This window comes from Scyliorhinus canicula, chromosome 2 (genome assembly GCF_902713615.1).
Source record: "Scyliorhinus canicula chromosome 2, sScyCan1.1, whole genome shotgun sequence".
In the NCBI taxonomy this organism is placed as follows: Eukaryota; Metazoa; Chordata; class Chondrichthyes; order Carcharhiniformes; family Scyliorhinidae; genus Scyliorhinus; species Scyliorhinus canicula.
In genome coordinates, this window is record NC_052147.1 from 146512879 (window position 1) to 146657057 (window position 144179).

At 49.2% G+C, this 144179-nt stretch overlaps 1 protein-coding gene across 1 annotated transcript; it reads right to left on the reverse strand.

Moving 5' to 3' along the window:
* Positions 1–24002: 24002 nt before the first annotated feature.
* Positions 24003–62813, reverse strand: LOC119959044 (carboxypeptidase O-like). Its single transcript, XM_038787576.1, has 11 exons — positions 62634–62813; positions 60542–60617; positions 52806–52930; positions 50723–50834; positions 50538–50639; positions 49074–49178; positions 48033–48143; positions 45061–45151; positions 32737–32939; positions 31603–31687; positions 24003–24349 (listed from the first exon to the last, which is right to left on the reverse strand). Exons 1-11 carry the CDS (start codon positions 62720–62722, stop codon positions 24078–24080), a joined length of 1371 nt encoding a protein of 456 aa, XP_038643504.1. The 5' UTR covers positions 62723–62813; the 3' UTR covers positions 24003–24077.
* Between the last annotated feature and the right edge of the window lie 81366 nt (positions 62814–144179).

The following is a 144179-nucleotide window of genomic DNA, read 5'->3' on the forward strand; positions in this document are numbered from 1 at the left end:
CGGTATACACTCAAATTCCGCTTCTGTATATGCTTTCTGATACCTCCATTTTATTTCTATATCTTTCTGTTGTTACTCTGCCAACTTTCCAGAACTACAAATATGAAAAATGAAATGAAATGAAAATCGCTTATTATCACGAGTAGGCTTCAAATGAAGTTACTGTGAAAAGTCCCTAGTCGCCACATTCCGGCGCCTATTCGGGGAGGCTGTTACGGGAATCGAACCATGCTGCCAGCTTGCCTTGGTCTGCTTTAAAAGCCAGCAATTAGCCCAGTGAGCTAAACAGCCCCATCCGCCTCGTCCTCCACCTGTTCTTGTTCTTTTCCAACCATCTGATCTAAATAATTTCTGGTAATTTTACCAGCTTTATCTTCACTCTTTGATTTCTCCTCTTGTCTTAACCTGTGACTTTGCAACCTTGTTACTGCATAATCAGGAAAAATCCCAGAATATTCATCGTCAATGATTCAGTTGTTTGATTCTCCACTGGCTTATCAACTACAGTACGCATCACTACCACCTGCAATCCAGCTATATCATTACCCAAACTAAACTGTATTCCTGGACAAGGTATATTATTCTATTATTCCTACTACCACTTCACCACTCTTGACTGGAATGTTCAACCTCACCTTATATAATGGAAAACTACTCTTCTCACCCTGAATTCCACATATTACCACCTTTTCTGGCAATATTCCTCCAAAACTACATAACTTTTCATCTATTACCATCAAAGATTGACTAGCTCACGTATCTCTTAAAATTCTGACTTCATTACCTACTCCTCCAGGTACACATGAGTAAATTTTACCCACACAAGTAAATTATTTCAAGAGATCTGGCACCTTCTTATCAATCACCTCTTGATCAGGCTGTACATTCTTTTGCACCTCCTTCGCTTCAATTGGGCTTTCCTTTACCACTTTAACAAACAAACCACATCAGCTATCCCAGTGCTTTTCATCAACCCCCAAAGCTATGACTTTACATGGCCTCATTTAGTACAGTAAAAACATCTGAAATTTATCATTACTGTTCCACCCTCCTGAATTTCTTTTTTAATCTGAGGTACACTATCCTTATTATCTCCTATCAGATCCCCTTTACCTTTACCACCTGAGTATTTCTCCTTTCCACAGTTTCTGTCCCTTACAGGCTGAAACTTATGTTGGAAACAGAACTTTGATTTATGAACTAATTCATAATCATCTGCCATTTCTGCTGCAAACCTCACAGTTTTAACCCTCTGCTCTTCCACATGAGTTCTCACTACATAAGGAATTGAATTTTTAAACTACTCCAACATTATAATTTCTCTAAGAGCTTCATACTTTATACTTCATACTTGGTCTATTTTCAAAGCCCTCATCCACCTATCAAAATTACTCTGTTTGATCCTTTCAAACTCCATGTATGTTTGACCATGTTATTTCCTTGAATTTCTAAATCGTTGCCTGTAAGCTTCAGGCACTAGTTCATATGCAACTAAAATGGGTTTTTGCACCGCCTCATGAATCCCAGATACATCCTCTAATAGTGATGCAACACTTCACTAGCTCTACCTACCAACTTAGTTTGAATCAGCTATACCCACATGTCCTGTGGCCATTTCATTTGTTTAGCTACCTTCTAAAATGAAATGAAAAAGGCTTCTACACCCTTCTCATCAAACCTTGGCAATGCTTGGACATATGTAAATAGATCCCCACCAAGTCTATGACTCTTACGCTCTTGCTCACTACCCTCATCACTATCCTAAGACTGTACGTTTCTCTTTACCTCCGCCAATTTTAATGGACTTTCACGTTTCATGGCCAGTTTCTGAAGTTTAAAATCTCTGTCTTTTTCTATTTCACTGATCTGTACCTCCCTTTCTCCCACTATTTGTTCTACGAGAGCTGTTGTTCTTTTTCCCATTCTTCTCTCTCCTTTTCTTTCTCCCTGATCTGTGCCTTCCTTTCTCTCTCTTTTTGTTCAGCTGGGGCTATTCGGTTTTTTTCCCTATCTTCTCTCTCCTTTTCTTTTTCCCTGATTTATACCTCCCTTTCTCTTTCCTTTTCCCTCATTTTGTGTTCAAATTGCTTTAATTCTTTTTCATGTTCAAGCTGCTTGATCTGGAATTCAATTCTTGCCACTTCTGATGATTCTGACTGTGTCTCAGGCAATTTTAAATGCTCAGCTACCGCCGCAATAACCTCTTCTTTACGTATTTTATCAAGCAATGTTAACTGCAATCTTTTTGCCAAATCTAAAAGCTTTTTTTGTCTCTGCTTGTAAGTTACTGCGTTACCTTCTCCACCCTAAAAAACGCCTGAGCTTCTGAAAGAGCCATTGTCCACAACACACTGCCTATTTAACCTTGAATACATCACCTGAAAAGCAAACACAAATGTGCTCACCCCTTAATGTCTTTAAGTTCACTAAGCCAACCCAATCACAAAAGATAGGCACTGCGATACTCTCCAACCCGGCAGGGTGGGGGGTCCGGGTGTAGCGGAGTGGCGGCAACCACTCCGGCGTCGGGCCTCTCCAAAGGTGCAGAATTCTCCGCACCTTTAGAGGCTAGGCCCGCACCGGAGTGGTTTCCGCTCCGCCGGCCAGCGGCAACGGCGTCGGGGCTGGCCGAAAGGCCTTCGCCGGTTCGCGCATGGCCGGTGCGTCAGCGGCCGCTGACGTCACCACCGGCGCATGCGCAATAGGGGGGTCTCTTCTGCTTCCGCCATGGTGGAGGCCGTGGCGGCAGCGGACGAAAAAGAGTGCCCCCACGGCACTGGCCCGCCCGCCAATTGGTGGGCCCCGATCGCGGGCCAGGCCACCGTGGGGGCACCCCCCGTGGTCCGATCATCCTGCTCCCCCCCCCAGGACCCCGGGGGCCCGCTCGCGCCGCCAATCCCACTGGCAACAGACGTGGTTTAAACCACGTTGGCGGGATTGGCCTGTCAGCGGCGGGACTTCGTGCCATCGTGGGTCGGAGAATGTCGGAGCATTTTTTAAAGGGACACTCACATGACATATGCAGCTAATTCCATATCGATTGGCATCCTGTGACTTCACACAGTAATTCTGTGAAACACCGCCAGGCAGACATTCAGGAGCAAACCACAATCCTCACAGAATAATAATGCTGGGAGGCATGAAAGATTTTGGTGCTCGACGATGAATAATACTGTTCACAAAACCTCACAGTCATTAAATAAACCCCATTGCAAAGTGTAATTGGCTGAAAAGTCCAACATTGGTTGCGACAAGTACACCGAAAAACACCAGACTTCAGTGTGACAGCATCAGGATAATCACTAAACTTGATGAACAATTCTCATTGGATTTGCATGTTGTCGTGTGTGTCGAGGTACCGTGAAAAGTATTTTTCTGCGTGCGGCTCAAACAGATCATTTAGTACATGAAAATCAAAAAAAATACGTAATAGGGCAACACAAGATACACAGACACCGGCATCGGGTGAAGTATGCAGGAGTGTAGTATTAATCAGGTCTGTCTGTTTGTGCTTGTTCTCAGATTTCTGTATCTCCTGCCCGATGAAAAGGTTGGAAGAGTAAGTAAGCTGGGTCCTTGGCGCCATGAGGCAGCAGTGCTAACTACTGCGCCACCATGCTCTTGGGAAGGGAATGGTTAAGCCTGGGTGTGGACTCAGGGAAAGTACACAAATTGTAGAAAGAGCTGCAAGCCAGAGCTGAAGCATCAAGCAGATTTTACCTGCTACATACGAGATGTGGGGAGTAAATGTCGTGTATAAATATATGTCATAATACTGACTGAGATGCTTTGCTTCATTGGAGCATTTCCCTCCATGCTTGTAATAAAATCTCCTACTTTCAGCTTACTCACGACTTGAGTGTAGTTTTGTCTCATGGCACAAAGAAACTAGTGTCATCTCAGCTCCGAGGTATAAAATATGGAACAAATGGTGCCACCGAGGGTGGTGATGGTGTGGGATTCGGTTGTTGTAATGCTGTTGAATATTAAGGGGAGATGATTAGATTCTCCTTTGTTGATGGTCATTGGCTGCCATTTGTCTGGTGTGAATGTCCCTTGTCACTTACAGCCGAGGCCTGAATGCTGTCCAGGTCTTGCTTTGTATGGACGCGGATTGCTTCTGGATCTGAAGAGTTGTGAATGGTACTGCTCATTGAAAACATCCCAATTCAAACTGGCAGGTCAAATCTGATTGGTCATTGGGAAATGAACCAGAGAATGATTGCCCACCAAGCTTTTGTTCAGTTGGAAAAAGTGTAAAACGTGAACATGCTCTTTCTGCCTGCAAATGATTCAATCGCCTTGGCAATACCTTGACCAATCAGAGTTGACCTGCCCAGTTTGAATTTTAAGAAAGCTGGACAGTTAACTGTTCCATGCTGCATTCTCCATGGCAATGATGCACACAAAAACCTGGACTGGAATTGTCTTGTAGATTTCTCTTTCTTTCTTTTTTTTTATAAATTTAGATTACCCAATTATTTTTTCCAATTAAGGGGCAATTTAGCGTGGCCAATCCACCTACTCTGCACATTTTTGGGTTGTGGGGGCAAAACACACGCAGACACGGGGAGAATGTGCAAACTCCACACGGACAGTGACCCAGAGCCGGGATCGAACCTGGGACCTCAGCACCGTGAAGCGGTTGTGCTAACCACTAGGCCACCATGTTGCCCAGATTTCTCTTTCTAAAACGCTCATAGCCTCTTAACACCTCAGTACCGAGTTGGGTTTTCTTGTATCTCTTGGATTTTGGGTCAAGCTATTCCCATTAATGGATCTATTTTTTTTCTACTGCAAAGAAAATGTTTGACTTCCTTACTTATACCCAAAACACTTAATTAGTCGGTTTGCTCTTTTACAAACTATTGGATCCAATTGGCCAGTTAATAATAAAAAAAATAATAATAATACCAGGGCACGTAATTGATTTTTAATTGGCTATGAGCACCTGATGTTAGCTCCTAATCTATTACAATGATAAGTGAACAGATTCTCGCTCATCCAGATACCTTATCAATTTAGAGCAGTTACAACCAGACTGGTACAGCTTAATGCAGTTCAAGGTATGTATGCAAACCAAGGTTGCAATGGTTCACTTAGGTTCTGAATTGTAGTGTATGAACGTAAGCAGGCATATATTAAAGCTAGAGAATTTGAATACGTGGTTAAATTCTTTTACAAGTCCCAATACTAAGACATGGGGCTGGATTCATTTCAAACGGAGGACTCGTGGGCGTTCTGCAACACCAAAATCAGTGCCGAACCCTCACCGATTACGGGACTGGTGAAGGGCTAGCAGCCACGTCACATAAAGCCTGCCGATACGGGCACCACGCCAGGTTTCCGAAAAGTAAGAGGACACGTGTCCCACGCCGTCAGGAAGTCGGTCCATCAGGGTAGGAGCATCGGAGGAGGGTCTCAGGTGACGCCCTGAGGCCATCCCGACGATGTGCGGCATACTCGCCGAATACGCCACTTTTGAGGGGTGGAGCATCGGAAAAACGGCGCCGCCCTCGATTTTGCCGTAAAAATGGATTCTCCGACCAATCACTGAACGCCATCGGCAATCAGAGAATCCTGCCCATGATGTCTCACGGAGGTTCCTGGTACATTTTTGTGTTCACAGTTGTAATCAACCGGCCAAAGGATGGGTTGCTTATCAGATGCAAAGCGAATGGATATTTCCGAGTAACCGGAAAGAAATTCAGAAAATGAGGAGGAAGATCCAAAGGTCGTGGTCGGTTAGGTTCCCAACCCACTAGGTTTGGCTTGGAGTCTCCATGAATTGAATGATTCTGGAGAAAATGGAGAATCTGTATGATCCTGGCGAAAAATCATCGGAACGGTAAAGTTAAAATTTTTAATAAAAAATGTTTTAAAGTCTTCTCTTTATCAGATGCAAAAATATTGAAAATGGAGGATTAAACAAAAAGGCTGAAATAAGCAAAATACTACAGATGCTGGAAATCTAAATACAAACAGAAAATACTGGATTAACTCACCAGGTCTAGCTGCATCTATGGAGAGAAGCAGAGTTAACGTTTTGGGTCTAAATGATCCTTCTACATAACTGAAGAAAGGTAGAAATGGACAGAATTATATAGTCGGAAAGAGGGTGGAGGAGGTAGGACAGAAAAACAGGTATAGGTCTAGGCAAAGGCGATCTGGACAAATGTTGTCATTGGTCTTATATCTATGATATGTCCTCTGTATAATTCTGTAAATTAGATCTGAAATGTTAAACTCTGTCGCTCCACAGATGCTGCCAGACCTGCTGTGTTTATCCGGCATTTTCTGTTTTTATTTATGATAAAATAAAGCTTGGTTGGCTGGCAGTTAAGCATCATGCAATTGGTAATGAGTCTTTTTGCTTTCTGACTGGTGTAGCAAGGCCGTGCATCACGAGGATGGATGTGTTAGCCGATTAATTGCTGGAGCGGGGGGGGGGGGGGGGGGGGGGGGGGGGTGTTAGTTGGGGGGACAAGTCATCTGATGAAACCTCCAGGAATACCTTTTAAATTACAGCTACCACCCCACATGGTCCATCTTGGGTCCAGTAAAGTACAGAACAAATGGAAGGGGCAGCTAATCAGAAGTTTGCACATAATTTTTTCTTTTAAAAAGGACCTCATGGACAGATTGAGCAAATGCAACTATGAAACAGAAATACAAAAGGACTGCTAATTATGAAGTGAAAAGAACATCTCTTTAAACGCTTCGGCACTCGGAAGATCGGGTGGCCACATAATTCTTGGAAAGTAGTGTTTGAATGGAGCCCAGGAAGTGGGTGATCCAAGAGTACAGATACACAGACCATTAAAGATGGATTTCCAAAATAGCCTTTGATAAGGTACCACATAGTGGACTCACAGCGAGGGACACAACATGTCAGAAGAATGAGGGGGGATCTCGTAGAGACTTATAAAATTTCAACAGGACTAGACAGGGTAGATGCAGGGAAGATGTTACCAATGATGGATGTGTCCAGAACCAGGGGTCACAGTCTGAGGATTCAGGGTATTCCATTTCAGACAGAGATGAGACATTTCTTCACCCAAGGAGTGGTGAGCCTGTGGAATTCATTACCACAGGAAGTAGTTGATGCTAAAACATTGAATGAATAAATTCAAGAGGCGGCTAGATATAGCACTTGTAGAGAATGCGATCAAAGGCTATGGGGAGAAAGCGGGATTAAGCTATTGAGTTAGATGATCAGCCATGATCGTGATAACTGGCGGAGCAGGCTCGAAGGGCCAAAAGACCTCCTCCTGCTCTTATCTTCTATGTTTGTATCTATGTGTGTTGAGTTAGGTAACAAGTAGGCTTGGCTACAAAACAGATGGAAAAGAGAATATGCGAAAATTAATCATTTTTTGACTTAACTGTCACCTCAGGTGCGGAAAAGCGGTGTGTATCCAGCAGGCTCCATTGTTGGCTTTCCTCTCCATGTCTTTTGACACTAAGGGTGAGATTTACCAGCCTCCCAGTCGAGTGGGCTTCAAATTTTCACAGTTGAGACAGATCATTGTCTTTTGATTAACATCATCAAAAATAAATCTCAACCAGATGTCCACATTCAGAGGCTTTTTTTTAAAAATATTTTTATTCTCCTTTTTAACATTTTCTCCCAAATTTACACCCACCAACAGCAAACAATAATCAGTGACGAATACAATGTCAATCCCCATATCAACAACAACAATCCAATCCTCCCACCAAACTCCTAAACAGCAGCTCGCATGTTAACATAAACTAATAACAAAAAGGAATCAGGAATTACCCATAGTCACCATTAGCACATACAGTTCCCCCCCCCAACCCCACCCCCCACAATGTTAGATGCGATCCAATTCTTGAAAGTGCATAATGAATAACTCCCATGAATTGCACAACCCCTCCATCCTTCCCCTCAGTTCAAACTTAACCTTCTCAAGAATTAAGAATTCCAACAGCACCCCCCCCCCCCCCCCCCCCCCCCCCCCCCCCCCCCCCCCCCAGCAGGATCCGCCATCCGCCTTCGGGCGATCAACATGGCAAAGGCTACAACATCTGCCTCCGCACCAGTTTCCAACGCTGGCTGGTCCGACACCCCAAATATAGCCTCCTGAGGGCCCAGGTCCAGTTTCACGTACACCACTTTAGAGATTACCCTAAAAACCTTCTTCTAGTAATCCTCCAGCTTTGGACAGGACCAAAACATATGAACGTGATTCGCTGCCCCCCCCCCCCCCCACCCCCTCGCCACCTCCACAATGTTCACACACCTCTTCTACCCCCTCAAAGAGCCAGCTCATCCTCGCCCTGGTGAGGTGTGCTCAATATACCAGTTGAGCTGTATCAGCCCCAACCTCGCGCACGAGGTGGAGGCGTTCACTCTCCGGAGTATCTCACACGAGAATCTCTTCTCTATACCATCACCCAACTCTTCCTCCTACTTTGCTTTGATCCCTTCCAGTGGTGCCTTCTCCTCTTCCAAAATAGCCACATAAACTGCCGACACTACCCCCTTTTCCAGTCCCCCAGTCGTCAGCACCTCCTCCAGCCATGTGGAGGCCGGCTCCACCAGGAAGCTCCGTGTCTCCTTTCTGGCAAAATCTCAAACCTACATGTATCTAAAAATTTCCCCCTGCTCCAGCCCATACTTCGCTCCCAGCTCCTTCAGCCGTGCAAACCAAACCCCAAGAAACAAATCTGTTAGTGTCTTAATCCCCTTCGCCTCCCATCTCCGAAAATTTCCATCCAACTTCCCTGGCTCAAATGTGTGGTCCCCCAAAATCGGCATTTCCTTTGACCCTGCCCGCAACCCGAAGTGTTGGCGAAACTACCTCCAAATTCACAATGAAGCTATTATTAAAGGACTCCCTGAGTATTTCCCTGGGGCCAGCAGGAGCGGCTCTGTTGCTAGCGCCTTCAATCCCGATGCCCTGCGCAAACTCTCCTCCATTCTGACCTACTGGGAATCAACCTCTCTGACCCAGCTCCACACCTTCTCCACATTCACCGCCCAGTAGTAATACATTAGGTTCGGAAGACCCAAACCCCCTGCCTGCCTTCCATCCTGCAGCAGCATCTGTCTAACTCTGGCCACCTTCCCTCCCCATATGAACAAAGAGGACGGAATGTGGCCATCTGGGATGGCCACTTACAATGTAAGATTCAGGTTGGCTCAGAGCCTGAATGTATATTTGTGAGCGAAGAATCCAGACAGCATCGAAACCCCCAACTGATTAGCATTTCAATGGCCCATCTTGGTAAGACAAAGGACTGATACTTGAGCAACCGATACAATCTCAGAGATTTGGGAGCCACTCCCTGTACTCAGGAAGCGTAAACAACAGGGTCAATGAACGCTTAGGACATGCCCAGCCATCAAGGCACCTGCCCCTCTATTGGTTCAAATCGAGCACAGTGATCAAGAATTACCCAATTAATGGGGTCCAAACTGAAGGACCACCCAAAAGAGCTCAAAAACCCCCAAGGATAAAGAGAGAGACCACCATGTGTTCGCCCTCTCTTGGAGCTGGCGCTTCGGCAACATCCACCTCCAATTGCAGCACCACCAGAAGCAAGTTCAAGTTCAACGCCCGCTACCAGACGGATGATCCGAGCTGAGCAGCAGTTACTTCTACAGACCCGATAGATCCAGAATGGGACAGCGGTCACTGTTCCTCTGACCTAAGCCAGATGCCTGAAGTTAAGTACAGGTTGTCATAGTTGTTAGGTGTAGTTTAACTAGTAGTGTCTATATTGCATAATTAATTTTGTGTGTAAATAAAGTACACTTGAACTAACTAACTGGTGTTTGGCTCTTTGATCGATAGCCGGTTGAACCTTGTGGTGGTATCATTTGATACCTGGCGACTCTGAGCATTAGAATATCGAGATCTAAAGAAAGAAGAGCAACCTTATTGATTACCATATTTATAGCAGGTAAAAAAGGCAACGATCTGCACCTGAATCCTTTCTGCGAAGATTAGAGGGAGGGCATCCCACCTTTTCAAATTAGCCTTCATCCTATCCACCAGAAGTTATGTTTATGGTGCATGACCCAGTCATGGGCCACCCAGATGTCCAGATGCCGAACGCTAGCCCTGGTCGGGCAAAATGGCCGCGTCCCTTTCCCAGGGGATTCACCAGGAAATATTCACTCTTGCCCAGATTTATCTTGTACCCCAAAAAAGAGACAAATTTGCGAAGCAACTCCATTTTCCCTTCCCCCCCCCCAACCGCAGTGGAGGGTGGGTCCGTGATGTATAGCAGCAAATAATCCACATATAAGGACACGCTATGCTCCCTCCATGCTCTAGCCGCTCCACTTGGTATACAACCCCAAAACAATGGCTAGTGGCTCCAATGCTAAGGAAAACAAAATCAGAGACAATTGACACCCCTGTCTTGCACCCCTTTTCAGTTGGAAACAACACAAGCTCAGGGCATTAGTATGCACACTCTCAGTGGGGGCCCTGTACAAAAGCTGAACCATGATATAAATTTTGGCCCAAAGCCAAACCGCCCAAGGATCTGAAAGAGGTACTCCCACTCAGCCTATCAAATGCTTCTCAGCATCCATCAAAATGATCGTCTCTGACCCGGCCCCTAAGGAGAGCAACAACACATTTAACAACCTCCTAATATTGACCGACAACTGCTGGCCCTTAACAAATCCAGTCTGCTCCTCTGAAATCACCCACCCCAGGTAGGCAGGGTGCCAATCACATTGCCAACACCTTAGCCAACAACTTTGCATCAGTGTTTAACAGAGAAATAGGCCAATGTGACCCACATTCCATGGTATCCTTATCCTTTTTCGGGATCAAAGAGATTGATGCCTGCACCAGCGTGGCCGGCAATACCCCCCAGGACATGGAATCATTCAACATACCCAGAAGCAGTGGAGCCAACTGACCCGCAAACTGTTTGTAGAATGCAATGGGGAACCCATCTGGACCCAGTGCTTTACCAATCTGCATTGACCTAATACAGCTCACAATCGCCTCCAGCCCTATTGGCAACTCCAACCTCTGTCTTCTCTCCTACTCCACCTCCAGAAAGGTCAACCCATCCAAGAACTGCTTCATTGATGAACCCTCCTCCAGGGGCTCTGACTCATACAACCCACGGTAGAAGAGCTCAAACACCTCATTAACCTTTTCTGGGGCAGAAACCAACCCGCCACCCGAGTCACCAACCTGTACTAACTCCCAGGAGACAGCCTGCCATCTCAGCTGGTGAACCAACAGACAACTGGCCTTCTCCCCATTCTCATAATAAGTCCCCCTCAAGTGCCGGAGCTGGTTCATCACCTTGCCCATCGATAACAACTCAAATTCCGTTTGCAATTTTTTTCTGCCCGCCAATAACTCCGGTGGCGGGGCGTTCGAGTACTGGCGGTCCACCACAAAGATGGCATCCACCAGCCTCTCCACCTTCCCAAATTTATCCCTATGCACCGTGTAAGAGATTACCTTCCCCCAAAGAAACACCTTCAAGACTTTGCACATAATCCCCACTGGCAGAGGATACACGCTCACAAAATCCCTTCTCGCAAGCAATGCCGTGCCCAATCTCTATGGAGTCGCTGAGAACCGCCTGACCTCAACATCAAATCCGCAAAATGTAGAGCATGATCCGAGATAACGATGCCGAATATCCTGCACCCTTACCCCAGAAGAAGAGACCTACGCACCATAAAAAAGTAAATCCAGGAGTAAACCCAAAACACATGGGAAAGGAAAGAAACCTCCTTATCCCTAGGAAACGTAATTCTGCATGGTCTGCAGCTGCCCCCCCCCCCCTCCCCCCCCCCTCACCACCACCACCCCATCTGTTCCATGAACACCAATAATTCCTTCGCTACCCCAGATGGACTCAGAGACTTGGGACTCGACCTGTCCAATCTGGGACCTAAAACACAATTAAATTCCTCCCGCTTCCTATAATTAGCCAATGTGAATTGTCATGGGACTGTGCCTTTAAGAAAGGTTTTTGTCTTATCACATGGTTTCTGTGATGTCATTTGTGTGGTGGAGCTGAGTTGTGGCTGTGAGTTTTACTTTCGCTTTCAGTTTTTGACTGCTGTGGACTCAGACAGGGAAAGAAGTGTTTTGGCCTGTCTCTCTATATTTTCATTTTGAATATCTGTTCCAGTAAAAAAAAACATTCATTACAGCTACCTGCTTTACTAACTTAAAAGATATAGTTTGCTTTCTGTAAGAGTTTAAACCCGCTGGTGAGACAGGGTCAGAATTTCTGGAAAAGCCAGTCTTATTCAAGTGAGAATGAGTGTTGGGCCACGCCCTTGAAAAGGGCTTTTTGTTTAATGGGATTTTGTTTTTTAATTGGAACTGTTAAGGGGGAATTAATTAAAAGTTATACACAGATTACTGTAGCTGTGGGGTATCTTTATGTTTGTAATTGATAAAAATTCTTGCTGTGTGTTCATATAAATGTCAACTAAGTTCTTAGAATAAAGCTTATTTTGCTTCAAGTATGAGGGAAGACTGTTGAATTATACCTGAAGTGAAGGCTCTTGTGCTCATCCTATACAAATTCAACAACAAGTTAGAGGTCAGATGAATGCCAGAATACACTTTGGAGTTTTTAAACCCTGGCCCATAACAGAATCAAGATTTGGATTGAAGCCAGCACCTTATCAATGAATGTCAGATCATCCCAATTCAGCACAACACATTAACCAACACTGTCAGTGGACCCACTAATGACCCACTGATGATTACGTACCTCCCTTCTGAGTATGCTGATATATTTTTATTTTATTTTTTTAAATTTTAGAGTGCCCAATTCATTTTTTCCAATTAAAGGGCAATTTAGTATGGCCAATCCACCTAGCCTGCACATCTTTGGGTTGTGGGGGCGAAACCCACGCAGACTCGGGGAGAATGTGCAAACTCCACACGAACAGTGACGCAGAGCCTGGATCGAACCTGGGACCTCGGCGCCGTGAGGCAACAGGGCTAACCCACTGCGCCACCGTGCTGTCCTGGGTCTGCTGATATACGAACCGCAGAAAAAGTCACTCTAAGCTCTCCGGCAGCCCAATGGCTCTTACGTTTTTCCGCCTGGAACCATTCTCCAGATCGTCAACCTTGGCCTTTAGGGCTCTTCGCTCCGCCGCCAGCAACGCCATCTCTGCCTCCAGGGAGACAATCTGATCACTATGGTCAGAGACCGCCACCTCCACCTTCTGTATCGTCACCTCCTGTACCTCTGACGGTCCATCTTGTCCATGGCAACCCGAATTGGGGCCAAAGCCCCTTCCATTTTCTTCTCCGGAACCTCAGCCACGGCCTGCCGCTGCTTCTTAAATCTGTCGGTCAAGAAGCTAGCCAACGACTCAATCGATCACTGAGAGCACAGCGTGAACCTCGGCCATTCCCCCCCACCCCACCCCCGCTGAGACTTGAGGAACATCTGAGTCGGATGACAATCCCTTGCCTGACTTTTTTCTATTACATTTACCGGACATTATTCTTATTCCCTCACACTACACCAATTTCCCCCAAAACATCGTCCATAAACCGGGCAAAAAGGGCCAAAATCCAAGTACCCTTGCGGGGGTCACCGCATATGCGATGCTCACTACATAGCCGCCACCGGAAGCTCCAAACTTCAATATAGATATTGGCAGGGAGGACAGATATTCCTTGGAAAATGAGCATCCAAATGGATAGAGAAGCTGAAGGATCTGGGGTATAGATACACATATCACTCAAAGGTGAATGAGATCATAAAATAACCTGGGAAGGATAGGTATGAAGAGCAGAGATTCTTTTAAATACAAGCAATTTCAGATCATGTCCCTCTCCACCCACAACTCCCGAGAATTAATCAGAAACGGAATCCAGGGTTATGGGGAAAGGTAGAGTTGAGGGTTATCATTTCAGATCAGGCGTGATCTCATTGAATAGCAGCGCAGACTTGATGTGGCTAATGGCATATTTCCTTTGCCTTATGGACTTATGTGATGTACAGGGATGGAGGGATCTGGATATTCATGCCCATCATTGAGGGTGGCAGGACATATGAAACGAGAATTTACCAAAGCCTTTGGGATCTTTCACTTCATAAATATCATCGAGGTATTGGTCAGGATTTTTCAGGACTTCTGCAGGAGATTTGACGGCCCACCTTGTTTAGAACACACTTGGAGCACAGTCAGCTGGCAGGGGTACTGCCAGGGTGCCAGGCTGGCACAGTCAAACAGGCATTTATTGCACAACAGGGATTCGGCTCAGGTGCCCTGTGTGAGTGGGTACCGGGGAGGGGGGGGGGGGGGGGGGGGCGAGGACCCCCTTATTGTTGTATTGAGGCTTAGGGAGGGGAGGGTTCAGGGTCGCGTCTGGGGGGGGGGGGGGGGGGGGGGGGGGGGGAGACATCAGGACGCCATTTCCCGATCTCTCTCTGCACTGAGGAGTATCAGAGAGAAGAGCTCCGCAGTAAAGAAAACAGGACTAAGTGTGGCCTTGGCCATGTGTTCCCCACTGAGGCCCCTGATCTACCCGAATGGCCATTCGATAGCGTGGTGTTTTTTACCGCTCCAAGCACCGGGAAACACCCGTCTAATTGCATGCACGATGCAACTCTGTTCCCATTCAGGTAGATCATGCCCTTAATCTTATTCATGGGGTCATGGTCAGTGAACAAGCCTGATTTCAATCCTGCGACTCACTCAGATGAAGAAGGATCATTCGTGCAGCCCACTCACTAGCCTATAGATACTCAGTGAGCGCTCATGGCTGATTGATTTAACAGGGACACTGCCATGTCACTGAACTCTGTGTAGCTGCCGAGTGAACCCTCGCACATTATCATGAAACAAAATTCCATGTATTTACACAATGACTAATCCCCACTGAAGTTCAAGTTTGGGTGGAGTCCAACTTTACCAAATCCGCAACAATGCAAGTCAGCAACGAGAATGTGAATTCCATTTGCTCCTCTGTAAACATTAAGACAATACGGCAGCAAAAATACTTGGGTTGAAATTCTCCCTTTTCTCTCCATCCATCTCCATGGCTAATTTCCATTTCATCTTATCTGCTTCTCATCGATGTTGATGTTAAGGGAGACCAGCTGAGTGTAAAATGGTAAAATGCAATGTTTAGTTCCGTTTTTGACTCCCTGGCCTCTGCCTGTGGCAAAACCAGACTCCTGTATTTTGACCCTGAGTTAAGCTTCCGACCCCAGGTTCTCAGAAATCTATTGAACCTTTATTCAACTGGGATAGTCTATTGAGAAGCGATTCACATTTATAATAAGGGCCTGGCCAAGGGGCTAACGTCACAGCAGCATAAATTGCACAATAAATTCATTTAAACACCAAAAATAATCAAAGCTGGATTTGTTTAAAACCAGACAAATAACAAGGTAACCGAGGCAGAACAAACCAAAGCTGTTCTCATTCACCATCTTGAATCCTCACAGTCAAGGGAGTGTCTTCAACCCTCCACTGGTACTGCTGTTCCTCAGAGCCACTGCTGCTTCCAGTCCCACTCCTGGTGTCAGTACTCTGACTGTTACCACAAAGGACCGTCACTTCTGTAACATCTCCCATCGCCACCCCTGCCCCAGCTTATCTGCTGCTGGAACCTGGGGAGGTGGTGGCGTAGTGGTATTGTCGCTGGTCTAATAATCCAGAGACCCAGGATAATGATCTGGGGACCCAGGATCAAATCTCATCATGACAGGTGGTAGAATTTAAACTCAATAAAATGTCTGGAATTATACATCAAATAATGATCATGAAACCATTGTCGATTGTCGTAAAAGCCCATCTGGTTCACCAATGTCCTTCAAGGATGGAAATTTGCCATCCTTACCTGGTCTGGCCAACATGTGACTCCAGACCCACAGCAATGTGATTGACATAAATGCCCCCGAAATGGCCCAGCAAGCCTCTCAGTTGTATCAACCACTACAAAAACACAAAACAGAATGAAACCGGATGGACCACCCGACATCAAACCAGGCACCGGAAATGACAACGGCAAACACAGCCCTGCTCGCCCTGCAAGTCCTCCTTACTGACATCTGGGGCTTGTGCCAAAATTGGGAGAGCTATTTCACAGACTAGTTAAACAACAGCCTGACAGAGTCATTCTCACAGTATCATACCGTACAATGTTCCAGACACCACTATCACCATTCCTGGGTATGTGCTGTCTCATCAGAAGGACAGACCCAGCAGAGGAGGTGGCACAGTGGTATACAGTCAGGAGGGAGTTGCCCTGAGAGTCCTCAACATCGACTCTGGACCCCATGAATCTCATGGCTTCAGGTTAAACATGGGCAAGGAAACCTCCTGCTGATTACCACATACCGGCCACCATCAGCTGATGAATCAATACTCCTCCATGTTGAACACCACTTGGAGGAAGCACAGAGGGTGGCAAGGGCACAGAATTTGCTCTGGATGGGGGACTTCAATGTCCATCACCAAGAGTGTCTCGGTAATACCACCACAGACCCAGCTGGCGGGATCCTAAAGGATATAGCTGCTGAAATGGGTCTGCAGCAGGTGGTGAGGGAACCAAGAAGAGGGAAACACATACTTGACCTCATTCTCACCAATCTGCCTGCTGCAGATGCAACTGTCCATGTCAGTATTGGCAGAAGTGACCAGCGCACAGTTCTTATGGAGACAAATTCTTGTCTTCACATTGAGGATACCTTCCATCGTATTTTGTGGCACTACCTGTTAAATGGGATAGACTTCGAACAGGTCTAGCGACTCAAGACTGGGCATCCATGAGGTGCTGTGGGCCATCAGCAGCAGCAGAATTGCGTTCAACCACAATCTGAACCTCATGGCCTGGTATATCCCCCACTCTACCATTACCACCAAGCAGGGGATCAATCCTGGTTCAATGAAGAATGCAGGAGAACACACCAGGAGCAACACCAGGCATACCGAAAAATGAGATGCTACACTACAGGACTACTTGTGTGCCAAACAGTATGAGCAACAAATGTGGTTAGCACTGTTGCATCGCAGCGCAAGGCATCTGGATTTGATTCCCAGCTTGGATCACTGCCTGTGCGGAGTCTGTACGTTCTCACCGTGTCTGCCTGTGTTTCCTCCGGGTGCTCCGGTTTCCTCCCACAAGTCCCGAAAGATGTGCTTTTTAGGTGAATTGGGCAGTCTGAATTCTCCCTCAGTGTACCCAAACAGGTGCTGGAGTGTGGCGACGAGGGGATTTTCACAGTAACTTCATTGCAATGTTAATGTAAGCCTACTTGTGACACTGATAAAAATTATTATTAATATGATAGACAGAACTAATAGATTCCATAACAAACACATCAGATCTAAGCACTGCAGTCATGCTGCATCCAGCCGTGAATGGTGGTGGACAATTAAACAATTCACTGGAGGAAGAGGCTCCACAATTGTCCCCATCCTCAATGATGGAGGAGCCCAGCACATCTGTGCAAAAGACAAGGCTGAAAAACAGGGAAGTTCACGGAAAGCAAAGGGCAAAAATGGAGGGTCAGGGGTATGGATGGGAGATAGAGCTGAGGGGGTGGAACGAGAAGGGGGAACGAGAGGGGGGAAACAGAAGGCAAGGGGGAGAAGTGGAGCGCCGGGGTGGGGGGAGGAGTAGAGTGCCATTTGCAATGGGCTGCATGTGGAGACAGCGAGAAAGGGGAAGCAGTTGGCGGCTATCGTAAATGGATCGAGAACGGGGGCAGACCGATCAGACAGGGCGGGGCCCACAAGGTGAATATGGCTAACCCCACAGGAGGTGCGGGGGGGGGCATCCATCTGCATAGTTTTTTTTTAATAAACATTTTATTGAGGTATTTTTGGTATTGTAGCAACAACAAAATAAACAATGTGCATGAAACTATAAACTTAGTGCAAAAGCCGTCTCCCTTCCGTACAGGTCCCACCTTTATTAACCCCCTCCTAAGCTCAATTAACACCCCCCTCTTCCCCCCCCCCCCCTCTTCTGTTCTTATGTATAAAACCCACTCACTTCAGATATACTGAGAATTTCCTCAAAGATTCAAGCAAATATTTTTTTAAAATCTAGAATGCCCTATTTTTTTTTTCAAATTAGGGGGCAATTTAGCATTGCCAACCCACCTAACAGTCACATTTTTGGGTTGTGGGGGTGAGACCCACGCAGTCACGGACAGATTCAATCGACTTGGTGGAATGGATAATTTTAATATGCTCACAGAACATGAAGCAAATCAGAACTGAGATTGAGAAAAAGTCTACATTTGTAAAATGCAACAGAAAAAGCAACCGTCATGGTGGGAACTATGAATGCTGGGTGTTCACTGGTGTTGCTGAAAAAAAGAAACATGCTGTTGAAGCTTTTATGCTTGCATTCATCAGGACAGATTCACAACATAACTTTATACTGCAGGAGAAGAGAGTGCTGATTGGTTGGCAAGCCAACTCTGGTAGAGGCGTTGCCATGCAAATGCACCAAGGAGCAGTTGACTGCCAAGCTTTTATTTAAATTCAAACCGACAGGTTGACTCTGATTGCCATGGGGAATGAACAAGGAAATATCTGCACACCGAGCTTCTGTTCAGCTGGAAAAAGGCGCAATCCATGGACATGCTCCTTCTGTTTGCAAAGGATAGAGCCCTGCCTGTGATATCACGCTGCGGGCAGCATGGTAGCATAGTGGTTAGCATAGCTGCTTCGCAGCTCCAGGGTCCCAGGTTCAATTCCCGGCTTGGGTCACTGTCTGTGTGGAGTCTGCACGTCCTCCTATTGGTGTAGGTGGGTTTCCTCTGGGTGCTCCGGTTTCCTCCCACAGTCCAAAGACGTGCAGGTTGGTGGATTGGCCATTCTAAATTGCCCTTAGTGCCCAAAAAGGTCAGGTTGGGTTACGGGGATAAAGAGGATACGGTGGAGATGTGGGGCTTAAGTAGGGTGCTCTTTCCAAGGACCGGTGCAGGCTCGATGGGCTGAATGGCCTCCTTCTGCACTATAAATGCTATGAAATATAGGCAGCTGACTTGAATGTAAACAAAAGCTTGGAAGTTAATTGTTCCCACAAACAGAAATACTGAGTGGGGGGGGGGGGGGGGGTGGGGGGGGGGGGGGGGGGGGGGGGGGGGGGGGGGGGGGGGGGCTGCGCAGGTACAACATTTCTAGTTTGGTGGGGAGAGTGAAAGCTGATCTGGCAAGGTGGGATGGTCTCCCTCTGTCACTGGCGGGTCGGGTACAGGCGGTTAAAATGAACATATTGCCGCGATTTCTGTTTATTTTTCAATGCCTACCTATTTTCCTGCCAAAGGCTGTTTTCAGAGAGATTGAGGGTAGGATTATTTCTTTCACATGGGGAGGGAAGGAGGCCAGAGTTAGAAAGGTGCTGCTACAGAGGGGAAGGCAGGCAGGGAGTTTGGGTCTTCCGAACCTGATGTACTACTACTGGGCGCGAATGTGGAGAAGGTGCGGAGCTGGGTCAGAGGGGTTGTTTCCAGTGGGTCAGAATGGAGGAGAGTTTGTGCAGGGGGTCGGGACTGAAAACACTAGCAACAGCGCCCCTCCCGATAGCCCCGGAGAAGTACTCAGGGAGTCCGGTAATAATAGCCTCATTGAGAATTTGGAGGAAGTTTCGCCAACACTTCGGATTGGGGGCAGGGTCAAGGGAAATGCTGAATTGGGGGAATCACAAATTTGAGCCAGGGAGGTGGGATGGAAATTTTTTGAAATGGGAGGAGAAGGGGATTAAGACACGAACTGATTTGTTCCTTTAGGATCGGTTTGCAGGGCTGAAGGAGCTGGAAGCGGCGTATGGGCTAGAGCAGGGAGAAATGTTTAGATACATGCAGGTTCGAGATTTTGCCAGGAAGGAGATACAGAGCTTCCCAGAGGAACCGGCCTCCACATTGCTGGAGGAGGTGCTGACGACAGGGGGACTGGAGAAGGGGGTAGTGTCAGCGGTTTACGGAGCTATTTTGGAAAAGGAGAAGGCACTGGTGGAAGGGATCAAAGCAAAGTGGGAGGAAGAGTTGGAAGAGGATATGGAGGAGGGGTTCTGGTGTGAGGTGCTCCGGAGAGTAAATGCCTCCACCTTGTGCACGAGGTTGGGGCTGATACAGCTGAAGGTGGTATACAGGGCACACCTCACGAAGGCGAGGATCAGCCGATTCTTTGAAGGAACAGAAGATGTGTGTGAACGTTGCAGGGAGGGCCCCGCTAATCACGTTCATATGTTTTGGTCCTGTCCAAAGCTAGAGGATTACTGGAAAGAAGGTTTTTAGGGTAATTTTCGAAAGTGGTGTATGTGAAACTGGACCCGGGCTCCCGGGAGGCCATATTCGGGGTGTCTGACCAGCCAGGGTTGGAAACGGGTGCGGAGGCAGATGTTGTAGCCTTCGCCTCATTGATTGCCCAAAGGCGGATCCTGATGGGATGGAGAACAACCTCTCCACCCTGTGCCCTGGCGTAGCGGGGAGACTTGTTGGAATACTTGACTCTTGAGAAGGTTAGGTTTGAACTGAGGGGAAGGATGGAGGGGTTCTACAAGTCATGGGCATTATTCATTATGCACTTTCAAGAATTGGATAACATTGAACATTAGTTGGGGGGTGGGGGGGTGGGAGGGCGGGGGGGGGGGGTGGTTAGTGTGTGTTCATGGTAACTATGAGTGATCCCTGATTCCTTTTACATTTGTTTGGGTGAACATGTGGGCTAATGTTTTGGGTTTGGTGGGAGATGAGATTGTTGTTATTGATATGGGAATTGACATATTTGTTACTGATTATTGTTTATTGTTGGTGGGTGTAAATTTGGGAGAAAATGTGAAAAAGGAGAATAAAAAATGTTTTTTAAAAAACCAACGATACTGAAGTTCTTTACTACCTAACAACTGCCTCATTAGTATTTTATTTGCATCCATTATTTACATAAAAATGCCACCTTCCCTCCATTTCCTTGGTGGAATAATGATTGAGAAAATGGAGACGTTTCATAGAATTTACAGTGCAGAAGTAGGCCATTCGGCCCATCGAGTCTGCACCAGCTCTTGGAAAGAGCACCCTACCCAAGGTCAACACCTCCACCCTATCCCCATAACCCAGTAACCCCACCCAACACCAAGGGCAATTTTGGACACTAAGGGCAATTTATCATGGCCAATCCACCTAACCTGCACACTTTTGGACTGCAGGAGGAAACCGGAGCACCCGGAGGAAACCCACGTACACACGGGGAGGATGTACAGACTGCACACAGACAGTGACCCATACCGGAATCGAACCTGGGACCCTGGAGCTGTGAAGCAATTGTGCTATCCACAATGCTACTGTGCTGCCCATGTGGAGACAAATGGAGACATTCGGGGCAGTACGGTAGCATTGTGGCTAGCACTGTGGCTTCACAGCGCCAGGGTCCCAGGTTTGATTCCCCGCTGGGTCACTGCCTGGGTGGAGTCTGCACGTTCTCTCCGTGGGTTTCCTCCGGGTGCTCCAGTTTCCTCTCACAGTCCAAAGACGTGCAGGTTAGGTGGATTGGCCATGATAAATTGCACTTAGTGACCAAAAAGGTTAGGAGCGGTTATTGTGTTACGGGGATAGGGTGGAAGTGAGGGCTTAAGTGGGTTGGTGCAGACTTGATAGACCGCATCACCTCCTTCTGCACTGTACGTTCTATGTCCTAGAATTTGGGAACTGTTCCATCTCCTCCTTTGTCTATGATTTGGGGACCAGTTTTCAGTGCGTGATCTACATGTCATCATCAGCCTCATGCATCTCTTCCCCAAATCCCTCCCACCCACAACAGCCCCTAGATAATAAACACAGAAATGCTGGAAAAGCTCAGCAAGTCTGGCATCATTGGCGGAGAGAGAAACATCGGGGTGAATTTTCCACCTCCCCATCCCGTGTTTCTCAGCGGCGCGCCATCGCTGGCAGCGGGGTTCTCCATTCCCGCTGCTGCCCAATGGGATTTCCCATTGTAGCCACGACACCGGGAAACTGGCGGGTGAGTGTACAAGCTGGTGGAATGGAGAATCCCGCCAGCGGAGAATTCACCCCAGCGTTAACGCTTTGAGACCAATGTGACTAAAGGGGAAGAAGCATTGAACTCATATTGGTCATGTTGGACTCGAAATGTTAACTTTGTTTCTCTCTCCACAGATGCTGCCTGAGCTGAATTTTTCCAGCATTCTCTGTTTTTATTTCAGGTTTCAAGCATCTGCAAGATTTTGCTTTTAATGCCACAAGATGTCTGCTGATACATTTTGTCTGTGATACCTGTCCTTCATGGCTGTAGCCCACCTCCACCACCATCACCCAGATATTTCTGACTATTTAATCAAAATACTGAGTATCCTCAGTATCCTTGGGGCCAATTGAGCTTCAGTAATCGGATATTCTCAGTTTTCGGATGTGATATGCCTACCGTACTACATTTCCCGTGGTGAAGGTCAGGTCAAGTCGGCGAGATTCAAATCGACTGGGGTCACTATTTCCCATGCTAAAGATTGGGTCCAATCAGCTCTGTCACTGATTTCCCGTGCTAAAGATTGGGTCCAGTCAGCTCGGTCACTGATTTCCCATGCTAAAGATCGGGTCCAGTCATTATCCCCCTGTCTGTATGGGTCTCCCCACAACCCAGAAAGATGTGCATGCTGAACTGCCCCTTAATTGGGAAAAAAAACAATTGGGTACTCTAAATTCATTTAAAAAAAGATTGGGTTCAGTCAGCTCAGGTCACTGATTTCTCACGCTAAAGGTTGATTCTGATCAGTTTGGTCACTGATTTCCCCGAACAGGCGCCGGAATGTGGCGACTAGGGGCTTTTCACAGTAACCTCATTTGAAGCCTACTTGTGACAATGAGCGATTTTCATTTCATTTCCCATGCTAAAGATTGGGTTCAGTCAGCTGGGTCACAGATTTCCCATGCTGAAGATTGGGTTCAGTCAGTTCAGGTCACTGATTTCCCGCGTTAAAGATTGGGTCCGGTGAGCTCTGGTCACTGATTTCCCACGGGAAAGATTGGTGCGGTCAGTTCAGGTCATTGATTTCCCACGATAAAGATTGGGCCCAATCAGCTCGGACACTGATTTCCCATACTACAGATTCAGTCTGGTCAGTTCAGGTCATTGATTTCTCACGCTAAAAACGTTTGGTTTTGGATATGTTCGGATTTGAAATGTATGGATAAAGGGTTTCTGCTCTATAGAAACCTCCTGCCACCTGACATCATCCAATTGGTGGGATGTAACGTAGGTTTACAAAAATGGTACCTGATTACCAGTGTTCAGTTACGAGGAGAGATTACTCAAATTACACCTGTTTTCTCTAGGATTCAGAAGTATTCATGATATTAGCAGGGAAAGAACGGGTAGATAAAGATAAACAATTTCCACTGGTTGGAGATTCTAAAACTAAGGGGTATAGTTTAAAAATTTGGGCTAGACCATTCAGGAGAGATGTTGGGAAGAATGTCTTCATTCAAAGATGGTAGAGGTTTGGAACTCTCTCCTACAAACAGCAGTTGAAGCTCGATCAGTTGTTCATTTTAAATCTGAGATAGATAGGAATTTGTTGAGCAAAGATATTAAGGGATATGGGCCAAAGGCAGGTATATGGAGTTAGGCCACAGAGCAACCATGATCTCATTGAATGGCAAGAGAGGCTACAGGGGCTGAGCGGCCTACTCCTGTTCCTATGTTCCCAATTGGATCACTATATCCTTTCTCTTTCTAATACTTTCTTCCTCATGTTTACCTCATTTACTCAATGGTCAAGATTTTAAGGCCCGCGTGTCTCCCCGTGGTGTATGTGCTGTGCCATTGAAATTACCGTTTACTTCGAGGAGACCGTATTATCCCTCTGGGCGGCAGGGCAGTAAATTCCTGGCCCGTGCTGAACATTCTGTGTGTGAAGAATTTTCTCCTGAGCACATCGTTGGATTTAATAGTGATTGTCTTACATTTTAATGGCCATTAATTTTGGTCTCACCACCCCCCCCCCCCCCCCCCCCTCCCCCCCAGGGGTAGGATCATCTTTTCTGCATCATTACATTGCTTCCTCATTTCAAGACCTCTGTCAGGTTATGTATCAGCCACCTCTTCCCTACAGTAAATTCACAAAGTACATGCTCAAGAAGCAGGACGTCAGCACACCCCACCACAGAGCTACAACAGCCGGAGCGGCGTTCGGGAAATGTTTATCATAGATGTGCTCGATAATGGTGGTCACAGCAGCCATGGTCTCCTCACAAGTAGGCTGAATCTGATTCTCCGGGAGGATGAAATGATAGGTCCCGTTGTCTCGGAGCTCAAACGTGTAGGAAAATTCAATCTGTAGATCACCTGCCCAGTCCCGGGAGGAGCCAGACGAATAATCTGAAAGGGGGAACATTTCCATGGTTAGCTGACTCGATGCACTATTCTCTTGCTGTTAAACACCAACTTATGTTGATATAGCTCCTCTGAGGTAAAACAACTTTACAACAGTACATCCTCCTTTGAGCAACTCCTGCCTTCATTGGCAGCTGTGCCTTAAGCTCGAGAATTCCTCCCTCCAACACTCTACATCTCCCAACAACTCTCTTTCCTCCTTTACGGTAGTATTTTAAAAAATATATATATTTATTGGTTTTGCATTTATTGATAACAACATTGCAAGGGATATCACACAACAATGAAGGGAAATCTACAAAAGGTTAGGCAAAAGAAAAAAGAAACAGGTAGGCCTACAAAAGTAACATACATTCAGTTGTGGGGCCCTAACTTTGGACCCCCAGTGATCAGTTGGCGCAACTGTATTGTATTAGTTATATACATGCTGCCTCCTGGTATTAAAACATACCAGGGGTGTGTTTGGTGCCAATCGGGTGAACCTTGCTGTTGTAGTTGTGGTCACACCCATGGGTTTCCTTGCCCCATATCTCCGCTGGTTCCTCTGCCCTGCTTACCCCGTGTTCTGATTAGTGTCTGCCCCCCTCCTCTCCTCCTATCTCCCTCCTATCCTCCACTCCTCCTTTCTCCCCACTTCCTTTCTTTCTTTCTTCTGTTATCCATTTCGATCCCCCCCCCACCTCCCTCCCCGCTGGTCACAAGCACGTTTTGGAACAGGCTGGTGAATAGCTTCTACATGTTGTGGAATCCTTCCTCCCATCCTCGAATGATGTATTTTATCTTTTCTAATTCTGTGGCCTTGGGTGGCGCTGCTGATTTCCAGCCGAGCAGGAGTCTCCGCCGGGTGATAGGGAGGCAAAGGCATCTGCCCCTTTCCCTGTAAAGAGTTCTGGCTGTTCTGATACCCCGAAGACCGCCATTACTGGGCATGGCACCACCCTAACCCCCAAAACCTTGGACATGGCATCGTAAAAGCTGATCCAGTACCCAACAAGTCGGGACAGGAACAGAACATGGCCTCCCGAGCACCGTTCAGTCCCTGCACACCGGGGTTTCTCTTTGTTTGAACGCCATCCAAAATGGCCGTCATTGCCTTCTTTGTTCCAGCAATCCCCAAGTGTGACCTGTTGCAACCAGCGTTCTACCCTCTCCTCCCCTCCCCCCACCCAAACCCCAACCCCCTCCCGAGCCCTTGCCTTTCCCCGTGCTACTGTTTCCTCCCCCCTTTAGCTCCGCCCCCCCCACCTCCGCCTTACCCTTTGCCCTCCCCATTCATTGTTTCTTCCAGGCGCTCCATCCCATTCGAGAGCTGTGCCACATTGTCCCCTGGTGGCTCCCTCCCCCCCTAGGAGCAGCTCCCTCTCCCTCTGTCCATCTTGTTCTCCCCCCCCCCCCCCCCCCCCCCGCCTCCCCCCCCCCACCGCCACCAGGTCGTGCAAGTCCAGAGAGCGGGAAATGACAGATATTGGTTCCTATGTGTCCTCTGTTGCTGCCTACTCAGCCCGTTCATCTAGATGAACTTGTTTTCCTCCTTGTTCGTTATTCAACGTTAAATGGTCCACTTAATGAGCCACCACCAGTTTCTTGTCACAAATGAAGGCTCGCCAGCTGATTGCCGGCACTGCGCTCGCCAAACTCCTGCTAACAAGGTCTCACAGCACTTGCTCAGCCAACCAATCCAGCTCACAACAATGACACCCAGGAGACCGACCCCAATATTCAGGGATTCAGATCTGGGGAGGCTCCTAGATGCATTGGAGGCCAGGAAAGATGTCCTGTTGCCCTGAGGGTCCCAGAGGGTCAGCCACAGGGCAGCCAAAGCTATCTGGGATGAGGTAGAGGCGACTGTGAGTGCCAGGAGTATGACCAGAAGGACTGTCTTCCACTGCTGGAAAAAGGTCAATGGCCCACACTGGACAGCAGAAGTGAGTAGACACCAAAGCATCCCCCCCCCCCCCCCACCCTGAGACCTTTCCGCCCCCTCATGAGCATCCACCTCTCCTCCAACTCTCCATGCGATCCACAACCCTCCTTCCACTCCCCCCCTCTCCCTTCACTCCCTCCCACCACTGTGAACCACGCGTGTGGCTAACAATGCCCTCTCTGTGTCGCCTCAGGAAAAGTTCTCCTATAATCACCGGGAGAGGGCTCAGACTGGCAGTGGGGTGCTGGACTTAAGAATCCTCACCTCCTTCAAGGAATGGGGCCCTGGAGGTGACTGGGGTAGCCAAGGACAGAGCGGTCACCAATGCAGAGCCTTGAGGAGCCACCGAGCTCCATCCAGAGGACTGGTCAATGTGAGTTGTTATTGCGTTACTGACTGACCCATCCCTCCCACTGACCACATGTCCATTCTCCTGGAGGTCCTCCAGCCGCTGAACCAGTTCATCCTGGGTGACCCTCTCTCCAGTCTCCCATGGCACCACCTCGGAAGGGAGCCCCGCAGATGCCATGATCGACATGTCACAAATGTCATCCCCACCCTCCACCAGTACAGATACACGCACCTCGGTGGGAGATGTTAGTGGTCAGGCTTCTGGGGCACAATCTGGTGAGCACCACACTGCTGCTGATGTACATCTGGTGGAGGCAGGAACCCGTAGGCGAGACAACAGTCAGAGGGCTGATGGATCCCAGGACCCAGCTGGGTTCCAGTCTGATGCTGGGCCTATGGAAGAGATACTCCCAGTACTGATGGTGACAATAGAAAGCAGTCAGCACATTCAGACAAAGATGTCAGCGACCCTCCAGCAGATCCATAGCCAATTGGTGGAGTCCCAGAGGCTATGGGTGCAGGGGATGTTGCTGGAAATGCGTGGCACCGAAGCCAACACTGCTAGGGTGGCAACCGCAGTGGAGAGCCTGGTGCACGACGTCGGCATCATTAGCGAAGGTGTCCAAAGCGGCGCACAGTCGGAGATGGCCATGGCTGAGGGTCTCAACAGACTGTCCAACTGTACCCAGTACCCTGCTAACCTTGATGAGGTTCTGCGGGGCATGTCTAGCTTTCATATAGGAATGGCCGAGACGCTGTGGGGCTTGTCCAGTCGCAGGCGGGCATTGCCAAGGCGCTGCAGACCTTGTGCCAGTCACTGAGGAGCATCGGCGAGGGCATCAACACCATGGTGCAGACATTGGGGAGCCGCCAGGGCTGGCAGAGCCAGACGATACAGGAGCAACTGGGGCTCAAACCAGCAGCCCCTCTGTCTCAAGGTGAACCCCAGGGCCCTATGGGCACCGACCATGTGGAGGGGGCGCTGAGTGCTGACCCGGACCTATCCCATGGCGACGGTGGCCACCAGCTCTCCTGAGTTCCACTCCTCTGATGAGGCCGCGTCTCAGTCAGCACAAGGGACAGGGCAGTACGACTGTGCATGCGCCATGGCCTTCTGACCCCAGAGCTCCCAATGAATGCATCGAAGGCCACGTGCAGTATTTTGAGGGAATGGAACCCCTTTCAGTTAACCTCGGGCACTCCCAGATAGCCCGGTAAGCACAGGGCAACAAGCATGTCATCTATTGCCCCTCTGGACCTGGGGCATCCCGGCGATGGCAGAGAAACCTGCTGCCTGGGCATCGTGTTGGGCTTGATCCATGTCAAATTTGAGGTAGTTTCCCTCCCCCTCCCCCACCCCCCAGGCAACAGTGGTTAGCATTGTTGCTTCACAGTGCCAGGCTCCCGGGTTAGATTCCTGCTTGGGTCACTGTCTGAGCGGAGTATGCACGTTCTCCCCCTGTCTGCGTGGGCTTCTTCTGGGTGCTCCGGTTTCCTCCCACAAATCCCGAAAGACGTGCTTTTTAGGTGAGGCGGACATTCTCAATTCTCCCCCTGCATACCCGAACAGGTGCTGGAATGTGGCAACTAGGGGCTTTTCACAGTAACTTCATTACAGTGTTAATGTAAGCCTACTTGTGACAATAAAGATTATTATTATTACCTGTCGGATGTACCTGTGGGCTGTGGCCTGCGAGCTGCCACATAGGTTCCCGCTAAAGCCCTGGACTGGTCCCGAGGCGTATAAGTTCAGAGCTGCATGATCTTGATGGCCACCAGGAGTGGGTGTCCTCCTCCTCCATGTGGTGCCACGTTCATGAGCAAATGGCACAGATGCTGCACCACCTCCTTGTTTAGGCGAGGCTCCTGCGGCACACGCTGTCCTATGTTCAAACGACCAGCGACACCTGTACACCGTGGGCCGTCATGGGCCTTCCCCACTGGCCTGATGGACAGCCGGGTCCTCAGGGTGTGCGGCGGGGTCCGGCACTTGGGCCGCCACCTCAAGCATCTGCAGACGCTGCTGCCGCCGCCGTCTCCAGCATCTGGCCGCCCGGGCTATCAGCAGCACAACGAGGGCAGATTCTGGGTCCAAAATCCCTGCCATAGCATTCAATTTCTTGAAGCATTGGGAGAAACTGTTAGACTGACAAACAGTGCTGGCTCCTACCCCACAGCTCTTCCCCCAACCCGGTTAGCCTCCCCACGCACTGCCGGCTGCAGCGGGCTCCCCTCCACGGACCCCAGACCCAGTACCCTGGACACCCGCTCATAATGTTACCTGGACCAGGGGCTGGTCCCCTCCCAGTTGCACTCACCCACCCTCAAGCCGTGGACATGCCCCCGGAGCTGTGTCCCATTCCATGGATATTTGGATATTGGCTGCTCCATGTGTGGTATTGCCCCCTGTAGTGTTCAGGCACAGTGTCCAGGCATCTCCATTTGATTAGGATGCTGGGAAATGACTCCCACTTGCGACATGACCCGCCCACCCATGGGAATCCACCTTGGTTCTGGGAAGTGCTCACTTAACCATGACTGCCAATTTCCTATTAGCAATAGCCTTCAGCCACACGGCCAGAGGCCTCGGCAGTCGATTGGGGTTACTGGTCAGTGGGGCAGACTGGCAGAGACAAGGGCTGCTCCCAGAATGGATACACACAATCCAGGAATTGGCATGCTGGTGCCGTGTGTATCCATTGCCCCCCCCCCCCCAGTGCCTCCCCCGACTCTCCCATGGTGGCCCACCTCTGCGCAGGGTCCTTACCCCCCTCCCCCTCAGCCAAGGGTCCCCCATCCCCCACCAAGCACTGGGGCGGCAAGCCCAGCGTCCCCGGGTCCTTTGCCTCTGAGCAAAGATGGCTACTCACCTCCTCGGCTCCCCACAGAAACCCTGCCGCCAGGTTCACATTTTTAAAGAGGAGTACTAATCGGCACCAGCATGACCACATGCTGGAGGGACCGGTGAATGATGAGAGGCCGTTGGATATGGGGTGGCTCCCATTAATTGTATGGAAATAGGGATAAAGTGGTGATAATTGGTTTCTCGCCACGCTATGGCGAGATCCTGATTTTGCCTACAGAACTGGCTGCTTGCATCACAAACTGTTTCGCATCTGTTGCGGTTCTCTTCCGCTATTCACCATCTCGTTTTGTTTGAGCGAGAGTGCAGCAAGGCTGGAGAATTGCACCCAAAGTCCCGTCGGGTACAGCATTCTGAACTGCACCTTGTTTTTCAATAAAGCCTCGTTTGGCCTCATTAAACATCGCCCGGTGCTTGGCCAAGTCGGCCCCAATGTCCCTCACATCTACAGGAACGCGTGCTTCTCACCCAGTTCAGGATCCGCTCTTTATTCGGGAATTTATGGAGCTTTGCTATGATCTCCCGTGGCGGTTCTGCTTGTCTGGGCCTTTGCCAGAGTGACCTGTGGACCTTGTCTACCTCAAGGGGCTTGGGGAAGCTTTCCCCACCCGACCAGAATTCCAAGCACCCGTGTGACGTGCTCCGTCGGGTTTCTGTCCTCTGTGTGCTCAGGTAACCTGACAATCCTTAAATACTGACAACGGGACTTGTTCTCCTGATCCTCCACCTTCTCCTTGAGAACATCTGCATTGTTACCAACCATGCCACTTCTGCCTCGAATGAGGTGATTCATTCGTTCTGGTTGGTGGACACACTCTCCAGGTCCCACATCATCGCCTACTGGGTCCCCAGTCTCCATTCCGTCCTTTCCAGCGCCTCTTTCAAGCGGGCCAAGGTGATGATCAACCTCATGGCCACCATAACGTCCTCTTTAATGGAGTCTATGTGCTTTTGAAGCTCTATTGATAGAAGCTCCATCCACTTTTCGGTGTGTGGATCGGCATTTGCATTGGTGAATCCGAACGGTCCTCCATGCTCTACTCTGCCTCGTTCCGCCTGTCTGAGGTCTGGGTCTTCCTTTCCCATTTCTTACTATTGCTGCTTTCCCGGGTCCGTGGCTGGTTTGCAGGCATTTGCTCAGATGGCTGGTCGGTTAGGATGAGCTGGGAGTTTTTTCTGTTATTTTGGTGTCCAACATATGGGCTAAAAGGGCCTAAGTTGAAGATCCCAAAGGAGAACCAGCTTCAGTGCGATCACTCAGCACATCGCCACCACCAGAAGTACTTCTTTGAGATACCTGACCAGGTGCTTTGTCACCTGTCCTGATATTCCCCTTTGTGGCTCAGTGTAAAATGATAATTTTGGAATGTTTTACCATGTTAAAGGAACTGGATAATCGCGAGTTGTCGCTCAGAAATTTCAAAAGAAAAAAAAGCGACCAAATCAGAGGAAGGTGAGTCCCAGAGATGGGTTTGAAGGAGATCCTCAGAGCAGAAGGGATAGGGTTGAGAACGATAGAAAACTGAGACAAAAAGATACCTTCCTTTGGAGAATAGAAGCCTGCTTTGGGCCTGCTTCGTCATCAAATAAGATCACGGGTGATCTGGTTGTGATCTCAACTCCAATTTACCATCCCAAATTCCTGATGGCATTTTCCAGGAAAACTTGCAGAACCCCATGAACCTCCTCGTAGATCAGGCCGGAGATGTGCTTGACGTCCTCACGTCAACCCATCAGTGAATGGCTGGTTTAGTGATACCCTGATGTTATTGCATTTTGAACCCGCACTTTAATATTTGGTCTGCATTGGCCTCCTAAACTTTGTTGGTGTATTCAAGTTCCTCATTATGGAATTTGATGGTTTGGAATCATTTCAATCTGTGGCTTTCCTTCAAGAAGGGAACCACTATTATTCTCCTCAGTGGCATTGACCATTGTAATGTAACACATCACCTTCCTTTGTAATATTAAAAAGAAGCACTGCTTTGTAGTCAGACTTCAGAGAAGTTTACATTGGGAGGGTCTCTAGATCTGAGCTGATCAAATTGAGACTGCACAGGAATGAAGAGACAGGTCAATAGCACAAACAGTGAAACCTACAGAGGATCCAGGAAGAAGGCCCCACTTTGAACTTGGTCCCATGCTTCTGCTCCAAGGCATCGGCTGCTTTCTTTCCGACTCTCATCTGCAAAATAACCAGACAGCAGTGCTCAAACAAGCAGCAAAGAACTCTGGAATTCAAGAACAAGCTGGGTGTAACACTGAGCTGACTGTGCATACATTTATTCTTTCATGGCATGTGTCAAGGCCTGCATTTGTTGTTCATCCCTAATTGCCCTTAAACTGAGTGTTTCACTCGGCCATTTCAGAGGGCGGTTCAAAGTCAACCATTTTGCTGTGGGTCTGGAGTCACATGTAGGCCAGGCAGGGTAAGGGCGGCAGATTTCCTTCCCGAAAGGGACATTAATTAACCAGATGGGTTTGTATGACAATCAATGACAGTTATCACGGTTACCGTTACTGAGACTAGCTTTGATTCCAGATTTTTTAAAATTAATTGAATTTAAATAAATGGTGGGGTTTGAACCCATGTCCACAATATCTGTCTGAGTGGCCAGATTGCTAGTCCAGTGACATCACCACTATGCCACCATCTTCTCCCCGAGGGGAGAGTTATTTATAACAATAATTAAATAATGAAACCAGTGTTCCCTCCTTTTAACCACACTGGCCGTTTTTAGCTGCACAGGTCCGTGGCTCACAAAGAACCCTATTGAAACTGTCAGTGAAAACCCACTTGTCTGGGTCCTCTTTACCCCATGACCCAATGGTTGGGCCCTTAAGCTGTGACAGGAGCCTGGTTTGTATATTTAAAGGGATGTCCCCACCAGCTCAGGTCAGTGGCCTTACTGTACCTGCATTTTGAAATCACAGATTGAGGCTGAAATTATGAGATGGATGTGTTGCCCCTCATTTCATTTTGACTGGCAGCCCACCTCCACCCACTACCCAACCGCCTGTCTATCGCCTGATCCATAATTGTCCTTAAACTGAGTGGCTTGTCCAGCCATTTCAGAGCCACATGTAGGCCAGACTGGGTAAGGGTGGCAGATTTCCTTCCCGAAAGGGACATTAGTGAACCCAGATGGGTTTTTGCAACAATCGATGATAGTTTCATGGTCACTGTGAATGAGACCTGTTTTCAATTCCAGAAAGCTGACGATGGCATCTCACCATTTCCTCGTGGTTGCTGGCTGTTGTGTTTGTATACCCGTAAGGAGTGAGAATCAGCTGCCCATAGGAGTGAATGGTCAGGTAGCATAAAATATCAGGCAGACTCTTACGGATAAAACCAGCAACGGCAATGGTCTCCGGCTCAGACTCTGGTGCTGAACCGCAGTGGGTGTTTGAACAGCAGTTTCTCGAAGCCCCAATACCTGTAACAACAAATAAAACACACGGTTTCAAAACAAAGCAACAACAAATAGCTGCATCAATCCGTCCATCCCTCCAATTGTGGCCACTTGTGTATACATCATCTTCATCGCGATCCATTTTCCTTCAGCTGCCTGGGTCCTCAATGTAATTATTTGTATATTGACTGGGATGTAAAGAGTTAACAAGTTAATGATAATGCTTCAAGTGGGAACCACAGAACAGTCATATTAATATCATGTGACTTGGGGATTCTGGGATTAGATTAGATGATTAGGAGTTAAGAGTTAGGAGAGAGCTGGAAGAGTGTCAGGCATAGAGAGCAGTTGTATACTTGAGAGTTCTGTAAGTTAGAGATATCAGAGTATGGGAGTACGCGAGAGTTTGTATTGGGCTCCTCCCTTGGCTCCGCCCAGGACTCCCAGGATGTATAAAGATCAGTGCCTTAGAGCCAGCCTGCCAGTCATCTGGAGTTCAACAATGAATAGGCTGGCTCTGTTGTAAGTGTATTAAAGCCTCTGTTCAGATCCAACTACACGCGTTCGCTGAATTGATGGTTCCATCAGCCTGGTATGGAGGGAAGATCTTATGAGGGAAGGCTGAGGGACTTGAGGCTTTCATACAGTATTTTTCATGTGATCGAAGGCTCTGGTTCTCTTCACTAGCCGTTAAGTCCCCTTACCTTCCAGGTGATAATCCTGGTGGGGTATCTGTCCCCTCCTTCCTGGTGGATACAGCCCTGCACTCCGCGGTTTCCTTTGTTAGGGGGCATCCAAAATGGCCACAGTCACTGTTCTCACCATGAGGTCGGGCCCCTGTGCTCTGGTTATTCCCTTTGTCCAGGGACCACTCAGCATGACCACCAGCTGTGTGTGCGCCATTTGGGTGAGACTATGCACCCTGTCATTTCCCTTTGTTTAGGGACCCTCCAAAGTGGCTGCTTGTGGTGCCATCTTGTTCCATCATCCTGAACCTGGGCTGCTGAAGACAGTCCAGAGCCTTTCCCTTCCTTACTATTATGTTGCCCCAGTGGCTCTGATTCTATCCCCCTTTATGCCCTCCTCTGTCTCCCCTGTGCCCCCCATTATATTTTCCATCCTACTTCTCCCCCCTATCCCTGTATTCCTCCCCCCACCTGCCAGACACTCTCTCTCCCTGCTGGGGGATGCGCTCCGTCCCCCCTCACTCCCATGCTTCCTAGCGTTAGCTTTCCTCGCTAGTGCGGTGGCCCCTCCAGAGCTAGTTCTAACTCCCTCCCATGGCCATTCTGTTGGTGTCCTCTCTGTCTCCCCCTCACCCTCTCCTGCACTCTTCTGCCCTCGCTCCTTCCTTCCTATGAGCTAAATCTCCTGCGAGGCAGTGCAGTCCCGTGTAAAATTGTCCTTTTCCATCACTTTTCCTCCCTGTGTCTTCTTCACCGTTCCCTTGGTTGCCTTTTGTCCAGGCCATTCACAAGCACAAACTTGTCCAAGTTGCCCAGCATCTGGGCCACGTAGTCAGTTGGTTCTCTGCCCTCAATCCCCCTGGTAGGCCCACTATTTGTATATTCTGTTGCCTGGATCGCTTCTCTTGGTCCTTGACCTTCACCTTCAGGCTTCCTTAGGTCACCAACAGCCTTTTTATCTTGGCCTCCAGGGTGACGAGCCTTTTTGAGCTCCTGATCATTCTTGCCTGTGCCTTCAGCTTCTTTCACATCCCATTGAGCGCTGTCTGCATGGTGGCCAGAAACCTCCGCCACCATCACCTTGACCGACACCGAGATCTCCACCTTCATCTCATCTTTCATCGCAGTCAGTTCCTTCGTTAGAAACATGTTCCATCCATCTCCAGGTAGGCAGAGGAGAGGGGGCGGGGGGGGGGGGGGGGGGGGGGGGGGAAAGCCCGCTGTCCGTGTCACCTCAATAAGTTACTTCCATTCAACTCTGTCGAAGGCCTTTTCTACGTCCAGCGGGAGGAACAGTGGAGAACCTTCCAAGCGATTTTTCACAGTGCTCAGCAAAGGTTTATACCAACAAAAAGGAAGGACGGTAGAAAGAGGGAAAATCGACCGTGGATATCTAAGGAAATAAGGGAGAGTATCAAATTGAAGGAAAAAGCATATAAAGTGGCAAAGATTGCTGGGAGATTAGAGGACTGGGAAATCTTTAGGGGGCAACAGAAAGCTACTAAAAAAGCTATAAAGAAGAGTAAGATAGAGTATGAGAGTAAACTTGCTCAGAATATAAAAACAGACAGTAAAAGTTTTTACAAATATATAAAACAAAAAAGAGTGGCTAAGGTAAATATTGAAATGAAAATCGCTTATTGTCACGAGTAGGCTTCAATGAAGTTACTGTGAAAAGCCCCTAGTCGCCACATTCCGGCGCCTGTCTGGGGAGGCTGGTACGGGAATCGAACCGTGCTGCTGGCCTGCTTGGTCTGCTTTAAAAGCCAGCGATTTAGCCGAGTGAGCTAAACCAGCCCCTGCGGTCCTTTAGAGGATGAGAAGGGAGTTTTAATAATGGGAAATGAAGAAATGGCTGAGGAACTGAACAGGTTTTTTGGGTCGGTCTTCACAGTGGAAGACACAAATAACATGCCAGCAACTGATAGAAATGAGGCTATGACAGGTGAGGACCTTGAGAGGATTGTTATCACTAAGGAGTTAGTGATGGGCAAGCTAATGGGGCTAAAGGTAGACAAGTCTCCTGGCCCTGATGGAATGCATCCCAGAGTGCTAAAAGAGATGGCTAGGGAAATTGCAGATGCACTAGTGATAATTTACCGAAATTCACTAGACTCTGGGGTGGTCCCGGTGGATTGGAAATTAGCAAACGTGACGCCACTGTTTAAAAAAGGAGGTAGGCAGAAAGCAGGAAATTATAGGCCAGTGAGCTTAACTTCGGTAGTAGGGAAGATGCTGGAATCTATCATCAAGGAAGAAATTGCGAGGCATCTGGATAGAAATTGTCCCATTGGGCAGACGCAGCATGGGTTCGTAAAGGGCAGGTCATGCCTAACTAATTTAGTAGAATTTTGTGAGGACATTACCAGTGCAGTAGATAACGGGGAGCCGATGGATGTGGTATATCTGGATTTCCAGAAAGCCTTTGACAAGGTGCCACACAAAAGGTTGCTGCATAAGATAAAGATGCATGGCATTAAGGGTAAAGTAGTAGCATGGATAGAGGATTGGTTAATTAATAGAAAGCAAAGAGTTGGGATTAATGGGTGTTTCTCTGGTTGGCAATCAGTAGCTAGTGGTGTCCCTCAGGGATCCATGTTGGGCCCACAATTGTTCACAATTTACATAGATGATTTGGAGTTGGGGACCAAGGGCAATGTGTCCAAGTTTGCAGATGACACTAAGATGAGTGGTAAAGCGAAAAGTGCAGAGGATACTGGAAGTCTGCAGAGGGATTTGGATAGGTTAAGTGAATGGGCTAGGGTCTGGCAGATGGAATACAATGTTGACAAATGTGAGGTTATCCATTTTGGTAGGAATAACAGCAAACCGGATTATTATTTAAACGATAAAATATTAAAGCATGCCGCTGTTCAGAGAGACTTGGGTGTGCTAGTGCATGAGTCACAGAAGGTTGGTTTACAAGTGCAACAGGTGATTAAGAAGGCAAATGGAATTTTGTCCTTCATTGCTAGAGGGATGGAGTTTAAGACTAGGGAGGTTATGTTGCAATTGTATAGGGTGTTAGTGAGGCCACACCTGGAGTATTGTGTTCAGTTTTGGTCTCCTTACTTGAGAAAGGACGTACTGGCACTGGAGGGTGTGCAGAGGAGATTCACTAGGTTAATCCCAGAGCGGAAGGGGTTGGATTATGAGGAGAGGTTGAGTAGACTGGGACTGTACTCATTGGAATTTAGAAGGATGAGGGGGGATCTTATAGGAACATTTAAAATTATGAAGGGAATAGATAGGATAGATGCAGGCAGGTTGTTTCCACTGGCGGGTGACAGCAGAACTAGGGGACATAGCCTCAAAATAAGGGGAAGTAGATTTAGGACTGAGTTTAGGAGGAACTTCTTCACCCAAAGGGTAGTGAATCTATGGAATTCCTTGCCCAGTGAAACAGTTGAGGCTCCTTCATTACATGTTTTTAAGGTAAAGATAGATAGTTTTTTGAAGAATAAAGGGATTAAGGGTTATGGTGTTCGGGCCGGAAAGTGGAGCTGAGTCCACAAAAGATCAGCCATGATCTAATTGAATGGCGGAGCAGGCTCGAGGGGCCAGATGGCCTACTCCTGCCCCTAGTTCTTATGTTCTTATGTTCTTATAGTGTTCCTCCTGACTCAGCTGCGGGAGAAGGGCTGCGGGTAAGGAACGGCTGGATGGGACAGACCTACCATTCCTGCATGTCTAGGAAACTGGAAACATTTATGGAGCAGATGGGGACAGCGGATCCATGGCGGTTCCTGCACCCAGGTGAGAAGGAATTTTCATTCTTCTCACCTGTACACAAGGTATATACTCGCATTGACTTCTTTGTGGTGGCAAAATTGGTGCTTCCAGAAATAGTTAGAGCGGAAAACTCTGCAATCGTAATCTCCGGCCGCGCTCCATATTAAATGGATGAGAGGTTGGAGACACGGGCCATGCCCAACACTCCACAAGGAGACCCACTTGGTCGACAAAGTCTTCTGCAGAAAACATCACAGGCCATAGGCGAGTACATTACTAACAACAGAATGGTAACTCTCAACTTCCACGTTCTGGGAGGCACTGAAGGCTGTGATTAGGTGAAAAATTATAGCTACTAGGCTCATAGAGACAGGGAAGAGTGGTGGGCTGAGCAAGAACTGATCGACTCCATCCTGGAGGTCGACAAGATACTCGGAGGCCCCTGACCATGGAGCTTCTGGCGGAGAAGAAAAAGCTACAAATGGACTTTCACCTGCTATCCACCATAAAGGCAGTGCACCAGCTCCGCCAGACACGGGAGTCCTTTAATGAGCATGGAGAGAAGGCTAGCCGCCTGCTGGCTCACCAGCTGAGAAAGCAGGTAGCCACGAGGGAAATAGTACTGGTGGAGGATAGCAGAGGCAGACTGGTAGGCAAACCAAAAACGTCCGCGACTGTACACTCCGAGCCCCCAACAGGGACGTGGGGATGAAATAGGTCCTCAACGAATGTGACATGCCAGTCGTGGGGGGCAATAGACGGGGGAGCTGGAAGTACCAATACGACTGGGAGAGGTCATGGACGACATCAACTCTATGCAGGCGGAGATGGCACCGGGGCCTAATGGGTTCCCGGCAGACTTCAGCAAAAGATTTACACTCGTTCTCGCCCCGCACTTGCGGGATATGTTCGCAGATTCTTTTTTTTTAATTTAGAAAACCCAATTCTTCTTTTCCCATTAAGGGTAAATTTAGCGTGGCCAATTCACCTACCCTGCACATCTTTGGGTTGTGGGGATGAGATCCACACAGATACAGGGAGAATGTGCAAACTCCACACGGACAATGACCTGGGGCCGGGATCGAACCCGGGTCCTCAGCGCCATGAGGCAGCAGTGCTAACCACTGCACCACTGTGCGGCCCTGATGTTCGCAGATCCACTCACGAGAGGCACCCTGCCTCCAATGATAACACACGCCACAATATCACTTATACCCCAAAAAAACAAAGACCCAACGGAATGCAGATCATACAGACCCATTTCACTGCTGAATGTAGAAGTGAAAATACTGCAAATGTTCCTGGCCAAGAGAGTTGGAGAACTGCGTTTCAAGGTGGTCGCAGAGGACCAGACGGGCTTTGTCAGGGGTAGACAGCTAACTGCGAACATCAGGTGGCTGCTCAATGTGATACTGACCCCATCCAGGGAGAGAACACCAGAGCTGATCATCCCCCTGGACGCAGAAAAGGCCTTCGACAGAGTTGAATGGAAGTAACTTATTGAGGTACTGGAGCAGTTTGGGCTAGGGACAGGGTTCACCTTATGGGCGAAGCTCCTGTACAATACCCCTAAGGTAGGTTTTCGGACCAACACCAGCAGCTTTGAATACTTCCAGTTGCGCAGAGGCACAAGCAGGGATGCCCGTTGTCCCCACTGCAGTTAACCCTGGCAATTGAGCCACTGGCAATCGCCCTGCGAGTTAAAAAGGACCTCCAGAGATGGGATACACTCCCGCTCTCCCTGACTGTGAGGGTGCAGACAATCAAGATGAAAGGTTCCTCTTCCTCTTCAGATCTACACCGATCAACATCCCCAGGCCTTTTTCCAAGCAATAGACAAAAAGATTATGGCGTATATGTAGGGGGGAAGCGGGGGGAAGGAAGTGCTATAGTCCAAGAATCCCGAAAACAACATTGCAGAGAAGAAGAAACATGGGAGGACTGGCCCTCTCGAACCTGCAATACTGCCTTTGGGCGGCCGCAGCCCAGAGATTGGGGGGATGGGTGAAGGAACCAAACATGGAATGAGTGAGAATGGAGGAGTCCTCCAATACAGGAACACTCCTCCGGACCCTCGCCATGACAGCACTCACACCCCACCAGCAAAACACTTAACCAGCCCAGTGGTAGTAACAACATTGATAACCTGGAACCAGATGAGGCAGCACTTCAGTCTAACCAAGGTGTCCACCATGGCCCCCATCTGTGGCAACCACAGGTTTCCACCAGCCATGCTGGACGCTACCTTTAAATGGTGGAGACTGGACGGGAAGACCAGAAGACATAGCAGCAGAATTAGGCCACTCGGCCCATCAAGTCTGCTCCTCCATTCAATCGTGGCTGATATTTTCTCATCCCCATTCTTCTGCCTTCTCTCCATAACCCCTGATCCCCTTATTAATCAAGAACCTATCTCTCTGTCTTAAAGACACTCAGTGATTTGGCCTTCACAGCCTTCTATGGCAAAAAAGTTTCACAGATTCACCACCCTCTGGCTGAAGAAATTCCTCCTCATCTCTGTTTTAAAGGATTGTCCCTTTAGTCTGAGATTGTGTCCTCAGCTTCTAGTTTTTCCTACAAGTAGAAACAGCCTCTATCCAGGCCTATAAGTTTCAATAAGATCCCCCCTCATCCATCTAAACTTTAACGAGTACAGACCCCAAGTCCTCAAACACTCCTCATATGACAAGTTCTTCATTCCAGAGATCATTCTTGTGAACCTGCTCTGGACCCTTTCCAAGGCCAGCACATCCTTCCTTAGATACGTGGCCCAAAACTGCTCACAATACTCCAAATGGGGTGTAACCAGAGCCTTATACAGACTCAGAAGTACATCCCTGGTCTTGTGTTCTAGCCCTCTCGACATGAATGCTAACATTGCATTTGCCTTCTTAACTTCGACTGAACCTGCACGTTAACCTTAAGAGAATCGTGAACAAGGACTCCCAAGTCCCTTTGTAGTTCTGATTTCCTAAGCATCTCCCATTTAGAACATAGTTTGTGCCTCCATTCCTTCTTCCATAGATCATAACCTCACACTTTTCCACATTGTATTCCATCTGCCATTTCTTTGCCCACTCTCCCAGCCTGTCCAAATCCTTCTGCAGCCCCCCTGCTTCCTCAATACTACCTGTCCCTCTACAGATCTTTGTATCATCTGCAAGCAGTGCCTTCAGTTCCTTCTTCAAGATCATCAATGTATATTGTGAAAAGTTATGGTCCCAGGACAGACCCCTGAGCCACTAGTCACTGGCTGCCATTCTGAAAAAGACCCCTTTATTCCCACTCTCTGCCTTCTGCCAGTCAGCCAATCCTCTATCCATGCCAGGATCTTACCCTTAACACCATGGGCTCTTAACTTATTTAACAGTCTCCTATGCGGCACCTTGTCAAAGGCCTTCTGGAAATCTAAATAGATCACATCCACTAGTTCTCCTTTGTCTAACTTGTCTGACAGTTAGGGACTTTTACACAGGGACAGACTGGCGAGTTTAGAAGAGTTGACGAAGAGACTGGAACTACCGAACGGACAGGAACTCTGACATCTGCAAATCAAAAACTTTCTCCAACAAGGTACTCAAGGGCCCAGAGAGACGCAATGTTGCAGGAGTTACTGGACACAGACAGTCTGGGAAAGGGGATCTGTGGGCACATATACAGATGACTTTTTGAAAGGACATGCTTCCCACTTGACGAAGACCAATTACCAGCGACTCACCATTAGACAGCAGTAAAAACACGAGCGCCATCCTAGGGTGCTCCTCGAAGAGGCCGGGGATGACCAACTGCCCCAGGATGTAGCTGTCGTGCACAGTCCCCAGGAGGCGTGCACACATGTGTATTATCGTCATCTGGTGGTCGCAGACGGGTCTAGGACAACTCATCGCGGCCGACTCATCGCCGCTGACTCATCGCCAGCCCAACTCATCGCCAGCCCAACTCATCACCAGCCAACTCATCGCCAGCCCAACTCATCGCCAGCCCAACTAAAAATTGAAATTCATGGTAATTCATGGTAAAAGCTGTCGGCGGCGGGTAACTTTTGAACGGCCCGCACCAAGCATTTGATAGATAGACCGGCCGGCGAACCAAGTTATATCACAGTTCAGACCGGTGGTATTTCAAATTTAATTCATGGTAAAAGCTGTCGGCGGCGGGTAACTTTTGAACGGCCCGCACCAAGCATTTGATAGATAGACCGGCCGGTGAACCAAGAAAGAACTCTCAAAGCTGTCAAGGAATTGTCGTAACTATAAAGGAATTGTCAAAGCTTAAAGTGGCATGGGTTTGGATAGGTTAACCAGGATTGGGCATAGGGTTGAAGGGCGGTGTTTTATTTTTTATTGTAATTATCTCAACGCAGCGCCTTCTGCTCAGCCTGCCTCCAAATTAATTTTGAAGTCGTCCACCCTGACTCCTACCTCAACCCAACCCAGCATTGACCGAAAATCCAACCTGCAGCCAGACAGTTTTTAAGGGTGGGCCCGTCGTGCTAGGAAATCTCCCGACTCTGAGCGCCAACCTGGGGATAAAGATCCAGGCCTTGGAAACCCGACTAAAGAAATAACAACCACCTGAAAGACTCACGAATTATCTTGAGAGGGAGAGGTCAACAAAAAGTCTTGTTTCTAATCCAGTTTGCATCAGTACAATGCTGCTTTTCATTTTTTTAAATGACTGTGGGAAAACTTACAAGGCGTCTCTCAACTTATTTTTAAAGCACTTGACGTTTCTAGGTGTGGTTAGCATTAATGTTTAATACCTTGTGCACAAGGATAAATAGATACTTAAGGAGATTCTTGACGGTTCGAATATTGCACTGGACTCAAATATTGCACAACGGTTTTCTTCTCCAGTTAGTGGAGTGAGCTAAAACAGGACAAACAAAAAAGAATGATTTTGAACGTAAAAGCAGTGTTGGTGAGGGCAAAATAAGAAATATAATTGGACAAGGGAAGATTAGAAAGTATAGCCCCCAAGATAGCCAATCGCTATCGAATGGTTCTTGTGGGAAAACTGCTGCCATTCACAGAAGGGAGTGAATAATATGCTCCCAAACCAGAAGCGATTGTCGCATCACAGAGCATATTATGGACGTGTTGCTGTCAAGTGCCGTTCATGACGTCGTCACACCGGTTTTTTAATTCATGGTAAAAGCTGTCGGCGGCGGGTAACTTTTGAACGGCCCGCACCAAGCATTTGATAGATAGACCGGCCGGCGAACCAAGTATTTTAACCTCCATTAATTTTTATTGAATTTGAAATACCACCGGTCTGAACTGTGATATAACTTGGTTCGCCGGCCGGTCTATCTATCAAATGCTTGGTGCGGGCCGTTCAAAAGTTACCCGCCGCCGACAACTTTTACCATGAATTAAATTTGAAATACCACCGGTCTGAACTGTGATATAACTTGGTTCGCCGGCCGGTCTATCTATCAAATGCTTGGTGCGGGCCGTTCAAAAGTTACCTGCCGCCGACAGCTTTTACCATGAATTACCATGAATTACAATTTTTAGTTGGGCTGGCGATGAGTTGGGCTGGCGATGAGTTGGCTGGCGATGAGTTGGCTGGTGATGAGTTGGGCTGGCGATGAGTTGGCTGGCGATGAGTTGGCTGGCGATGAGTTGGCTGGCGATGAGTTGGCTGGCGATGAGTTGGGCTGGCGATGAGTTGGGCTGGCGATGAGTCGGCGGCGATGAGTCGGCGGCGATGAGTTGTCCCATTCCCTCGCAGACGAGTTATATGTTGAGGGAATTAGGTTAACATAGGGCAGCCCCAGATGGCCCGGTGAGTGACATGCGTGGCATTTATGACTCCCTGGACCTGGGGCATCCCGCTGATGGTGGAGAAACCTGCTGCCTAGGCCTCCTGTTGGGCCTGGTCCTTGTCAAAGTGGATGTAGTCTTCCGCCCGGGCCTCTTCCGCCCGGGCCTACAAGGCATTCGTGAACTGCCGGATCCACCTGTGGGCTTTGGCCTGTGAGATGTCACACAGGTCCCCACTCGAGCCCTGGAATGATCCCGTGGCATAAATGTTAATGGCTGCAGTGATCTTGACGGCCACCGGGAATGGGTGCCCTTCTTCTCCATAAGGTGTCAAGTCTGTGAGGATATAGCACAGGTGCTGCAATGTCTCCTTGTTGAAGCGGAGCCTCTGCGGCACAGGCTGTCCATCATTTGTTCAAGGGACCAGCGATGCCTGGGCCATCGCGGGACTTCCTCTCTGGATCCTACTTGGCCTGATGGGTGAGCAGGTCCTTTGGGTGTAGGGAGGGGTCCGGCACATGGGCCGCTACCTCGAGCATCCGCAAACGCTGCTGCTGCTGCCTTTTCCGCCATCTGGCTGCATCGCGTAGCACCAGCACCACTAGGGCAACCTCGGCGTCCAACATCCCTGCCATAGCATTCAATATCTCTAAAGAATTGGGAGAGGTTACACTGACACGCAGCTGTGGCTCCCACACTGGACCCTCCATCCCTCCACTGATCCCCTCGCCGTGGCACTCACCCATCCTCCGGCTGCGGGCATGTTTCCCGGAGCTGTGTCCCATCCCCTGGGTGTTTGGATGTTGGCTGCTGCTTGCGGTGTGATTGGGATGCTAGGCAATGATTCCCACATGCGACATGGCCCGTCCATCCACAGGAATCCACTTGGGTTGTGTAAACTGCTCACTTAACCACGATTGACAATTCCCGAGAGGCTCCAGCCTTCATCCACACAGCCAGAGGCCTCGGCAGTCGGTGGGGGTTATGGGTGGTCGGTAGGTAAGACGGGAGGAACAAGGGTTGCCCCCAGAGCGCGTACACGTGATCCCAGGGTTGGCATGGTCATGCAGCAAGTGGTTGCCCCCACCCGATTACCCCCCCAGCATGCCCACCACCCTCCCATAGCAGCCCCTCCCCCTGCGGAGCAGCCCCCCACCCCCAGCCGAGTGTCCCCAAACGCCCAGCGAGTACAGGGGCAGCAAGCCCAGCGCCCCCGGATTCTTTGCCTGTGAGCAAAGATGGCTACTCACCTCCTCGGCTAAAAGCCCCTCCACTATGATCACGTTTTTAAAAAGGGATACTAATCGGCACCAGCGTAACCACTTACTGGGGAGGCCGCTGAATCACGAGAGGCCGTTGGATAAGTGGTGGCTCCCATTAATTAATTGTTTTTTCACCACGCGACAGCGAAATCCCGAATTCACCTACGGGGAGCAAGCCGGTTACATCACAAACTGTTTGGCGCCTGGCACGGTTCCCGTTTCTGGCCTCTCCCGCTATTCCGCGGCCTCGTTACACTTAAGCGCGAATGTAACGAGGCCAGAAGATCACGGCCTTAGTCTCCGAAGTGAAGAATTCCTCCCAATTAATTTGGCAGTTTTTAAAATGCTTTGTTTTGTGGTTAAAGTTATCCCCGGACATTTAATGTATTAATAAAACTTGTCATTGATTTAGTTTGAATTCTCGTTTTTCCACATCCCTGAATGATGACCACCCAAACCAACACCCCACATTTTATACATGGCATATTAGTCAACTCCCGTTTTGGGAAGGACGTGTCAAGGCCTCAAAGGTCAACTTAAATGCTACGATCGACAGTGGGTACAGCAGATACACAGACAGAGTTGGAGTAATTGCAGGGACCAGAGAGACAAAAGGTTGATTCAGAAATCGAGACAGATGTAAGATATGTGGATCGAGCTGTGGAAGAGATAGGGAAGCTGTGAGAATTCCACTTACTGCACCATTTTGCATCATAATTCCTGTTGAGGTCAGTTCCGAAACAGGTGCTGTTGGCACATGGAGACATGGATTTCCTCCATAGTCGGTCCTAGAGATAGAGAAAGGCGTTCAATCCCAAAATGGATACAGACATGGTCAGGTACACGGAGACAAATTTCACAGATTAGCTGTTGGAGCATTTTGGCTCAGCGACACTATATCATACGTTGTCTGACCCAACGGGTTCCTGCCGGACTAAAAATTCACACCAGTCCTGGCCCCACACTTAAGGGAAATGTTCGCGGACTCACTGGCAGAGGGCACTCTGCCCCCCACGCAAGCGCAGGCCACAATTTCACTGATACTCAAAAGGGATCTGACTGAATGTGGATCATACAGACCCATTTCACTGCTGAATGTGGATGCGAAGATACTCGCAAAGGTCCTGGCCAAAAGACTGGATGGCTGCGTACCAGAGGTGGTCGCAGAGGACCAAACGGGCTTTGTCAAGTGTAGTGATGTACCATCAATTCACTACAAGACGATGAAAGCCAGGGAACATAGGCTTTATTATCCAAGAACTTGCCTGCCTGTGACTGCTGTAACAAATGAGCGCCGCCCCCAGACGGCAGGTCTATATACTGTCCGGGGGGGCGGAGCCAGAGGTGGAGCCCATCAGGGTTCCAGTACAATACATGGAAGGAGATCATATTACCATTCCCTGGCCATAGGCCACAGTACCATACAGACAACTTATATTATGATGAACACATTCACCACATTCACCCCCTGTTAAAAAAATGAAGTCCGGCGGGGGTGAAATGGGATCATCATACGTTCAGTCTGTCTGGAGGCCGGATCGTTCTTTTGGACCTCCTCAGCTCTGGTGGTGCGGCGGGTACGGGCATTGTAGTTATTGACTCCAACCGGCGAGTCAGCAACGGTTGAGGAGTGGGGGTAGGCAGGACAGTGGTGGATGGTGGCAGGGGAGGTGTTGGATGGCAGCAGTGTAGGCTCGGAACAGTACAGGAGCCCCAGGGGGGCATAAGGGGTTGGGGAGGTGGCCGCAGGTGGAGGGGAGGGGGGCGCGTTGACATGGGAACTAGCGGGTGTCAGGTCCCGGAGGGAGACCGTATCTTGCCATCCGTCTTGATGCGTGACGTAGGCATATTGGGGGTTGGCGTGCAGAAGATGGACCCTCTCGACCAGGGGGTCGGTCATATGGCTCCTCGTATGCTTCCGGAGAAGGACAGGCCCCGGTGTTGTCAGCCAGGATGGAAGTGAGACCCTGGAGATGGACTTCCTAGGGAAGACAAACAAACGGTCGTGAGGGGTGATGAACCATCAGTTGAACGCGAGACGAGTTGCTGTACAAAAGTAAGGCTTTAATAAGCTAGATGTTAGCCCTACGGTCGACTACAGTAAATGGACGACCGCCGGGCATACTGGGTATTTATACCCCACGGGGCGGGGTTAACTCAGCCTCTCGACCAATCGAGGGGCCGTCACATGACTGGTCTCAACCAATCGGTCGAGAGGCACATGACTTACCAGGGCCAATGGTAAGCTGGTGTTCTGCACCAATGGCAGGCAGCTATGTTAATCATACCACCACATTCACCCCTTGCGGAGAAAGAAGCCGGGTTGGGGGGGGGGGGGGGGGAGAGAACTGGTGGTATGAGTAGTAGCCAGAGAAGGAAAAAAAAATGTTTGGCTTCCCACTGGCCCAGACATTTAACAATAGTACATATTGTCCATACAAGGTCCATGGTGTTGTTGAAAGTTAAATAGACTCGATCAGCCTTTTTGTTGCCCTTGGCCCCCATGGCCCCCATCCGCGGCAATCACAGATTCCCCCCAGCCAAGCTAGATACCACCTTCAAAAGATGGAGGTAGGACGGGGGCACATTGATGGTCGGGGACTTCTACGAGGGCGCAGACTGGCACTGGATGAACTGACGAGGAAGTGGAAACTAGCAAAAGGACAGGAATTGAGACACCTCCAAATAAAACATTTCCTCCGCAAAGAAACAAGAGGGTACCCTGGGGCCCCAGAAAGCACACTACTAGAGGACCTGATAGGCAGAAGCAGCGAGAAGGGGGGTCTATGTTGGAAAATATACGGACAGCTACTGGACAGAGCTCGAACACCACTGGACGGGACCAGACAAAAATATGAGGGCAAACTGGGGACAGAGGTAGGATGGGGACTCTGGAGCGAAGCACTGAGCAGGGTGAACTCCACCTCCTCCTGCACAAGGCTCAGCCTAATGCAGCTCCAAGTGGTGCATAGAGCGCACCTGACCAGAACCCGAATGAGCAGGTTCTTCCCGGAGGTGGAGGATAAATGTGAGAGGTGCCAGAGGGCCCCGGCCAACCACACCCACATGTTTTGGGCTTGTCCCAAGCTTGCTGGGTTCTGGACAGCCTTCTCCAAGCCAATGTCCAAGGTTGTGGGGGTGAGGGTGAAGCCATGCCCAATAGTGGCAATCTTCGGGGTATCGGAGCAGCCAGAGGTACACACGGGGAAGGGGGCCAATGCCGTAGCTTTCACTTCCCTAATCGCACGTCGGAGAATCCTGCTTGGCTGGCGATCGGCAGCAGCATTCACAGCTGCAGACTGGCTCGCTGACCTTTCGGAATTTCACCACCTGTAGAAGGTTAAGTACGCCATCCGAGGGTCAGAGGAAGGCTTCCTGGATACCTGGTGGCAGTTTGTCGGCCTGTTCCAAAACCTTTTCGAGGACAGGAAAAACGAGTAAGCTAAGAAAAAAAAGATAGATGAGGAACCAAAGGACTGCGTAACGCAGGGGGACAACAAAATGTACACAGTTCAATGAAGGACAAAACAAACCTCTCTGTAAAATAAAGTAAAGTAGCACGGGCAAAAAAATTTAATGTATATACTCTATAACTGTTTATAAATATGAGAAAAGACAATAAAAAGATTTTCAAAAAAAAAATAATACATTGCCTGGGATTGTACTTACTTTCAACCAAGAGTAAACATAACCATCGATGTTCAGAACCGGCAGAATGTAAAAGTCAATGTGTTCGAGGAAGCGATCAGTGTTAGGGTCTGCAGTGTAGGTCTCTAATACCTATACATGTACAAATGTACACAGAAAGTGAGATTAAATAGAGACAATTCGAGTTTTATTCAGTGAGCCTCATCATGATTGTAACCAGTGCTGCAGATGACCTGGGACTGTTATAATTCACTGCCCATTCACTGAGGAATCTGGAGCCAGTCTTACCTTCACACAGGTCTATTCACAAAGTTCTGGGAGCAGAGGTACAGACGCCCTTTTCTTCCCGCCCCCCCCCCCCCCCCCCCCCCCCACACAGGTTGAAACCATTTTTTAATAATCATCTTTATTGTCACTAGTAGGCTTACATTTACACTGCAATGAAGTTACTGTGAAAATCCCTTAGTTGCCACACTCTGGCGCCTGTTCGGGAACACTGAGGGAGAATTCCTCAGTAGCAGAGAATCCCACCCTCTGTTTCTCTCTCCACAGATGCTGCCAGACCTGCTGAGTTAATCCAGCGTTTTCTGTTTTTGTTTCAGAATTCCAGCATCCGCAGTATTTTGCTTTTACATTCAGTTCCCTGTTTTCTGACTTCCTATCAACTGCCCTCAACTAACTTTCCTCATTATGATAAGTTAGTTATTGACCGGATTGTACTTGTTGTTGCCAAGACCTGCATGGATTATCTTGCATATCGCAGTGTTTATCTCACATGCTATCTACCTTGAGGCCTCTGCTCACTGCCTTTCCATAGGGAGCAAACGGCTTCCTCTGCATGATCTGATGTTACCTGTCTCGAACATTCTGTTTGCAAAACACCAAGCTAACAACTGCCATAAAAAGAATTGACACCATCAATCTGCGCTATCTGGAAACCATTATCTGTGGTTCGATTATGCCATGTTGCTCAAGGCCACCGGGGCCCTCCAATATTGAAGCTGGTGAAAGGATTATGACTCAGATAGCCCCGTTGTGGATCCACAGTAAGGAGACACTCACCTCTCTCACAAACCACTGGCAGAAAGCAGGAGCAATCCACTCCCTGGCATGAATTCCACAATCCATCCAGATAATCTTCTTGGGCCTGTCGGACTTTCTGCTGATCTACGGGCAGAACAAATGGGAAATGAAGGAGACACTGGTTCTCTCGTTGGTTTGTGTGGGCGTGACTGGGGTCACGGTGACTCATGCAGACGATAGTGTGATGTGCAGCAATGTTTCTGATGCCAATTACAGAGAAATGCAGAAATGTGGCAAATTGAAATTTCTGGCACGTACAGAGACAACTATCTGAAGTGGAGGGACCATTGCACGCGGCATGAATGATAAGGTTATGGGTTCAGGTTTGTTGCCATCTGCTGGATTTCTATTCCCTTCTTCATATTTTAAAATGAATATGAAGGACATCTGGCCCTTCCTGTAATAAAGAGGATCAAAATTTAGGAAGATTAAGGAGTTCCACTGATGAATCAATGATGTCCTGAAGGCTAGTCCTCACTCCATAGCACTAACTTCAAAGCACATCCCTTCCACAGGCCAATCATTCCCCATTCCAGAGATCATATTTTGACCTACCAGTGATTGAGGGTAAAGTGAATCCCAGATTCAAGATATGAAAGTTTCCCTTCCCTACTGATGTGAGTGGGGGAGAGAGTGAATATTTGCTTTTTGTTTATAAATTTAGAGAAACCAATTCTTTTTTTCCAAATGTGGATCAATTTAGCGTGGCCAATTCACCTACCCTGCACATATCTGGGTTGTGAGATCCAGGCAGACATGGGGAGAATGTGCAAACTCTAGACGGACAGTGACACGGGGCGAGATTGAATCCGGGTCCTCGGCGCCGTGAGACAGCAGTGCTAACCACTATGCCAACGTGTCGCCCCAAAACTTTGCTTTTTAACCTGTTGTGATTTGAGTTCAAATCCAATTACAATAGAGAGGAATAAAGGTGTAAGAAGCAGTTCGATGAGCATTTGAAATGCCAGTCATACGAGGCTATGGACCAAGTGCTGGAAAATGGGATGAGAATCGACAGGTGTTTGATGGCCAACACAGACATGATGAGCCAAAGGGCCTCTTTTCGGACAGTAAAACTCTGGCTAGTTTCTGTGGCGATCCTGCAACACAATTTGTCCAGAAGTCCCAGCCGTTCAGCTCCGGTCATTAACTGAGCCCAGACGGACAATGATGGAGGATTTCTCTCACGCAATTCCAACTGATCATCTCAACTACTCGACACTGCTCTCAGGGCCCAAGTAGCCTGGTACTGGCGAAGCTGACAGAAACTGTCCAAGGATAGAAAGTAAGGAGTGGAATTGTCACACGGATGTAACAGGGTCAGGGGGCTGTGGAGTGATGAAGTTCATTGCTGGGCCCATGTTGGTAAAGAGGGGGTTATGGCTGAAGCTGTAATGAGATAAAAAGGAGGGAGTGCACTTGTGTGTAACACTCTCGGAATACCTTAAGATAATACATCGGCCGTTTCTCATAGGTCACTCCCAGCAGATGCTGTGTCACCAACTCCTTATAGTTTTCCTTCATTTGTTCCATCCAGTGATAGATCTGAGTGTTTGAGAGAGAAACAGTGATTTGTTTCAGTTACGAAATTGGAAAGGAGACAATTCTTCCCTCTTGTATAATCTTACCTCCTCCATTGGGTGATACTTGGTATAGTCATGTGCTCTGAAATTGAAACGCTGTTTATCCTCACTCTGTATCTGTCTGTCCAGGAGATCTTGAATATTGTGTGTTAAAACACTGTTGATTCAGAGAAGACAGGTTGATGCAGCAAATAATGATGCGGAGATGCCGGCGTTGGACTGGGGTGAGCACAGTAAGAAGTCTTACAATGCCAGGTTAAAGTCCAACAGGTTTGTTTCGAATCACTAGCTTTCGGAGCACTGCTCCTTCCTCAGGTGAATGAAGAGGTGGGTTCCACAACCACATATATTTAACTGCCAATGTACCATGCTTTGGGACAACCTTTCCTGCAGCGTAAGAGGTCGACAACGTTGGCCGAGTCGCACAATTATGTATCACGTACCGGTGGGCAGAAACTGATCGGCAAGTTCCCCACGCATGAATACGGCCTCAACCGGGACCTTGGATTCATGTCTCATTACATTCACACCCCACCATCTGGCCTGGGCTTTCAAAATCCTACCAACTGTCCTGGCTTGAAACAATTCACACCTCTTTAACCTGTGTTTATGCCTCTCTCCAGTTGCTCCGTCTGGGCCTGTAAAGACTTAATTACCTGCAAAGACTCACTTTCAAAATATCATCTTGCATCTTTGACTTTGTCTATAATTGTGATTGTGGAACCCACCTCTTCATTCACCTGAGGTAGAAGCAGTGCGCCGAAAGCTAGCGATTCAAAATAAACCTATTGGACTTTAACCTGGTGCTGTAAGACTTCTTACACAGCATATAATGGGCAGAGATGGTTTTATAACACAGGTTAGAACCGCGTGTGAAGAGACTGACGGCTGCATCTGAAAGGTGTTGATGGTTCAGATAGAACTGATCTGGCAGATAAAGGCTGGTCTTACAGAGCAGTGGGTAATGTCCCTACCTCTGAGTCAGAAACACTGGGTTCAATACTGTTGGTCACATTAAGGAGCATTAATGACCCGACCAAGCAGTTTGGCAATGAACCTGGAAATGAATCCTTCCCAAACTTCCATGCAGATAACAGTGGGAGGGATCTTGGTTCAGCCATGCTTGTTGCAAAGTGATGCCCCTCAAGCCGTATACAGTTGTCTCTCTCTAAACAGTGTCTTGGGAACTATGGCGAATGACAGACAGAGCTGGCATTTGACACACGGTTGGCTCTATCTGCCGGATTTTCCACACAGTGCACAGAGTGCTGACTGAGGTGGGAAAACTGCTCTCCAGGTGCACGGGTTTTTTCTCTGGATAATCTGACACTCCGTGCACTGAACATCCGGTGAAATGGCCCTCACCATCATGGTGGCAGGGTGGGACTGATAGAGCCGGCAATGCCGGCTCCACAGAGATTGGGGCTGTGTCAGGGTAAGTGCCATGGTCATGCCCAGACATGTCCCCCCACCCCCACCCCACCCCCATCCCCTCGTGCCTGTATTTACCTGTGCGCCCCGATAGATTAATTTTGACTACTTAATGTTTTTAAAGAGAAGTTGTAGACAACACCAAAGTGAAACATACATAGAAAATAGAAGCAGAAGGAGGCCATTCGGCCCATTGAGCCTGCTCCGCCATTCATTATGATCATGGCTGATTATCAACTTCAATACCCTGATCCTGCCTTCCCCCCATATCCCTTGATTCCTTTAACGCTAAGAGCAATATCTAATTCCTTCTTGAAACCACACAACTTGACCTTAACTATTTTCTGTGGTAGTGAATTCCAAAGATTCATCACTCTCTGGGTGAAGACATTTCCCCTCGCCTCATTACTAAATAGTTTACCCCTTATCCTCAAACTATGACCCCTGATTCTGGACTCCCCCATCGTGGGGAACATTCTTTCTGAATCTACCCTGTCTAATCCTGTGAGGATTTTATAAGTTTCTATGAGATCCCCTCTCACTCTTCTAAACTCCAATGCATTGTTGGATATTGGGCCTAGCGAGGGGGATGCAGCAAAACTCTGCTTACAGCCGGACGATGTATAAAATGGCTGCCCGAGCACAACGGAGGGAAGGGAAAACCTACAATTGTTTGATCATTCGCAGCCACACCTACCTGTATTGAAGGGCCCTTTCCTTCAATTCACCTTTCACTGTGTCGAGTGATGAGGCTGGGATCCGGGCATGGACCTCACCCTGAGGTTGAATACGCTCTGGGAACTGAGGCTTCCATAAATCAATCTGCACAAAATATAAAACATAAACCCTCAGGAATCGTAAACACAGTGATAATGGGATCACTCCATAAAACCCTTATCTGCAAATACTTACCAACCAATTTCAACATCAACATCTTGAGGCCAAGGCATTGCCCTGTTTAAAATCTTGCCTGGGAAACTTGATTTATGAAATAAATTTAAAAATGCAAGGAAGCTCCATTGATATGAAGAAAAATGAAACTTGTCCTTTTTTTCAGAATAACACAGGGCCATAATAATAATAATCTTGTTTATTGTCACAAGTAGGCTTACATGAACACTGCAATGAAGTTACTGTGAAAAGTCCCTAGTCGCCACACGCCAGTGCCTGTTGGGGTAAGCGGAGGGAGAATTCAGAATGTCCAAATTACCAAACAGCACATCCTTCGGGACTTGTGGGGAGAAACTGGAGCACCCGGAGGAAACACACACAGGCACGGGGAGAATGTGTAGACTCCACACAGACAGTGACGCAAGCCAGGAATCGAACCTGGGACCCTGGCACTGTGAAGTAACAGTGCTAACCACTGTGCAATAGGACGAATTGGAGAAGCCAACACAAACACGATGGGCTGAATGGCCATCTTCTGTTTTCTAGATTCAATGGCCGGATTCATTTTCACTTTGTATTAATTTTCTTTGCAAATAAACTGAATGAAAAATGAAAATTAAGTTTGAAAAATGAAAGAAGTGAAAATGACATTATTCTCACAGTGTCACTGATTTAACAAACTGGCCCATCCCCAGTTGAGCTTCAATATCCGTTACAACTGCAAACATGTTACTGTTGGAGGATCTGATTAATGCAATGCAAGTGGTGTGCTTCTATCTCTTTTATTATGCCTCCAATTTTCTGGCTGTGCTGCTGCTGAACCCGTAGTTACTCTCCCTTCAAACATTGAACACCATTCAAATGTGAAAGGGCAAAGTCCAAAGTCTCTCAAGTTAGCACTGTTATCTATGGCCTGGTTTAGGTCCCTTTCCCAAGCTGAAAGATAATGGGCTCAAGGCTTACACATGAGATTTGAGTGCAAAGTCTTAACTGACACTTTAATGCACTCCAAGGGAGTGTTTCATTGTCGGAGAGACCTTAAACTGAGGCTCTGTCTGCAGTGGACCCTTATCTCAGGAATGATGTACTGGCATTGGAGGCAGTCCACAGAAGGTTCACAAGGTTGATTGTGGGTATGGAGGGATTTTTTTATGAGGAGAGTTTGAGTAGATTGGGCCGGTTGTCATTGGAGTTTGAAGAATAAGAGGCAACCTCATTGTGTCATGTAGGATTTTCAGGGAGCTCGACAGGGTAGATGCTGAGAGGATGTTTCCCCTTGTGGGAGAGTCGAGGACCCGAGGACTTAATCTCAGAGCCATCCATTTAAGACAGAGGTGAGGAGGACTTTTTTCTGTCAGAGGACAGTGAATCTTTGGAATTCTTTACCACAGAGAGCTGTAGAGGCTACGTTGTTAAGTATGTTCAAGACTGGCAGGGAGGGTCCAAGTGGTGAAAACGAAAATTCTGCCGAGGTTCTTGTTTATCTTTCAGGCTCTCCCGATCTTTATACCAAAGGCCTTTTTTCAGAAAGTGGACACAATCATCTCTGACTTTGTATGGGCGGAGAAGGTGCCGAGGATGGGGAGGACCCTGCTACAGAGGCAAAGGCAGCGGGGGGGGGGGGTTGGTGTTGCCAAACTTGCTTCATTATTATTGGGTGGCGAATATGGACAAGGTGCGGCGGTGGTGGGAAAGAGAAGGGGTAGAGTGGGTTAGGATGGAGGGGAAATCTTGTAAGGGGTCTGGTTTGAGGGCTATGGTGGTGGCAGCATTGCCAATGGGTCCGAGTAGGTATTCAGGGAGCCTGGTAGTGCAGTCCACGGTGAAGATATGGAATCAGCTGAGGAGGCATTTTAAGGTGGAAGGGATGTCGGTGCTAACGCCACTGTGCAAGAATCATGGGTTTGAGCCGGGGGGGATGGATCGTGTATACCAGAGGTGGAGAGAAGAATGGGGTTGGTCAAGGTGAGGGATTTATATTTGGAGGAAGGGTTCGCCAGTCTGGAGGAGCTAAGGGAGAGGGTAGAGATGCCATGGGGTAGTGAGTTCAGATATCTACAGGTTAGGGACTTTGTATGAAAGGTCTGGAAGGGGTTCCCTAGATTGCTGGGATACACCCTGCTGGAGCGACTGCTGCTTCCGGATGTGGAAGGGGAGGGTAGAATTGGGGATATATATATAAGTGGCTTAGGGGAGCAGGGAGACGAGCGGGTGGTGAAGATCAAGGAGAAATGGGAAGCGGATTTGGGAATGGAGATCAATTGGGGAGTATGGAATGAGGCATTACATAGGGTTAACGGGACATCCTCTTGTGCAAGGGTGAGCTGATACAGTTTAAGGTGGAGCACAGGGTGCATATGACTCAGGCGAGATTGAGTTGGTTCTTTCATGGGGTAGCAGACGAGTGTGAGAGGTATGGGCGGGTGCCAGCGAATCATGCGCACATGTTTTGGAGTTGTGAAAAGTTGGGAAGATTCTGGGCGGGTGTGTTCGCAGTTTTAGCCAGGATAGTGGAGGAGGTAGTGGACCCGGACCCTTTGGTGGCGATATTTGGGGTTTCAGAGAAGCCGGAGCTCATGGACAGGAGGAAGGCCGATGTCTTGGCCTTCGCCTCTCTGATTGCACGCTGCCGAATTTTGCTGGAGTGGCGGTCGGCATCGCCACCAGTGGTAGCAGCATGATTGGGTGACCTGTAAGACTTCCTGCGGTTAGAGAAAATAAAGTATGAGTTAGGGGACTCAGCAGGGTAGTTTGAGAAAAGGTGGGGGATGTTTGTGACCGTTTTTGAGGAGCTGTTCGTCGCAGGGGGGTGGGGGGGGAGGGGGGGGGGGGCTGAAAAAGGAGAAAAATGTGTACAAACTGAATCATTGATTGTTGGGAAGAATGTTTCCTGAGGTGTTTATTTGCTGTAACCTACTTTTATACAAGTTTGAATAAAATGCATATTAAAAAAAAAGTATGTTCAAGACTGAGATAGACTTTTAATCAGTCAGTGAATCAAGGGTTATGGATATGAGGTGGTAAACTGGAGTTGAGAATTATCACATCGCAGCAGTCATGATCTTATTGAATAGCGGAGCAGACTTGAAGGGCCAAATGGCCCACTTCTGCTCCTATGTCTTAAGGCCTTAATTATTGTCTATCAGGTGGACATGATAAGGTCCCACTGGTAACATTTTAAGAAGAGCATGGGAGTTCTTTGGGTGTTCTGGGCAACATTTATCCATTCGACCAGTAACACTAACGCAGATGATCTGAGAGTGGTAAACTATGTGTGTCATGTGGTAGTCACCACTGTTGTATATATATCACATATGAGGTATATTACGGTAAGGCTCCTGTACTACAGGTACGGGGGTAGATCCCTGCCGACTGGCTCCGCCCAGTAGGCGGAGTATAAATGTGTGGGCTCTCCGAGCTGCAGCCATTTTGGCAGCAGCTGCGGGAGGCTACACATCTCTGTGTAATAAAGCCTCGATTACACTCTACTCTCGTCATAATTGATAGTGCATCAATTTATTATGCAGAGATTTTAAACGATGGATCTCCGCATCAAGCCAGATCGCCTGCAGCTGCACCCTCAAGCAGACAACGCCAAGTCGACCTTCGCACATTGGCTAGCTTGCTTTGAAGTATACATCGGATCTGCGACAGAACCATTTATCCATTGACCAGTAACACTAACGCAGATGATCTGAGAGTGGTAAGTGTATGTGTGTCACAAACAAAGACAGGACACAGAGTGAGGGGATGGTAAGATTCACTGCACCAAGTTTTAACAAGAATAAAGGTCAGGGCAATATCATGGGCAGAGTATTCTGACATTGCCCGAAGCCTACTGGGAATGGACAATGAGCCTGCTGATACCTGAGTGAATCCTTCACAATCACTGAATCGTTCCAGTGCAGAAGGAGCCTATTTGGCCCATTGGGTTTCACTGGCTCGCTGACAGAGGATTCTACCTAATACCACTCTCCTGATGAATCCCTGTAACCTTGCACATTCTTTCTTTTCCGAGAGCAATGTAATTCCCTTTTGAATCCCTCGATTGAACCTGCCTCCACCACCCCCTCAGGAAGGTCATTCTAGACTCCAAACATCCTCTGGGTGAAATTCCCCCCCCCCCCCCCCCCCCATCAAATCACTGCTACTTCTTTTGCCCATTATTTTGAATCTGTGTCCTCTAGCTCCTGATGCACTCTTGTGTGGAAACAGTTTCTCACTATTTGTTCTGTCCACAACCCTCAGGATCTTGAATATCTCTATCCTATTCTCCTCTCCGCCATCTTTTCTCCAAGGAAAACAGACCCAACCCACTGATCTATCTATCCTCATAACTACAGTTCTTTATTCCAAGAATCAGTCTTGTGAATTTTGTTCTGTACTATTTCCAATGCCATCGCATCCTTCCTCGGGTATGGTGCACAGAACTGGACGCAGTCTTCAGTGTGATTATATTCATGTGGATAGGTTGTACATAGTTAGAAATGCTACCCACACGGGCCGACCTTCGCGGCCCACGCCGGCCGACTTTTGCGACCCACGCTGGCCGACCATCGCTGCCCATGCCAGATGACCTTCGTGACCGACCATTTTCTCTTAACCTGTTTGCTGCTGACAAAATGGAGGAAATGGTTTTGGGTACCTTTGGCCCTCATACACGCTCCTTCAATAGAACCTGTTGAATGAAGGTGAAGGCTTCCGGTATTGGAAAGTATGGAGTCTCCATCTGTCCAAAGTTAAGCTCCACAGCACAATTGTGGCACAGAACATGCGGAAATAAGGCTCTGTCAGCGAGACTGTCTTTCCCAATCTTAAATGCTACACCCAGATCCTGACCATTCTTGGAGTAAGAGATTTCCACTTCATCAGCAGATAGCAACTAATCACATAATTCTCCCCGAACTTTTTGCAGCTACTTTTAACAATGCCGGCTGCGAGTGGCCTTCAAAACAGGTGCGACCATATTTTAAAAACGTGGCCACACTGCGCATGCGTGCTGGCTCATCAGTGCGCATGTGCAAAACTCTGCATGTGCAGTGCGGCCGCATATTTTTTGTATGGTTGCAATCTTTTTTTTAAGAGAACCCAATTATTTTTTTTCCAATTGAGGGACAATTTACTGTGGCCAATCCACTTAACCTGCACATCTTTGGGTTGTGGGGGTGAAACCCACGCAGACACGGGGAGAATGTGCAAACTCCACACGGACAGTGACCCAGGGCCCAGATTCAAACCCGGGTCCTCAGCGTCGTAGACAGCAATGCTAACCACTGTGCCTCGTGCCATCCCTTGGTCGCAATCTTTTTGAAGGCCGCTCGCAGCCGGCATTGTTAAAAGCCGGCTGTTGCACGCAAATTTACACAATCAGGAGCGCTGCGACAGACGGCTCCGCGACCCTCCTGACACCCACCCACAACCCACCCGCGGGTTGCGCTCCAGACTTTGAAAATGCCTGCTTTAGTCTGTGCAGGGGGACAAGGCACTACTGTTTGCCCTGGCCATAGATCCTTTGGCAATGGTGCTGAGGGCATTGAACATTTGGCTGGGGATAGTGAGGGGGGTTGGAACATAGGGGCCACGATTTTCCGAAATGCAGACAGAGTGTTCGAATGTCGTGAACGCCGTCACGTTTCACGACGCCGCGAAACGGGCACGGGAACTACCGATTCTGAACCCCACAGGGGGCCAGCACGGCACTGGAGCGGTTGACACTGCTCCAGCCTCCCTTCCCGGCGCGGGTGACCTCTTCAGCATGCCAGCCCTGACGCAACATGGCGTGGGGATTCAGGGGCCAGCCGCGCAACAAAGTAGGCCCAAGGGGGGGGGGAAGAGGTCGGCCTGCCGATCGGTGGGCCCCAATCGTGGGCCAGACCCCATCGGAGGGCCCCCGGAGAGATTTGGGGATCTTTTCATTGAGGAGGGTTTCCAGAGCTTGGAGAAGCTAGAGAAGGAGTTTGAGTTACCGGGTGGGAACGGATTTCGGTACCTGCAGGTACAGGGTTTTGTCCGGAGGCAAGTTCCAAACTTCCCTCGCCTCCCTCTAAGGGGACTACAGAATAAGGTGATGTCTAAAACAGGGGTTGGGGAGGGGAGGGTCTCGGAAATATATAAGGAACTGATGAAGTGGGAAGGGGTCCCAATTGGGGAGGTGAAGAGGAAGCGGGAGGAAGAATTGAGAGGGGAGTTGGAAGCCGGGCTATGAGAGAAGGCCCTGAGGAGAGTCAATGCATCATCGGCGTGTGCCAGGCTCACAGGGCTCATATGACTGTGGCCCGGATGAATAGGTTTTTATTTTTAGAGTGCCCAATTCATTTTTTTTTTCCAATTAAGGGGCAGTTTAGCATGGCCAATCCACCTACCCTGCACAACTTGGGGTTGTGGGGGCGAAACCCACGCAAACACAGGGAGAAATGCACACTCCACACGCACAGTGACCCAGAGCCGTGATTCTAACCTGGGATCGGCGCAGCACTAACCCACTGAGCCACCATGCTGCCCACATGAATAGGTTTTTTGAGGAGGTAGAGGATAGATGTGGCGGTGTGGGGGAAGGCTGGCGAACCATGTACATATGTTTTGGGCTTGTCCGAAGCCGAGGGGATTTTGACAGGGATTCTCAGATGTCGTGTCAGAGGTCCTGGAAGGGAGGGTGACTCCAAGTCCAGAGGTGGCAATATTTGGAGTGTCGGAAGATTCAGGAGCCCAGGGCGGGGAGAGAGGCCGGCATTTTGGTCTTTGCCTCCCTGGTGGCCCAGAGACGGATTTTGCTAGGAACGGAGGGACTTGGAGCCTCCCAAGTCATGGGGTGTGGGTCAGGGACATGGCAGCGTTTCTTAGGCTAGAGAAAATTAAGTTCGCCTTAAGGGTTCAGTACAGGGGTTAGCTCGGATGTGGCAGCCATTTATCAACTTCTTTAAGGAAAACTGAGTGTCAGCAGGAGGGGGGGTGAATTGGGCAGTGGGGAAGGGGAATCATGAAAGTGGAGAATAAGGGCAGGGAATCTAATATATGGGTAGCTAGGAGTTAGGACGGGGGGAAGTTGGGTATGTTATTGTGTGCTTTCTGCATGTGTTGGACCGCTCTGTTGTTTAGAATGTTAAAATGTTAAAATTATAAATGCCTCAATAAAATATTGTCTGAAAAAAAAGTAATGCAACCTCCAACCAGTTGGTGGTGTCAGACATTAGTCACATGACGTGAGATACCCGCCAGTTGATAGTAAGATGTACAAAAGGACAGTCGCACACGGAGTAGCTCCAGGAGAGTTCACTAAACTCATTTAGTAACTTTGTCTGTATCTTTGTTATTTTTCCACCTGTTCATCAATAAATCATCACTCTGGTTAAACAACTAGATGTCCTGTGTATGTCCTTACAACGGCAAGATCACAGAACACAACATCCAGATGAGGCCTGACTCGACAGGAAGGTCCAGTTGCCTACCTTTAGTCTCTTTGGTCAAGAAATGAAACCAACACCAGAATGCCGATGCCACGTGATTACAGCTAACCAAGATGCACATACTCATTCCAGAACCTACCCACTCATTCTCCACCAGCTGCCGCAGAAACTCCACCTGCTCGGAATCCGCCGGGATGAGTTTGAGCACCTGGTCCCTGAAATGAGAGAAGAAATTCTTTTCTATCACCTGCTGAAGAAAAACTGACCTAGATATGGCACCTTTGGCGGAACGTCAGATAGTTTGAGGAAGCTGGGGTTCCTCTTCTTAGAGGGGAGAAGATTTAGAGGAGATTTGACAGAGGTATTCAAAGATCAGGTGGCACAGATAGAGAGAGAAGCTGTTCCTCTTCGCAGGAGAGTTGAAAACCAGAGGAGATTGGTTTAAGTGGATGGCTAAAGAATCAACGGCAAGAAGCAAATACATATCTTTACACAGCGAGTGGTTAGGCACTGGAATGCATTCCCTGAGAATGTGGATTCAAATGGGGCCTTGTAAAAGGCGATGTATAAGCGTCTGAACAAAAAGTATTCGCAGGGTCATGGGAAAAGGCAGGGGAGTGGGACTAGCTGAGTTGCTCTTTCAGAGTTAGCTTGGAGGGAGATAGTGGCGCAGTGGTATTGGCATCAACTAAAACTCCAGAGAACCAGGTTCATAGGAACAAAGAAAATAGGAGCAGGAGGTGGCCAAATCTGTTCCATCGTACATTATGATCATGGCTGATCATCCAACTCAGTAACCTGTTCCCACTTCCCCAATATTCTTTGGTCCATAGAATCCCTACACTACATAAGGGGGCCATTCAGCCCATCAAGTCCGCAGTGACCCTCCGAAAGAGAATCCTACCTAGGCCCACTCCCCCTTCCTACTCCCATAGCCCCACCTAACCTGCATATTTTTGGACTGTTAACTTTAAATGCCCTAGCAAGGGTCATTAATGACTGGCAACAAATGCTGGCACACAAATGATTTTTTTTTACATGACTTTGACAGGGTGAATGACTCCTTCTGTGCAGTTTTATGATTCTAGAACGGTCCTGAGTCATTTAACAGGAATGTTATACTGAGCCACATAAGTAGCTATTCAGACAAATGACCAAACTCTTGGTAAAAAGAGATGATTAAAATATCTCGATCCAGCTAAACTGGAGGGAGAGGTAGAGAGGGGAAGGCCAGAATTCCAAGCCCAGATGGCAAGTCTGCCAATGGGAAGTGATTAAAGATCGGAAATGAATGAGACACAGGAAGAATATTGACCAGATGACAAGGATAAGGGGTTGGATTCTTTGTTCCTGAGGCTAAGTGCCAACGCCAACGGAGGATCCGTGGTGTTTCACGACGGGAAAATCGGCACAAAACCCTCACCGATTCTGGTACCGGTGAGAGGCTAGCACTGGCGCCACATGAAACACCCGCAGAACGCGCGGATGATGGTTGGGGAATCGCCTAGTCTGTGCTGCACATACGCAGAGCTGACAGGCTGCAGCCGTACGTACGCCTACATTAGCCACACATGCACCGGTCGTGCCGGAAAAGATGGCGCCAGCTGTGCTGGATCACTTACCCGCACGCCCCGACCCCATAGCCCACCTCCTGGCCACCACGCACCATTCCCCCAAGCCCTGGCAGAAGCCCCCGGACAGCAGCACAGATCTCGGCCGCGTGTGAAAGTGCTGGACACTGTCGGCATGCCCTCTCTCTCTCTCTCCACAAGCGCCACTCCAAGCTCACGACCACTGAGACCACACATGTCCCACGCCGTCGGCAACTTGGCCCATCGGAGGCGGAGCATCGCATGACTTGGAGGGGTGGAGCACTGCTACCCGGTGTCTAACCGCCGCCTGCAGCAATTACGGCATCAGGAGCAATTCTCCGTTCGATCGTCATTTCCAATTTCGGCATCAAGCTATGGAGAATCCCTCCCAAGATCTTTTGTATCTGCCCCAATGAATGGAGAACACTTTGGTTTAATTTTTTTGCTGGAGTTCCCTCAGCTCTGCACTGCGGTATCAGCTCAGATAACAAACTCAAACAAACTCAGATGTGATGGGTCATTGTCATGGCTGATAATCTCCACAGAGCCCACAGAATTATTGTCACATTTTATTAGTATTAGGCAGTGTACTAATAGTCTTCCTCACTGATAAGACAGCAGTAATATTTGATGACTTACCCATTGTATTGTGCCTGGAAGCTGTATGCGATCAGAGGGAATATCCCCAGTGTAGAGACACATATTATCCACCACTGCATGGTGAACATATCCCACTGCCACCTTCTCAAACTGTCACAAATGGACTTGGGAGCTAAGAGCTGGTCAGAGTACAGGCTCAAACAACACTGTATCCAATTATCACACCTCCACGCCCACAATCTTAACCCATGAATAACCTGGTTTCAGCCTCTTCACATTGGGAATGAAGTTAATGAAAGGCTAGATTAACTTCATCCATGTGCAGAAACTGGAGAAGCTTTCCCACTTTTGCTTAAAGTGGAGAAGGTTAAGGGGAGATTTAATAGATGTATTCTAGATTTCAGGCGGAATTGTCCACTCGTGCCAGTGTCGGCAATTGTGGCGGGTGGGGCGCTAAATTTGGCAAAATGGGAAAAGGCAATTTCCCACCGGCAGGAAATAAGTTTGGAATTTTGTTCTCCCGACTTTTTTGCCGGGTTAAAGGCAGGTCGAGTTTCCTGCTAATTTGTCTCAGGAACCTCATTTGCTTTTGTTTGCATCTCTTTAATGATCATTAAAAGGCCAAACTTGCCAGAATCACGATTTTCTCCCCAAATTAAGTGCCCCGCTTGCATGCAGATAATTAGAACGGTCTGTTTCTCGACTGTATGTAGAGAGGAAAGGAGTGTGATCAAAGAACAGAGGGGAAGAGTGAAAGACTGTCCTGGACCACTATAAAATTATTCAGGGAAGAGTTAGAGACTGTCCTGAGACTGAGGCAATAGGGGCACATTGAGGCAGGTTGTCCTGGGCAGTGCACGTCATGGTTGGAGGGCTCTGCATGACATACATGTTTTGGTGCATGTGGTCTTGAGAAGAGGCATTGAGAGTGGTCAGGTTGACAAAAGACATGGTGACGTCAACATCAAAGCGTCCTGATGGATGACGTGATCAGCAAACATGCATAAGGATGGGTTCAAAAGGTAACAGGGGGGTGACTAGATAGTGATAGGAGGAAGGAGAATTAGGAAGCGGTGAGAATGGAGGACTTGATGGGTGATTGGGAAGCTTGGAATCTGGTCCCCCAGACAAAGGGCAGCAGCCCCATTTTGTGAGTTCATGCCAGTGCGATAGCAGCTTTCTAAGGTGGGTTTAATATTGAAAACTTTGTCAATGGTTTGTGCTTGAACCATCTTAAGAGGGATCAATAGCACCATCTCTCCAATCATCAGCTCTCATGCATTAACAATGCCTTTTAACCAGCTACATAAAAAGAGATGTGGGGAATAAATGTGTCTCAATGTATGTCACAATACTGATTGTTTGAGATGCTTTGTTTCATTGGAGCATTTCCCTCCATGCTTGCAATAAAATCTCCTACTTTCAGCTTACTCACGACTTGAGTGTAGTTTTGTCTCATGGCACAAATAAACTAGTGTCATCTCAGCTCCGAGGTATAAATATGGAACAATGGTGCCACCGAGGTGGGTGATGGTGTGGGATTCAGTTTGTTGTAATGCTGTTGAATATTAAGGGGAGATGATTATTCTCCTTGTTGATGGTCATTGGCTGCCACTTGTCTGGTGTGAATGTCCCTTGTCACTTACAGCCGAGGCCTGAATGCTGTCCAGGTCTTGTTTTGTATGGACACGGACTGCTTCTGGATCTGAAGAGTTGTGAATGGTACTGCTCATTGAAAACATCCCAATTCAAACTGGCAGGTCAAATCTGATTGGTCATTGGGAAATGAACCAGAGAATGATTGCCCACCAAGCTTTTGTTCAGTTGGAAAAAGTGTAAAACGTGAACATGCTCTTTCTGCCTGCAAATGATTCAATCGCCTTGGCAATGCCTTGACCAATCAGAGTTGACCTGCCCAGTTTGAATTTTAAGAAAGCTGGACAGTTAACTGTTCCATGCTGCATTCTCCATGGCAATGATGCACACAAAAACCTGGACTGGAATTGTCTTGTAGATTTCTCTTTCTAAAACGCTCATAGTCTCTTAACACCTCAGTACCATGTTGGGTTTTCTTGTATCTCTTGGATTTTGGGTCAAGCTATTCCCATTGATCGATCTATTTTTGTTCTACTGCAAAGAAAATGTTTTTGACTTCCTTACTTATACCCAACACACTTAATTAGTCGGTTTGCTCTTTTACGAACTATTGGATCCAATTGGCCAGTTAATAATAAAAAAATAAGAATAATACCAGGGCACGTAATTGATTTTTAATTGGCTATGAGTACCTGATGTTAGCTCCTAATCTATTACAATGATAAGTGAACAGATTCTCGCTCATCCAGATACCTTATCAATTTAGAGCAGTTACAACCAGACTGGTACAGCTTAATGCAGTTCAAGGTACGTATGCAAACCAAGGTTGCAACGGTTCACTTAGGTTCTGAATTGTAGTGTATAAACGTAAGCAGGCATGTATTAAAGGTAGAGAATTTGAATACATGGTTAAATTCTTTTACAAGTCCCAATACTAAGACATGATTTCTCAGAGACTCCTGGTATGTTTTTGCGTTCACAGTTGTAATCAACCATCCAAAGGATGGGTTGCTTATTTGGTGCAAAGCGAATGGATATTTCTGAATAATCGGAAGGAAATTCAGAAAGTGAGGAGGAAGAATTGTCGTGGTCCATTAGGTTCCCAACCCACCAGGATTGGCTTGGAGTCTCCATGAATTGAAGATCAATCTCCAGGACACTGCTATGTATGATCCTGGAGAAAAACCATCGGGGTGTTCAAGTTTAAATTTTTATTAATCGTTTTTCAGATTTCTCTTTTCCAGATGCAAAATATTGAAAATGGAGGATTAAACAAAAAAGCTGAAATAAGCAAAATACTACAGATGCTGGAAATCTAAATAAAAACAGAAAATACTGGATTAACTCACCAGTCTTATATCCATGACATGTCCTCTGTATGATTCTGTAAATTAGATCTGAAACGTTAACTCTGTCGCTCCACAGATGCTGCCAGACCTGCTGTGTTTATCCGGCATTTTCTGTTTTTATTTATGATATAATAAAGCTTGGTTGGCTGGCAGTTAAGCATCATGCAATTGGTAATGAGTCTTTTTGCTTTCTGACTGGTGTAGCAAGGCCGTGCGTCACAAGGATGGATGTGTTAGCCGATTAATTGCTGGAGCGGGGGGGGGTGTTGGTTTGGGGGGACAAGTCATCTGATGAAACCTCCAGGAATACCTTTTAAACACAGCTCCTACCCCACATGGTCCATCTTGGGTCCAGTAAAGTACAGAACAAATGGAAGAGGGAGCTAATCAGAAGTTTGCAATTAATTTTTTCTTTTAAAAAGGACCTCATGGACAGTAATCTTGGGGTCATCATCCAGATTGAGCACTAATTGGCATAGGGATGATTAGATCAGGAAAGCAATGTGTTCCTGTAGGACTGGTGAGGGTTGGAGTGGATTCCATTTCAAGGGACACTGGAACTAATAACAGGGCAGGAAGGAGCTGTACCAATGGGATGGGTTCCATCTGTACTGAAGAGGGACCAGTGTTCTAGTAGAAGGAATGAATAGGGCTGTCGATAACGCTTCTAACTAGTAGGATGAAGTTACGGGGAGACGGTAGATCTGTTGAAAATCACACAAGTCCGAAGATAATGAAAACTAGACATGAGAGTAAAGGTCAGACAATGGATGAAATAAATCATCAGGGAGCAGATACAATTATGAAACAGGAATACAAAAACACAGCGAATTATGAAGTAAAAGGAACATCTCGTTAAATGCTGAGGCACTCGGAAGATGGGGTGGCCACATAATTCTTGGAAAGTAGTGTTTGAATGGGGCACATGATGTGAGAGATCCAAGAGTACAGATACACAGAAAATTAAACATGGGGCTGGATTCTCCGCAGCCCCGCGACAAAATCACGTTCTGCGCAGGGACGGAGAATCTACTTTCACACCAAAATGGGGCCCGGCGCCAGTCCGGCGATTCTCCGGGACCCAGCGTGATCGTGGAGTACGCCGCACGGCTGGCAAAGGCCAGCCCAGCGATCCTCCGCTCCCAACCAGCCGAGTTCCCGACGGCGTGGAACTAACCACCTACTGCTAGTCGGGATGCTGGGGTGGCGGCTGCGGACTCAGTCCGTGGCCGCCCTGGTGGGGGGATTGGATACCAGGGGGTATCCCCGCTGTTAGATGCTCGGGCGCGCAGGGGGTCTAATTTTTGTGTGTGGCTCCGCGGTCCAAGTCCGCCATGGTGCTCGGGACAGCCGTTCGAGGCTGCCGCCATGTGCAAGCTGGAGGTGCGGGGGCCTGTATCTGTAGCTAAAGCTGTGTGAATTACCCCAGGTCCCTGCTAGCCCCGTGCTGGGCATTGAATTAGCTGATCTTTTTTCCAGGAATCTCTGGAGTACAATTTTACGCCGGCGTGGGGACATAGTCCCATTTTGGGAGAATCCAGCCCAAGGTTTCTAAAAAGCCTTTGATAAGGTACCACATGGTAGATTCATAGCCAGTGACACTACATAGCGAGGGGCACAACATATGGGCCAGGATTCTCCGGCATGGCACCGGGTGGGAGAATCCCCGGTGGGGCGCAAGAATCGCGCCCCGACGCCGGCTTCCCCATTATCAGGGACCGTTGACGCCAGAGTGGTTGGCATCGCTTTTCACGTCGGCATGGAGACATAGCCCCATTATTGAAGAATCCTGTCCATAGAGTCAGATAACGAGTCGGCTTGGCTGCAAAACAGATAAAAAAGAGAATGGACGGAATTTTATCATTTTTTGACTGAAGTGTGGCCTGAGGCAGGAAAAGCGGTGTGTATCCAGCCGGCTCCATTGTTGGCTTTCCTCTCCATGTGTTTTGACACTAAGGGTGGGATTATGCAGCCTGCCAGTCGAGTGTTTCTCGGTGGCAGAGGCAACCTGCCGTTTGCTAGCAGCAGGATTCTCTGCTCCCTCCGCTGTCAATGGAAATTCCCATTGCAGCCACCCCATGCCGCCGGAAACTCCAGCCGGACTAGAGAATACCGCCGCCAGGGAACGGCCAGAAAATGCCAGCCTTCATCAAAAAAAAATCCTGGAGGCCGGTCCCACAACTTCACGCTGGCAGGGTGAGTCTGAATTCGCCCGCCCCGCCAGCAACCTCAGTTCTCAGGATATTGGGGTCCCATTTTTAAAGGGCGCCCGGATCCAAAAGAAAGGATTCCAACACCCCTCCATCCCGCTCCCACGAACTTGGGAAACTCTCCCTCACAGACACAGGAACCCCCCACCCTTCACAGATTGGCCCAACACAAACCTCCCCCTCGCATTGCCCGAGGCACTGCTCTCTGGCAGTACTCGGACATGACGCTCTCCCCTGGGAACTGTACTTATCTATTCGCCTCTGGCGCAGAACCGTTCAGCAGGTCCCCATGAGTCAAAAAACTATTGTAAAACCCCACCGGCATGATATAATGCCAGCGAGAGGAGAATTCCTACCGTGGGGGGGGGGGGGGGGGGGGGGGGGGGGGGGGGGGGGTGCTGCTGGGGCAGTAATACAGCGGGGAGCTCACTAATGATGTTTAAATGTATGGTGATGGGGTTCCCATCCTTCATGGCGGAAGCCCCTTTCTGACATTGCTGGGGAGGGGGGGACAATGGGAGTGAGAAATCCTGACAACATCCATTGGATCCTCCGCCCCCTGTGGCCATCCCGCCCACAAAAGATGTGGACTGAGATTCCCAGCCAATACATGTTAAAACTGGTCACTCAGACTGGCAGAAGGTGGGAAGTTGTCCTCCGCAGGGATTGAAACCGAGACCATTCCAGCTCACCATTTACATAGGATGATAGGACTTAGGCTCAGAAGTACGGCATTCAGCCCCGTGAGCCTGTCCTGTCATTCAATAAGACCATGACAATTTACTATCTGCCCCCGTAACCCTTGACTCCCTTGTCTATTAGAAAATCAAGCTAATACTGCCTTAAATGAATTCAATGAACACGATTCAATGGAAAAGTTTCTAAGTGGGGTGGGATGGTGGTGCAGTGGTTAGCACTGCTGCCTCATGGCGCAAGGACCCGGGTTCAATCCCAGCCCTGTCCGTGTAGAGTTTGCACATTCTCCCCGCGTTTGTGTGGATCTCACCCTCACAACCCAAAAAGATATGCAGGGTAGGTGGATTGGCCATGCTAAATTGCCCCTTCATTGGAAAAAATGAATGTGAAAATTAAAAATTAATTTTTATGAAGTATGGTAGCGAGTGGGAACTGCCGCGAGCATCCTGATGCTTAGCCCAGCAAGGCTGTAACTGGTATCAAACGTTAATTGGACCACATATTGAGGCCCCAGGGGCTTTAAGGCGCAAATGATGGTCCCACCGGCTGATTTGCCGGGACCACGCCCACCAGCTCCCCGCCAACAAGGCGGAGCAGCACTTAAACCGATCCTGCAGAGCAAACCACACACAGCTTGCAGCCGTGGCACTGAGGTGACCAGTCCCATAACGTGGGGATGCCACAGATTATTGGAAGCGGTCGAGATCAGACGGGATGCCCTGTACTCCTGAGGGGCTCGGAAGGTCAGCCACAGGGCAGCCAGTGCCGCCTGGCAGGTAGTGGCAGTGGCTGCCAGGCCTGGAGCCTCACCAGGAGGACCAATAAGAACATCAACGCCGGCCACTGGACCACACGGGTGAATTGGCACGAGCCCCCTGACCCACTCCTCACGACCATGTGCCTGGCAACGTTCCGCCCAGCATCGTACCCCAATCCACCCATGTCCAGTAGTGCCGCCCTTCACATCGCCCCATCCCACCCACACGCCCCATTCCCCCCCCCTCGACGCAACCCCCTCCACCTCCACAATGAATGACGCAATTGGCTCAGGTTGTCCCTCTCTGTCCCCACTGGAAAAGTTGTCCACAACAGAGGGAGAGGGTCCAGACAGGGTGCAAAGAACAAAGAACAAAGAAAAGTACAGCACAGGAACAGGCCCTTCGGCCCTCCAAGCCTGTGCCAACCATGCTGCCTGTCTAAACTAAAATCTTCTGCACTTCAGGGGTCCGTATCCCTCTATCCCACCCTATTCATATATTTGTCAAGATGCCCCTTAAATGTCACTATCATCCGTGCTTCCACCACCTCCTCCGGCAGCGGGTTCCAGGCACTCACTACCCTCTGTGTAACAAACTTGCCTCGTACATCTCCTCTAAACTTGCCCCTTGCACTTTAAAGCTATGACCCCTAGTAATTGACCCCTCTACCCTGGGAAAAAGCCTCCGACAATCCCTCTGTCTGTGCCCCTAATAAATTTGTCAACTTCCATCAGGTTGCCCCTCAAACTCCGTTGTTCCATTGAGAACAAACCAAGTTTATTCAACCTCTTCTCATAGCTAATGCCCTCCATACCAGGCAACATCCTGGTAAATCTCTTCTGCACCCTCTCTAAAGCCGTCACATCATCTGCTAGTGTGGCGACCAGAATTGAACACTATACTCCAAGTGTGGCCTAACTAAAGTTCGATACAGCTGCAACATGACTTGCCAATTCTTATACTCAATGCCCGGCCAATGAAGGCAAGCATGCCTTATGCCTTCTTGACTATCTTCTCCACCTGTGTTGCCCCTTTCAGTGACCTGTGGACCTGTACACCTAGATCTCTCTGACTGTCGATACTCTTAAGGGTTCTACCAGGTATATTCCCTACCTGCATTAGACCTTCCAAAATACATTACCTCACATTTGTCCGGATTAAACTCCATCTGCCATCTCTCCGCCCGAGTCTCCAAACGAGCTAAATCCTGCTGTATCCTCTGACAGTCCTCATCGCTATCCGCAATTCCACCAACCATTGTGTCATCCGCAAACTTACTAATCAGACCAGTTACATTTTCCTCCAAATCATTTATATATACTACGAACAGCAAAGGTCCCAGCACTGATCCCTGCGGAACACCACTGGTCACAGCCCTCCAATTAGAAAAGCACCCTTCCATTTCTACTCTTTGCCTTCTATGACCTAGCCAGTTCTGTATCCATCTTGCCAGCTCACCCCTGATTCCGTGTGACTTCACCTTTTTGTACCAGTCTGCCATGAGGGACCTTGTCAAAGGCCTTTCTGAAGTCCATATAGACAACATCCACTGCCCGACCTACATCAATCATTTTTGTGACCTCCTCGAAAAACTCTATCAACCTCCCTTTCACAAAACCGTGCTGCCTCACGCTAATACGTCCATTTGCTTCCAAAAGTAGATCCTGTCTCGAAGAATTCTCTCCAGTAATTTCCCTACCAACAGAGCACCGAGGAACAGAGTTGTCATCGCCTCCGAGGAACGGCCCTGGAGATCGCGGAGTGACTGAGGACAGATCTGTCAGCAACGTAGATGTTGGCATACGGCACAGAGGTGAGGTTCCACTGTCCCCCTCCCAGATGACTGGTCACAGATGAGTTGTTAATGCCATATTGAATGACTCATCCCTCCCACTCCACCACATGTCCATTCTCACACAGGATCTTCATCCAATGGTTCCGGCCCTTCCAGGGTGGTCCATATTCGAGGCATAGCTGCCAACCTCACCCTCCACCAACGCAGTGACACACACCTCGGCAGGCTTCTGGGGCACATTCTGGTGAGCATCACACAGTTGCTGATGCACATCAGGCGGAGGCAGGAACCCCCAGGTGAGACAGCAGTTGGAAGTCTGCTGGATCCCAGTATCCAACTGGGTCCCAGTCAGATGCTGAGCCACTGGACCAGGTTTACCCTGAGGATGCAGACGATAGGGTGCGGCAGTAATATTCAGAGGGGGATGTCAGCGACACTTTAGCATGTCCATAGCCGATTGGAGGAGTCCCAGACACTACAGCCACAGGAGATGGCACCGCCAATGCATGGCACCGAGGCTTCTAGGATGGCGACCACTGTGGAGAGCCTGGTGCACGACGTCAGCAGCATGGGTGGAGTGTCCAAGGAACTCAGCCATGGCTCACCTCCTCGGCAGCATGCACCAGTCGCTAGGGGACCTTTCCCAGCCCCAGGTGGACCTTGATGAAGCACTGTGGAGCATGCCCCAGTCTCAGGTGGGCATTGCCGTGGCGCTCCAGAGGATGTCCCATCACTGAGGAGCATTGCCGAGGGTGTCGACACCATGAGGCAGACGTCTGAGAGCTGCCAGGGCTGGCAGAGCCAGATGATGCAGGGACAACCGGGGCTCGATCCAGTTGCCATTCCATCATGAAGTGAACCCCAGGGCCCTCTGGGCACCGGCCAGGAGGAGGGGACGCTGAGAATCAACCTGGAGCCATCCTACGGAGTGGTGACGGCAGCCACTGTAGAGGTATCATGGCTGTGTTGTGATTTACTAGGAGTCTCACTAGTATATACGTGAATGTTCATGTCAGATGATGGCAGACCGGGTAGATGGAGCTGGAGAGAGAGATTGCTTATCCATGATCATACTGTTATTCATCTGTTGCTTTTTATTTAGTTTACCCACAGTTAATGTTAATAAATTGTTTATAGCTTTAGCTACAAGTGTTCTTGTAATATAAATCAGGCCATCCGACAAGAACATTACATGGTATCAGAGATGGATGGTATTAAATACTGAGAAAAAAAACTATCAGCCTGCCACGAGGTCCACAGAGATTTGATGATTTTTCAGACTGCCAGAATTAACAACATGGAGTAGTTGAAGCCAACAATGAGTCTCAGATTTCATGGTAATGTGGACAGCAACTGGCGGGTGTTTAAACAACAATTTAATCAGTTTCTTACTGCAGTAAATTTAGGAGCTCAATTAGATTCACGCAAAGTAGCAATGCTCTTGGCAATGGCAGGGCCCGAAGCACTTGCTGTGTTTAATACGTTTAAATTTGCAAACAATGAAGACAGTGAAAATTTTAACCAAGTAATGCGAAGATTGATGCATTTGCTCCCCCAGAAAGAATGAAATTGATGAATGCTGTGTGTTTAGATTACGTTTGCAGAAGACGGGAGAGTCCATAGATCATTTTATCACTGATTTAAAGTTAAAAGCTAAAACCTGAAATCTTTCTGCAGTGCAATCTTCCATGATTTGGGAGCAGATTGTGTTTGGTGTGACTGAAAATAAGCCGAGGGAACGGTTGCTGAGGGAATCGGTACTGTCTTTGGAACAGACAGTTAAAATTTGTCAGGATCATGAGCTAGCAGCACAGCATTCTAAAATGTCTCACAGTATTGGAGGCGTCTTCTTGGAGGAAAACAGTCCAATGGCCGTCCTTTTTCCAAGAAAGGTGGGAAACATCCAAAAATAGGCGGGAAAGTTCCTGCAGCTCCTCGCACACCAACAAACAGGTTAATGATCAGAACAAATTATTTCTGTGTGAAAGATGTGGTCAAAGGCACAAATTAAGGCAGTGTCTAACGTTTGGCAAGTTTTGTTCCAGATGCAAAGGAAAAAAAATCACTTTGCTCAGAATTGTTACTCTCAGCTCAACTCCTGATCAGTCCAACACAGTGGAAGACACAGGCTGAGATTCTCCGACACCGCGCCGTGTCGGAAATCCCCGGGGGGGGCGGGAGAATCGCGCTATGCCGCCCCGACGCCGGCTCGGCAATTCTCAGGCACTGATTTTCGGGAGCCCGCGGGATCGTCCCCGTGCCGGTCGGGGGCATTTTCTTCTACAATGTGGGCTGACCACCAATCCCCTGCCCTGCACCCCCCCCCTGCCCCCCCTCCCAGGCACAGAGGTCCTGAATGTCTCCCTCCTATCCCCCCAGCCCCACTCTCCAGGTGCAGGTGATGTGTGTGTGAGCACCAAGCAGAAAGGTAGGGGTCAGACTATGGCACAGATTGAGAAAAACCAGCACTCAGGACCCAGTGGGTTTTCATCATCACCCCCCCCCCCCCCGCCCGCAACAGTGACCCGCTGACACAGTCACATCACCCAGGAGGGATGTTACACAGACCTCGGGAGGGTGGAACAGGGTGGGTGGGGAGGAGGAAGTGAGGAGAAGGGGGAGAGGAGGGGGGAAGGGTGAGGGTTGGGGGGAGGGGTGGAAGATGGAAGAGGCCACACCCTATGTGAAGAGGGCAAGGATGAGGGCCTCCCTGACCCTCTGGGCTTGCTGAACGCTCGCCGCTGTCACCTATCCTCCATCCTCCAGTTGATCCTTCAGTTCCAGCCCAGGCTCGTCCTACAGCCCCCTTCTTCCTCCTCAGATGTGGCCACATATTCCTCCCCCTCTCCCTCCAGAATGTTGCCCTAGTTCTGTGCCATGTTATGGAGGGCCCAGAAGACCACCACAAAGCAGGTGACCATCTGGGAGGACATGGGCGTGCCATGGTAGCACAGTGGTTAGCACTGTTGCTTCACAGAGCCACGGACCTGGGTTCGATTCCTGGCTTAGGTCACTGTCTTTGTGGAGTCTGCACATTCTCCCCGTGTTTGCGTGGGTGTCCACATCGGTCGCTGGCCTCCGTACCAGGGTCATTAGTCATTAGCCAGGCCCTTATCCACCAAGAGCCAACCATCCATCCTGGGGTCATCCTCAGAAGGGATGTCCAACTGCCCCAGGATGTAGCTGTCCTGAACATTCCCTGGGAAGCGTGCACACACGTGGATGATATTGAGGTGTTGGTCATGGTCATTCAGGGATTGAAACCCTTCCTCTTGATATAGGACACTCCCTGAGGGCCGTGTGAGCACAAGGTGAAATGCGTGGCATCTATTACCCCTTGGACCTGGGACATCCCAGTAATGGTGGAGAATACCACTGCCCTGGTATCTTGTTGGGCCTGGTCCATGTCAAAGTTTATATAGTTCACTGCCCAGGCAAACAGGGCATCTGTGACCTCACAGCTGCACTTGTCAGTTGCAGCTTGTGAGACGCCGCACAAGCCCCGCTCAAGCCCTGGTGTTGCAGACGTTCAGGGCAGTGGTGACCTGATGGCCACCGAGCGGGTATCCTCATAGAATCATAGAATTTACTGTGCAGAAGGAGGCCATCTGGCCCATCGAGTCTGCACCGGCCCTTGGAAAGAGCACCCCACTTAAGCTCACGCCTCCACCCTATCCCCGTAATCCCATAACCTGGTAACCCCTCCACGTGGTGCCAAGTTCACGAGGACATGGCAGAGGTACCACACCATCTCTTTGTTAATGCAGAGCCTCCTGAGGCACACAGTGTCTGTCATGTGTTCGAAAGACCAGTGACACCTGTACACCTTGGGCTGTCACTTTCCTCCCCCTCTGGGTCCCTGCCTGGCCTGATGGGCAGCCAGGTCCTCAGGGAGTGGGATGGGGCCCTGCACATGGGCCACTGCCTCAAGTCTCTGTTGATGCTGCCGCTGCCTTCTCCGGCAAATGGCCTGCCAGCAGCACCAAGAGAGCAACTTCCACAGGGTCAAATGTATCATCCATCCCATGTAATATCTGTAAAGAATTGGAGGGTGAGAGACCAGTGTTGTCTTCCACAGCGGGATCCTCCATTCCCCCATTGTTCCCCCCCCCTCCCCACATACCCTGCCATCCGACATGCCCAGCCCACACACCCCCGGCCACAGGGGGTGCCCCTGGTCACCGGACCCCACTCCCCAGTCACCATATATAACGTTACTTGTACTGAGTGCTGGTCCTCTCACCGGTGCACGGACCCACCCTCTGGTCACGGAAAACTCTCCGTTGCTGGGGCAAAGCCCCTGGGTGTTTGGATGTTGGGCGCTGCATCAAGTGATGTTGCTCCCCACAATGTTCAGGCATCACAGTTTGATTCCCTATTCCCTATCAGCAATAACCTTCAGCCGCGCAGCCAGAGGCCTCCGCGATCAATGGTAGTTATGGGTGGTCAGTGGGTCAGACAGGGAGGGGCTGGGGTTGCCCCCGGAATGTACGCACGATCCAGGGGGTGGCTTGGCAGATCTGTGAGTGCTGAGACAGCCCTCCACCAGCCTTTGGGCAACACCCACGCACCCCCCCCCCCCCCACCCTCCCCACCGATGGTGGCCCACCCCAACTGAGGCTGGTCTCCCGCAACTCCCCCCCCCCCACCCCCACGAGCACCGGGCGGCAACCCCTCTGCCCCCAGCCTCATTGCCTGGGAGTGAAGGTGGCTACTCATCTCCTCACATCCCCGCAGCAGCCAGCTTTGTATTTTAAACAGATGTACTAATTGGCACCCGTGTGACCACTCGCCACACTACAGCAGGATACTGATTTCACCACCAGGAGAGGGCCGGTTAGATCGCCAACCGATCGGCGCACGGCTCGGTTCTCGAATTTGGCATCTCCTGCGATCTAACGACCGGGCTCAACCGCTCAAGCACTATGCGGCCATTAAATTGTACCAAATGTCCCAGCATCCATTGCTCCCGTGGGGGGGGAGAATTCCACAGACTGTGTCCCAGAATCCTAGAGCATGAGGCCTTTGGTCTGGCGAAGTGAGGTTTGGGGTGATCTACCCAGCAAAGCTGAGGATCAATATAACTCCAGAGACCCGGGGTGGCGGTGATGTGCTGAGCAGACGCACATCAGGTGGCTCTCTTTCCAATTGGACCAAAACAGCGAATTGTTTTGTGTTTTGGGCCCAAAAAGCTACCTAAAACTCCCCCAACGTTAAAAGGCACGAGCAACAGCAAGGGGGAAGGAAGCTGCCGGCAAGCAGCAGTTCAAAGTGCCAGCGAGAAGGCAGAAGCAGGGGTAAGAGCCAGGAGCAACGGGCGGATGGACCAGCGGTCCCACGAGGCAAGGAGGAGGCCCAGGCGAACCAGGAGAGGGAAAGGTCAGCGACCTGAACAATGGAGAAGTTGGGACAGTGACGTGTCCGTCCCCATCCCCGTCCCCCACACAGGGGGACAGATGGAAGAGCGTCTTAAAAAAGGAGCTCCCCGCCATGAAGGAAGCGATCAAAATGGAGTTCCAGGTGGTAGTGAAGGAGGTGGTGATGGCCACCCTCCAGCACGCAATAGAAGATCTGGGACGGAAGGTGGAGGTCCAGGAGAAGACATGCCTGGACCAGGAGGAGACGTCAACGGCCCAGAGTGACATGATTGTCACTCTGGGGAACCAGACTTGGCACGCTAAACGAACTGATGGACAAAAGGGAACTGCCGACAGTACAGGAAATGAGGCACCTACAGATAAAACATTTCCTCCGCAAAAAAGACAGTAGGGTACCCCTGGAGACCACACTATTAGAGGGCCTGTGTGGTAGTCACCACTGTTGTATCGTGTATACTTCATACGCAGGTATTACGGTAAGGCCCCTGTACTACAGGTACAGCGGTAGATCCTGCCTGCTGGCTCCGCCCAGTAGGCAGAGTATAAATGTGTGGGCTCTCCGAGCTGCAGCCATTTCGGCAGCAGCTGCGGGAGGCTCCCAATCTCTGCGTAATAAAGCCTCGATTACACTCTACTCTTATCTCGTCGTAATTGATAGTGCATCAATTTATTACGCAGAGATTTTACAACGATGGATCTCCACATCAAGCCTGATCACCTGCAGCTGCACCCTCAAGCAGACAACGCCAAGTCAGCCTTTGCACACTGGCTAGCTTGCTTCGAAGCCTACATCGGATCTGCGACTGAACCACCCTCAGAGGCACAGATGGTCCAGGTCCTGTATACGCGGCTGAGCTACGATATCTTTCCCCTCATCCGGGACACGCCGACCTACGCTAAGGCCATGGCGCTACTGAAGGAGAATTACACTCAGCAGACCAACAAACTCTACGCCAGGCACCTCCTGTCCACGTGGCATCAACTCCCCGGTGAGTCTGTGGAAGATTTCTGGCGTGCCCTGCACGTCCTGGTGAGAGACTGTGATTGCCAGGCCAATTCAGCCGCTGAACATTCTGACCTGCCACTTAGGTATGCGTTTGATATGGGCATAGAGTCGGCCTACATCCACCAGCGCCTCTTAGACGTACGCCCCCGACCACGCGGCCCACCCCTCCTGGGCATCGTGGACCTCACCAGCGAACACTCCACCGTGGACCCCATCAGCGACCTCCCCCAGCCAACCCCAGGCCTGCGGCAGCCAACCAACCCCAGGGGAACTAAGTGCTACTTCTGTGGCTCCACAAGGCAGACCTGTTGGTTGAGAGGGTACAGCTACTCCATGCAAACCCACAGTACGTCTACGTAGCGTACCCCGACAGCCACCAAGACACAGTCTCCCTCAGAGACCTGGCGCAAGCTGGATCCCCCCCCCCCCCCCGGCCCAGCGCCACCCCCCCTCCCGCCAGCGCACCCCACCACAGCCCCCGCTCCAGGACGATCCACCCTCCCCTTGGTCCCACCTGGGGAATAAGATGAGGTTGACACACTCCCGGAGTCACCGACGACCGAACCAACACCTGAATCGCCACCAGAACTGCAGCGCTCACAACGACGGATCAAGGCGCCCGATCGTCTAAATTTGTAACCTCTTTATTAAGTTTTAAACAACCTGTAAGTAAATAGTTTTCCACCACCACCGCTAGACTCTTTTTTAACAGGGGGTGAAAGTGGTAGTCAACACTGTTGTATTGTGGGGCAGCACGGTGGCGCAGTGGGTTAGCCCTGTTGCCTCACGGCGCCGAGGTCCCAGGTTCGATCACGGCTCTGGGTCACTGTCTGTGTGGAGTTTGCACATTCTCCCCGTGTCTGCGTGGGTTTCACCCCCACAACCCAAAGATGTAAAGGGTAGATGGATTGGCCACGCTAAATTGCCCCTTAATTGGAAAAGAATTAATTGGATACGCTAAATTTATTTTAAAAAACACTATTGTATTGTGTATACTGCATACGAGGGTATTACGGCTCCTGTACTACAGGTACGGGGGTAGATCCCTGCCTGCTGGCTCCGCCCAGTAGGCGGAGTATAAATGTGTGAGCTCTCCGAGTTGCAAACATTTTGGCAGCAGCTGCGGGAGGCTCCACGAACTGATACAGGAAAGGGAACTGCCGACAGGACAGGAAATGAGGCACCTACAGATAAAACACTTCCTCCGCAAAGAGACTGTAGGGTACCCCTGGGCCCTGGAGACCACACTATTAGAGGGCCTGATAAATGCAGACAGTAAAGAAGGGGGACTCTGGGAAAATGTATGGAGAGCTACTGGACAGAGCCCGAACACCACTGGGCGAGACCAGACAAAAATGGGAGGACGAACTGGGGACAGAAGCAGGGTGGGGACTCTGGAGCGAAGCACTGAGCAGGGCAAACTCCACCTCCTCCTGCACAAGGCTCAGCCTAATGCAACTCAAAATGGTGCACAGAGCGCACCTGACCAAACCCAAATGAGCAGGTTCTTCTCGGAGGTGGAGGACAAATGTGAACGGTGCCAGAGAGGGCCGGCCAACCACACCCCCATGTTCTGGGTTTGTCCCAAACTTGCTGGGTTCTGGACAACCTTCTCCGAGCCAATGTCCAAGGTTGTGGGGGTGAGGGTGAAGCCAGAGCCACACATGGGGAAGGGGGCCAACGCTTTCGCTTCTCTAATCACACGCCGGAGAATCCTGCTTGGCTGGCAATCGGCAGCACCACCCACAGCTGCAGACTGGCTCGCTGACCTTTCAGAATTCCTCTACCTGGAGAATATCAAATACGCCATCTGAGGGTCAGAGGTTGGCTTCCTTACTGCATGGGGGTAGCTTGTCGGCCTGTTCCAGAACATGTTCGAGGTCAGCAACAATGAGTATATAGGGAAACAGGAAAGTGGGGTGGTGTGGGAAGTGGTGGGGGGGGGGGGGGGTACCCCAATATGCGCTGGGAGTCCCCCCACTCCAAATTCTGCCCCCCACCCCCAGAGGTTCACAGGGAAGACTTGCATGGCAATCTCCCAGAGGTGCAAACTTCCCCTGCACTGGGAACCATCTGAAAAATGATTTAATTCACCTAATTTGGACGATTCCAACTGGGCGACATCAGTAATTACCCACATAAAATTAGATGGAGTAAAACTTCTTCTAACCTCTGGGTAACTATTGCACAAACGCAGACCAACTCCAACCCCCTCCCCAACTCGCCCTGCCCCAGGTCAGCTGACCCGCCCCCCCCCCCCCCCCCCCCCCCCCACCACCCCTTTGGGTCTCTTCCCATCTGCTAAATTTTCTGCCCCAACAGAACAACCCCCCAACTATCCCCAAGACACCACACTGACGCTCACTCCCATCCCACCTCGCAGGCCCGACGGACCTCGACAGCCCCTCCCCCACTCCAAGGCCCGACCTGACCCGACAAACAAAAGAACAAGAACAAGAAAAGTTCAGCACGGGAACAGGCCCTTCGGCCCTCCAAGCCTGCGCCGACCATGCTGCCCATCTAAACTAAAATCTTCTACACTTCCTGGGTCTGTATCCCTCGAGCAGGATTCTCCGGTGTATCCCTCTATTCCCAACCTATTCATGTATTTGTCAAGATGCCCCTTAAATGTCACTATCGTCCCTGCTTCCACCACCTCCTCCGGCAGCGAGTTCCAGGCACCCACTACCCTCTGTGTAAAAAACTTGCCTCGTACATCTACTCCAAATCTTGCCCCTCGCACCTTAAACCTATGCCCCCTAGTAATTGACCCCTCTACCCTGGGACAAAGCCTCTGACTATCCACTCTGTCTATGCCCTTCATAATTTTGTAAACCTCTGTCAGGTCGGCCCTCAACCTCCGTCGTTCCTGACTTGCCAATTCTTATACTCAATGCCCCGGCCAATGAAGGCAAGCATGCCGTATGCCTTCTTGACTACCTTCTCCACCTATGTTGCCCCTTTCAGTGACCTGTGGACCTGTACACCTACATCTCTCTGACTTACAATACTCTTGAGGGTTCTACCATTCACTGTATATTCCCTACCTGCATTAGACCTTCCAAGATGCATTACCTCACATTTTTCCCGATTAAACTCCATCTGCCATTTCTCCGCCCAAGTCTCCAAATGATCTAAATCCTGCTGTATCCTCTGACAGTCCTCATCGCTATCCGCAATTCCACCCAACCTTTGTGTCGTCTGCAAACGTACTAATCAGACCAGTTACATTTTCCTCCAAATCATTTATATACACTACGAACAGCAAAGGTCCCAGCACTGATCTCTGTGGAACACCACTAGTCACAGCCCTCCAATCAGAAAAGCACCCTTCCATTGCTACTCTCTGCTTTCTATGACCTAGCCAGTTCTGTATCCATCTTGCCAACTCACTCCTAATCCCGTGTGACTTCACCTTTTGTACCAGTCTACCATGAGGGACCTTGTCAAAGGCCTTACTGAAATCCATATAGACAACATCCACTTCCCTACCTGCATCAATCATCTTTGTGACCTCTTCGAAAAACTCGATCAAGTTAGTGAGACACGACCTCCCCTTCACAAAACCATGCTGCCTCTCGCTAATACGTCCATTTGCTTCCAAATGGGAGTAGATCCTGTCTCGAAGAATTCTCTCCAGTAATTTCCCTACCACTGACGTAAGGCTCACCGGCCTGTAGTTCCCTGGGTTATCCTTGCTACCCTTCTTAAACAAAGGACCAACATTGGCTATTCTCCAGTCCTCCGGGACACCACCTGAAGACAGTGAGGATCCAAAGATTACTGTCAAGGCCTCAGCAATTTCCTCTCTAGCCTCCTTCAGCATTCTGGGGTAGATCCCATCAGGCCCTGGGGACTTATCCACCTTAATATTTTTCAAGACGCCCAACACCTCATCTTTTTGGATCTCAATGTGACCCCGGCTATCTACACACCCTTCTCCAGACTCAATATCCACCAATTCCTTCTCTTTGGTGAATACTGATGCAAAGCATTCATTTAGTACCTCGCCCATTTCCTCTGGCTCCACACATAGATTCCCTTGCCTGTCCTTCAGTGGGCCAATCCTTTCCCTGGCTACTCCCTTGCTTTTTATGTATGTGTAGAAAGCCTTGGGATTTTCCTTAACCCTATTTGCCAATGACTTTTCGTGACCCCCCTTCTAGCCCTCCTGACCCCTTGCTTAAGTTCCTTCCTACGTTCCTTATATTCCACACAGGCATCGTCTGTTCCCAGCCTTCTAGCCCTGAAAAATGCCTCCTTTTTCTTTTTGACGAAGCCAACAATATCTCTCGTTATCCAAGGTTCCCGAAATTTGCCACATTTATACTTCTGCCGGTCCAGTACAGCCCCTTCCCTAGTTGGGCTATCTACATAGGGCCTCCTTACATCTGACAGAGCTGCCCTCCACGCTGGGCCCCCCGGATGCGCTGCGCAACTCAGATTCCGCCCGGCCTGAGTCGGAAGGCTAGGCAAGGCAGGATCTCAAAAAACCTTCGGGTAAGAGACTAGGACCAGTCATCAGCACAGGATGAAGCTGCTCAACCTCCTCAGGGTGACCAACGAGAGTCACAAGCTCTGTGCCCCTGGCACCACCCCCGTTCCACAATCCCTACACCCATCAACCCTCACCCCCCACCCCCCTCCAACCATGTGGCCCCACCAGGCGGAGGGTACGCAGTGCTGGGTGAGGATGGGCAACCCAGGCCAGCCAGGGTGAGGCACTACCACAACATGTGCCTGGCACCAACCGGAATTCAGCTCACCTCCCCCGCCTAAAGGGCGATCATTCGCCAGCCGTTGGCAGGCCACTCACGCCCCACCCCGCACCACATGTTCTGGAAGGCTGGTTTAGATCAGTGGGCTAGACATTTGGTTTGTGATGCAGAGCAAGGCCAGCAGCACGGGTTCAATTCCTGTGCCGGCTGAGAATTCGGAATTCTCCCTCTGTGTACCTGGACAGGCGCCGGAATGTGGCGACTAGGAGCTTTTCACAGTAACTTCATTGCAGTGTTAATGCAAGCCTACTTGTGACAATAAAGGTTATTTATTTATTTTTTAATGTCAACATCCATACCACCCACCAAGGCCAGGTACCCTGCACACACAGGCCACTGGTCGAATAACCCATGCTCTGCCCTCATCCGAGTGTCTCACACAGTGCATTACTTGGCCCCCAGGAGAAGGCGGCCCACAACCGCAGAGAGCGGGGGAAGACCGGAGAGGGCCCATCGGACCTGCAGATCCTCACCATCTCAGAGCAGAGAGTGCTGGGCCTAGTCGGTGGGGTTCAGGAGCGAGCAATCGCCGAGGCACATGTCCGGGGATGGCACCGACCTCTGATTACTGCTGTCAACCACACCCTCCACCATCCCAGAATCACTCACCTAGGTTGGTATTTTGGTGAAGAGGCTCCTGTGACACTCTCTGGTGCGCACCATACACATGCAGTGTTACAGCAGGTGGGGGTAGGAACCCTGAGGGGGCAGACGATGGAAGGTCAGCCCGACCCAAGGGACTAGCTGTCATCCAGAAGGGTCTCAGTGTTCTGTAAAGAACGGTCCATCGATGCTGGAGATGCAGGTGCAGAGCCGGAGAGCACACTAAGGGGTGACAGCAACCATCCAGCACCTGCAGGTGCAGTTGGAGGAGTCCAACCACGAGCAGGTGCAGGAAGCGCCGTCGACCATGTTTACCACCCAGGCCAATACCGCATGGGTGGCTTCCATAGTGACGTAAACCTCCAACATTGTGACTGCACCCTTCTTATTCCTGATCTCTACCCATATAGCCTCGCTGTCCTCTTGAGGTATCCTCCCGTCGTACAGCTGTGAGATTCTCCCTAACCAGTAGCGCAACCCCTTCCTCACCCGAGACCTGCAATGGCAAATTGTCACTACTCCCACCCCCTCTCCATCTACAATCGAGGCCTGACCGAATTCCCCAACCCCCACCAAATTCTACTCCCTTACCTTCTCCCTGGCCTGTCAAGGACCTTTAAACTTGACTGAAACTTTAATTCTCCTAGTTCACAGCAGCTAGTGGTGCAAAAATGGATGTGAAGGTATCGGCCATGGATCAAGATGTCCAAGGCCTGGGACACTCTGTGCGGGCAGTGGCTGAGGCACAGGACAGCCCTCCATGCCACAGGCAGTCATGTACCTGGGCCACATGGACATTGCAGGAGTGCTCTAGACCTTGGCCCAGTCAGAAAGGGCCATTGCTGCGAGCATTGAGGGCATTGACCTGGCATTGGCTAGCCTGAATCAGTCCCTGAGTGTGGAGATGTCGGCGTTGGACTGGGCTGAGCACAGTAAGAAGTCTTACAACACTAGGTTAAAGTCCAACAGGCTTGTTTTGAATCACTAGCTTTCGGACCACTGCCCCTTCCTCAGGTTCCTTCCTCAGCCAGTGTTTGAAACAAACCTGTTGGACTTTAACCTGGTGTTGTGCTCAGTCCCTGAGTGATGTGGCACAGTCGCAGAGGGTCGGGCTCAATGCCAGAGAGATGTGGCTCAGTCCCTGAGTGATGTGGCACAGTCGCAAAGGGTCGGGCTCAATACCAGAGAGATGTGGCTCAGTCCCTGAGTGATGTGGCACAGTCGCAGAGGGTCGGGCTCAATACCAGAGAGATGTGGCTCAGTCCCTGTGCCCCATGGCCAAGAGCACTGAGACCCTGGTCGAGACGAGAGTGGGCCTCCAGGACTAGCAGCACCAGGTGGTGGGGGAGCCCCCTAAGCTCAATCCAGCTCACGTCCGACCCAAGAAGTAGCCTTGGGGCCATTGAGCACCCCGAGGGAGGAGGAGATGATGGGGGCCCATGCCGGGGCAACGCGCAGGGCAGATGCTGAAACACCTCAGCGCCTCCCAATTTCCCCTCCCTGCCTGTCCCTGGCGCATCCGATGGGCAGCGGGCAGAAAAAGATGGCACCTCACCACCTGTGACACCCAGAAGACTGTCAAGCCCTTCCGGGCCCAATCGCTCCAGAGGTCGGAGCCCAAAGAGACCCAGGTTTCAGGGCGAGATATGCAGCAGGCCGCCTCACATCCGGGGGCACCATCTCGGACACGCAAGATGAGAAAGGTAGACACCAGTTAAATTGGCACGGGTGAAGCACATAATCCCTGTTGCCCTAGAGCCAACCCAAGTCTTCAGACAGGTGAAAGAGGCAGGGGGATTGTAACACACATAACATGTGATACCAGCCAATCCGAAATGGTGTGAAGCTGTCTCGTGGGTCAGCATGCAAATTGGAGTTTCAAAGCCCACACAGGGAATTTAAATTTGAATGATCTAAAATTGAATCTGGACAGGGTGTTTAATTAAAGGGAAAGATAATATCGGGGAGGGGAGGGGGGGGGGGGGCGGGAGGGAGGAAATCATTGCAGGAACTGATTTAGCACCGAATGAAAAATCATTTCAGAAGCAGAAGGCTGCTGCAGTGGGAGATTTCTTGTCTCCGGGAGTGAATGAATTTTTAAAAGGGTCACAGTCCCTCCTCCTCAAACCTAAGGTGAATCGACTTTTATTTTTTACAGGAACCTGAGGAGTGCAACCCCAGCGTTTTTATGCTGGTGTGGGGAAATAGCCCCATTTTGGGAGAATCCAGCCCCTGGTTCTCTGTCTTGTGATTAAAGTGTTACAACACTACCCTCTGCTGCCAGATTTATGCAACTACATAAGCCGAGGGGAAATCAGCAGGAATTCACAGAGGATGGCAGCATTAGTCCAAAATGATAGGACCGTGAACACAGCCACAAGTTCAGTGCGGAGAGGGAGAGGTGAGCAGTGTTTAAGGGAAATCACAGAAAAAAATTGTAAGGGCTTTGATAAAAGCCAGATAAAAAAACTTCTGAAAACATTTATAAATGTCAATATTTGGCAACGTGCGTTGGACAGTCCAAAAAAACTGAGGATAGTAAAACTAATAGACTTTTAAAAGGTCAAACAGGCTTAAACAGTTTATAAAATCCTGCTGTTCCACTGTTGGCAACTCAACAGATAACTGAGAAGAGGTAGTGTTGTAGCTTTAATGCAGGTTAGGTGGATTGGGCATGTTAAAAATTGCCCTTAGTGTCCAAAGATGTGGAGGTTAGGTGGGGTTGCGGGGGTGGGGCAGGGCAATGGGCCTCGGTGGGATGGGTCGGTGCAGACTTGATGGGCTGAGTGGCCTTCTTCTACACTGTAGGGATTCTATGCACTCCCACAATCACTGTCGCATGCTCTCAACTTCAAACTCTCTCTCTCAACACCCTCACTCTGACTCACATAAGCACACAGACACAAACATGCACTTTCTTACACAGAAATTTTTCCTCACACATGCTCTCCCATCCACACTGAACCTCACGTGCACTCTTTCACACTTTCTCTCACACACTCTCGCACATATGCACACAAATACTGACTCGTGCACACACATGCAAACTCACTTGTGGCACACATGCACACAAACACCCTGGTGTTCACATTCATACAAGCTCTCGCATTTATGCTCTCACTCACTCACATATTCATAGTTACATACACATTGGCACGTACACACTCACACACACACACACCATCAAAAACCACACACAAGCACTTCCCATATACACACAAGCATATACACTCTCAGGTGCGGGTACACACACTCCCGCAAGTACTCAGACACTCACATTCCAACAATCCCATCCACACTTATACACACTCACATTCGCTCACTCACATAAACACTCATACTGACACACACACAAACTCATATACAGCCTCATTCTCTCACACTCACTCTGACACTCTTAATGTTCTCACTCACACGTGCAGACAAGTGCTCATATTCGTACACTCTCACCTTCACACACACTCAGGCATTCACACCCCCACATACACATTCTCACCCACACATGCCTTCTCATTCTTTGTCATTCTCACTCATTCACTGTCACACACACATACTCACTCTCACTCCCTCACTCTCGAACATAAACTCTCATAATCACATACACAAACATACATGCTAAAATGCTCGCGCTCTCATAAGCATACCCATACACACACACTCTTACACATTCACAACTGCACTCTCACTCACTCTTTCACCCTCTGTGTGTCCCACTCTGTGTGTACCTGTGTGTGTGCCTGTCTGTGTGCACCTCTCCCTGTCCCTCGGTGTGGGTTTTCCCACTTAAATGCCAAAATGTGTGCCGGTCTATTTGTGAGTCTGTAGTCTTGTGTGTGTGGCTGTCTGTGTCTGCACCTCTTGTGTATGTGTCGTTCTGTCTCTTTTTTCTGTCTATCCATTTCTGCCTCTCTTTTTGCGTATCTCTCTGTGCACGTGTGTGTTTGTATGTGTGTTTGTGTGTCACTACTTGTGTCTGTCTCTGTGTGACTCTCTGTACGCCTCTCTGTGTGTGCGTCCCCCTCTCTATGGGTGTGTCAGTGTGTGTGTATGCCCCTCTCTGTGGGGTGTCAGTGTGTGTGTGTGCCCCTCTGGTCTCAGACTGGAGACCAGTTACCAGCGGTGTACCACAGGGATCAGTGCTGGGTCCTCTGCTATTTGTGATTTTTATCAATGACTTGGAGGAGGGGGCTGTGGTGAATGTAATTCACACTGTATTGTATTGTGTCATTGTGGGCTCTGTCTGTGAGCCGTTGCGCGGCTCTGCCCACAGGGGGAGATGAGGAGCTTGTACAGGGTTCCACTCTCGGCTCCGCCCATGGCTCCGCCCATGGCCCCTCCCACTACCGGAAGTATAAAGTGCTGCAGCCGTGTGAGCCTGCTCTCAGTTCTTCTGGTCGCAGGCAGGCTCAGTTGTAAGTCTATTACAACCACAGTTTACTTCCAACCGTGTCTCGAGTGAATTGATGGTCACATCAATTTAATAGACTTAGAAAACTTTAAGAAAACTACTATGGAATCAACCCTCAAACCTGATCGACTAGAACTCGACCCGCAGGGTGCAGAGGAGAAAGAAATCTTCCTACACTGGCTTCGATGTTTCAAGGCCTACCTGACTGCATCGACCACCTCCGAGACTACAGAGGAGCAGAAACTCAACCTACTGCACGCACGGGTGAGCCATCGCATCTCTACGCAACTCAACTGCACTGACTCGTATACCGAGGCCCTCGCTATGCTCGACCGATTATACGTGTGGCCGGTAAATGAGGTCTACGCACGGCACATTTTCGCTACCCGCCGCCAGCGCCCCGCAGAGTCGCTAGAGGACTTCCTGCGTGACTTAAAAGCCCTTGCTCGGGACTGCAACTTTCAGGCTGTAACTGCATCCCAGCATATGGAACCCGCTGTCCGTGATGTGTACGTTGTGGGGCTCCGGTCTAACTATGTGCGCCAGTGACTACTCGAGAAAGGGGCCCAGAACTTGGAGGACACAGTAGCTCTAGCAACCACTATGGAGGTCACATTTCAAAGTCTCAACTCATTCCCCGCAAACCAAGCGACCCCATCGTGGACCCCCGACCAGCGACTGCCCCAGGCCTGCGCCGCGCGACATCCCACCCGATTCACGGGGGCGGCCATCTTGGCCATCACCCGATGCTCACCTCAACAACTACGACCTCCATGGACAGTCATCACGGGGCCACTCCAGCACTGCTGATCGAGCCGCCGACTACCCGCAACTCAACACAGTCACGTTGGACCAGTCGCGTCCGACACACCTCAGGAGCTCGATGATGTCCGTTCAAATCAACGGATACAAGACACCGTGCCTCTTCGACTCCGGGAGCACCGAGAGCTTCGTACATCCTGACCTGGGGCACTACCACGGGGGCTTCGCTCCCATCTTGGTTGAGGACATCGGGCCCGGTTCTCCTCCGGAAGCACGTCCGGACACACAAAAATGGACCCACTAGTAGAGAGGGTACTACTGCTACATTCGAACCCACACTACGCCTTTATTGAATACTCTGACGGCCGTCAGGACACTGTTTCCCTCCGGGACCTGGCGCCTGCAGGATCCACCACTACCACCACCACCGCCGAGGTACCACTCACACTACACCCCACCCAACCGCCCGCACCCTGCGCTCCCGCGCCCATAGGTTTCCTGCGGCCCCCTTCGCCCGTCGCACTGGTCAGAAATGGGGCTTGGACCGAAACACCCCCGGAGTCCACCCTCATACCCACACCGACCGTCACCACCCAGCCACCCGAAGAGGCTGCAACCCCGGCGCTCCACCGATCCCAAAGGACGACTCGGCCATCGGACCGGCTCAACCTGTACACTCGTCACCCCCACCGGACTTGATTTTTTTTACAGGGGGTGAATGTGGTGTATGTAATTCACACTATTGTATTGTGTCCTTGTGGGCTCTGTCTGTGAGCCGTTGCGCGGCTCTGCCCACAGGAGGAAATGAGGAGCTTGTGCAGGGCTCCACCCTCGGCTCCGCCCATGGCTCCGTCCATGGCCCCTCCCACTACCGGAAGTATAAAGTGCTGCAGCCGTGTGAGCCTGCCCTCAGTTCTTCTGGTCGCAGGCAGGCTCAGTGAAAGACTCACTCTTTTCCCTCCGCCGCCCCGCAAGATCAATCCTCCATGTTTTGCGGGGCAGAGGAGGGGAAGACGCCAACCTGCGCATGCGCGGGTGATGTCATTTAGGCGCCGCCGCCCGCGTCATTCAGGCGGCACCCTTTGACACGGGCGTCAAGGCCCGTTGCGCGGGATTGACGCGCCGCCACTCCTAGCCCCCTGGGGGTGGGAGAATAGGGGGCGAGGAGCGGCCTCTGATGCCGGAGTGAAACACTCCGGTTTTCACTCCGGCGTCAGAACTTTGTCTCCCTTTGGGAGAATCGCGCCCCCCATATCAGAGACCCCCATATCAGAGACCCACCCATCAGAGACCCCCATATCAGAGACCCCCATTTCAGAGACTCCATATCAGAGACCCTCATATCAGAGACCCCATATCAGAGACCCCCATATCAGAGACTCCATATCAGAGACCCCCATATCAGAGACCCCCATATCAGAGACCCCATATCAGAGACTCCATATCAGAGATCCCCATATCAGAGACTCCATATCCGAGACCCCCATATCAGAGACACTCGATATCAGAGACCCCCATATCAGAGACTCCATATCAGAGACCCTCATATCAGAGACACTCGATATCAGAGACCCACCCATCAGAGGCCCCATATCAGAGACCCCATATCAGAGACTCCATATCAGAGACCCCCATATCAGAGACCCCCATATCAGAGACCTCCATTTCAGAGACTCCATATCAAAGACCCTCATATCAGAGACCACATATCAGAGAATCCATATCAGAGACTCCCATATCAGAGACCCCCATATCAGAGACCCCATATCAGAGACTCCCATATCAGAGACCCCCATATCAGAGACCCCCATATCAGAGACCCCATATCAGAGACCCCATATCAGAGACCCCCATATCAGAGACCCCCATATCAGAGACTCCATATCAGAGACCCCCATATCAGAGACCCCCATATCAGAGACCCCATATCAGAGACTCCATATCAGAGATCCCCATATCAGAGACTCCATATCCGAGACCCCCATATCAGAGACACTCGATATCAGAGACCCCCATATCAGAGACTCCATATCAGAGACCCTCATATCAGAGACACTCGATATCAGAGACCCACCCATCAGAGGCCCCATATCAGAGACCCCATATCAGAGACTCCATATCAGAGACCCCCATATCAGAGACCCCCATATCAGAGACCTCCATTTCAGAGACTCCATATCAAAGACCCTCATATCAGAGACCACATATCAGAGAATCCATATCAGAGACTCCCATATCAGAGACCCCCATATCAGAGACCCCATATCAGAGACTCCCATATCAGAGACCCCCATATCAGAGACCCCCATATCAGAGACCCCATATCAGAGACCCCATATCAGAGACCCTCATATCAGAGACCCCCATATCAGAGACCCCATATCAGAGACCCCATATCAGAGACCCCCATGTCAGAGACTCCATATCAGTGACCCCCATATCAGAGACCCCCATATCAGAGACCCCATATCAGAGACTCCATATCAGAGATCCCCATATCAGAGACTTCATATCCGAGACCCCCATATCAGAGACACTCGATATCAGAGACCCCCATATCAGAGACTCCATATCAGAGACCCTCATATCAGAGACACTCGATATCAGAGACCCACCCATCAGAGACCCCATATCAGAGACCCCATATCAGAGACTCCATATCAGAGACCCCCGTATCAGAGACCCCCATATCAGAGACCTCCATTTCAGAGACTCCATATCAAAGACCCTCATATCAGAGACCACATATCAGAGAATCCATATCAGAGACTCCCATATCAGAGACCCCATATCAGAGAATCCATATCAGAGACCCCCATATCAGAGACCCCCATATCAGAGACCCCCATTTCAGAGACTCCATATCAGAGACCCCCATATCAGAGACCCCATATCAGAGACCTCATATCAGAGAATCCATATCAGAGACACCCATATCAGAGACCCCCATATCAGAGACCCCCATTTCAGAGACTCCATATCAGAGACCCTCATATCAGAGACCCCAATATCAGAGACCCACCCATCAGAGACGCCATATCAGACACCCCCCATATCAGAGACTCCATATCAGAGACCCCTATATCCGAGACCCCCATATCAGAGACCCCCATATCAGAGACTCCATAATCAGAGACCCCCATATTAGAGACTCCATATCAGAGACCCCCATATCAGAGACTCCATATCAGAGACTCCCATATCAGAGACCCCCATATCAGAGACTCCATATCAGAGACCCCCATATCAGAGACTCCATATACTAGACCCCCATATCAGAGACACTCGATATCAGAGACCCCAATATCAGAGACCCCAATATCAGAGACCCCATATCAGAGACCCCCATATCAGAGACCCCCATATCGGAGATCCCATATCAGAGACCCCCATATTAGAGACTCCATATCAGAGACTGCCATATCAGAGACCCCCATATCAGAGACTCCATATCCGAGACCCCCATATCAGAGACACTCGATATCAGAGACCCCATATCAGAGACCCCCATATCAGAGACTCCATATCAGAGACTCCCATATCAGAGACCCCCATATCAGAGACTCCATATACTAGACCCCCATATCAGAGACACTCGATATCAGAGACCCCATATCAGAGACCCCAATATCAGAGACCCCATATCAGAGACCCCCATATCAGAGACCCCCATATCGGAGACCCCATATCAGAGACCCCCATATCAGAAATCCCCGTATCAGAGACCCCAATATCAGAGACCCCATATCAGAGACCCCCATATCAGAGACCCCATATCAGAGACCCCATATCAGAGACCCCCATATCAGAAATGGCCATATCAGAGACCCCCATATCGGAAACGGCCATATCAGAGACCCCCCCCCCCCCATCAGTCACCTCTGACTGGAAGATAATGAGCAGTCCAGGCAGAAACCGTGAAAAATCTATAATTTTTCACTTACCAGCCCATAACACCTGGTGCCTCAATCAGAAGTGTTGAAATCTACTGCTGCTACTTCATAGAAAGCCAAAACACATCACACGGCTTTAAACTCCCTCAGATCCCATGAACCAAGAGGTTTCTATTCACTTTCAAAGAGAAATTGCCTTTAGTGGGCTGTAATAGGTGGGTAATAGCTTCTAGACAGCCAGGTTCCTGGATTGTATATTTTCAGTTCTCATCGCACTCAAATAAAGTACCCTACATTTAAGCTAACCACAATGTTTATAAACATCTAGCTATGACTGACAATTTCCACCACATCAAAAGAAGTTAAGTACTTTCTGCTGAGAAAAAGTGGGCAGCACGGTAGCATTGTGGATAGTACAATTGCTTCACAGCTCCAGGGTCCCAGGTTCGATTCCGGCTTGGGTCACTGTCTGTGCGGAGTCTGCACATCCTCCCCGTGTGCGCGTGGGTTTCCTCCGGGTGCTCCGGTTTCCTCCCACAGTCCAAAGATGTGCAGGTTAAGTGGATTGGCCATGATAAATTGCCATTAGTGTCCAAAATTGCCCTTAGTGTTGGGTGGGATTACTGGGTTACGGGGATAGGGTGGAGGTGTTGACCTTGGGTAGGGTGCTCTTTCCAAGAGCAGGTGCAGACTCGATGGGCCAAATGGCCTCCTTCTGCACTGTAAATTCTATGTAATTATCTCTATCTATGTTAAAAAAAAACGTGGAGCTGAAAGCACCTATCTCCTCGTTGTTTCTGAACATTGTGGTTAGCTTATAAACCGGGTACTTGAGATGCATCCAAGCGTGAAGGGAAATTAAAATAAACAATCCAGAACAAAAACCTAAACTTCAGAAAGACAACTGGAAGTCATTCTAGTGCATCAAAGATCCTTATCCTTTTATATTTATTAATGTCTTCTCTCCCTTTCCACTATCCTTTCCATCTCTTGTTTGTCTATGTGTGTATATACAGAGTGGGGCAAGAAGTAAGGGGGGGGAGTAGGAATTGACAAATGATCAGTAGATAGTCAGTTACATTTTCTATCCATTTAATTATAATATGAGAAATGCCAATAAAAAGATTTTGGGAAAAAAATTATAATACTGTACATGATAAAAGATTACTTGTGTTTTAAAATTACAAAACTGGTGACTAGTCAATAGGGCTTAACCAAGGACCTCAGGTATTTTAAATAAAATCTAATTTCACCTGTGTTACGACTCCAGATCAAGTCGGGCTGGAATTGACAACACACTAGTCCAGGGTGTCGTGACAGCATGTGCCTGTCTGTGCGTATCTCTCTGCGTCCCTTGCCATATGTTTTCCCACTTGTGTGCCGGTCTGTGTGTGTGTCTGTCTGTGTCTGTGCCTCTTCTTGTATGTATGTGTCTTTCTGTCTCTCTTTTCTATTTCTGAGTCTCTGTGTGTGCACCTCTATGCGTATGTGTATGTTTGTATGCCTGCTTCTGTGTCTCTGCTTGTGTGTGTGGGTCTCTGTGTCCCTCTCTGAGCACCTCTCTGAGTGTGTGTGTCCCTCTCTATGGGTGGGTGGGTGTATCTGTGTGTGTATGTGTGCGCCCCACTCTGTGGCAGTGTGTATGTCTGTGTGTGTGTGTGTGTGTGTGTGTGTGTCTCTGTGTGCATCTGCCTGTCCCTGTTACTGCAGGTTGCCTGCTCAGAGCTTCAAAGTAACTGTGACCTGAAAAATATCTCACCCGGTAAGCTGTCTGGGGAGAAGGGAGAAGCAAATTGAATTTGAAAATGAGTTAGCCAGTTTAACACCCTGCATAAATAAATTTGAATCATGCACCTATCTTTGCAAAGCCTCTGGTGATAGTTTCACTGTAATAGATTCAATTATCAAGCTTTAAAATATTACTACAACCATTAATTCAAAATGAGCCTGGACATAAATACTGCACCTATTAAATACATACATGACGATTCTTCCACATACACAACTGTTAGAACCTCAAAGCCTTTCTAGAAACACAGATCATTGCAGGTGTTTTAAGAATTAGAAGAGAAAGCGTTTAATTGTGCTGTGTATGAATGTGGCTGATCTGATATGTCTGTTATTTAGTTACAATGACACAACACACACAAAAATTAGGAGCCGGAGTAGGCCATTCGGCCCCTTGAGCCTACTCTGTCAACATTAAGATCATGGTTGATCGGATTGTGACCTGATTTCCACTTTCCTGTGTTATGACCTGATCCCCAGGCAAGGCCCCCAACTTTGTTACCTTCAATCCCCTCTGTAGGAAATATCTCTGTGTGAGCCCAATTTGTTAACTTGCGCACGGGATACCCCTGAATTGATGAGGAAGGATGAACCGGCACCCTTTCTTTACTCATAGAAACATACATAGAAAATAGAAGCAGGATGAGGCCATTCGGCCCTTTCGAACCAGCTCCGCCATTCATTATGATCATGGCTGATCATCAGGGTTGTCAGCGACCATCCAGCACCTGCAGGCGCAGGTGGTGGAGTCCAACTGCATGCAGGAGAAGGCGGTGGTGCCGACCATGTGTGCCACCCAGACTAACACCACACAGGTGGAGGCATTGGGGGCGAGGGTTGCGGATCAGCATGTCCAAGGCCTGGGGCATTCTGTGCAGGCTCTGGCCGAAGCCCAGGACAGGGTTGCCACCTCACAGGCGACCATGTTCGAGAGCCACCTAGAAATTGGTGGTGCTTCTAAGTGTGGCCCAGTCACAGCGGGTCATGGCTGAGAATCTTGGTAGCATTGCCAAGGCTCTGGGCAACATGGCACAGACACAGAGGGAGGGGACGCAGTCCCAGAGGGAGAAGGGGCAATCACTGGCTGATGTGATACAGACCCAGAAGGTGGTGGCACAGTCACAGCATGATGTAGTGCGGCCCCATATGGAGATGGTCCACCCCCTGTGTTCCATGACTGCCAGTATGCAGACCCTGGAAAAGACCAGTGCGGTCTCCAGGACTGGCAGCGCCATGTGGTGGGGGAGCCTCAGGGGATAGCTCTGCTTGCACCCCCCCATCCAACGGAGTAACCCAGGGGCCATCGGGCCTGCCAAGGGAGGAGAAGGTGATGGGGCCCGTGCCGGTGCTCCCGCTGGGAAGGTGCCAGAACATGACAGCACCTTGGAATCCCCCCCCCCCCCCCCCCCCCCCAGACCCTGGCGCATCTGTTGGGCAGCGGACAGAACCGGGCAGCATCAAGCCATGTGGGACACCTGAGCAGCAGCCGGGCCCATCCAGGCCAGGTCGCCCCAGAAGACGGACGCCAACAGGGACCCAGGTCACAGGGCAGGAATCACAGCAGGCCGCCTCCACTCCTGCTGTACCGTCTGGGGATTCACCTAGGCATAGGGTTAGGTTTTGGCATCAGTGCAGGGCTCTGTTCAGTGATAGGGGCTAGAGCACGTATCTGTAAATATTTGTGCACATTAAACACCTCTTTGCGCTGTAACAACCTGTCTCGGTGCTCTGTCACTTGGGTGTGACGGGTGGGCTGGTCTGGGCTGGCCAGTGAGGAGGTGCGGGAGGGAGGGAGGCGGGGGGCATGGGTGGATGTTGTGGGTGGCCTGGGCTCCCCAACCTCCGCTCCGCCCCCGACCGTCCGCTTCACCGTCACCCCAGGGATTGGATGGGACCGTGTGATGGAATGGCCAGCTCGCATGCAGGGATCACCCAGGTGGACGGCGGAAAGTGCTAACATGGGCAGGAGTCAGAAGGTGTCAAACGATGCAAAGCACCAGAGCTCATCGCAGAGCGGGTTGTCATCATCCTCCATCCCATGGCCCAGAACCGGTGTTACTGCCAACCAAGGGCCCCCACCCAGTAAGGCAGACAATATGTTCTCCTCCCCCCCCCCCCACTGGACCTCCTGTCGATGAACCTGGAGGCCATCAGAACATCCCTTGCAGGTTGGCCCTGGCGCACATGTTGTGTACCTGCCTCGGCCACATGTCCTGTCCATCCTCACCCTCCCCTGCATCCTCTTTGTCGGTGGAGACTTGACCTTCATCCTCCTTCTCCCATTTGCTGTGTGATGTTGGAGAAAACGCAGCAGGCCACCACGATGCGGGCGATTTTCTCAGCATCATACTGGAGGGCGCCTCCAGAGCAGTCCAAGTACCTGAACCACATCCTCAGGAGGTCAAAGCAATGCTTGATATACCCCAGGCCGATGCATGGGCGTCATTGTAGCAAGTCTCCACTTTGGTCTGTGGCCTCCGCATAGGCGTCATCAGTCACAACCACAGTGAATAATCCCTGTTGCCCAGGAGCTAACGAGGGGTGGGGGGGGTGGCATCTTGAACATCAGGAATCATCTAGTGTGCCAGGATGAAGGCGTCAGACACACTGCCCGGGTATTGGGCGCAGACGTGCATGATGTGCATCTGCTGGTCATACATGCGCTGCTCGCTCATTGAGTGGAAACCCTTTCAGTTTCTGTAAAGCGGCCTGTCATCTGCAGGTGCTCGTAGGGCAAAGTGCATCCCATCAATCACCCCCTGGACCCGGGGCAAATTGCCGATGGCAGCAAACCCCACTGCCCGGGCATCCTGGTGGACTCGGTGCACATTGAAATGGATGTATTGAGCCGCCTGGGCAGATAGGGCCTTCGTAACAGTGCGATTGTATCTGTGCACCAAGCTCTGTGAGATCCCGGACAGGTCCCACTCGGCACCTGGAAGAACCCCGTGGCATAATCTTTATTGTTGTCACAAGTAGGTTTACATTAACACTGCAATGAAGTTACTGTGAAAATCCCCTAGTCACCACACACCTGCACCTGTTCGGGTACACTGAGGGAGAAATCAGAATGTCCAAATTACCAAACAAACATGTATTTTGGGATGTCGGGGGAAACCGGAGCACCTGGCGAAAACCCACGCAGACAGGGGGAGAACGTGCAGACTCCGCACAGATAGTGACCAAAGCCTGGAATCGAATCCGGGTCCCTGACGCTTTGCAGCAACAGTGCTATCCCGCATCAACAATGGTGCCAGGTTTACAATTTTTAAAAGCACACCGTCAGCAGCTCGTCACATTGGAGGCAGAGAATCGGAGAATTAGGCCCACTAATGATTTGCAAAAGGCGTTTACTGTACGTGCGTCCCGAAATGCATTGGCATTGTTGTCAAGGTGACGGGAAATTGCAATTTGGTGTCAAATTGGTGCCCGCTGTGATTTCCTCATCAGAGCCGATACTCCACCCAGCCACATTTCCCAGTTTCAGTGTCAGCCGATGGAGAATCCCGCCCATAATGTTTTCACCTCAACTACTTTTTATGATAGTGAATTCCACAGATTCACCACTCTCCGGGTGAAGAAATTCCTCCTCACCTCAGTCCTAAAAGGTTAACCCCTGTCCTCAAACTATGACCCCGGTTCTGTCCTCCACCACCATGTGGAACATTCTGTTTGAATTTTGTACGTTTCTATGGCATTCCCCTCACTCTTCTAAACTCCAATGAATATAATCCTAACCACTGCATTCCCTCCAATAAAATAGAGGGAGCAATAGACAACTCCCTTAGTTCATCGCAACAAGGTTACTTCAAAAATAATCCTTTCCTTTGTGGATATCTTTTCTCAGTTCCCGTGTATTTATGTTATAAAAGTGGCTAATTTAAATAGGCTTTCTTGAGTTAAAGAGTGAGTGAATTTATTAGGTACCAAACCCAAGGAATATAATAAAACACATAAAACACATTACTCACTTTTCCAACTTCTTCCATCGGGCAGGAGATTCAGAAGTCTGAGAACACGCACGAACAGACTCAAAAACAGCTTCTTCCCCACTGTCACCAGATTCCTAAATGACCCTCTTATTGACTGACCTCATTAACACTACACCATGTATGCTTCAACCGATGCCAATGCTTATGTAGTTACATTGTATATCTTGTGTTGCCCTATTATGTATTCTCATGTATTTTCTTGAATTTTGTTTAATTCCCTTTTCTTCCATGTACTGAATGATCTGTTGAGCTGCTTGCAGAAAAATACTTTTCACTGTACCTCGGTACATGTGACAATAAACAAATCTAATCCAATCCAATCCAAATGTGGACATAAATTCACACACATTAGATTTGTGAGGGGTAGGTCTTGCCTTACCAGTCTTATTGACTTCTTTGAGGAGGTGACCAAGCATGTGGATGAAGGTAAAGCAGTGGATGTAGTGTACATGGATTTTAGTAAGGCATTTGATAAGGTTTATGCAGAAAGTAAGGAGGCATGGGATAGTGGGAAATTTGGCCAGTTGGATAACGAACTGGCTAACCGATAGAAGTCAGAGAGTGATGGTGGATGGCAAATATTCAGCCTGGAGCCCAGTTATCAGTGGTGTACCCCAGGGATGTGTTCTGGGACCTCTGCTGTTTGTGATTTTCATTAACGACTTGGATGAGGGAGTTGAAGGGTGGGTCAGTAAATCTGCAGATGATACGAAGATTGGTGGAGTTGTGGATAGTGAGGAGGACTGTTGTTGGCTATAAAGAGACATAGATAGGATGCAGAGCTGGGCTGAGAAGTGGCAGATGGAGTTTAACCCTGACAAGTGTGAGGTTGTCCATTTTGGAAGGACAAATATGAATGCGGAATACAGGGTTAACGGTAGGGTTCTTGGCAATGTGGAGGAGCAGAGAGATCTTGGAGTCTATGTTCATAGATCTTTGAAAGTTGCCACTCAAGTGGATAGAGCTGTGAAGAAGGCCTGTGGTGTGCTAGCATTCATTAGCAGAGGGATTGAATTTAAGAGCTGTGAGGTGATGATGCAGCTGTACAAAACTTGATCAGGCCACATTTGGAGTACTGTGTGCAGTTCTGGCCACCTCATTTTAGGAAGGATGTGGAAGCTTTGGAAAAGGTGCAAAGGAGATTTACGAGGATGTTGCCTGGAATGGAGAGTAGGTCTTACGAGGAAAGGTTGAGGGTGCTAGGCCTTTTCTCATTAGAACGGAGAAAGATGAGGGGTGACTTGATAGAGGTTTATAAGATGATCAGGGGAATAGATAGAGTAGACAGTCAGTGACTTTTTCCCCGGGTGGAACAAACCATTACAAGGGGACATAAATTTAAGGTAAATGGTGGAAGATATAGGGGGGATGTCAGAGGTAGGTTCTTTACCCAGAGAGTAGTGGGGGCATGGGGCCTGTGGAAGTAGTTGAGTCGGAAACGTTAGGGACCTTCAAGCGGCTATTGGATAGGTACATGGATTATGGTAGAATAATGGAGTGTAGATTAATTTGTTCTTAAGGGCAGCACGGTAACATTGTGGATAGCACAATTGCTTCACAGCTCCAGGGTCCCAGGTTCGATTCCGGCTTGGGTCACTGTCTGTTTGGAGTCTGCACATCCTCCCCGTGTGTGCGTGGGTTCCACAGTCAAAAGATGTGCAGGTTGGGTGGATTGGCCATGATAAATTGATAAATTGCTCTTAGTGTCCAAAATTCTATGATCTATGATTAACCTAGGACAAAAGTTCGGCACAACATCGTGGGCCGAAGGGCCTGTTCTGTGCTGTATTTCTCTATCTATCTATGATTAGAGTTGAGAACTGAGCCCAAAAATGAGTTTTGAAAACTTATATGAATCAGACTTTCATTTGATATGAGGAGTAGATGGCAAAATGTTGCGGCTGTTTGAGATTCCTGATTCCAGTAGCATTGACTTCAACAGTTGGATAGTTGGCTTCAAGATACCAGGGTCCTACAGTTTAGCTGAGACGTTGTCCTGCTTCCTTTGCTTGACTGGGCTTGCTTCAGCAGTCAGAGAGAGAGAGACTTGTATTAGTACCTGCCAGAGCAGGGCGGACTCTGCTGTCTTTTTGTTTCTGTGTCGCACTCTGACACACCCAGCACCAGTTCACCTTGACCAGGTTTCGCTGTTGGCTTTTATCTCATTCCTTTGTATATTCCTGGAAGGTGACAATCCACAAACTAGTCTAAGACAAAACTTACAGGATATAATACCTATTGAGATGATAATCAGTTTCCATTATCTCCACAGGAGATGGCAGTTCACATTTGCATGGCTTTTTCCTTTCAACCATGTGTCTGAGACAAGGTGTGGCATTTACTGTCTCTCTCTCTCTCTCTCAGTATCACCCACAATGGAGCAGTTCAGATACTGACTGGATTTACATTCTCAGCCACCTTTGGCTTATATGTCAGTTTTCAAAAACATATGTCGTATTCAAAAGTTCAATATGTCTGCACATAATGTTTGCACATGATGGAGTAATGTCTGCACATTACTCCATCATCATAGCGCTTGTCTGTCCATAACCCTTGACTCCCTTATCTATGAAAAACCTGTTTAACTCTGCCTTGAATAAATTCAATGACCCAGCCTCCCTACTCTCTGGGGAAGAAAATTCCACAGACTGATGAGTCTCTGAGAGAAGAAAATTCTCCTTATCTCAGCATTAAACTGGGAACCCCTTATTTTTAAACCATGCCCCCTGGTTCTAGTCTTTCCCATATGGGGAAACATTGTCACAGTGTCTTCCCTGTCAAGTTCCTTTATGTTTCTATAAGATCATCTCCCATTCTTCTAAACTCCTGTGGATATAGACCTTATCTGCTCAACATTTCCTCATTAGCAATCCCCTTCATTCCTGAAATGGGTCAGGTGAACCTTCTCTGAATGGCTTCTAATACTATTCTATCCTTTCTCAAGTAAGGAGACCAGACTTGTACATGGTACTCAGGATGTGATCCAACTAAGACAGTAAATCAGTAATGAGTGGACCCCTTTTTGTCAATGAGCCTAGCCCCCTTGGACTGAGCCCAATGTGATGTAAATTAGCGATGCAATGACAGTGAGGGACAGACACAGTTTTGGGCGTCAATCAGCAAGATGGGGTGGTAGGGTTTGGTGATCCCAGAGTTGGTCTGGTGTCAACACTGTGTGAGCTCGATCGAGATGCCATGGGTGGAGAGGGAGGGGGGGTGGAGAATTGGAGCGGTCAGTAGACTGTCTGACCCATTAATATCAACTGTCCACCCATTGCCATTTTTACTGGGGTCAACTGTGAAGCTGTTCATATTTTTTTATTTGTTCTTGAGATGTGGGCTTCGCTGGCTCGGCCAACATTTATTGCCATCCCTAATTGCCCCTTGAGAAGGTGGTGGTGAACTGCCTTCTTCAACTGCTGCAGTCCATCTGGTGTAGGTACATCTACTGTGCTGTTCGGGAGGGTGTTCCAGGATTTTTGACCCAGCGACAATGAAGGAATGGCCAATATATTTCCAAGTGTGGCTTGGTGGAGTTCCCATATGTCTGATGCCCTTGTCTTACCAAATGGCAAAAGTCACAGGTTTGGAAGGTGCTGTCTGAGGAGACTTGGTGAGTTGCTGCTGGCCCTATTGATATTCAAAGCGGGGAAAAGTTGTCTTTTCTCTCTACATGTGTTGATTTCAAATCAGCCACCAGAGGGCAGTGTGGGCCACCAACATTGATGTTCTCACCTGTACTGTACACACCAAGAGACCATGAAACTGGTCATTCAGTCAGTTTCAGTGCAGCAGAAAGTTCATAAAATAAAACTTAAACTGTTCCCTCTCCAATTCTTTGAAACCAGTTGCCGTTTATTCACATGCCGAGTTTTCCAATGTAGTTAAGCCAGTGCTTTTCAAATTGCCTTGTGTTAAGACCACAAATGAACACTGATCCTCCATTCAACTATTGTAACGTAGTTAACAGCAGAAGTAATTTTTTTCAAAATGTAGGCATCACTGGCAAGGCCGAGCATTTGTTGCCCATCCTAATTGCCCTAGAACTGAGTGGCCTGCTCAGCCATTTTGGGCAACAGGTGGGTCTGGAGTTACATGTAGGCCAGACCGGGTAAGGACAGCGGATTTCCTTCCCTCAAGGATATTAGTGAATCAGATGGGTTTTTACAACAATCGCTGATAGTTTCCTGGGTCACCACTACCGAGACTGACTTTCAAATCCAGATTTATGAATTGAATTAAAATTCAACCAGCTGCGGTAGTGGGATTTGAACCCATATCCCTGGAATATTAACCCGGCCTCTAGATTACGAGTTTGGTGACATTATCACCACGCCACCATCTCCTGTAATGTTCAAATAACACAACAATTAAAGCAAAGTTTGATAACATAAGGGGCATAAGGATCCTCTCCACACTTCGGTATCCAAATCTGAGCAAAACAATTTTCATCAGGGCTGTGGAATTGGGGGAAACAGCTGGAGACTCAATCATAGAATCAGAGACTTTACAGCGCTGAAGGAGGCCATTCGGCCCATCGAATTTGCACTGGCCCTGGGAAGCAGCACCCTGCTTAAGCCCATGCCTCCACCCAATCACTGTAACCCTGTAACCTCACTTTTGTGAGGGCCACGAACAATCCGGCACGAGTTGAAGGATAGAAAGAAATAACATTTATTTACAATAACATATGTATACAACAGCAGCAGCAACTCCCTTGCTGCTCACTCCTCTCTAGCTGGTTCCAGACTGGCCAGCTTTATTTATGCAGAGACTCTGCGAATGATGTCACCGCGCCCCCCCCCCCCCTCCCCCTCATTGGGAAGCTCATACCCCCCAAAGGATTTTGGGATTGTCATTAGTCCCCAGCCAGTGGTAACCAGGCAGGTTATGACACCCACTAAACATTTTTGGACACTGAAGGCAATTTAGCATGGCCAATCCACCTAACTGCACATCTTTGGACTTGTGGTAGGAAAATGGAGCACCCGGAGGAAACCCACGCAGACACGGGTAGAACGTGAAGACTCCTCACAGACAGTGACCCAAGCCAGGAATCGAACCTGGGACCCTGGAGCTGTGAAGCAACGGTGCTAATCACTGTGCTACCATGCTGCCCAAGCAATGGTGTCAAGTGTTGGGCTGGAATGTTCTTACACCATTTGGCCCTCTATGTTTGTCTCAGAGACACTCCTAGGTCAGCCATCATGAGGTCAGCTATCAAACTGGATGACGGGAGATGCACTCTAACTTTCGTGTCAACATATTTATGCAGAGGGTGATAACTTGTGGAATTAATTATCAGGGAGGCAATGGAAAAATGTCTGGGAGAGTTAGATAGATATTTGATTGAGTTGTTGGTTGACAGGTGTTAGTTTCTGGGACTATTATCTCGAATGTTGATGACCGTGATGTGGAGATGCCGGCGTTGGACTGGGGTGAGCACAATAAGAAGTCTGACAACACCAGGTTAAAGTCCAACAGGTTTATTCGGAATCACTAGCTTTCGGAGCGCGGCTCCTTCCTCACTCACCTGATGAAGGAGCTGCGCTCCAAAAACTAGTGATTCCAAATAAACCTGTTGGACTTTAACCTGGTGCTGTAAGACTTTGTGAATGATGATGGATTATAGTTCACTCAGGGATTCCGGGTTGGTGTGGCAACATGCATGTGGCCGTCTGGAACTATGGGTAATGATGGTCACAGCTCGCATTTTCCTTCCACCACGAGACTGACCAGGAAACTCCTGGTTCTTACGAGCTGTCATTGCCATGTATCAGAAGGATTTGCACGTTAACCTGTTCTGCCTAATACCTGTCAACCACCAACTGACTCAAATATCTATCTAACTCTCCCAGGGATTTTTCCAATGCCTCAGGGCAGCACGGTGGCTCAGTGGGTTAACATTTCTGCCTCACGGCGCCGAGGTCCCAGGTTCGATCCCGGCTCTGGGTCACTGCCCGTGTGGAGTTTGCACATTCTCCCCGTGTTTGCGTGGGTTTCACCCCCACAATCCAAAGATGTGCAGGGTAGGTGGATTGGCCGCGCTTAATTGTCCCTTAATTGCAAAAAATGAATTGGGTACTCTAAACTTAAAACAAAAAATTTCCAATGCCTCCCTGATAGTTCATTCCACAAGTTACCGCTCTCTGTATAAGTACGTTGAAATGAAAGTGAGAGTACATCTCCTGTCGCCTAATTTGAACCCTCATGATAACTGACCTAATGGAGTTATGAAAACTCCTCCCTTGGTCATGAAGTCCTGGGGTGGGACTTGAACCTGGAGTTTCTGGCTCAGAGGCGGGGGTACTACCCACTGCACCTCCATCCCCCCGGTATCCTGGCACCCATGGCTTGGTGTGGGATTTTGTTTGATAACACTCCTCTTTTTTTTGTATTGATTCATGGGATCTGAGCATTGCTACAAGGTCAGCATTTATTGCCCATCCTTATATTCTCAGTGGGCTACACAGATGGTTTGTGATGCAGAACACAGCCAGCAGCGTGAGTTCAAGTCCCGACCCAGTTTACCCGAACAGGCACCGGAATGTGGCAACGAGGGGCTTTTCACAGTAACTTCATACTTGTGACAATAAAAGGTTATTATTATTGTTATTGTCTTTGTTCAATATGTGATCTTTTAATTGCTGATTGGTTGCTTTTGATACCTGTCCACATTATTGATCGCGTTCCGTTTAGACAACGGGATATTTGAAGCAATTAATATGTTAACAGGACAGTTGAATCAATCACTGTCTTTTGCCTTGTCTTCCCCTTTGAGGTATGATCTTCGATATTACTTTAAAAAAAAATTTTTTTTGGCATTTTCCACATTTATCAACAGTTATATAAATTTTGGCTGCGTTAGTTTATTATATTATACAGAAAGGTTTATCCTGTCCTTCCCTTAATTTATTTTATGTACATTTTGCCGCCCTCTGGCTTGGCCTGTGGTCCCTTCCGCCCCTCCCCCTTGTATCCTCCTCCGCCTTTCTCTCCTACACCCTCCCTTTTCTTCTCCCCCGTCAACTGCGGCCGTGTTTGCCTTGTGATCGGTTGGGGGGGGGATGGCCCCCTCCCACCCAAGTTGTTCGCTTTCTCCTCCTGCCCCCCTCCTTCCCCCCTGGTTTGCGCATTCCTTTGGTTCCCCCTCTGTCTTTGTTTTTCTCTTGTCCTTCTTCTCTTTCTTCCTGTCTCTTCCGTTTTCCTATCTTACTCCTCATTGCTGGCTTCGAACAGGTTTTGGAACAGGCTGACGAGCTGCCCCATGCACCTAGGAAGCCTTCCTCTGACCCTTGGATGGCATACTTACTCTTCTCCAGATGGAGAAATTCCGAGAGGTCAGCGAGCCAGTCTGCAGCCGTGGGTGGTTCTGCTGATCACCAGCCGAGCAGGATTCTCCGGCGTGCGATTAGGGAAGCAAAAGCTAGGGCGTCGGCCATCTTCCCCATGTGTAGCTCTGGCTGCTCCGATACCCCGACGATTGCCACTATTGGGCATGGCTTCACCCTCACCCCCACGACCTTGGACATTGCCTCGGAGAAGTCTGTCCAGAACCCAGCAAGTTTGGGGAAAGCCCAAAACATGTGGGTGTGGTTGGCCGGGCCCCTCTGGCACCTCTCACATTTATCCCCACAACCGGGAAGAACCTGTGCATTCTGGTTCTGGTCAGGTGCGCTCTGTGCACCACTTTGAGCTGCATTAGGCTTAGCCTTGCGCAGGAGGAGGTGGAGTTGGCCCTGCTCAGTGCTTCACTCCAGAGTCCCCATCCCACCTCTGTCCCCAGTTCGTCCTCCCATTTCCATCTGGTTTTGTCCAGTGGTGTTGAGCTCTGTCCAGTAATTGTCCGTACATTTTATACAGTCATAAATGTTTACAGCATGGAAACAGGCCTTTCGGCCCAGCTTGTCCATGCCGCCCAGTTTCTATCACTAAGCTAGTCCCACTTGCCCGCATTTGGCCCATATCCCTCTGTACCCACCCTGCCCATGTAACTGTCTAACTGCTTTTTAAAGGACAATATTGTACCCACTATGGTGAATGAGATTCACGCGGTATTATAATCTGTATACATGTATCAATATTGTACGTGCAGTTGCACTACCTGACCACCAGGAAGAGTAGCTCTGGGAGTACTCAAGAGTTTGTACTGGGCTCCTCCCTTGGCTCCGCCCAGGACTCCTCCCCCTGGAGCTGCTGAATAAAGATCCGTGCCACAGGGTCAGCCAGCCAGTTCACCGAAAGTTCAACGGCTAACAGGCTGGCTCTGTTGTAAGTATATTAAAACCGCTATTCTAATCCTACAAGCAAGTGTCCGTAGAATTGTTGGTTCCAACAATTTAATATACTTACGAAACAGTCAAAGTAAATCATGGAAGCAGCCCTCAAGCCCGGGCGCCTAGAATTCGACCCGCAGGATGCAGAGGCTAAGGAAATTTTTTCCCACTGGCTGAGATGTTTTAAGGCCTACCTGGCAGAAGCCAGCACCGCCGGAACAACGGAGGAACAAAAACTCAGCCTACTGCACGCGAGGGTAAGCCACAGAATCTCTACACAGCTAAATCCGGCTGGTTCTTACACCGCAGCGCTGGCAATATTGGACAAAATGTACGTTAGGCCCATTAACGAGGTTTATGCACGCCACGTGCTTACGACTTGCCATCAGCGGCCTACAGAAACGCTAGCCTAGTTTGTACGGGAACTGAACAATCTTTCCGATGACTGTAATTATCAAGCCATTACCGCGGCTGAACATAGGGAGCTTGCTGTGTGGGACGTTTTCGTAGCGGGCCTTAGATCGAACTATGTGTGCCAAAAACTGCTGGAAAAGGGGGCGCAGGACTTAGATACTACTGTGGAGGCTACTACCACTATGGAAGTCTCCTTCCGCAGCCTCACCTCGTTTCCCGCGGACCCCGCGACCTCATCGTGGACCCCGACCAACAATCCCCCCAGGCCTGTGCCGCACGGCCCCCCAGCTACCGCGCTGCCAAAGCCAGTTACTCTGCTGCCCCAGCCAGCTACTCAGCTGCCCCAGCCTGCCGTTTCTGTGGCCAAATCCAGCACCTGCGGCAGCACTGCCCAGCCCAATCCGCGACCTGCAGCAGCTGCGGGAAGAAAGGCCACTATGCCAGAGTGTGCCTCGCGAAAAGGGCCCCAGTTTTTAACTCCCCAGTAGAGAGAACAAATCGCTCCCACCACCAGCGGGCCCGCAGGGCCCGAAACGCTGCGGCCTATGCCCTAACTCCGCCCCCTCCTGCCACGTGCGATCCATGGGGGCCGCCATCTTGGCAAACCCCCACCATGCGGCCGGCCACGTGCGACTCATGGGGGCCGCCATCTTCCTCGCCGCTCACCACGTGCGATCCACGGGCCCCATCTGCATCCGCATGCTCAGAAAGCTCATCTGAAGACTACAAATTCCCCGGGCACCCATCACGCGGCCCGCAACTCAGCGTAGCGATCCTGCATCAAGCTCGCCAGAACGTACTGGCATCTACTCGACCGGACGCCCACTCGGAAGACTACGACCTTCCCAGGCACTCATCACGCGGCCCGCAACTCAACGCGGTCACCCTAGATCAATCCCGCCCCAAGCACCTACGAAGTTCGATGGCGGAGGTCCAGATCAACGGGTACAGCACGCCATGCCTCTTTGACTCCAGGAGCACCGAGAGCTTTATACACCCAGAGCTGGTAAGACTCTGTTCACTTCCTATTTTTCCTGTGAGCCAAACTATCGCACTCACTTCGGCTCCCACTCAGTCCAAATCCAAGGACGCACCGTCGCTACGCTCACAATTCGAGACGCTAGTTATTCAAAATTTAAACTTTATGTCCTGCCCGACCTCTGCGCGCCACTCTTATTAGGCCTGGATTTCCAGTGCAATCTCAAGAGCCTCACCCTCAGCTTCAGCGGGCCCCTGTCCCCACTCACTATCTGCAACCTAGCCACGCTGCGCATCTCCTCCCCTCCTCTCTTCGCCAATCTCACTCCAGATTGCAAACCAGTAGCTACTCGCAGCAGGTGCTACAGCCTACAGGATAGGGTCTTTATCCGATCGGAGGTCCAACGGCTGCTCAGTGAGGGGACCATAGAGGCCAGTAATAGTCCCTGGAGAGGTCAGGTGGTGGTCGTCAAGACCGGGGAAAAAGTTTGCATGGTCGTCGACTATAGCCAGACCATAAATCGCTTTATGCTCCTAGACGCGTATCCCCTCCCCAGAATTGCAGACATGGTTAATCAGATCGCCCAATATCGGCTATTTTCCACGGTGGATCTGACGTCTGCATACCACCAGCTCCCAATCCGCCCGGAGGACCGCCACTACACGGCGTTCGAGGCCGATGGCCGCCTCTTCCATTTCCTCCGGGTTCCCTTCAGCGTCACTAACGGGGTTTCGGTGTTCCAACGAGCAATGGACCGAATGGTAGACCAGTAATGTGCCATCAATTGCACGAGAGACGAGTTGCTTTATAAAAGTTAGGCTTTAATAAACGAGAACTTAGCCCTGCGGTTGTCTACAATAAAATGGACGACCGCCGGGCGTTTGACTATTTATACCTCGGCAAGGAGGCGTGGTTAACTCAGCCTCTCGACCAATCGGTCGAAAGGCACATGACCGACCAGGGCCAATGGTAAGCCGGTGTTCTGCCCCAATGGCAGACAGGTATGCAAATCATATCACCACAACCAGTACGGGCTGCGGGCCACGTTTCTGTATCTGGACAATGTTACCATCTGCGGCTATGACCAGCAGGACCACGACGCCAACCTCCACCGTTTTCTCCAGACGGCACAGAAATTAAACCTCACTTATAACAAGGAGAAATGCGTTTTCCGCACAAACAGACTGGCCATCCTCGGCTACGTCGTGGATAACGGAGTCCTGGGCCCAGACCCGGACCGCATGCGCCCCCTCTTAGAACTCCCCCTCCCTCATTGCCCCAAGGCTCTCAAACGGTGCTTGGGGTTCTTTTCATACTACGCCCAGTGGATCCCCAAATATGCGGACAAAGCCCGCCCACTCTTTAAGGCCACACGATTTCCCCTGTCTGCTGAGGCGCGCCAGGCCTTCAGCTGCATCAAGGAGGACATCGCCAAAGCAGCCATGCGGGCGGTGGATGAATCCACTCCCTTTCAGGTTGAGAGCGACGCCTCAGAGGTAGCTCTAGCAGCCACTTTAAATCAGGCAGGGAGGCCCATTGCATTTTTCTCCCGTACCCTATCCGCTTTAGAACTCCGACACTCCTCTGTCGAGAAGGAAGCGCAAGCCATCGTGGAGGCTGTTCGTCACTGGAGGCACTACCTCGCAGGTAGGAGGTTCACCCTCATCACCAACCAACGATCGGTTGCCTTTATGTTTGACAACTCGCAAAGGGGCAAAATTAAAAATGATAAAATCCTTCCGTGGAGGATCGAACGCTCCACCTATGGTTATGATATTAAATATCGATCGGGGAAGCTCAACGAGCCCTCGGATTCCCTATCCCGCGGGACATGCGCCAGCGTGCAGATCAGCCATCCAGGGGTCACCAGGGGTCCGTAGAGTTGTTGGTTCCAACACCCACCTCTACCACTGCCTCTGGCAGCTCGTTTCAGATGCTCACCACCCTCTGTGTGAAGAAAGTTACCCTCTGCTCTCTTTTGTATCTCCCCCCTCTCACCTTAAACCTATGCCCTCTAGTTCTAGACTCCTCCACCTTTGGGAAAAGATGTTGACTATCTGCCTTATCTGTGCTCCTCATTATTTTATAGACCTCCAGAAGATCACCCCTCAGCCTCCTGCGCTCCAGGGAAAAAAGTCCCAGCCTATCCAGCTTCTCCTTACAACTCAGACCATCAAGTCCTGGTAGGATCCTCGGAAGTCTCTTCTGCACTCTTTCTAGTTTAACAATATCCTTTCTATAATAGGGTGACCAGAACTGAACACAGTATTCCATGTGTGGTCTTACCAATGTATTGTACAACTTCAACAAGACGTCCCAACTCCTGTATTCAATATTCTTTTTTTAAACTAATTTTTATTCAAATTTTCAACAAATTTTAACCAACAAAACAAAGAAAAACAGTAACCCCCCCAAATACAAAAGCAATAAATTAACAAAAAGAATGAGCATAAAACCATGAAACCACACCCATAGCAAACAAGTCCCCTCACCAACCCCCCCCCCCCCCCCCCCCCCCCCCCCCCCTGGGTTGCTGCTGAGATTGACCACCCCCTAATGCTCCGCCAGGAAGTCTAGAAACGGCTGCCACCGCCGGAAGAACCCTTGCACCGACCCCCTCAGGGCAAACTTGACCCTCTCCAGTTTAATGAACCCGGCCATGTCATTGATCCAGGATTCCGGGCTCGGGGGCTTCGCATCCTTCCACTGTAAAAGAATCCTGCGCCGGGCTACCAGGGACGCAAAGGCCAGAATACCGGCCTCTTTTGCCTCCTGCGCTCCCGGCTCAGATGCTACCCCGAAAATTGCAAGCCCCCAACCCGGCTCCACCCTGGAGCCAACCACCCTTGACAAGGTCCCAGCAACACCCCTCCAAAAGCCCTCCAACACAGGAAATGCCCAGAACATGTGGGTATGGTTTGCTGGGCTCCCCGAACACCTGCCACAGCTGTCCCCTCCCCCAAAGAACCAGCTCAGCCTGGTCCCAGTCATATGCGCCCTATGCAGCACCTTTAGTTGGATTAAACTAAGCCGTGCGCAAGAGGAGGAGGAATTCACCCTCCCCAGAGCATCCACCCACGTCCCCTCATCGATCTACTCTCCCAGCTCCTCCTCCCACTTCGCTTTCAGCTCTTCCACCGAGGCTTCCTCCCCCTCCTGCATCACTTGGTAGATTGCCGAGATCCTCCCCTCGCCGACCCACGTCCCCGAGAGCACCTGTCCTGAACCCCTCTTGGCGGCAACAGAGGAAACTCCGCCACCTGCCGCCTAACAAACACCCTAATCTGCATATACCTGAAGGTATTCCCTGGGGAGAGACCCCACCTCCCCTCCAACTCCTCTAAGGTCGCAAACTTCCCATCGAGAAAGAGGTCCCCCATCCGCCTGATACCTGCCCTGTGCCAGCTCAAAAACCCTCCGTCCATCCTCCCTGGTACAAACCAGTGATTCTCCCGTATCAGGGACCAAACTGAACCCTTCACCTCCCCCCTATGCCGCCTCCACTGCCCCCAAATTTTGAGGTTGGCCACCACTACTGTACTCATAGAATACCTTGCTGGGGGGAGCGGCAACGGCTCCGTCACCAGCGCCTCTAAGCTCGTGCCCACACAGGACGCCACCTCCAACCTCTTCCATGCCACCCCCATCCCCCTCCATCACCCATCTACGTATCATTGCCACGTTCTCAGCCTAGTAGTACCCACACAGGTTGGGCAGTGCCAACCCGCCCACTTCCCTGCCCCGCTCCAAGAATACCCTCCTCACCCTCGGGGTCTTCTGCATCCACACAAACCCCGTAATACTCCTACTGACCCTCCTGAAAAAAGCCTTCGGGATCATGATAGGTAGACACTGGAAGAGGAACAGAAACCTCGGGAGGACCGTCATTTTGACTGACTGGACCCTGCCCGCTAGGGAGAGTGGCAACACATCTCACCTCCTAAACTCCTCCTCCATCTGCTCCACCAGCTTCGTGAAGTTTAACCTATGCAGGGCCCCCCAGCTCCTGGCTATCTGGACCCCCAGGTATCTGAAGCTCCTCTCTGCCCTTTTCAGCAGAAGCTCCCCTATCTCTCTCTCCTGGTCCCCCGAATGCACCACAAACAGCTCACTCTTCCCCACGTTGAGCTTATACCCAGAAAAGTCCCCGAACTCCCCAAGAATCCTCATCACCTCCGGCCGGGTCTGCAACATACAACAATAAATCATCCGCATACAATGACAGCCGAAGCTCCCCCACCCCCCCCAACCCCCGCACTATCCCCGTCCAGTTCCTCGATTCCCTCAGTGCCATGGCCAGGGGTTCGAACGCCAACGCAAACAGCAGGGGAGACAGGGGGCATCCCTGCCTCGTCCCCCGGTACAACCGGAAGTTCTCCGACCTCCTCCCATTCGTCACCACGCTCGCCACCGGGGCATCATACAACAGCCTCACCCTGTATTCAATATTCTGACCAATAAAACCTATCATGCTGAATGCCTTTTTCACCACCCTGTCCACCTGCGACTCCACCTTCAAGGAGCTGTAAACCTGTGCTCCTAGATCTTTGTTCTGTAACTCTCCCCAACTCCCTACCATTAACTGAGTAGGTCCGGCCCTGATTTGATCTACCAAAATGCATCACCTCATATTTATCCAAATTAAGCCCCATCTTGCCATTCATCGGCCCAGTGGCCCAATTGGCCAAGATCCTGTTGCAATCTTAAATAACCTTTTTCACTATCCACTATGCAACCAATCTTGGCGTCACCTGCAAACTTACTAACGTTGCTTCCTACATTCTCATTCAAATCATTCATATATGTAACAAATAACAGTGGACCCAGCACTGATCGCTGAGGCTCACCGCTCGGCACATACCTCCAGTTTGAAAAACAACCCTCCACAACCACCCTTGGTCGCCAAGCCAATTTTGTATACAATTGGCTACCTCACCCTGGATTCCGTGAGATTTAATTTCCCACATAGTCCCCTGTCCCAGGTCCTCTAATAGTGTGGTTTCTGGGGGCCCTGGGTACCCTGCTGTCTCTTTGGGGAGGAAGTGTTTTATTTGCAGGTGCCTTTTTCCTGTCCTGTTGGTAGTCCCCACTTATCCGTCAGTTCGCTCAGTGCCGCCAGCCTGTGCCCTGCATAAAAGTCGCTCACCGTCAGTATGTCCCAGTTTTGTCTCCATCCTTTTCAGGTGGTGTCTCGCATGGCTGGGGGAATTTGTGATTGCCGCAGATGGGGGCCATGAGGGACACATTAGTTATCCTGATGTGCTGTCTCAGTTGGGCTCACGTTCTTTGCGTGGCCGTTGCCACTGGGCTTGATGTGTACTTATCGAGTGGGATGGGAGTGCTGCTGTAGCCAGGGCCCAGTTCCTTTACAGATCTGAGTCGGGTTTGTGTGCCCATCCCCTCACTCTTTCTGCCGTTGCTGCCCAGTGGTAGTACTGTAGGTTTGGTAAGGCCAAGCCCCCTTTGATTTTTCTTCTTTGAATGGTCGGTTTGGGAATTCTCAGGTTCTTACCGTCCTACACAGACACCATGATTAAACTGTCTATGTTTTGGAAAAAGGCCTTAGGGATGAAGATCGGTATGGACCTGAACAGAAAGAGGAACCTTGGCAGTACGTTCATCTTGATCATCTGCACACTCCCCGCCAGAGAGAGTGGGAGTGAGCCCCATCTCTGTTGTTCCTTCCTCCACCAGGCTGGTCAGGTTCCACTTGTGGATCTGGATCCCCAGGTAACGGAATCTGTTCTGGGCCGTTTTAAACGGGAGCCCCTCCAGCTCTGCCCCTCCCCCATTTGGGAATGTCTCGCTTTTGCCCAGGTTAAGTTAGTAGCACAAGAAGGTTCCAAACTCCTTCAGGACCTACAGTATTGCCTTCAGTCCCTCCTGTGGCTTCGAGACATAGAGGAGCAGGTCATCGCACAGAGTGAGACTCTGTGCTCTCTGTTCCCTCTCCAGATGCCATTCCAATTTTGTGTTGGGTAAGCTGGGTCTGCGAGGACTGCGTTTACCATAGCAGTGAGAGAGACAGGCTTCCAACACTTGAAGAAATGCAACTCTATTTTATTGAACTCTTAACTATTAAACATACTTTAACTGTGGGTTGACACTATGCTGAGTTGACTGGAGACCTGAGGCTAACCTGACCAGACTATCTTACTACCACATGGTGGATGTTCTAGTTGTTCCTCACAGGCTCTGACTGTGAGAGCAGGAAAACTAGTGCCCTCTGGCTTTATAGTGGCCGTGTCCTGTCTGGTGATTGGCTGCTGTGTTCTGTGTGTTCATTGGTCATCCTGTGTGCCAATCAATGTCTGTCTGTGCACCATCATATACTTGTGTGTATATTATGACATGCGTCTCTTCTGTTTCTTGTCCTTATCCTTCCCTTTGTTCTTTTTCCGTCCTGCACTTCCGCCGTGTCCCCCCTTCCCCTATCCTCCCCCTTAACCCCTGTCCCTCTGTCCCCACCCTGTATTCTCCCCCTCTTCTGCCCTGTCGCCCTCCTTTTTTGGCCAGGCGCTCCCTCTCCCCTGAGAGGTGTGCCTTGGCCTCCCTAGCCTTTTGCCTTCCCGTGCTAGCCCTCCTTGCTCCCAGTGCTTGTCTAGCCCTGGCCCCATTTTACCCTTTCCACCCCTTATCTCGACCCTTGGCTGCTTTCCTTATCCTCGCTCCCATTGCCCTAATTTTCATACTTCTCACAATTCCATAAGGTGTACACCTGTATCGACTTCTTTGCAGTGGGGAAATCGGTGCTTCCAGGGATCACGGGAACGGACTACTCCACGATTGTTATTTCCGACCGTGCTCCACACTACATGGATGTGAGGTTGGAGACAGGCCGGGCCCAGCGCCCCACGTTGAGGCTGGTCACGGACCTCCTGGCCGACAAGGCCTTCTGCCAAAAAGCATCGCAGATCACAGGTGATGTGTTCCCCCTCATCATGTTGAGGGAAGAGACGGGCCCGAAAACGAGGCAGCACAGCCCCACATAAAAACATATAAACAGAGTTCGTATTATTGTCTCAGTTTGCAGTCTGTCCTCCACTCTCAGTTTCTTTCCTCTTCCGCCTCTGCCACGTTTGCTCTCCCTCTAGATTGTTCATTTTAATAAACTCATCAGTCTTCGCTGGGGTGTTGAAGTAAAGTTCTTTGCCCTTATATGTCACCCAAAGTCTGGCCGGGAATAGCATTCCGAATCGTACCCCACTTTTATAGAGCGTCGATTCCACTCTATTTCATTCGGCCCTCTTTTTTGCCAGGTCCGCCCCAATTTCTTGGGGCACCCTGATTCCTCTATGCCCTTCCCACGAGCATGATTTTGTCTGGCGGGCCCACCTGAGATGTTTTCTCGATCTTGGAACTGGTGCAGCTTTGCGGTTATCGCCCTTGGCTGCTTCCCGGTTTTGGGCCTGGGCCGAAGCGACCTGCGTGCCCTGTCCATTTCTGGGGGATTTAGAAAGTCCTTCTTCCCCACTAGTTTGCCCAGCATTTGGGCAATGTAGCCCGTTGGATCCCTTCCTTCTAACACCTCTGACATATCTACTATTCGGACGTTTTGCCGTCTGGACCTGTTCTGCTGTCCTCCACCTTCCCTTTTCGGCTCCCCTGGGCCGCCACCAACCTTTTCACCTCTATTTCTAGAGCCACAATCCTGTCGCTGTGGTCCATGGCTGCTTTCTCCAGGTCCAGGATTGTTCTTTCCTGGGCTTTCTACAGTGCGCTGCATGGTGTTTATCGCCTCCGACGTCACCTCCTTCATCACCACATGGAGCTCCACCCAGATCGCTTCTTTCATCGCATTCAGTTCCTTTTTTAATAGGGCCCTCCATTCATTCCCCTATGTGTGTGTGTGAGGCGGGCGGGGGGAGGTTGTCGCATCCTGTTCCTGCTCCGCCGTTCGGTTCGCCGATCTTTCCCCCTCCTGGTTCGCCTGGGTCTCTACCTCGCCTCATGGGGCCGCCTGTCCGTTCGCCCACTGTTCCTGCCCATTTCCTTTGCTGCTACTGCTAATTTCTCGCCGTCCCCTTGGTCTATTGTTGGCATGCACCTACTTCTCGGGTCGGTTTTGTAGGCTTTTTAGGCCAAAATCTCTGACAAATTGACTATGTTGGGTCCGATTGGGAGGCGAGCCACCTGATGCGCTTAGCACATCGCCGCCACCGGAAGCCCAATATTACTTTTATTCATTCTCAGTACGTGGACATCACTGGCAAGGCTGGCATTTATTGTCCATCCCTGCATCATCTGCTTATTATCACATTACTGTTTGTGGGAGCTTGCTGTGCACAAAATGGCTGCCGCATTCCCTACTTTATAACAGTGATGATACCTCGATAGTACTTCATTGGCTGTAAAATGCTTTGGATCATTCTGGGGCCATGGAAGGTGCCGCATAAATTCAAGCCTTCCTTTTATTTCTTGTGCAGTAGTCAGGTTGGCACTCAGCAATGGCGTGAGATTTATATAAATAACAGCTGTCCTCGACTTACAGAGAAACCGTTCAGCTCATTGCCGCAGTTTGAGGTTTCCTGCTGTGTCCTGGCAAACCATAACGATCCCTCAGCTCTGAAAACTACGGCTATTGTTCAGGGACCTCCAGCTGGCATCTTTCCTTGTAGGTTCTGTAGTTTTATATAAACAGTATCATGGAGACCAGGCCTTACCTTGGAATGTCTTTTTTATATTTCAATTCCTCACCTGTTTGCTGATGCTTGCTAAGTTGACATAGAATCTATTATTCTGAACTAATTGATTCAATTTTCTTTTCCAATTCAGGGGCAATTTAGCATGGCCAATCCACCTAACCTGCACATCTTTGGGTTGTGGGGGTGAGACCCATGCAGACACGGGGAGAATGTGCAAACTCCACACGGTGACCCAGGGCCGGGATTCGAACCCGGCCCCTCGGCGCCGTGAGGCAATTCCTTCATATTAAAGGCTCAGTGTTTGGAGAGGGTTCCTGCAATGTTAACCCCTCATCCCGCTCACATTGTCATTCATCCAAGTCCTTTCCCATTCCCACTTATAGTTTCTGCCGAGCAGACCTCAGCCCAGTGGGGATCGAATGTTCCAGACATACCGTAAACCTTTGATAAATGTGGCCACCAGGCTGCTAAGCACATTCTTTCAGGATTAGTGAGTTGATTCTTCCGTGTTATTGTGAATGCACTGCATTTTCATTGTCAGAGGAGACGTAGTAACAGTTGCGTCTCTGTGTATTCCGACGCTCCCCAGACTGACCTCCAATCTTCAAACCTCCATAGTCCCGAAGTCAGCTGAAAGATGGCAACTCTGACAGTGCAGTGCTCCCTCAGTACTGCACTGTACTGTACTGTCAGCCTGACTAATTTTGCTCAAACCTTTGGAGACTGTAGTGATCCTCACTTGGGTGTGTACAGAAGGGGCTGATGGGAAATGGAAAGACCACCAGGGGGCAGCACGGGGACGTATAAGAGTGACGCCGAAGGCCCTCCCCCTCACTTTGGCTGAACAGACTGTGAGGAGAACAGGGACGGAAGTTGAGCTCAGGGCTGCTAGTGTGGTCAGGCCTAGTTGCAGAGCATAGAAAAGTTGTAACCTTGACAAGTGCAGTTCTGTAAGTAAGAGCTCACGAAATCATTTAAGTTGTGTAGCACAATAAACCTCCCTTCAACTACTGGACGACTTCTAGCATTGTTCACAGTAACAAAACATGGTACAGGAGTGGCTTATTTGAACAGCACTAGATAGATCAGGTTAGAGACCAGAAAGAACCAACGCAACCAGCAAAAGCAACAGGCCGGCCGCTCGACTGTGGAAGACTTCGCAGCATTTTGATTCCAGACAACCTACTGAAGCGATGGATCGCACGCTACTTCCAGGGATGCTGAAAACTACCGGTAATTTAAATAGTAACTGGAAAATGTTTAAACAGCAGCTTCAGATATACATGGCAGCTATGGACTTAAATGCAGCCACCGATGATAGAAAAATTGGACTATTACTCTCATCGGCAGGCCAGCAGGCAATAGACATTTATAACTCTTTTACGTATGGTGTACTGAAGATAAAACTAAATATCAAGTGATAGTGGCAAAATTTGATGATCACTGTAAATCACAATCAAATGAAATCATGGAACGATTCATCCTGCGTAACAGATTCCAAAAAAACGGGGAGACTATCTCCAATTTTGTCACAGATCTCCGCTTGCTAGCACAAGGCTGCAACTATGCTGATGTAACAGACTCAATCATCAGGGATCAATTAATCTATGGTCTTTCCGACGAAAATCTAAGGGCATCATTAATGCAGCAAAATGACTTAACACTAAAAACCACAATAGCAAAATGCTTACAACAAGAGCAGAAAAAGCAGTTTCTTGAAAACAAAACATGGAGAAAACCCACCACGAGGCAGACGTAAGAATGGTGGCCTCTCCACACAGGCTTTCTCTTCTGGGGGCTGGCGCCCATAACGGCACGTCTGCGCATGCGCGCAATCCGGACAGACGCGATCTCGGACGGACCCGGCACGCGCATGCGCATTACCCACAATACCAGCCACAGTCTGAAAATCGCGCTGCGCATGCGCGAATGCTACAAACGCGTGACGTCACGGACGTCATGTGGTGTTACCGCTGTGGCACCGCCCATTTAAAAGGGCAATGTCCTGCACAAGGGAAAAGGTGTCTAAAATGAACCATCTTGCCTCCCAGTGTCAGTCCACAGCCAAATACTACTCTACAATGCAAAGGCATGGAAACTTTAAAGTACGCACAGTAGATGCAATGGACACTCCGATACCCAAAGAACATGTCTCCAACCACGAAGAGTTCCACTCCTGGGAGAACACGTATGGCGTTGGAATAATAAACGCCACAGCGGAACCACATGAGCTGACCACACAGCCTCGATATGTGCATACCATAGAATCCACAAGCGAATGGAGTGCCACGGTGCAAGTCAACAACTCCCCCATCACGTTCAAGCTGGACACGGGAGCATCCTCAAACTTGATGACAAGCAAAGATCTCGCGTCCATCCCAGGGACACACAAGATGCTACCTGCTGCATGCAAGTTAACAGATTACAATGGGAACCAGATCACCTCGAGGGGATCCTGCCACCCACAAGTAGTCAACAAGACAATCACAAAAGGACTACGATTTGAGATCGTGGACGACAAAAGAACTTCACTGCAGGTGCTCAAGCCTGCAAAGATTTGCGGCTAATTCAAAGGATTTTCATGCATGCGGCTGACTCATCACGACTGGCCGATGACATACAGCTGCTTCTCAGTGAGTATCCCGACGTCTTCTCTGGCATGGGTACGTTACCCGAAAAATACAAAATCCTGCTCAAAGTGGATGCAATACCGGTCATTCATGCACCAAGGAGGGTACCAGCTCCATTGCGGGACAAGCTAAAAGCAGAACTCCAACGCCTCCAATCTCAAGGCATCATCTCACAGGTCACACAGCCGACTGACTGGGTCAGCTCGTTGGTGTGTGTCAAGAAGCCGTCTGGTGAACTCTGAATCTGTTTAGACCCCAAGGATTTGAACAAAAACATTTGCAGGGAACACTACCCTATTCCCAAGCGAGAGGAGATAACGAGCGAAATGGCACAAGCTCGCATATTCACCAAACTTGATGCCTCACGAGGCTTCTGGCAAATGCAGCTCGCTGATTCCAGCCGACTGCTGTGTACCTTCAACACGCCGTTTGGACGTTATTGTTATAATCGGATGCCCTTCGGGATTAAATCGGCATCCGAAATATTTCACCGAATAATGGAGCAGGTGATAGAGGGCATTGAAGGCGTCCGTGTCTATGTTGATGACATCATAATATGGTCAACGACAGAGGAAGACCACATTGCGAGGTTAAAACAAGTCTTCCAAAGAATCCACCACTTTGGGCTGAAGCTCAACCGGGCCAAGTGCACCTTTGCACGGTCCTCTATGACCTTCCTGGATGACATGATATCAGAGCACGGGGTGAAGCCGGACGCTGAGATGATCGCATCAAATCAGAACATGCAACAGCCACGTGACAAGAAAGCGGTGCTCAGGTTCCTGGGATTCATCAACTTCCTCGGCAAATTCATACCGAACCTAGCAGCACGGACGACGGCGTTACGGAAAGTGACAAGGAAGGACACAGAGTTTGCCTGGACCCAAGATCACCAAGATGAATGGGGTGATCTGAGACACCAATTGATGGCAGCTCCAACGCTGGCATTCTTTGACCCGGCAAAACCTACAAAGATCTCCACCGACGCCAGTCAACATGGAATTGGTGCTGTGCTACTGCAACAGAATGACCAGTCGGACTGGGTCCCAGTGGCTTCGCTTCGCGAGCGATGACCGGCACCGAGTGCAGGTATGCACAGATAGAGGAGTGCCTGGGGTTGATCACAGGCGTGACCAAATTCCACCACTATGTGTATGGTCGCCCTACATTTCTCGTGGAGACTGATCATAGGCCGCTGGTAAACATCATCGACAAAGACCTCAATGACATGGCGCCGCGCCTACAACGCATGATGATGAAGATGCGGAGGTACGACTTCACGCTGGTCTACACCCCTGGTAAGGACCTAATAATAGCTGACATCTTATCCTGAGCCATTGACGCTCACAATCCACCTCCGGCTTCCATCAATGATGTGAAAGCTCATGCACAGTGGTGCAGGGAGACACTCCCAGCAACGGACGAGAGGCTGCATCAAATTCATCAGGCAACACGGGAAGATGCCACCCTCCTTCAAGTCATGCACAACCTTCAGCATGGCTGGCCAAGAGGGCGGTGCCCACAGTTCCAAAACGTCCAAACTGAACTGTCCGTGGTGGATGGCATCATACTGCGGAATGACAGAATCGTCATTCCACTGGCGCTCCGGGCGGACATGCTCCGCAGGATTCATGAGGGGCACCTTGGTGCTGAAAAGTGTAAAAGGAGAGCATGACAATCCGTGTATTGGCCTGGGATAAACAAGGACATAATGAACATGGTGCTCACATGTGACACGTGTCAAAAACATCGACCGGCACAATGCAAGGAGCCACTGCAGCAGCGTGAGATGGCGACATCACCGTGGGACAAAGTTGGCATAGACTTGTTTCACTCCATGGGTCAAAACTATGTTCTGCTCATCGATTACTACTCCAACTTTCCGGAAGTACTGAAACTCCCGGATCTCACAGCGGCGTCAGTTATCAAAGCCTGCAAAGAAACCTTCTCCAGGCATGGCATCCCACAGATGGTCATGTCCGACAATGGTCCTTGCTTTGCCAGCTGGGAGTGGTTGGAATTCGCAAAACAGTACAACTTCAAGCATGTGACATCGAGTCCACACTTTCCTCAATCGAATAGCAGGGTGGAGAAAGGTGTCCACATTATTAAAAAACTAATCAGCAAAGCTGCTGACTCAAAGTCCGACATACACTTGGCCCTATTGTCATACCGTTCGTCGCCTTTGAGCTCTGGGCTGTCACCGGCTCAAATGCTCTTCAATCGAGATGTGAGGACAACGCTACCGGTGTTACACTTCACCAATCCCGATCACTCGCCAGTCCTGGACAAGGTGCGTCACCAACGTCAGGTGCAAAAGCAGCACTATGACCAGCAGGCAAAAGTACTGCATCCGTTGCCAATCAACGGCACGGTGAGGTTGCGACACCCGGCTGGGGGTTGGTCTAACATGGCGACGGTTCTCCGCCAAATATCACCACGATCTTACGTAGTGAAGTCTGACGATGGAACACTGTTTCGACGCAATCGCCGAGACCTGCTAAAGGTTATACCTCGTCAACCTGCATTTCCAACATTAGATCTGCAGGACGCTGTCATGCAACATCCTGGAAATCCAGCAGCGGGTGTCCACATGGACGTAAAAGACTCTGGATCTCCATGCCCACTCAGGAGGTCTACCCGGATCAGACGTGCACCCAGCTATCTGAACTTGTGAACATGGACTGACGCTATCATTGCTCTGCTCTGTCTTTGTATACAAAACTAACTGTGTTTGAATTTGTTTTTAGTTACAGCTCTGCAACTATGAAAAAAAAGAGTTAAAAAGTGGGATGTAGTGTTCCTCACTTGGGTGTGTACAGAAGGGGCTGATGGGAAATGGAAAGAGCACCAGGGGGCAGCACGAGGACATATAAGAGTGACACCGAAGGCCCATCCCCTCACTTTGGCTGAATAGACTGTGAGGAGAACAGGGAATGAAGTTGAGCTCAGGGCTGCTAGTGTGGTCAGGCCTAGTTGCAGAGCATAGAGAAGTGTAATCTTTACAAGTGCAGTTCTGTAAGACCATAAGACCATAAGACATAGGAGTGGAAGTAAGGCCATTCGGCCCATCGAGTCCACTCCGCCATTCAATCATGGCTGATGGGCATTTCAACTCCACCTACCAGCATTCTCCCCGTAGCCCTTAATTCCTCGCGACATCAAGAATTTATCTATCTCTGCCTTGAAGCCATTTAGCGTCCCGGCCTCCACTGCACTCCGCGGCAATGAATTCCACAGGCCCACCACTCTCTGGCTGAAGAAATGTCTCCGCATTTCTGTTCTGAATTTACCCCCTCTAATTCTAAGGCTGTGCCCACGGGTCCTCGTCTCCTCGCCTAACAGAAACAGTTTCTTTGCGTCAACCCTTTCTAAGCCATGTATTATCTTGTAAGTTTCTATTAGATCTCCCCTTAACCTTCTAAACTCCAATGAATACAATCCCAGGATCCTCAGCCGTTCATCATATGTTAGACCCGCCATTCCAGGGATCATCCGTGTGAATCTCCGCTGGACACGCTCCAGTGCCAGTATGTCCTTCCTGAGATGTGGGGCCCAAAACTGGAAACAGTACTCCAAATGGGGCCTAACCAGAGCCTTATAAAGGCTCAGTAGCACATCGCTGCTTTTATATTCCAACCCTCTTGAGATAAATGACAACATTGCATTCGCTTTCTTAATCACAGATTCAACCTGCATGTTTACCTTTAGGGAATCCTCGACTAGCACTCCCAGATCCCTTTGTACTTTGGCATTATGAATTTTCTCACCGTTTAGAAAGTAGTCTATGCTTGGATTCTTTGTTCCAAAGTGCAAGACCTCACATTTTCTCACGTTGAATCGCATCAGCCATTTCCTGCACCACTCTCCCAAACTGTCTAGATCCTTCTGCAGCCTCCCCACTTCCTCAGCACTACCTGCCTGACCACCTAACTTCGTATCATCGGCAAACTTTGCTAGAATGCCCCCAGTCCCTTCATCCAGATCATTAATATATATGGTGAACAGCTGTGGCCCCAACACTGAACCCTGTGGGACACCGCTGGTCACTGGCTGCCATTCCGAAAAAGAACCTTTTATCCCAACTCTCTGCCTTCTGTCAGACAGCCAATCCTCAACCCATGCCAGTAGCTCACCTCGAACACCATGGGCCCTCACCTTACTCAGCAGCCTCCTGTGTGGCACCTTATCAAAGGCCTTTTGGAAATCCAGATAGACCACATCCACTGGGTTTCCCTGGTCTAACCTACTTGTCACCTCCTCAAAGAATTCTAACAGGTTCGTCAGGCACGACCTCCCCTTACTAAATCCATGTTGACTTGTTCTAATCCGACCCTGCTCTTCCAAGAATTTAGAAATCTCATCCTTAACGATCGATTCTAGAATTTTACCAACAACCGAGGTTAGGCTAATTGGCCTATAATTTTCCATCTTTTGTCTTGATCCTTTCTTGAACAAGGGGGTTACAACAGCGATCTTCCAATCGTCTGGGACTTTCCCTGACTCCAGTGATTTTTGAAATATCTCAACCAACGCTTCCGCTATTTCTTCAACCACCTCTCTCAGAACCCTAGGGTGTAGCCCATCGGGGCCAGGAGATTTGTCAATTTTAAGACCTTTTAGCTTTTTTAGCACCATCTCTTTTGTAATGGCAACCATACTCAACTCAGCCCCCTGACCCTCTATAATTTTTGGGATATTACTCATGTCTTCCACTGTGAAGACAGACGCAAAGTACTTATTAAGTTCTCCAGCCATTTCCTCGTCTCCCATCACTAGCCTTCTGGAATCAGTTTGAATTGGCCCAATGTCTACTTTGGCCTGTCGTTTGTTTCTTATGTATTGAAAGAAACTTTTACTATCATTTCTTACATTACTGGCTAGCCTGCCTTCATATTTGATCCTCTCCTTCCTTATTTGTCTCTTTGTTAACCTCTGTTTGTTTTTGTAGCCTTCCCAATCTTCTGATTTCCCAGTGCTTTTGGCCACTTTATAGGATCTCTCTTTTTCTTTGATACTTTCCTGACCTCCTTTGTCAGCCATGGCTGTCTAATCCCTCCCCGGATAATCTTTCTTTTCTTGGGGATGAACCTCTGTACAGTGTCCTCAATTATGCATACAAACTCCTGCCATTTTTGCTCTGCTGTCTTCCCCACTAGGGTCTGCTTCCAGTCGATTTTCGCCAGTTCCTCTCTCATGCCCTCGTAATTACCTTTATTTAACTGTAACACCATTACATCCGATTTTGCCTTCTCTCTTTCAAACTGCAGACTGAACTCAACCATATTATGATCGCTGCTTCTTAAGTGTTCCCTTACTTTAAGATCTTTTATAAAGTCTGGTTCATTACATAGCACTAGGTCCAGAATAGCCTGCTCCCTTGTGGGCTCCATGACAAGCTGTTCCAAAAAGCCATCTTGTAAGCATTCCATGAATTCCTTTTCTTTGGATCCACTGGCTATGTTATTTACCCAATCCACCTGCATATTGAAGTCCCCCATGATCACCGTGACCTTGCCTTTCTGACATGTCTTTTCTATTTCCCGGTACATGTTGCGCCCCTGGTCCTGACCACTGTTAGGAGGTCTGTACATAACTCCCATTATGGTTTTTTTGCCTTTGTGGTTCCTCAATTCTACCCACACAGGCTCCACATCATCCGACCCTATGTCGTTTAGTGCCATAGATTTAATTTTGTTCTTAACTAACAAGGCAACCCCACCCCCTCGGCCCACCTCCCTGTCTTTTCGATAGGTTGTATATCCTTGGATGTTTAACTGCCAGTCCTGAACCCCCTGCAGCCATGTCTCTGTGATGCCTACCACATCATAATCATTCACGATGATCTGTGCCATTAGTTTGTCTACTTTGTTACAAATGCTACGAGCATTCAGGTAAAGTACCTTAATGCTAACTTTCTTATCATTACAGACATTGGAAGTCCTAAGATGTCCAAAGTTATCCTTCCTTTTTGTTGAATTCCTAGTCTGCATCAAGCTTAAATCCACCTGCCTACATGTTATCCTCCTGCGTATCTTGCCATTTAACTCCATGCTCCCTGTCGCTTTCACTTTCCCTTCCCCCCAACTCAGAAGTTTAAAGTCCTACTGACCACCCTATTTATCCTCTTCGCTAGAACACTGGTTCCAGATCGGTTCAGGTGGAGACCGTCCCAACGGTACAGATCCCCCCGGTTCCAAAACTGATGCCAATGTCCCATGAAGTGGAATCCCTCTTTCCCACACCAATCCCTTAGCCATGTGTTTACTTCCCTAATTTTCTTGTCCCTATGCCAATTGGCACGTGGCTCGGGCAGTAATCCGGAGATTATGACCCTTGAGGACCTGTATTTCAATTTTCTTCCTAGTGCTTGATAGTCCCTGAACAGGTCCTCCACCCTAGCTTTACCTATGTTGTTAGTCCCAACATGGACCACAACAACTGGATCCTCCCCCTCCCGCTCCAATATCCTTTCAAGCCGGTCAGAGATGTCCCGCACCCTGGCACCGGGCAGGCAACACACCATGCGAGACTCCCGATCTGGCTTGCATAGGATACTATCTGCCCCCTTAATTATAGAATCCCCTATAACAACTACTTGTCTTTTTACTCCCCCCTCTTGAATGGCCTTCTGCACCATTGTACCGTGGTCAGCTGGCTCATCCTGTCCAGTAAGTAAGTAAGAGCTCACGCAATAATTTAAGTTGTGTAGCACAATAAACCTTCCTTCAATGACTGGACAACTTCTAGCATTCTTTCCAGTAACAAAACAGAGACCACACTGAGGAAATAAGAGCTGGAGCAGAAAGTCTATCAAGCCTGCTCCGCCATTCAATATGAGCATGGCTGATTTTCTGTCTCAGCTCCATTCACACCCTCACCACTGGAGTGAATAGTTTATTTCCGTCAATGTCTCAATCAGATCATTTTATAATTCTGTAAACTCAAGGCAATACAGTCTTTATAATTTAAACTCTCACCCTGAGATCGTTCCGATGAATTTGACCATCGCCCCTGCCCCTACCCCCACCCCACCCCTCCCACTCCCAGGGCTTCCTGAGGTTCAGTGCCCAGAACCGAATGCAGTGCTTCAATAGGATCTTAACCAGAACTTTAGATAACTGTATTGTAACTTTCACATCTTTTATAATCCAGCTCTCAAGGGAAGAGGACCAATATCCCATTCGCCTCCTCAATTATATTTTATACCTGCCCACCAGCTTTTATTGATTTCTATACAGCTCAGTTCCCAAATCTCTCTGATCCGAGCTTCTTACCATTTGGGAAATATTTTTTTTAAAATATTTTTATTCTCCTCCTTTTCACATTTTCGTCCAAATTTACACCCACCAACAATCAACAATAACAAAAACAATGTCAATCCCCCGGCCAACAATTCCTCCCTCCCACCAACCCCCAAACAACCCTCAACATTTTAAATGCAAACATCAAAGAAAAGGATTCAGGAATGCACCATCCACCCCGAAATAGTCACCAACAACATACACAGTCCAACCCCGCTCCCCCACCCCCCACAAATGTTCGGTGTCATCCATTTCTTGAACGTGCATAATAAACAAAGCCCATGAATTGTAGAACCCTTCCATCCTTCCCCTCAACTCAAACGTCACCTTCTCGAGTGTTAAAAACATTCACCCCACCACGCCAGGGCACAGGGTGGAGAAACTGACCTCCACCCCAACAGGATCCACCTTCGGGCGATCAGCGAGGCGAAGGCTAAAACATCTGCCTCCGCACCCGCATCCAACCTCGGCTAGTCCGGTACCCCAAATATGGCCTCCAGAGGACCCGGCTCAAGCCTCACATGTACCACTTTGGAATTTACCTTGAATACCTCCCTCCAATACCCCTCCAGCTTTGGACAGGATCAAAACATATCATAGAATAGAATTTACCGTGCAGAAGGAGGCCATTCGGCCCATCGAGTCTGCACCGGCCCTTGGAAAGAGCACCCCACCCAAGCTCACACCTCCACCCTATCCCCGTAACCCAATAACCCAATCTTTTTGTACACTAAGGGCAATTTATCATGCCCAATCCACCTAACCTGCACATCTTTGGACTGTGGGAGGAAACCGGAGCACCCGGAGGAAACCCACGCAGACACGGGAGAAAATGCAAACTCCACAGAGACAGTGACTCAAGCCGGGAATCAAACCTGGGACCCTGGAGCTGTGAAGCAACTGTGCTAACCACTGAGCCACCGTGCCCCCCCCCTGAATGTGGTTTGTGCCCCCCCCCCGTAACGTCCACGCACATCCTCTATCCCCTCAAAGAGTCGGCTCATCCTTGCCTTTGTGAGGTGCGCACCACCTTCAGCTGTATCAGCCCCAACCTCGTGCACGAAGTTGAGGCATTCACTCTCCAGAGCACCTCACACCACAACCCCTCCTCCATGATCTCTCCCAACTCTTCCTCACACTTTGCCTAAATCCCCTCCAGCGGTGCCTCCTCCTTATCCCAGAATCACCCCATAAATCACCGACACCACCCCATTCTCCATTTCCCCTATCGTCAGCACCTCCTCCAACAGTGTGGAGGCCGGTGCTACTGGAAAGCTCTGTATCTCCTTCTTAGTGAAATTACGGGCCTGCATATATCGAATAATTTCCCCCTGCTCCAACCTATATTTCACCCCCAGCTCCTTCAATCCCGCAATCGTCTTCCTAGAAACAAACCCTTTAATGCCCTGACTCCCTTCTACTCCCCATCTCTGAAAGCTCCCATCCCACTTCCGTGGCTCAAATCTGTGATTCCTCCGAATCGGCATTTCCCTTGACCCCGCCCCCAGCCTAAAATGCTGCCGCAACTGCCTCCAGATTTTCAACGTCGCTACTACCACCGGACTCCATGAGTATTTCCCCGGAGCCATTGGGAGTGGCGCTGTTGCCAACACCCTCAGCCCCGACCCCCTGCATAGACTCTCCTCAATTCTAACCCACTGAGAGTCCCCCTCCTCTAACCCAGTTCCTCACTTTCTCTGCGTTCGCCGCCCAGTAATAATACAGTAAATTCAGAAGACCCAATTCCCCTGACTGCTGTCCTCTCTGCAACAGCACCTTCCTAATCCTAGTCACCTTCCCCACCCCCTATATAAACAAGGTAATCATCTTTTCAAACTCCTTGAAAAATGCCTTTGGCAAAAAGATCAGAATATCGGCAGGCACTGAAAAATAAACAAGAATCATGGCAACACGTTCATTTTAATTGCCTGTACCCAACCTGCCAGTGACAGAGTGAGACCATCTCACCTTGCCAGATCCGCTTTCACCCTACGGTCAGTGGCGGACTGGCCAGGGTGTCAGCTTGCCCGATGGCAAGTGGGCCCCTGAGGAAGTGGGCCCCCTATATCAAATAAAAATGCAATAAAGAAACAAACACAGACAACTGTTTTAGTAATAAAAAGGAATAAGAAAAAAAGAGAACAGGACACAAATAAGCAGTGCATGAAAAGGAACGAAGCAGGGGAGGTAGTGGAAGGATGTGGAATAGGGGGGCCCGGGTCGGGCATAATTAAGGAAATTCCATGTTTTCAGCAAGAGTGTGTGAATTTAAAGATAAAGTTACAATTCGTGATTTGAGATGGTCGGCAACTTGAAAGGATATCAAGCAGTACATAGGGTCGTGAGGTCACCGAAAATGAGAAGCGGTACCTTTGACCGTGAATCATGAGGTCAAAGATATTGAAGTGATAAGCCATGATCGGTAAACTCAAAGGGTTGCGACTTGTAACACTACACTGGTATCAAACTGGACATGTTAACTTTGGTCGTGGGACCATTCTTAATGTCTTACTATAGTCGGACCAAACTTCTAAGTTTCAACAGTTGTCTCAGTTGCTTGCTGGTGTGAACACTGGACAGTGGATTGTCTCCTCTTCTGAAGCTGCATAGGCCACAGTAGTATTGACTAATGAACATAGCCTATTGAAGTGTAATTAAGTTATTTTATATTTTTTATCAAGTAGGGGTTTATCTGGCGTTCCTTCAAGTTATTCTTGCAATCATCAATATTCATTTTTCCCAACGTGGGCTATTTTTAATTAAGTTTTTATTTCAGGAATATTACCCCTACCAGCATGGAAAAGAAAAAACATAAATCTGGGTCACTAAAACGCAAAGAACAAAAAGAAGCAGAAAGGAAGGAATCAGCCAAGCAATGCAGAGTTTATAATACCACAAGCACAATCCACATCAATATCCAGTTCTGCAACAAATAATCAAGAAGCAAGAAACAATGCTCATGGTGATGATGCAATGACATGCGAGTTACAAGAACAGAGAAGAGCTACTTTGAATGTAGAGACTAATACAAGTGCGTCCATTACTAATCAACCCAGGCCCAATATTTCTTCTGGCTTCCTTGTTCCGGTATCTGTACTGCCTGTAGTTGCAACATCTGAACACATAGCTTCAACTAGTGACAGGGAATCAGATATTCCTTCAAGCATAAATGACTTGGTTTCTGAAGCACATCCTGTAAATGAACCTACGCAAGAAAATGAAAGATCAATTACTGGAATCTTCCAATATCCATCACGAGCAAAGCTAAAACAGTTTTTTGCTGAACATCCACTTCAGCCACTTGATGATCTGCCATTTGATGCTCGTTTGTATGAGAGGAAAATTATGAATGACTCAGTCCCAAGAAAATGGCTAACATATAACAAAGAAAATAGATGCTTATATTGGTCATACTGCTTAGCCTTTGAGTTTCCCAACACTTGTAATCCATCACCCTTTGTACGTGGCTTTAGTGACTACAGGTGTATTAGCCAAAGCTTGCCTTTACATGAATCGACAACACATGTCAGAAATGCTCAGCAATATATCAGTGTGGTTAATGATGGCACCTTAGATAAATTTTTTGCGGCATCACTAATTAAAAGGAAAGAAGAAGTATTGAAGCAGAGAAGTATTGTCATGAGGATTATAGACATCATAAAGATGTTAAGCAAGCAAGCACTTCCTTTTCGAGGTCACAGAAATGAATCGGCCTACACTCTAGATAATGAGGTTCTGAATCATGGCAATTTTTTAGCTACAGTGCAGTTGATGGCAAAATATGACCCCATTATGGCAGCTCACGTTTCTGCAGTGCAAAACAAGTCTAAATAAAGAATCAAACGATTAGAGCAACAAGGAAAGGCTCAAAGTAAAGGCTGTGGTGGACTTGTTACATACCTGAGTAAAACAACTATAAACATGTTAATCAAAATTATGAAGAACGAGCAGGGGATTGATCCCGAAGGTGCAGGATGCAGAGTATTCGGCCATAGCAATTTCAGACCATGCTCCGCACTGGGTTGATCTGGAGATGGGGGAGGTGCGGGACCAGCGCCCGCTCTGGCGCCTGGATGTGGGGCTGCTGGCTGATGAGGAGGTGTGTAGGAGGGTCCGGGGAAGTATTGAGGGGTATCTTGATACCAACGACACGGGGGAGGTCCGGGTGGGGATGGTCTGGGAGGCTCTGAAAGCAGTGATCCGGGGGGAGCTGATCTCCATCCGGGCCCATAGGGAAAGGAGGGAGAGGAAGGAGAGGGAGAGACTGGTGGGGGAGCTCCTGGGTGTGGACAGGAGATACGCGGAGGCACCGGAGGAGGGGTTGCTGGGGGAACGGCGTAGTTTGCAGGCCAAATTTGACTTGTTGACCACCAGAAAGGCAGAGACACAGTGGAGGAGGTCGCAGGGCGCGGTATATGAGTATGGGGAGAAGGCGAGCAGGATGTTGGCGCATCAGCTCCGCAGGCGGGATGCGGCTAGGGAAATTGGTGGAGTGACGGATAGGGGTGGGAATGTAATTCAGAAGGGGACAGAAGTAAATGGGGTCTTTAGGGACTTCTACGAGGAACTGTACCGGTCAGAACCTCCGATGGGGAGAGGGGGGATGGAGAGCTTCATGAACAGGCTATGCTTCCCAAGGGTTCAAGAGGAGCTGGTAGAGGGGCTGGGGGCGCCGATAGAGTTGGAGGAGCTAGTCAGGGGGATCGGGCAAATGCAGTCAGGTAAGGCGCCGGGACCGGACGGGTTCGTATCGCTGTATGCGGACGACCTGCTGTTGTATGTGGCGGATCCAGAAGGGGGAATGCCGGGGGTGATGGAGCTGTTCGCGGAATTTGGGGGCTTCTCGGGCTATAAGTTAAATTTAGGCAAGAGTGAGGTATTTGTAGTACACCCGGGTGATCAGGAGGAGGGAATCGGGAGACTCCCATTTAAGAGGGCAGTGAAGAGTTTCAGATACCTGGGCGTGCAGGTGGCCAGGAGTTGGGGGACTCTCCATAAGCTTAATTTTACCAGGCCGGTGGAGCAGATGGAAGAGGAATTTAAAAGGTGGGACATGGTGCCGCTATCGTTGGCGGGTAGAGTGCTGTCCGTCAAAATGACGGTTCTCCCGAGGTTCTTGTTCCTTTTTCAGTGTTTGCCCATCTTTATCCCTAGGGCCTTTTTTAGAAGGGTGACTAGCAGAATCATGAGCTTTGTTTGGGCGCATGGGACCCCGAGGGTGAAGAGGGTCTTCTTGGAGCGGGGTAGAGATGGTGGGGGGCTGGCGTTACCCAATCTCTCAGGGTATTATTGGGCGGCCAATGTGTCGATGGTGCGCAAGTGGGTGATGGAGGGGGAGGGGGCAGCATGGAAACGGATGGAGAGGGCGTCCTGTGGCGATACAAGCCTGGGGGCCCTGGTAACGGCGCCGTGGCCGTTCCCTCCTACGAGGTATACCACGAGTCCTGTGGTGGCGGCTACCCTCAAGATTTGGGGGCAGTGGAGGCGACATAGGGGAGAAGTGGGGGGCTCGATGGAGGCTCTGTTAAGGGGGAACCATAGGTTCGTCCCGGGGAACATTGATGGGGGATTTCAGGGTTGGCACAGAGCGGGCATCAGACAGCTGAGGGACCTGTTTATTGATGGGAGGTTTGCGAGCCTGGGGGAGTTGGAGGAGAAATTTGGGCTCCCCCCGGGGAACATGTTCAGGTATCTGCAGGTAAAGGCATTTGCTAGGCGGCAGGTGGAGGGATTCCCTTCGCTTCCCGCGAGGGGGGTGAGCGACAGGGTGCTTTCGGGGGTCTGGGTCGGAGAGGGGAAGATATCTGATATCTACAAGGTTATGCAGGAGGCGGAGGAGGCGTCAGTAGAGGAGCTGAAAACGAAGTGGGAGGGGGAACTGGGGGAACAGATCGAAGACGGGACATGGGCTGATGCCCTGGAGAGGGTTAATTCTTCCTCCTCGTGTGCGCGGCTTAGCCTCATCCAATTCAAGGTGCTGCACCGGGCCCACATGACTGGGACGAGGATGAGTAGGTTCTTTGGGGGTGAGGACAGGTGTGTCAGGTGCTCGGGGAGTCCAGCGAACCATGCCCATATGTTCTGGGCATGCCCGGCACTGGAGGAGTTCTGGAAGGGGGTGGCGAGGACGGTGTCGAGGGTGGTGGGATCCAGGGTCAAGCCAGGATGGGGACTCGCGATTTTTGGGGTTGGGGTGGAGCCGGGAGTGCAGGAGGCGAAAGAGGCCGGTGTGCTGGCCTTTGCGTCCCTAGTAGCCCGGCGAAGGATCTTGCTACAATGGAAGGATGCGAGGCCCCCAAGCGTGGAGACCTGGATCAATGACATGGCGGGTTTCATTAAGCTAGAGAAGGTCAAATTCGCCCTGAGAGGGTCGGTACAAGGGTTCTTTAGGCGGTGGCAGCCTTTTCTCGACTTTCTGACTCAACGATAGGGTACGGGGACAGCAGCAGCAGCAACCCGGGGAGGGAAAAGGGGAGGGAAAAGGGGGGGGGCCGACAATGACTATGTTTGTTTATTTAATTTTAATATTTTTTAAGTTCTTTTGTTGTTCATTAGGGTTGGGGGGGTGGGGGGATGTGATACATGCGCCGATACGGTCTGGGGGTGTCACAGTTATTATGGGTTATTTTGTTGCATTTCATTGTTTGTCGTTATGTTTTATATTTTCTGTAAAAAATTCCAATAAAAATTATATAAAAAAAAAAAAAATTATGAATAATATGATGCAAGAAAGAATTAGTCATGAAGTTTCTCAAGCAAAATATTATTCTATTCAGGTTGATTCAACACAAGATAATTCATCCATCGATCAGTTTAGCATTATTATTCGGTATGTGCTTAAAGGTATTATCTGTGAGCGACTACTTTCAGTCGTGCCAAGTAATGATGGTACAGGACAGGGACTTTTTGATCTATTGATTGAAACATTACAGCATCTTAAAATTGACCCCCAAAAATGTTTATCTGATAGCACAGATGACGCTGCAAGCTACCATGGCCAGTATAATGGTTTACAAAGTCAAATTGCTGATGTGGCTGATCAACATGTTCATATATGGTGCTATGACCATGTCTTGAATTTGGTGATAACTGAAACAACAAAATGTTGTGTGCCTGCAGTTTCTTTTTTCAATTTGCTCCAGAATATAGCAACTTTTGTGAAAGCATCATACAAGAGAATGGCTGTATGGATAGAAGTTGTTGGAAAACATCTAGGACAAGAAAAAATGAAACGATTAAAGCTAATTGGTGAGACCAGATGGTCAGGAAAATCCAATGCAGCAACAACTATATTTGGACGTTTTGATGATGCCGCTGCCAGTACTTTCGTAAATCTATTGACATGCTTATCAATGATACAAGATTCAGAAAAGTTTGATGCAAAAACAAAACATGAAGCAAATGTTTTACTTCAAAGTCTTCTAAAGTTTGAAACCATATTGACAGCATTTACTTACTTGTATATATTTGAAACTACAACCCCGTTATCAAGTTATCTACAGACAAGTGGTTCAGATATGTTTACTGCATGGAGTTTGGTAGATTCAGCTACAACAAAGTTGAAGGAACAGACAAGAACATTTGATAACGTTCACAGCAAGGCTTTGGAATTTGTAAATAAATGTAATGACAGGATTTCACAGATGAATATGGATGAAAATCAAACATTGGAAATTGATGCGTTGGAAACAGCATTGCCAGTTAAGAGGCAGAGGAAGAAGAAAAGAATGGTAGATGAGCTTATTGATGATGAAAGAAATTCCTCAGATTCTCTAGCTGATTTTCGAGTAAATGTGTTTAACCTAATAATGGATCGCATTGTCCAGTCACTAGAATCACGCCTTGTACAACACAAACAGTTGTGTAAAGATTTGTCCTGCTTGGACCCAGCAAAGTTTAAAACTATTGCAGAGAAGGGCCTTGAAGATGAAGCATTGGAAGGTATTATTAAGCTGTTTCCACAAATAAGCAAAGATCAAGTAATATTGGAATTGTTTTCGTTTGCTTCAAACTTTGATGTATTAAAGCTATTGCTTAATGATGGTGAGAATATGGATTCCAGTTGCAACAATTGTAAAATTTGCAGCACTTGCCCATCGTGTGTACTAAAAATTCTGGCATCCAACAGACTTCATGACAAGGCATATGATAACCTTTATGAACTTTATAAAGTCATCTGCACACTATCAGTTACTCAAGTCCAATGTGAGAGGACATTTTCAAAGCTGAAGATCATAAAGACAAGGTTAAGAAATTTGCTGTCTGAGGAGAATTTGGAATCATACATGTTGCTATCCATTGAAAAGGAATTGTTAGATGAATTGGATGCAGAAGCAATTATTGGCAGATTCACACAATCATCTAGTGAACACAAACGATTGCTCTTAATATAGTGGACTGCATGCAATGCTCTATTGTGCTTTTGAACTATCTGTTAATGTGTAAATTGTGCAGTAAACTATTTAAAAATATCAACCAATTACTTAAAATTTTAAAAAATTAGTAAAAAATTCAATAACATTCTGTATTTACATTTGGTGTCTACTGCCAGTAATACGTACAGTACATGTACACTGTAATTACTGTGAAATACACATTTTTTCCACAAAAATTTTGATTGTACCCTTTTTTCCATATGTATTTTTTGAAAATTTTATTTATTCGTTATGAAAATTAAATGATAGCATTGTAGTTGTGGGTGGGCCCGCTTTGTCTCCTGGCAACCAATATTTTTAGACCCAGTCCACCACTGCCTACGGTACTGATGGAGCCCCTGCCCAATCCTTTGCCACCTGCACCCCCAGATATCTAAAGTGAGTCCCCACTCTATGGAATGGTAGCACCCCCACCAACCCTGCCCTCATCCCTGGCTGAGACACCACAAAATATTAACTTTTATCTAAATTTAGTTTATATCCCGAAAAAGACCCAAACACTCGAAGCAGCTCCAATATGCCCCCATCGACACACTTGGTTCCGATACATGCAACAGCAAGTCATCCGCATACAAAGATACCCAATGCTCTACACCCCCCACAACATCCCCTCCCCCCGCCCCACCCCTTGCACTATCCCTTTTCATACCTCAAAGTGATGGCCAATGGCTCAATCGCACGCGTGAACAACAGGGGGGACATAGGACATCCCTGCCTGATCCCACGGTGCAGAGCAAAATATCCAAATTCATATTATTCGTATGGACATTCACAATCGGTTCCCTGTACAACAGCCTTACCCAATCAACAAATCGTGGCCCCATCCCAAACCTTTCCAGAACCGCCATCGAATACCCCCATTCTACTCAGTCAGATGCCTTCTTGGCGTCCAATGCCACAACCTCCCCTCAGCCAGCGCCATAACCATGTTCACTACCCTCCTAATGTTCTAAAAGAGCTGCCTCCCCTTCACAAACCCCATCTGATCTTTCCCTATTACCTTCAGGAGGCACTCCTCCAACCTCCCCGCCAAAACCTTCTCCAACACCTTAGCGTCCACATTTAAAAGTCATATGGGGCCGATTCGACCCACATTCTATTGGATCCTTATCCTTCTTTAGCAGCAAGGAGATCAAGGCCTACTCCAAAGTCTGTGGCAACACCCCCTTCCCTACCGCCTCCTCAAACATCCCCACCATCAGCGGTGCCAATTTATCTTTACATTTCTTGTAATATTCCACCGGAAACCCATCTGGCCCTGCTACCTTCCCCGACTGCATCCTCCCAATCGCAGCATTTATCTCCTACTCTGCTATCGCCCCCTACAAGATGACCCTCCCCCTCCCTCCCCCAACCTTGGGTATTCCAAACCATCAAGGAATTCCGCATCTCCCGATCCTCCCCAGGTGGCTCCAACCTATACCCTCTCTCATAAAACTCCTCAAACACCCTATTAATCTGACCTGGGGCCACCACCAACATCCCTGCCCTATCCCGCACCTGAACAATTTCCCTCACCGCTCCCTCCTTCTGAAGTTGACCTGGCAGCATGTGTCCCGCCTTCTCTCCATACTCGTAGACTGCTCCCCTCTCCCGTCTCAATTGGCGCTTCTCCTTCCTTGTGGACAGCCGGTCAAAACTCGCCTGCAACCCATTCCTCTTTTCTAACAGTGTTGGATCAACATCCTCTGCATACCTCCTATCCACTTCCAACATCTCATCTATTTTTAAAAATAAATTTAGAGTACCCAATTCATTTTTTCCAATTAAGGGGCAATTTAGCGTGTTCAATCCACCTACCCTGCACATCTTTGGGTTATTGGGGTGAAACCCACGCAAACACGGGAAGAATGTGCAAACTCCACACGGACAGTGACCCAGAGCCGGGATCGAACCTGGGACCTCGACGCCATGAGACTGCAGTGTTACCACTGCGCCACTGTGCTGCCCCAACATTTCATCTATTAATCTTTGCTGTTCCACCCTCTCCTCCTTATCCAACTTTGCCTTAAACAATATCACCTCCTCCCTCACCACTGCCTTCAAAGCTTCCCATACCACCGCCTGCTCACCCGGATAATTAAACCACACATATTGCTCAATCACTTTTCCAATCTTATCACAAAACCCTCGGTTCCCCAACAGCTCCACATTCAATATTCACCCGCGCCTCTGCACTATTCCCTTCTCCAACACCATATCAACCCAGTGTGGCACATGGTCCGATATCGCAATTGCTGAATATTCCGACCCCTTGACCCCGTCCAACAGCGACTTCCCCACCACAAAACAATCTATTGGAGAATAGGCCTTATGAACTAAAGATAAGAAAGAATACTCCCGCTCGCCTGGGTACAAAAACCTCCAAGGGTCCACACCTCCCATTTCCACCATTAGCCCAGCCAACGCCTTCGCTCCCCCGACCGGGTAAGTGGTTGCAGTCATGACCTGTCCAATTTTGGCTCCTGCACATATTCTAGTCTCCACCCACTATCAATTCATGTAAATCCAAGTCGGGGATGGCCCCACACACCTTCTTTACAAACCCTGCATCATCCCAGTTGGGATCATACACGCTTACCAAAGCCACCAACCTCCCTTCCAATGCCCCTAACACTATTAAGTACCGACCGCCCTGATCTGCCGCAACTTTGTCCATTTGGAACCTCACTCTTTTATTCACCAGTACCGCAAACCCCCCAGGCCCTGCTATCAAAACCCGAGTGAAACACCAAGCTAACCCAGCTCTTTCTAAGCCTCCCCTGATCCTTCACCCTCAAGTGAGTTTCCTGCAGCATCACCACATCTGCTTTCAAACTTTCCAAATGCGCAAGCGTCCTTGACCTCTTCACTGGGCCTCCCACCCCCTCATGTTCCACATAACTATCCTAACAGGGGGTCTCTCCTCTTCCCTTCTCCCCCCCCCCCCCCCCACCTCCCTTCCCTGCTTATCCACCATCATCATAATTTCGGGCCCTACCCACTGAGCCTGACCCATCCCTACCCTTGTTGACATTGAACCCATCCCTCTTCCCAGAATCCCCGAAGAATCTCGAAGAAACCCTACCCAGTGTCGATCCCCTCACCTCCCTTTTCTCACGTCTTAGGCCCATTGAAACCTGCTCACAGGCTCCAATGTCTGGCCTGTCAGCCCTGTCTTGGGATCATGATGCAAGCTCCTCACAGGAATGAAATGAAAATTGCTTATTGTCACAAGTAGGCTTCAAATGAAGTTACTGTGAAAAGCCCCTCGTCACCACACTCCGGCACCTGTTCGGGGAGGCTGGTACGGGAATTGAACCATGCTGCTGGCCTGCCTTGGTCTGCCCCTCCCCCCACAACACGTCCACTCACTGGCCGACTTACGTTAGCTAGTGTGGGGCCTGCTGATCATGCCTTTCCTCCCCTCCCGCCCAGTCCCAGGAAAAAAAAACAATCAAATATGTACTTTTCATTAAAAACTGTCGCTGCAAAGAACAGCAACAAAAATCTTTAACCTCTATAACAGCTTGAAGTAAGAACATTATTCCAAGTTACATATATACATTCTCCCACTCTTTACTTCTGTCCCAAGCCTTCTGCCTTCATAAATGCCTCCACCGTCTCAAAATAAAAGTTTCTGGAGTTGAAGGTCACCCTTAGCTTTGCTGGATACACCACTCCAAACCGCACTCCACTGTTGTAAAATGCCACCTTCACCCGGCCAAAAGCCACTCGCCGCTTTGCCAGTTCCACTGTCAAGTCCTGATAGATACGAACGTTGGCACCAGCCCTTTGCACCTCCCGCTCCTTCTTTTCCCAGTTAAATATCTTCTCCTTCATGTGATATCTGTGAAAACAGATAATCATTGCCCTTGGTGGCTCGTTTAACTTAGGCTTAGACCTCAGTGACCGATCAGCTCGGTCTAATTCATACCGAGAGGGTTCTTCTCCCTCCCCGATCAGTTCTGCCAACATCTTGGCAAAGTACTCTGCGGCCTCGGGCCCTCCGCCCTCTTGGGCAGGCCCACAATCCTCAAATTTTGTCATCTCGAGCGGTTCTCCACATCCTCCAGCTTTGCTCGCAGCTCTTTATTGGCCTCAACCACCCTCTGCAGCTCATCTCCCATCGAGGTGAGGAGATCGCTGTGTGACGACATGGCCTCCTCCATTCCCTTCATCTTCTCACTGTTCACTCACCTCGGCCGACACCTTTGCAACAGCTACAATTGCCTCCTCGACCAACGCCTTCAGTGTGACTGCCATCTCCTTTCTCATCACTGCTTTTTGAGCTCTAGAGACATCACCTCAGCGATCTTCTTTGCTGTAAGCAGTGCGGCTCCACCCAGCGCCCTCTTGTCAGCCCCTGGGCTGGTCCACACACTTGATGACGAGCTCTCATTCTCTCCCTTCCTTGCTGCTCTCGTCCTCCACACTGAGCTCTTGCTGCTTGGTCTCAAAAGCCCACAATCCTTGGGCAGTTTCTCTTGCTGGCCCTGTGTGAGACAACATGGCGTAACTTTGCCATTACTAGGCCCTTCTGAGTCCAATCGCATATCTGGCGGTAACCAGCAAGATATCCATATAGTTTACACTTGGTAGGACCGCGTCGGTCATTGGTGGAGGTGGGGGAGGAGGTGGCATGTCAGCAATGGGAGCCAGCTCAGAGCATCCACATTTGCGATCTGCGTACCTAGGCACTGCTCAAACACGTACTCATACTCTGCCAACAATAGGGCTCATCGCTGTATCTGGACAGATGCTATTGGCAAATCACCTTTTCTTCTTTAAACAAACCGAGCAATGGCTTGTGGTCCGTAACAATGGTGAAAGGGTACTCTGTCGATTGTGTCCCAGTGATTGGGGCAGCACGGTAGCACAAGTGATTAGCACTGTGGCTTCACAGCGCTAGGGTCCCAGGTTCGATTCCCTGCTGGGTCACTGTCTGTGCGGAGTCTGCACGTTCTCCCCATGTCTGCGTGGGTTACCTCCGGCTGTTCCGGTTTCCTCCCAGTCCAAAGACGTGCAGGTTAGGTGGATTGGCCATGATAAATTGCCCTCAGTGACCAAAAAAGGTTAGGAGGGGTTATTGGGGGACGGGGAAAGGGTGGAAGTGAGGGCTTAAGTGGGTCGGTGCAGACTCGATGGGCCGAATGGCCTTCTTCTGCACTGTATGTTCCATGTCCCGTGTTTGTCCTGTCAGTTGTGTCCCGTGTTTGTCAGAATACCCTTCGCCATCCAGTACTTTCCCAAAGCGGAGAAACTACGACATTTTCTTCGCAGCTTTCAACACATCATCGATGAAGATGAACATCTTGCCAAGGTCACCCCCACACACCCACCACTCGCCTTCAAACAACCGCGCAACCTCAAACAAACCATTGTTTGCCGCAAACTACCCAGCCTTCAGAACAGCAACCACAACACCACACAACCCTGCCATGGCAATCTCTGCAAGACATGCTAGCTCATCGACATGGGTACCACTATTACACGTGAGAACACCACCCGCCAGGTGCGTGGTACATACTCGTGCGACTCGGCCAACATTACCTACCTCATACGCTGCAGGAAAGGATGTCCTGAAGCGTGGTACATTGGTGAGACCATGCGGACGCTGCGACAACGGATGAACGGACATCGCGCAACAATCGCCAGGCAGGAATTTTCCCTTCCAGTCGGGAACGACTTCAGCAGCCAAGCGCATTCAGCCTCTGATCTCCAGGTAAGCGTTCTCCAGGCGGCCTTCAAGACACGCGACAATGCAAAATTGCCAAGCAGAAACTTATAGCCAAGTTCTGCACACATGAGTACAGCCTCAGCCAGGACCTTGGATTCATGTCGCATTACATTCATCCCCCACCATCTGGCCTGGGATTGCGAAATCCTACCAACTGTCCTGGCTTGAGACAATTCACACCTCTTTAACCTGGTCACAGTAAGAAGTCTTACAACACCAGGTTAAAGTCCAACAGGTTTGTTTCAAACACTAGCTTTCGGAGCACTGCTCCTTCCTCAGGCTCCTTTGTTCACCTGAGGAAGGAGCAGTGCTCCGAAAGCCAGTGTTTGAAACAAACATGATGGACTTAAACCTGGTGTTGTAAGACTTCTTACTGTGCTCACCCCAGTCCAACGGCAGCATCTCCACATCTTTATGAAAGCAAATTACTGCGGATGCTGGAATCTGAAACGAAAGGGAAAATGCTGGAAAATCTCAGCAAGTCTGGCAGCATCTGTAGGGAGAGAAAGGAGCTAACGTTTCGAGTCCGATGATTCTTTGTCAAAGCTAACAGACAGAGAAAGTGGGAAATATTTATACTGTGGAGTGAGAATGAAAGATGAGTCATAGCCGCAGAAACCCAGGGAAACCGGGTGCTAATGGCCACAGATACCAAGACGGAAGAGTGTTAATGGCAGTCCCCAGAGAGGACAAAAGATGTGAGAGGCCAAACAGCAGGGAAACTAACCTCAGAGGATGAACTGTAGGTGTGGGGGAGGGGAAGGGGAAGCCAAGAGGAGAAAGGTGCAGGAAAGGTGGATAAGATTGGGGGGGGGGGGGGGGGGGGGGGGGGGGGGAATTAAATGTATATTAAGAAAGAAGTAAATGGTTACATTTAAAGACAGTTAAAATGAAATGAAAACAAATGGGTCGAGGTGGGGCTGATCATCTGAAGTTGTTGAATTCGATATTCAGGCCGGAAGGCTGTAGCGTGACTAACTGGAAGATGAGTTGTTGTTCCTCCAGTTTGCGTTGCGCTTCACTGGAACATTGCAGCAGGCCAAGAACAGACATGTGGGCATGGGAGCAGGGTCTTTTGTTATCCACATCTTTAACCTGGGGTTACCCCATCTTTGGATCTGTAAAGACTTAATTACGTGCAAATGCTCGCATTGAAAGCATGTCTTGCATCTTTGACTTTGTCTATATATATGTTTCTGGAACATATCTCTGGAAAATAGCAGAGAGCCTGGTGTCCTATCACTGAGACTGTGGCCCCCGTGTTAAGCTCCATTTCTAGCAGGTCACCATTCATTCGGACAGTGATTTTGATGGAGGCAACCCAATTCAATTGCCGGTTCTCAACCTCATTGGAACTAGAAGCAAATTTTGGAAAATTTGTGACCATTGATACCCATAGAGCCTCGTTGAATACATAAGGTTGCCACTCGGAGTGTCATCTGCTTGTGATATAGGTACACGAGACTCATATTGAATTTAGAAAAAGAGGTCCTCCTGCCAACTTTGCATAGAGGTCCTCTATTCACGGTATCGGGTATCTGACCAAACAAGAGGCTGGGTTTATGGTTAGCTCTTCATCCCTGCACAAGAGGAAAGTTTTGTCTGGTTTCAGTACCGGGACTACAGGCGCTGCCCAATATGCAAATTCTACCAGCTGGTTGGCTCCTCAGCTTTCTAGCAGCTGAGTTCATCTTCTGCCTTTGTGAGCAATGAGTAGGGAACTGGGCAGGCCCTGAAATACTTCGGCTGGGCCTCAGGGTCTACGTGTATCTTGGCCATGGCACCTTTGATTTTACCCAGGGACCTCCTGGAAAATTTCTGGGTGCATCCCCAGGACTTTGTGCAATCCCCTAGTACCCATCATGAAAGTCTGTTGCCAGTCCAAATGGGACCCCTGTTGCCCATAACAGCCCAACAAACTCGGGCCAGGCCCTGCACTATTAGCAAGAGCAACCTGATGGACTGCTGTCCGCAGGTAACTGGGGTCATTGTTGTACCCACGATGGTTAGATTGCCAACCTCGTCCGGGTGTCCCGCAAGTTCAACTGTTGGATTCCTCTGGTCACAGGTGCAGCACCTCCATGGATTTCCCTCCATTGATTCTGATGAAGTGCCTTGCCTGGTTGCAGTGCCCCCATGGCCAATGGATCTGCGCCAATGGTATTCAGGCAAGGGCGATGTCTCAGAGTTCCCACTCCTAGAGGGCATTGCTCTTCTGAAATAGGGGGTATTCTACACTATTCCTGCATCCCTTGAAGAAGCTCCTGGACACCTTTCTCTACTCTCCCATGAGAGGGAGATCACAATGGCCTCTTTTAAGTCCAGCAATGGCCAGCAATTTCCACTGGGTCGCCATGTTGTTTACACCACATACAAGGCAGCCTCGTAGCATTTTGGGTAAGGAAGACCCTTAGTCGTAGTGTTCCACAAGTTTGTGTAATCTTGCTAATAATTCCCCTGGAGTTCTCTCAGCCATGTTAAATCGGTATCATTGGATAATAACCGATGGCTTGTGGTCAGAGTGATTGGCACGAATGCCACTAATTCCTCGAACATCTTGGAGTTTGGGGGCACAGGGTAGGTTAGGCTCTTTGTGACACTGAAAGTAGGGCCCCACACACAGTCAAAAGAATTACCATCTGGAGATCTTCCGCAGTAATTGTGTTTGCCCTGAAGAAATAGCGCATTTGCTCTGCGTGCTGAGCCCAGTCGTCCGTACTCACATCAAACACGTCGAGTATACCAAAGAACAGCACTTTTGAAACAGTGCATACCTTAATCCTTTGTGTTGAGAAGCAGCCAAAGTCTGAGTGGCCAGTAGCATCATCTGAAGTTCCGTTTTATCCTCGTCGCCAATATTGTAGTCAATGAGGAGTCCAGGAAAGAAGAGTCAAAGCTACTCTCAGTAGGAAATACAATAACAAGAAGGGTGGCATGGTGGTGCAGTGGTTAGCACTACTGCCTCATACCGCTGAGGACCCGGATTCGATCCAGGCCCCGCGTTACTCTCCGTCTGGAGTTTGCACATTCTCCCCATGTCTGCATGGGTCTCACCCACAACACAAAGATGTGTAGGGTAGGTGGTTTGGCCACAGTAAATTGACCCTAAATTGGAAAATGAAAAAAGAAATACATAACAAGTAACAATGCAAGTCCCAGTCCGGGCCATCCTGAAATGCCGACACCTTCCTGGGCTGACTTTTATCTCAGGAAATTAGCAAGTCCACTGTTGGCCTCCATCCCTCAGCGGGGGAGCTTGTACTCAATGAGCCCCACAGGGAGATCAATTGGGTTATCCCCATGGATTACGATACCATATTGCACCTTACTATTTTTATGGGCCAGGGTTTAGAGAACCCCAAAGTGTATCGTGGAGTTCACCTGGCCCACAACGTTTAAGAGATTGTGGTATGGGGAGCACACGGCCCACTCTGCAGATTTGATACAGCAGAAATGGGAAAGTATTTTTTGCAAGCAAAACAATGTTTATGCTATGAACTCAAGTTGACCTTTTTAAAACAAATAGTGAACATCTTCGCAACCATTAATTCAAATACAACCCCCAAAGACTACGACACTAAGTAATCCTTTTAAGCTTTCCTTTTAACATCCATAAACCTTAAACACAACCTTTAAACAAAAGCACCAAAGTCACGATTGAGAACATTTATAATTCTGAATTCACCAAATGATCAAGAGATAGTCTTTTCATGGCAGAGAGAACAACAGTACACCTGCTTTGTCTGGCTTCAGCTCCAACATTGAAAACGAAACCAAAAAGACACAGACACACCCAAGCTTTTCTCAAAGTGAAACTAAAATTAGAGCTAGAGTTCAGCTCCACCCACACTCTGGCATCACTGTAGTAACATGAGTAGCCAAACATTTTTTAAAGTGACATTCTCATGACACTATATCATACTATATCATACCATGCCATGGCATACCACGCCATACCTTATCATGCCATACCATACTGTACAATATCATGCTGTGCCATACGATACCACTGCAGAAGTTTAAAAAAAGATTTGGAGTACCCAATTCAATTTTTTGTCCAATTAAGGGGCAATTTAGCATGGCCAATCCACCTACCCTGCACATCCTTTGGGTTGTGGGGGTGAAACCCACACAGACACGGGTGAATGTGTCACTGCAGAATTTAACATAC

Excerpts from the sequence above, each read along its gene's own strand:
- LOC119959044 (XM_038787576.1), bottom strand. The coding sequence starts at position 62,722 with ATGTTCACCATGCAGTGGTGGATAATATGTGTCTCTACACTGGGGATA. Across the intron at positions 60,618-62,633 it reads TTCCAGGCACAATACAATGG|GGACCAGGTGCTCAAACTCA; the intron begins GTAAGTCATCAA and ends CTCTCATTTCAG. Across the intron at positions 48,144-49,073 it reads GCCAGTGGTTTGTGAGAGAG|GTATTAGAGACCTACACTGC; the intron begins GTGAGTGTCTCC and ends GTACATGTATAG.